The sequence below is a fragment of the Paroedura picta genome, chromosome 4 (genome assembly GCF_049243985.1).
Source record: "Paroedura picta isolate Pp20150507F chromosome 4, Ppicta_v3.0, whole genome shotgun sequence".
NCBI classification, from domain to species: Eukaryota; Metazoa; Chordata; class Lepidosauria; order Squamata; family Gekkonidae; genus Paroedura; species Paroedura picta.
The window spans coordinates 143,610,621-143,750,915 of NC_135372.1; the positions used below are offsets into that span (position 1 = coordinate 143,610,621).

The 140,295-nt window shown below is 52.6% G+C and overlaps 3 protein-coding genes across 9 annotated transcripts in view; 2 read left to right on the forward strand and 1 right to left on the reverse strand.

Annotated features, from left to right (window-relative positions):
* Positions 1–15,290: 15,290 nt before the first annotated feature.
* Positions 15,291–38,122, forward strand: LOC143836581 (bactericidal permeability-increasing protein-like). Its single transcript, XM_077336042.1, has 16 exons — positions 15,291–15,653; positions 21,802–21,944; positions 22,502–22,616; positions 22,853–22,981; positions 25,211–25,366; positions 27,364–27,427; positions 28,202–28,262; positions 29,723–29,814; positions 30,573–30,749; positions 31,431–31,490; positions 32,981–33,148; positions 33,611–33,699; positions 33,847–33,889; positions 34,614–34,674; positions 34,779–34,855; positions 36,866–38,122. The coding sequence occupies exons 2-16, from the start codon at positions 21,821–21,823 to the stop codon at positions 36,917–36,919; spliced, it is 1,470 nt and encodes a 489-aa protein (XP_077192157.1). The 5' UTR covers positions 15,291–15,653; positions 21,802–21,820; the 3' UTR covers positions 36,920–38,122.
* Positions 38,123–43,566: 5,444 nt separating this feature from the next.
* BCL2L1 (BCL2 like 1) lies at positions 43,567–103,568 on the reverse strand. 4 transcript variants are annotated; one of them, XM_077336045.1, is made up of 4 exons: positions 103,320–103,567; positions 95,459–95,512; positions 93,169–93,846; positions 43,567–46,320 (listed from the first exon to the last, which is right to left on the reverse strand). In XM_077336045.1, the coding sequence occupies exons 3-4, from the start codon at positions 93,712–93,714 to the stop codon at positions 46,183–46,185; spliced, it is 684 nt and encodes a 227-aa protein (XP_077192160.1). In that variant the 5' UTR covers positions 93,715–93,846; positions 95,459–95,512; positions 103,320–103,567; the 3' UTR covers positions 43,567–46,182. The 4 variants fall into 4 exon arrangements, with proteins under 4 accessions (XP_077192160.1, XP_077192158.1, XP_077192161.1 ...); XM_077336043.1 differs by having other exon boundaries at positions 95,459–95,515; XM_077336046.1 differs by lacking the exon at positions 95,459–95,512 and having other exon boundaries at positions 103,320–103,568.
* Positions 103,569–111,183: 7,615 nt separating this feature from the next.
* Positions 111,184–140,295, forward strand: part of TPX2 (TPX2 microtubule nucleation factor) — a 36,058-nt gene continuing 6,946 nt past the window's right edge. For 2 of the 4 annotated variants that reach the window (XM_077336047.1, XM_077336048.1), the window contains exons 1-13: positions 111,184–111,326; positions 123,094–123,240; positions 123,561–123,689; positions 124,710–124,836; positions 127,499–127,627; positions 129,065–129,118; positions 129,802–129,906; positions 132,295–132,425; positions 134,540–134,697; positions 136,548–136,719; positions 138,152–138,287; positions 138,641–138,857; positions 139,114–139,218. In XM_077336047.1, coding sequence (XP_077192162.1) covers positions 123,147–123,240; positions 123,561–123,689; positions 124,710–124,836; positions 127,499–127,627; positions 129,065–129,118; positions 129,802–129,906; positions 132,295–132,425; positions 134,540–134,697; positions 136,548–136,719; positions 138,152–138,287; positions 138,641–138,857; positions 139,114–139,218 — 1,557 coding nt within the window. In that variant the 5' untranslated portion in view covers positions 111,184–111,326; positions 123,094–123,146. The remainder of the gene's footprint in view (positions 111,327–123,093; positions 123,241–123,560; positions 123,690–124,709; positions 124,837–127,498; positions 127,628–129,064; positions 129,119–129,801; positions 129,907–132,294; positions 132,426–134,539; positions 134,698–136,547; positions 136,720–138,151; positions 138,288–138,640; positions 138,858–139,113; positions 139,219–140,295) is intronic. The other 2 variants (XM_077336049.1, XM_077336051.1) reach the window with 1 other exon arrangement.

The window sequence follows — 140,295 nt, forward strand, 5'->3', positions numbered from 1 at the left end:
GAATGGAAACGGAATAAAACAAAGTCAATAGATGGCACCTTTCCATCCACTACCAGCCGGTGACCTCCTCATCCCGTCCTTCCAGCCAAGAGCTCAGAGGACCCAACCCGATGCCTTCTCCCTCCCTCGATGTTTCCTCACAACAACCCTGTGAGGCAGGCGGGGCCGAGAGAAGGTGGTTGGCTCAATGCCGCTCAATCATTATCGTGGTCACGCAGGGAGTTGAAAGCAAGCCTGGCACTTCCTCGTCCAACGTTCTTAATTGCAGGTTCTGCGTTAATGAACACGTATCTCTAAAGTACATCCAGCACGGTTCCCCTGAAGACTTCAGCATGCTGAACTGTTCTGTCTCCGAGGCGGATTCTGTGAAGGTTCAAGGGGGTGGCAGGTGACAGTGGGTGAGCGAGAGGGTTGTGAGTGTCCTGCATAGTGCAGGGGTTGGACTAGATGACCCAGGAGGTCCCTTCCAACTCTGTGATTCTAGGATTCTAGGACCTTCATCACAAGTAGCCTGGTCTCATCCGATCTTGACAGCTATGAAGGACTAGCCCTGGCTCGGAGAGCACCCAGGAAGCCCAGGGGGTTGCTCCGCAGAGGCAGGCAGCTGCAAGCCCCCTCTGCATGTCTCTTGCCTTGAAAAGCTATCAAGCTAATCATAGGTGAGCTGCAACTTGAGAGGGGCTTTCCACCACCCAGAGAGCAGCAGTGGGATAAAATGGAACAGAGAATACCAAGGTGGAGAGGAAGCATGACGGAGTAGTTAACAGTGGCAGCTTCCAGTCTAGAGAACCGGGTTTGATTCCCCCTCCTCCTCCACATGCAGCCAGCTGGGTGCCCTTGGGACAGTCCCAGTTCTCTCAGAGCTCTCCCAGCCCCACCTCCCTCACAGGGCATCTGTTGTGGGGAGAGGGAGGAGAGGTGATTGTCAGCTGCTTTGAGACTCCTTTGTGGGGTCAAAGGGGGAGGTAAGCCCCAGTTATTCTTCTTTCTCTTCATCTTCTTCTTCATCTTCATATTCTTCCACATTCTCCTGCTGACCCCTTCTCCTTCCGCCCAAAGACACATGTGGATGTCTGCTGCCCCCTGGTGTTCGCAGCCTTGCACCGCATGACTGGTCAAAGGAGTCTGCTCAGAAGGCAAAGGGTGAAAAGGCCAGTTGCTTCATCTTCAGACCTGGACAAGTTTCACCAGAGTTCGATAGAATCAGAGAGCTAGAAGGGGTCTCTTGCTCAGTGCAGGATCAGCCTCCAGCATCCAGGAGAAGGATCTGTCCAGCCGCTGCTTGAAGACTTCCAGTGAGGGGGAGCTCCCCATCTCCTGAGGCAGCCCATTCCATGGTTGAACGCCTTGGGTGAGGCGGGTAGGGGCTTCAGCAGAGAAATAATACTATAATCTGCCATTGTCTATTCCAGGGTTGGCCAAACAGTGACTCTCCAGGTGTCTGTAGACTACAATTCCCGTGAGCCCCTGCCAACTATCATTCGGAGAGCTACTGTTTGGCCAACCCTGTTCAACTCCATTGCTTGTCCTGCTTTCCTCTGTGTAATCCGCCTTGAGTCCCAGTGAGGGATACGCACTATAAGTAAATACATACATAGCTGGAGTTACAGGGAACCTCGGAGATGCCCGAAAACTGGCCTTGGGGAAGCCGGCGTGGATCAGCAGCGCCCTCTGGTGGACTTTCTCCGCCTGCTGACAGCCCAGGTCAGCTCGATCCCATCAATCGGAAGCCAAGCAGGGCCAACCAGGCTAGTTTTAGGATGAGAGACCTGTAAGACAAACAAGGGGTCATGTCCTGGAGGCAGGCCACGGCAAACTACCCGAGTGCTTAATCAGTTTAGGGCCTTCCCAAGTTGTTGGGGCCAGGAGGTCAGTGGCTTTGATGGGGGATTAGGGGATGAGCAGTCTAGCAAGGGCCAGATTTGCTGCCGTGAGCAGGTAGGGCCGTGGAGACCCCGAATATTAAGGTAGGTGCTTATTAAACAGCCCGCCTTTCACCCTGGGATGTCAGGTGGGTGAGCTGGCACAAGCACAGGAAAGAGCTGGTTGAATTCACCGTGGGCCTGGCTTCCTTGGACCCATGGATTTAATGATATTAACCACAAAGAAGATTTATTTATTTACAAATGGACTTCAAGGAACAGGTGAGCAGCACCGGCCCCCGGAAGGGCAAAAGGCACATCGATTTAGAGAGCAATTTCAATTTTTTAAAATATTTTCCGGCATAGCTGCCAGGTTGGATCCAAACACACACACACAGAGTTTGAGTCTGGTGCCACTTTAATTCTGGGTGTAGGCTTTTGAGTGCACATACTCCTTCAGATACACACAAAAGCATATATATACTCATAATTCAACTTTCTTGGTCTTAAAGGTACCACTGGACATTAGTAGCAGTAGTAGTAGTAGTAGTAGTAGTAGTAGTAGTAGTAGTAGTAGTAGTAGTAGTGTTGGGTTTTATACCCTGCTTTCCACTGCCCAAAGGAAACCGCTTTCCCCTCCTCTCCCCACAACAGACACCCTGTGAGGCAGGTGGGGTTGAGAGAGCTCTGAGAGAACTGTTCTGTGAGACCAGCTCTAATAGGACTATGTCTACTCCCAGTCTGCCCAGCTGGCTGCACGTGGAGGAGCGGGGACTCAAGCCCGGCTCACCATATTAGACGCTGCCGCTCTTGACTACGACAACCCGCTGGCTTAGTGATTAAATTTCTATACCACTCTCCCGAAACTGGCTCAAGGTGGTGTCCATCATACAAATAACAGTTAGCAAGTAGTTAAAATAAAATAGCATAATAAAACTTTAAAGCAGTTTAAAAAGTATTTGCAGCATCTACAACCAATAGCAACATCAATTTTGGTCAAGCCCGCATTGGTCATTGTCCATAGATCTTTTGCAGCCTAAGACGTGCCTCGGGGGGGGGGCTTTCAAGGAGTGCCCATAGATGTCCAGCTTTGTCCTGCTGTCCAGAAAAACACGGTGACCCACCTGAATCTAGGCAATCTGTGTAAAGATGTGGTCATCTTAGGTCATCTTCATAGCAGGGGCTGCAATCCCTGATCTGTAGTTTATAGTGATCCATGCGACGGTCACTTCTAGACTGGACTTCTGTAACTCGCTCTACGCAGGCCTGCCCTTAGCCTTGACCCAGAAACAACAGCTGGTCCAAAACGCAACGGCCAGGGTCCTCACAGCAACACCATGGAGGTCCCACATCCGGCCCATTCTCCACCAACTATAGTGGTTGCCAGTTGAATTCCGGATCAGGCTAAAGGTTCTGGTAATAACCTTCAAGGCCATACGCGGTCAGGGCCCAGAGTACCTTAGGGACCGCCTCCCCGCCTATGCCCCCAAAAGAGCTCTGCGCTCTACTGCCACCAATCAGCTAAGGATCCCTGGCCCTAAAGAAGTCCGTCTGGTCTCGACCAGGGCCAGAGCATTCTCTGTTCTGGCCCCTACCTGGTGGAACGAGCTCCCAGAGGAGATCAGGGCCCCGACGGAGCTTAAACAGTTCTGCAGGGCCTGCAAAAAGGAGCTCCTCCACCAGGCATTTGGTTGAGACCAGGTGACCAGCAACATCTACAGGGCCCCTGCTCCCTCCCTCTCAGAAATCCAATCCACCCATGTGTTCTGCTTTGGACCTGGACCTGTTTGCATTGTTATACTCTTGTTATCTCTGTTATGTTGTTAGGTGCGAAGTCGTGTCCGACCCATCGCGACCCCATGGACAAGGATCCTCCAGGCCTTCCTGTCCTCTGCCATTCCCCGGAGTCCATTTAAGTTTGCACCGACTGCTTCAGTGACTCCATCCAGCCGCCTCATTCTCTGTCGTCCCCTTCTTCTTTCGCCCTCGATCACTCCCAGCATTAGGCTCTTCTCCAGGGAGTCCTTCCTTCTCATGAGGTGGCCAAAGTATTTGAGTTTCATCTTCAGGATCTGGCCTTCTAAGGAGCAGGAAGGGCTGATCTCCTCTAGGACTGACCGGTTTGTTCGCCTTGCAGTCCAAGGGACTCTGTTATAGTTTAATGTTAATATTATTATTAGTAGTAGTAGTAGTATGAAAAACTAAGTTCCATGTACTGTTTTCTGTGTTTTATGTAAACCGCCCTGAGCCTCAGGGAGGGCGGTATATAAACAAACAAACAAACAATACTCTGAAAATATAACATTCCTTTGTGGGTAGTTTTTAGTATTTCAAAAAAATGACTTTTCAAACTGACTCAACTCTGTGGACTTTTCAAAACATCTAATTATGCACATTCTTTTGCACAAAGGAATGCATGCACACCTGTGCCCTGTACAGGATTTAAAACTATGCCGTTCACACCTGCACTTATTTCTGAGTGGGAATTCGTGCAGGAAAAAAGAACTCTCGAAGTGGGGCATGAGGAGGGATGTCTTTGTGTTTCACACATTCTGTGGCCTGACCAGAACAAAGATTGAGACTCATGACACCTTTAAGACCAGCAAAGTTTTATTCAAGGTGTATGTTTTCATGAGCACACATGCTTCCTCAGGCATAATGAAATGGAAATTACCGGCCTATCCCTATAGGGATGCCTTTCATAGAATCATGGAAGGGAGCTCCCGGGTCATCCAGTCCAACCCCCTGCACTATGCAGGACACTCACAACCCTGTCGCTCATCCACTGTCACCTGCCACCCCCTTGAGCCTTCACAGACTCAGCCTCTCCGTCAGATGGCTCTCCAGCCTCTGCTTAAAAATCTCCCAAGATGGAGAACCCACCACCTCCCGAGGAAGCCTGTCCCACTGAGGAACCGCTCTCAATGTCAGGAACTTCTTCTGGATGTTTAGACGGAATTTCTTTTGAATTAATTTGTTATCCCCCAGATGAATCATAGAATAGCCTTCAAGAAGGACGTAGATAAAATTGAAAGGGTACAGAGGAGAGCGACGAAGATGATCTGGGGCCAAGGGACCAAGCCCTATGAAGATAGGTTGAGGGACTTGGGAATGTTCAGCCTGGAGAAAAGGAGGTTGAGAGGGAACATGATAGCCCTCTTTAAGTATTTGAAAGGTTGTCACTTGGAGGAGGGCAGGATGCTGTTTCTGCTGGCTGCAGAGGAGAGGACACGCAGTAATGGGTTTAAACTTCAAGTACAACGATATAGGCTAGATATCAGGAAAAAGTGTTTCACAGTCAGAGTAGTTGAGCAGCGGAATAGGCTGCCTAAGGAGGTGGTGAGCTCCCCCTCACTGGCAGTCTTCAAGCAAAGGTTGGATACACACTTTTCTTGGATGCTTTAGGATGCTTAGGGCTGATCCTGCGTAGAGCAGGGGGTTGGACTAGATGACCTAAATGGCCCCTTCCAACAATATGGTTCTATGATTCTATGATAAAAGAGGATAAAACAAGATTGGCAGTATACAAGGTGTTTGTCCAGCACAAGAGATGCTGGAAATGCACTTGTGTAATATTGAATCGGCCACTAGAGGGAGTCAAACACATATGGAACTGCCCCCCCTCCCCAAAGAAACAGGAATTTACAAGCTAGGAAAACAGAAGGCAGAAAAGCCATGGGACAGAAATATAATTCCCAGACCGTACTGAGTCTAGGAGCAACCCGTTTTGCGGGACGGCCTCGCCGAATGCATCAAAGGCTGGTGATAAATGCAATAACAGGGATGGAGCAACGTTTCCATCTCAGCTCGATAATCGCTTGAGCGGAGAAATCTAATCACCCCTAGCTGTAAACTGCCTGTCAATCCAGCACAGCAGGGTGCTTAACAACAGCCGCTGAAGAAACCCGGCCTGAAGCACAGGATCGGAGGGGCCCAAGTTCGAATCCCCATTCTGTCTTGGAAGCTTGCGGGGACACAATGGGTTAAACACCTTCTCTCAGCACAGTCTACCTGACAAGATGGTTATGTGGATAAAATAGGGAGGTGAGAGCCACGTACGTTGTCCCGAGCTCTTGGGAAAAGACGGGGGGGAGTAAAGAGGTGATACATGTTCTGTGACATAATCCTGTTTCCTTAGGCTTTAAGTGGTTCCCCACAGCGATTGAGTTTTCTGACTGTGATGTTTCTGTCATTCTCTGGATTCTTTAATGCAGTCATTAAAGACAGCTGCAGAGAAGCAGAAGTGGCTTTATTGGGATTTTTGGCGAATTGGACAACGTTTTGCCCAGTCATTGGAGCGTGATCCGGAGTGCAGTAAAGGGATCTCCCGAGCAGCAGATTGCAGAAAAGGGAAACTTCCATGTATTCAAGTAGATCCAGTTCACATTCGGGTGGCTGTCAAAAGGAAAGAGAGAAGCCGAATCGACAGGGTCCTTTCCCTGTCACAGATGGCTGACTGGTCTGGCATCATGTTTGTGGGAATATGAGGGCACTGTCTCTACCGGTGAGTCCTGCAGAGGCTTGTGGCTCCATGGAAGGCCATGTGAAGTGAGGGAGAGGACAATGACAGAGGAAGGGTCAGAGGGCAGCTCTCAGGTTCAGACAAAGGGAGACATCCCATTCAAGGAGATAACATTATACACACAGTGGAACATTTATACACACAGTAGCTAGAGTAGAAACCTGCAGAGGCTTGTGGCTCCATGGAAGGCCATGTGAAGAGAGGGAGAGGGCCTTCCTAATAACATCAGAAGAGCCCTGCTGGATCAGACCAGGGAGGGTCCATCTAGTCCAACCTCCCGTCTCACCCAGGGGCCAGCCAGTTCCTCTGGATGACCAACAACAGGAAAGAGAGCCTGAGGCCTTCCCCTGATAAGAACCTCAGAAGAGCCCTGCTAGATCAGCCTAGGTGTCCATGTGTCCAATCCCAGGCAGCATCTCCAGCTGAAAGGACCAAGCAGTGGGTGATGGGAAAGACCCTTCTCTGCCTGAGTCCCTGGAGAGCAGCTGCCCGTCAGAGTGGGCAATGCTGCCTTTGATGGCACGAGGGTCTGTGTCAGTAGAAGGCAGCTCCAGGGGCTCATGCCTCCTCCTGAGCAAACAGGCTGGTGCTTCACATCTCAGCAAGAGGTGCCTCTGGAGGAATCTGGTCACGCTGACCCTTCTCCGAGGCTATTGGAAAGCGTCAGGGCTGGCTCTGATAGGAGCTGTTATGCACTCCCACTGCGGAGTTCCCAGCGCTGAGCTCCCCCAACCGCCAGCCAAAGGGCCTCTCTGGGGAAGGAATTCAGGGCCCCCTGCTCCTTTGCACTCCTTGTTTGCTTGTTTGTTTGTTTATATTTCGATTTACATGCCGCAGGTTGGGCTCACAGCGGTTTACAATAGTAAAAGAGTGAAAACACAATAAAAGCCCATAAAACTTCCCTTATAACAATCAGCAATCAACAATTAAGACCTCGGGTGATAAATAATCCTCTAAATTATCCCACCCATCTCATCCAGCCTAAGGCCAAGCCGTCTACCGTTGGGCGTGAGGTGCCAGATCTGATATTTATCTAGAGACCAGAGCTGTCATTCTGGAAGTTCTCCAGGCCCTTCCTGGGGGATGGCAACCCTAATAACTACTATATCGCACGTGATATCTTCACTGCACCCAGTATATTTACACGGGCCAAATGGAGAGGACTCATTTGAGCCAGCTTGCTGTCGTGGTTTAAAGGTGGTGAGATTTAATCTGGAGAACTGGGCTTCATTCCCAGCTCCTCTTCCTCCCCATGCAGCCAGTCACAGTTCTCTTAGGGCTGTTCTATCAGATCAGTTCTCCTAGGGCTGTTCTATCAGAGCAGTTCTCCCAGGGCTCTCTCAGCCCCACCTACCTCTCAGGATGTCTGTGATGGGAAGAGAGAGGGAAAGATATTTATAGGCTGTTTTGGGGATTCCTCCAGGTAGTAAAAAGCAGAGTATAAAACCAAAAATATCCCAGCTCTTCTTCTACAATGGAGTCATTGAAGGACTAGAGTTCTTGCATTCTGGGCTCCTGTGCCTTGCGATTCCCATATTCCCGAAAGCACGTGCTTTGATGCACAGGTGTTTGGAGCTGGGTAACCTGCCTGTTACCTGTGTAATCCAGACCTGTGTAATTAAGAGAACATTTATGGGCTATTAGAGCCAAAGGCACCTGCCTCTGATCTTCCCAGTCATAAAACAGGGGGATGGCGGTGGGAATTGTCCGAAAAACGGCCACCTTCCACCTGTCTTCTAGGCTGTCCCATTGTTCCCACTATAAACCAGCAGGTGCGCCAGATGGACATCCTTTCCCCTCCAGGGTTCGCAAAGAGCCAGAAGAACTTGTTTCCAAGCCACTCCTGTAGCCCTGCAGAGGAGGGGAGGACACCGGAGTCGGCCCCGGCATGCCCAGCGGCCTTGCAGTGATTTGACGCAACTTCTGAACGGAGATTTCTAGTATGCGCCCATGAGAGCCCGCGTGGTGTGGTGGCTTAAGAGCAACACACTCTGAGCTGGAGCATCAGCTCTCTGGCTTCAAGCACTTGATCGCTGAAGGAAGAGGCTGCCTCGGAGGGTGATGGAGTCTCCTCCGTGGGAGGTTTTTAGGAGGATGAGTGTCTGTTGGGAGGGGGTGATTTTTAAGTCCCCAGGAAGGTGGAGGGGGAGTGGACTAGATCAGGGGCAGTCAACCTGTGGTCCTCCAGATGTGCATGGACTACAATTCCCATGAGCCCCTGCCAGCGTTTGCTGGCAGGGGCTCATGGGAATTGTAGCCCATGCACATCTGGAGGACCACAGGTTGACTAACCCTGGACTAGGTGGCCCTTTGGTGTGTCTTCCAGCTTTGCGTGCTTCTCATTTTGAACCGAGGAAAGGTTTCTGTAAATGTAAGGCACTTGGAGACTCCTTCAGGTAGTGAAACGTAGGGTATAAAATCCAGCTCTTCTTCTTCTTATGCTGAATGAGACACTAGGTATGACCCGACCTGACTGAACAGATAACAACAACAATGACCTGACCAAGCCCAGACGTGGCCGATCCCATCAGATTTCAGAAGCTAAGCAGGGCTGGCTCTGGCTAGAACTTGGGGTGGGTGACCTGCAAGGAATATCAAGGTTGCAACATGGCCATTGGCCTGATCCAACATGCTCTTACATGTGGGGCAGGGATGCCTTGCATCCTTGGTGTGTGGGAGGACACAGTGGGAGGGCTCCTGGAGTTCTGGCCCCACTGGTGGACCTCCTGATGGCTCCTGAATTTTGGGCCCTGTGTGACACAGAGTGATGGACTGGAGGGGCCACTGGCCTGATCCAACATGGCTTCTCTTCTGTTCTTGTGTCTGGAGCAGGGATGTTCTGTCTTCTTGGTGCTTGCGGGGGGGGAGGTCACAGTGGGAGGGCTTCTGTAGTTCTGGCCCTGCTGGTGGACCTCCTGATGGCCTCTGAGTTTTGGCCCCTGTGTGGCCCAGAGTGTTGGACTGGAGGGGCCATTGGCTTGATCTGACATGGCTTCTCTTAGGATTAGACTATCTCCCCATCCTGAGACCCCTGGGTTGTTTTCCTGCCATGCTGCCTTTCCTTGCATGCCTCCCCTCCACGGAAGACTCCATCCCTGTCGGGCGGAAAGCCAAGCCACTTCCACTGGTCAAGGGGCTGCCCTTCCTGACCCCTGGAGGTCGCTTTGCGGAATGAGACGGCCTCACTCTGCACCCTCCAGCGACCGTCGCCCCACAGGCATCCGCTCCAGCAGCCTAGAGCTGCCCTTGTGGCGCCTCCTGCCCTCCAAACACCTTCTGGCTGCACCCCGTTGGTAAGCCGGTGAGGTCACTGTTCAGTTAGGAAATGGGTGCTCCGCAAAGAAAGGCCCCAGCAGAATTCCCTGCATTGTGAAACGGGCGGCAAAGTCGGTGTGACTAATCCCGTTGGTGCCACAGACGCAACTGGTTGTGCACGTCCGTGAGAACTGGGCCAGCCCTTGCTGAGCGGCTCAGTTGCCCCACGGGGAGAGCAAAAGTGTTGGCTGAAAACAAAACGAAGTTCTTAAGGCCCTTGGTCAGGCTTCCTCCACCTGGGCTCTCTGATTCCCTGGGGTTTCTCGGTGGCCCTAGAAGGGTGGCTTCGATGGGTGGGAGTTAATTTGTTTTTTATATATTTCTAAAAATTTGCTAAGCATTTATCGGGTGATATGGCCATACATGGCCCTGTCAACCCACCCACCCTTCCCCAAATGGCCAAGGATGGGCCTGGAGGGGTGGGAAGGGGAGGGGCCCTGGGTGGGCGTGTCCACAGCTCTGCTTCCCCACCCTATTCTGCAGGGTCACGCCACTTCTGGGGTTTCTCAAGGCCTGGAGAAGGTTTCAGGGGGTTCTGAACGGTAGCAAAGCTGGGAAAAAAGCTGCTGTGGGGGATGATCGATGCAATAAAAAAGAAGGTGGCCAAATTCCAGGCGGGAGCAGAAAGGGAAGACCCGTCGGCCGCTAGACGCGCTGGAGAAGAAAAAAGCTGACGTGGATGCCCACAAGTTCAATAAATTCTTCTTTATTAGAAGAGGACGAGAGCCAGGATGAGGTCTGGGTTGTCTCATTTTCAGGGTCACCACTTTCCTCAATGGCTCCTAACTCTTATTTCTAATCAATACATTTATTATTATTATTATTTATTTAATTTATATATCGCCTCCCATGCAGCTCATGGAGGGCGGTTTATTTATATTTATATCTCACGATATGCCTTTCCACGTCAGTAGGCAACACTTTTATGTATCCATAGGGCCGGTGGTTCTAATAGTAAGTGGAGGATCCCAGGTTGTGGGTCCTTTGCAAAATTCCCGGAGAGGCCTGGCTGTCTCCTGGTATGCCAGTTATCTGCAGACTAGGAGGGCCAGTTCCCACGGAGATTGCCTGGCTGACGGATGGATGGATTGTGTGGCATTTGTGCAGGTGAGTCAGGAGACCCTACCATTGTGGGATTGTTTGGCGACCAGGCAAGGGATGTTCAAAGGTGGGTTGCCCTTGGCTGCCTCCCTGTCATGACCCTTACTGGTCCTTGGAGGTCTCCCCAGAGGGAGTGGCTGCTTTTTGGGGGTGGACTCCATGCAATTGTACCCTGCTGCAGTCCCCATCCTCAACCCCCCCCAAATCTTCAAGTATTTCCATGCCAAGCCCACTCTCCAATTCAGCTATTTTCTGTGTCCCTCTTTCTGTACCTGCCCTATCAGATGTCAAAATCTAGGACAGGTTCTTTAACTTACAGGTTACTAATCTCAATAGAGCCAGCTTGGTGTTGTGGTTGAAAGAACGGCCGCCTCTCATCTGGAGATCCAGGTCTGATTTCCCACTCCTCCACATGCAGCCAGCCGGGTGACCTTGGGCTAGGCACAGCTCTCTTAGAGCTCTTCTCACAGAGCAGTTCTCTTAGAGCTCCCTCAGCCCCACCCAACTTACAGGATGGCTGTCATGGGAAGAGGGAGGGAGGGAGAGGCATTTGGAAGCTGCTTGGGATGATCTGGACAGCCTGGGCAAGATCTCATCAGAGATCTTGCTAAACAGGGTTGACCATGGCTAGTTGTTGGATGGGAGATCTCCAAAAGACACTAGGGAGGCTGAGTTGGAAGAGTTCACCCTAAAAAGGCTCCCAGAATAATCTCCAGGATGGGAAATTTTGGAATCTTATTATTTGTTTATTCATATTTTAATTTATATACCGCTGCTCTTAGACTCGAGGTGGTTTACAATAAAAGAATAAAACAATTAAACCCATAAAATCCTCAATACATTAAAAAAGGGTCTATTCCCTGGAGTTTACTCCCCATGCTTTAGGATGCTTAGGGCTGATCCTGCATTAAGCAGGGGGTTGGACTAGATGGCCTTTTCGGCCCCTTCCAACTCTATCATTCTATGATTCTATTTCCCCTCCGCTGTCCAGCTGCAGTCAGGAGCTCTTTTCCTTGGAAGCAAAGGTGCTGGTCTTCAGGAAAAGCATACCCTGATCTGCGGGTGGGGAAAAGAGGGCCCTTAAAACCTCCTTGCAGCAAGGAGGAAGGGGTCTTTAGCAAGAGCGGTTTCCTAACTGGGGAAGGAAGCCATTGCTTGCCTACACAGGACAGGACAGAACATTATTACGGTCGCAGACCAGCCAAAGGAAACTGCCAGGCCTGGGAACTCTGCCGGAGAAGAAGAAAAGCTGTTTTTTAATACCCCATCTTCAGCTTCCCAAAGGAGTCCTAAAGTGGCTCCTTCTCACACGGCATGCGCGTGGTAGAGTCAAGAGACCCTACGATGGCCTTAAGCTATGAGTAGCCGTTGTCACAACAGTCTTACTCTGTTAAGAGATTGTTTCTCTCAATTGAGGTTTCCTGTTGAAAACATTGAAATTGATGTCCCTTGAAAAAGCCACCCAGTGAACCCGCATTGGGACCTGTTGAATCTTCTGGACATTAAAGAGCCAACAGAAGTCTGAAGAGTCCTTGGAAGTCTGTTTATTCCACTGCCACATTTGAGACACCATCCTGGCATCCCAGCACCCTATTCCTTGCTTTGTGGCTGGTCCTTCACTGGGTCCCTCCCCTGGTTAGCCATTGCTCGCCTCCCTGGTTTGAAAAGGGAGGGCTCTGTTAGAAGAAGAAGAAGAAGAAGAAGAAGAAGAAGAAGAAGAAGAAGAAGAAGAAGAAGAAGAGTTGGTTCTTATATGCTGCTTTTCTCTATCTGAAGGAGGCTCAAAGCGGCTTACAGTCGCCTTCCCTTTCCTCTCCCCACAACAGACATCCTGTGAGGTGGGTGAGGCTGAGAGAGCTCTGAGATTACTGAAGGAGAAGAAGAGTTGGTTCTTATATGCTGCTTTTCTCTACCCAAAAGAGTCTCAAAGCGGCTTCCAATCCCCTTCCCTTTCCTCTCCCCACAACAGACACCCTGTGAGAGAGGGGAGGCTGAGAGAGCCCTGAGATTACTGAAGAGGAAGAAGAGCTGGTTCTTATATGCCACTTTTCTCTACCTGAAGGAGTCTCAACGGCTTCCAATCGCCTTCCCTTTCCTCTCCCCACAACAGACAATCTGTGAGAGAGGGGAGGCTGAGAGAGCCCTGAGATTACTGAAGAAGAAGAAGAGTTGGTTCTTTTCTCTACCTGATGGAGTCTCAAAGCAGCTTCCATTCGCCTTCCCTTTCCTCTCCCCACAACAGACACCCTGTGAGGTGGGTGGGGCTGAGAGAGCCCTGAGATTCCTGCTCGGTCAGAACAGTTTTATCAGTGCCGTGGTGAGCCCAAGGTCACCCAGCTGGCTGCATGTGGGGGAGCAGGGAATTAAACCAGGCTTGCCAGATTAGAAGTCCGCACTCCTAACCACGACACCAAACTGGCTCTGTTATTTGGATTCCTCACTGCTTCTATCTTACTAGGATAAAGGGGGGGGGGCATTCCTGGTTGCCCTGAGATTTCCGCCTCAGTTGCTTGCGTTGGAGAGAGGCCTGTGAACAGGGACGTCAGCACTTGCGCAATGAAACAAGAACACAAGTCACCCCCCTCCCAAATTCCTTCTCCTCGTCTTGAGCTTTCCCCCACTTCCAAAGGCCCCCCCCATTTTCTCCCCCTTCAGTTCACACCATCCCTTCGAAGGAGCAATTTTCACCGAGGAAGCTTATCTCTGCAACCTCCACGGGGTACGGACACTGCAGCCTTGACTCTTGGTGGAGGATTTGCAGCCAAAACAGGGGGCTCCTGACTGACAGCGAGGAATGAAAATAAAAGATTCCCGGAGTCCCTGGGTTCTTCACGAGGCCAGAGCTGAAAAGACCACCGGAATCAGCCTGCCCTGAGCACATCTTGTGTCTGGTTCAGTCCTCAGTTCCAGCAGGGGCGGCCTTCATGAGCCATGCCAGCCTGCCCTGCAAATGCCGTGTCTGGAGCTCCCGTCGACTTTGAAAACTCAATTTTCGGGCTTGTGGGAGGCCGTGCTCCTGAGAATGGTGTTTTTAAAATTGCTGTATGCTCCCGACACGGGATTCTCAGCATGCTTCGGGTTCAGCCTTCAGCTCCTGAGAATCTGACACGACACCTTGAAGACTAGCACATTTATAGAGGCCAAAGTAATTTTTTTTGGGGGGGGGTGCTTTGTGAGAGGGCTTCTAGCTTCCGGGCGAGATCTGGAGATATCCAAGAATCACAACTGATCTCCAGAGGTCGGTTCTCCTGGAATAAAGGGCTGCAGAGGGGGGACTGTGCTCCACTGGGGTGAGGCCTGGGGATCCCCTGGAATTTCAGCTTATTTCCAGACTGCAGAGACCGGTTCACCTGGGAAAATTGATAAATTTGGAGGGTGGGCTCTTTTGACATTGTGCCTCTCTGAGATCCCTGTCCCCCCACCCCAGCTCCATCCCCAAATTTCAAGGCATTTCCCGGGGGAAATCGACATGACGACCCTACACAATCCTTACTGAGGCCACCCCTCAACCCTGCCCCCCTTAGACCTAGAGGGGTATGCATGTTAGTCTGCAGCAGCAGAAAGAGCCAGAGTCCCGGAGCAGCTTGAAGCCTAACAAAATTTCGGGCAGGAGAGCTTTTTGTGTGCTCACTTCTTTGAAGAAAGATTCTTCAGGTGCAGCTGGGCTCTGGCTCTTTGGTATCAGAAGCAGAGACTCACAACAGCTCCTCCCCTGCCACAATTAAAAAAAAACATGTTTATTCATTCAGAAAGATACGGAAACAGAAAAAAAGAATACTGCAAATTTGTAGCGTTTACAAATTGCAAGCCTTCTGCTACATTAAACTTGTGCGGAATGGCCCTGTGTCATATTATAGACTACAAACGACTATTTAGAACAGAGTTTGAGACCAGGGGCACCTTAAAGACTGACAAAGTCTTATTCAAGGTATAAGCTTTGGTGTGTACGCACAGTTTTTAAAATCAAGACTGATTTAAGTTGCTCCTATACTCTGGCTCTTTCCTCCTGCTACAAACAGACTAAAGACCATCTTGGTCTTTCTTCAGAGAACTGAGCGGGGACTCCAGAAAATTCCTCCCCTGCCACAAATGTTGTCCACCTTTAAGGTGTCACCGGACTCTTGCTTTTTTTAGCTGTTCCCCAGGCCTTATCTTCAGATCTCCAGGAAATTCCTGACTGGACCAGCCAGCCTGGCCACCACGACAGGAATCCTTTCTCAGCCGACTTTACAGAAAGGGAGACGGGAGAGCGGGCGATAGAAATGGCAGAGCAGAGACACTCCAGCGCAAGAGGAAGTCTGCTTATCATGCGCGCATCTGACAGTTGCAGGAAAAAGCACACAGCCTGTCCTTCAGGCATGGATGGCTGGGTTTTGTAACTGTGCCGTTTGCCCGCACCCCGTTAACTCCTTGATGGATTAGACGTAAACCCCACCCTCCATGTGTTCCCAAGAGGGCTCTGGCTACTGCCAGAGTGAGTGTCTCCCTGGCTGCTCCTGGCCTCCCTTTCCTTCCCACGTCCCTCCTGAGCCAGCAGGGGAGGGCAAGAGGTCCTGGACAGAGAAGCCAGCCCACGGGGAGCTTTACTGGCCCAACCAGACTGGGAGGCCTTGGAAACACAGCTGGAACGTCCAGGCAGCTCTTCGGAGGGGCGGGAGATGCACAGCAGGCTCCTCCCCGCATGGAAACCCATAATTAGAATCCTCCCCGGACAGGAACCTTGTGGATTCCGCCAGTGGGTGTCTGGCCAGGTGCTGCTGACAGATCGAGCTTGCTGGGAGGTGGATAATTTGGGGGAAGAGAGGGCTCCCGGCATCCGCTGTGCTTACCTCCATCTGGAAAGGTGGCCTCAGGTGAGTAGGCATGATGCCTGGCGAAAGAATAGCCATGCGAATGAAGCTTCCTGGGGAACAAGATTTGAGTCGGGGGGGGGGGGGCTGTAATGTTTAATTCTGGGGATAAGTTTTCATGTGTGAGCTCCAGCCAGAGGCTGGCAAAGTGAGCAATTGGCTTTAATGAGAAAATATGGGAGGGTGGGACATGAAGGTTATAACCCAAATTAACCTTCGTTGATCTTAAAGGTGCCTCTGGGCTCAAACTTTGTTCTATTGCTTGCCCAAAACACACACACACACACCCAAAAATTAAACTTTGTTGTTCTTAAAGGTGCCACTGGAACCAATGGGTCAAAATTAATTCAAAACAATTTTCAGACAGTCAGAGCGGTTTCTCGGTGGAACAGGCTTCCTCGGGAGGTGGTGGGTTCTTCATCTTTGGAGATTTTTAAGCAGAGGCTGGAGAGAGGCTGATTCTGAGAAGGCTCAAGGGGGTGGCAGGTGACAGTGGATGAGCGAGAGGGTTGGGAGTGTCCTGCAGACTGCAGAGGGTTGGACTAGATGACCCTGGAGATACCTTCCCACTCTGATTCTACGACTCAAACGTTGCTTTGTTGCATGCACATAAAAGCTTTTACCCAGAATTACTTTGTTGGTCTTAAAGCTACCCCTGGACGTTTTTCCTGTTGCTTCTGACCCCCACCCCCCTTTTAAGGTTTTATTGGAGTCTTTATTGGCTCTTCTCCAGGTAGTCCTTCCTTCTCGTGAGGTGGCCAAAGTATTGGAGTTTCATCTTCAGGATCTGGCCTTCTAAGGAGCAGTCAGGGCTGATCTCCTCTAGGACTGACCGGTTTGTTCGCCTTGCAGTCCAAGGGACTCACAAGAGTCTTCTCCAGCACCAGAGTTCAAAAGCCTCAATTCTTTGACGCTCAGCCTTCCTTATGGTCCAACTTTCACAGCCATACATTGCAACTGGGAAGACCGTAGCCTTGACTAGATGCACTTTTGTTGGCAGGGTGATGTCTCTGCTTTTTAGGATGCTGTCTAGATTTGCCATAGCTTTCCTCCCCAGGAGCAAGCGTCTTTTAATTTCTTTGCTGCAGTCCCCATCTGCAGTGATCTTGGAGCCCAGGAAAATAAAATCTGTCACTATCTCCATTTCTTCCCCCTCTATTTGCCAGGAATTGAGAGGGCCGGATGCCATGATCTTTGTTTTCTTGATGTTGAGTTTCAAGCCAACTTTTGCACTCTCCTCCTTCACCCGCATCAACAGGCTCTTTAGTTCCTCTTCACTTTCTGGGTGGCCAAATCTAGGTGGGGAACTTCCTGGATATTTGGGGGTGAGGGTGGAGCTTGGGAGGACAGAGTTTGAGGAAGAGCTCAGAGGGAACATGATGTCTTGGTGTCGTAGTTAAGAGCGGCAGCCTCTGATTGGAAGAACCAGGTTCAATTCCCCTGGGTGACCTTGGGCCAGTCCCAGTTCTGTCAGCACTCCCTCAGCCTCACTGACCTCACAGGATGCCTGGTGTTGGGAGAAGAACGGCAGGAGATTGTAAGCTGCTTAGAGATTCTTCCTGGTAGAGGAGAGGCTGATTCTGTGAAGGCTCAAGGGGGTGGCAGGTGACAGTGGAGGAGCGAGAGGGTTGGGAATGTCCTGCTTAGTGCAGGGGTTGGACTAGATGACCCCGGAGCCCCTTCCAACTCTGTTATTCTATGGTAGTAAAAAGCGGGATGCAAAGAACCCAGCTGCTCCTCAGCTGCTGGGAATACCCACCATCTTCTTCAGAGGAACTGATTTCCAGACAGAGCAATTCCAGGATATCTCCAGGCTCTGGCTGGAGGTTGGTAAGCCTAGCTCCTGGTTTGGATGAGAATATATCATGGGGGGGGGATCTGTGCTAAGTGTGGGGTGGGCATAGATTTGCGTGTGCACAGCTTGAGCCTATTTGTGCCTATCCAGGAGTAAACAACCTCCGCTCCCTGGATGAGGATTAGACCAGCGTTTTGGTGGTTTTGCAGCTAATTGAGGGTCCCCCCCCCCTGGTCACCGGTGGGGGATTGGGGGGGTTGGGTAGCCCTATCCAGGTTGGGAAACCTCTGGAGATGGAGGGATGCCGCCTGGGGGAGAGAGGGACCTCCGTGGGGTACCCAGCCATAGAGTCTTCTTTCTCCACCTCTGTCGTCAGGAGACGAGCTGGAATTCAGGGGGGTCTCCAGGTCCCACCTGGAGGCTGGCATCCCCAGCAGCTATAAATAAATCAGCTCACTTGTCTGGAGTTAAGCTACCTGAGCTGCCTTGGATCATTTGTTTTATTCCTTGAGACAATGACATTTCTTCCCACTGGGCCAAAACAATGCCAAGAAAGGGAGATAGCAGGCACATAAATAGAACAGTGAACAGGAAACGCCACGTACAGTCCTGCGGTGCTCAGCGAAGCATCCGGTTCATGCTGACATCTTGGCTGGGCGAGCCCCTCTTGACCCCCGGCAGGAGGAAGAGGGAGGGAGGGAGGTTGGGGGGCTCACCAGGAGGGAGACCCCAGCTGTGTGGCTGGCAACAGCACATCCGGAAGCCTCGCCAGGCCTTGAGGTTACGAGTATTTAGGCAAAAACTCTCACATTTTCGCCCAAATACCTGAGCATCTCTGTGACATCGGCTCACGCAGGAAGTGACTTCAGCACATGCATATAAGAACATAAGAGAAGCCAGGTTAGATCATCAGGCCGTTGCTTTGTGTCCTGCAGTGGCCAGAACCCAGGGGGGCATCAAGAGCTCCACCAGCAGGGCCAGAACTCCAGAAGCCCTCCCACTGTGGCCCCCCAAGCACCAAGAAGACTGGGCCGAGCAGAGCATCCCACCTATTCCTTGAGGCCGCTACAGCCACTCATGGGCCTCTGCTCCAGATGTGTCTCCAGAGAGGCTGGAGTGCAAGCTGGAGCTTGGAAACACAGCTTTTATAGCGCTGTGCAGGAGGCTGGAGGATCTTATCAGGCGCCCCCGGAAGCAGCCTCATCCTCTTCCGCAAACACTCAGCTTCATGCACTGACTCGGTCCCTACTGGGGTGAACCTGCTGGTTCTTGTGGGTTACTCTAACGGTTCTGGGAAGTGGTTGCATACTTTGGAGGGAGAGATAAAGGGCCTCCGGAGCAGCCTAGATCCGCTGGTGAATATCTTGACTGCATGTAGCACTGTCAACCTCTAGGTGGCACCTGGAGATCTCCTGCTTTTGTGGTGGATCTCCAGAGCCCTGGCGAAAATGGCTGCTTCGTGGGATCTGGGGATCTCCTGGAATTATAGCTCATCTCCAGACTAAAATGATCACTTCCTTGGGAGGAAACGGCCACCTTGAAGGGTGGACTCCATAGCATTATACGCCAATGAGGACCCTCCTTGCCCCAAATCCCACCCACCCCCAGCTCCGCCCCCAAAGTCTCCAGGTATTCCCCAACCCAGAGCTGGCAGTCCTAAAGAGTATAAATACGCAAAAGCACTGTTTGCTTAAAGGATAAATAGCTTAACTGAAAACTAAAACAACATTGTAAGGAGAGAGGAGGGAGGTAGTCCTAACAGTCTAACTGACTAATTATGCCCCTTTGTTGTTCTGGAGGCAGTCAGGGGAGATGTGGGGATTTTAGGTTTCGATGTGTTATGTTTTAGCAATATTGGAATCAATTTTATACTTTGTTGTTAACCACCGTGAGATGGAAGGTCCAGGAGCAGAGGCCTACAATGCCAATTAATGGGTAAAATAACTAAATAAAAAAGCATGAAGTCCCCCCATTGAGCGAATCAGGGCACAGGAGGAGATAACTGAAAAGCTGCCTGGAAGTTCTTGATCTAACCATGCTAAAGACACGTCTCCTCCGATGCCCCCTGCAGGACATTGTTCATACATGCTGCTGAGTCAGGCGTGCTACACATCTCGTATATTCTGAGGGCCTTTCCGCACCCGTTAAATGTAGTGTAATGTTTGCCAAAAGAAGTTGCAATATTCTGGCCCCTCTATATGACGTCTCCAACATCCAGCGTTTGGGCAGTAACTGGCTCAATACATCCTCCATTTTAAAGCACAAGTTTGGGTATTGCATAAAGTGGATTCCCCAGCCTATTTAGTGTGAGCTATCAGAGAGCAACCAGCAGGCAACCAGCAGAGGGAAAGTCCGGAGGCTCAAATGTGCTAAAGGTGCCTGCCTCATCCTGTCCTCCCACCCGCCTCCCTCTGTCTTGTTCCCGGGGACGGGAATGTCTTTTTAGAAATAGCTAGGATCCTGGAGCAACGAATAGGCAGGTGTTGCCAGAAATAAAATAATTTCTCCCCCCCCCCCAAAAAAAAGTTGTAACACAAAGCATGGCTCTCTAAAGTCTCCCCCCCCAAAAAAAAATCTGGAATGAGATTAATTTTTTAAAGTATCAAAGGACTTGTAATCCCATAAGGGGCAGTGTTCATAAAGGACTATGCACCTATGATTCTATGCAGAGGCGTTTCAATGGAGAAATATGAATTTCAAAAAAATAGCGGGCATCACGGGGCCTTTAAAACATGGAAAAAGGGGATTGGTTGCCTAGATTGATTGACAGGCGGAAGCGGGATGCATATAAGGCGCATTGCTCTCTTCCGCCATTCCAGCCACACTTGTGGAGGTGAGAAGTGTGAAAAGAAGGTAGACAAAGGCGAGACAGCAAAAAAGTGAGGAGGGTCTGGGAGCCATGATAAAATTCAGCACTTTACCATTCAGCTGGCGTAATGCTATTTTTAGTGATGTGCGGAAATTGCCTGAGTTTGATTCCCCAGTTCTTCTAGTCTGTCTGAACGACCAGGCGGCTGGAGCAGCTGCAATCAAAATGTCGTTCCCGCAATGATGTGGTTGAGTAGGTAAACTTGTTTAGCGAGGCCAGCAAATTCTGAAGCATTATTCGGTGGAACAATTCTGTTTTCCATGCTCTGAGGAACTGACTTTAGGCCCTGAAGGATCCTCATCTCACTAGGCAGAGCACTCCACGAGGCCAGGGCCAGGGCCACAAAAGCCCTAGACGTGGCTGCAGCCAATTTAATTTCTTTGGGGCTAGGCATCCTAAGCAGATGTTACATTCTTGATCTTAGAGTTCTTTTGGATGCTTCTGGACTCTGGCACTTTCCTCCTGCTGTAGACAGACTAACATGGCTGCCCATCTTGAGCTGTCCTCAAGGACTCCTGAAAGCTCCTCCCCTGCCCCAAATTTTGCTCATCTTACAGGGGCTCTCGCTCTTTTGTATGCTAATCTGGTCTGGCTACCGATCCTGTCACACCCTTGGAACGAGTGTGAAGTCGAGGGGTGGGAATTGTTCAGCTATCAGTGGGTTTGGTTGCCTGGCCCTCCCTTCCCTTCTTCCCATCCATTTACACGGCCAGAAGAAATGTGGACATCTAGGAGTTTCCCCCTGCTGTCTGGGTTGACGGCTTCCCAGCATTTGTTTGACAGAAAAAGGGAAGTTTGGGGAGGGATAGAGGAGCCCATTCAGATCCCCCCTTCAAACTCAAGATTCTGGCAGACACCCCAGTGGAAGAGGGAGGTGGACAAACTGGAGCATGGCCAGAGGAGGGCAACAAAGAGGGTGAGGGGTTTGGAGACCAAGACATAAGAGGAAAGGTTGGGGGAGCTTGGTCTGTTTAGCCTGGAGAGGAGACGACTGAGAGGGGATCTGATAGCCATCTTCAAGTATTTAAAAGGCTGCCATATGGAGGATGGAGCAGAGTTGTTCTCTCTTTACCCGGAGGGACGGACCAGAACCAATGGGATGAAATTAAAGCAAAAGAAATTCCATCTAACCCTCCGGATGAAGTTTTTGACAGTCAGAGCGGTTCCTCAGTGGAACAGGCTTCCTCAGGAGGTGGTGGGTTCTCCATCTTTGGAGATTTTTAAGCAGAGGCTGGAGAGGCTGATTCTGTGAAGGCTCAAGGGGGTGGCAGGTGACAGTGGGTGAGCGACAGGGTTGTGAGTGACCTGCACAGTGCAGGGGGTTGGAATAGATGACCCAGGAGGTCCCTTCCAACTCTATGGTTCTACAAAGAAGAAAAGTGGGGTTTTCAAGCAGTGGCTGGACAGCTCTGTCAAGGACGGAGCGATGAACGTGTTCCTGTGCAGCCCTTGGGGTGGTTCTGACCTCTTCCTGGTTCTTTTCCCAGGTGACCCGAGGACCTGAGCATGCCCCTCCCCTGGCAGAAGGCCTGCTGGCTCCTTGCCCTCCCACTCCTGGCTTCCTGGGGGCAGGTCGGAGGAGTCCCCGCTGGCTTGACCGCTCAAGTGAACCAGAAGGGGTTGGAATACGGTATGTTGCTCAGCGGGGTCTGTGTGCCGAGCCGAAACCAGCTGTGGGAATCCCCTCTGCAGAGGAACCCATGAGCACGCAGAAGAAGCCGCTTTGGTCCCTCCGAGCCGGCATTGTCTGCTCAGACTGGCAGCCGCTCTCCAGGGTTTCAGGCAGAGAAAGGTCTCTGGCATCAGCGATGGGAAATGGCAGAGATTGCACCCGGGACCTTCCGCAGGCCAAACAGAGGCTCCTCCATGCACAGACATGCGGCTGTTTACCGAATCAAACCCTTGTTCTATCACAGTATTGTCGACTCAGGCTGGCAGCTGCTCTCCCGGGTCTTTCCCATCCACTCCTCCTTGGTTCTTTCAACTGGAGATGCCGGGGATTGAACCTGCGGCCTTGTGCGTGGCAAGCAGATGCTTTGCCACGAAGATGTGGCCTCTCCCTGGCGAGCAAGGAACGGAAGGCTGGGGGTGGGTTGGGGGAGGGGAGAGCGACCCGCCTGTCCCTGGCCCTGCAGAGGAACCGGGTCTCACGGCCTGCTCCCCTCTGCCCTCGTTCCCCCTTTGCAGGAAGGCTGTTTGGTCTGAGCATGGTCACGTCGATGCTGAAGAAGAGTCCCATCCCAGATATTTACGGGTCCCATAAAGTGCCGCTTCTGGGGGACGTTCAGTACTCCCTAATGGGGTAAGCCACGGTTGAGTCTTCCCAAGTGGGACCCCCCCCATTCCTCTGTGCCCCCTCCCTCATCCTGGGTGTGGGTGTGGGTGTGGGTGGCAGCTCCTCCAACTCTCCCCATTCCAAGCAACCACATGAGGCTTCCTGGCACTGCAAGGTTGGCCCAGTAAGGTTCGGTATTGTCTGCTCAGGCCGGCAGCAGCTCTCCAGCGGCTCCTCCTCTTCCTCCTCGTTCTCCTTTTCAGGATCTCTATCAATGACCTTCAGCTGGAGGACTCAGCCATCAGCTTCTCCAAGGGGCTGGGTGTGAATCTTACCCTCCAAAACGGCTACATCTTGCTCAACGGCAGCTGGAAGCTGAGAACTATGTTTGGGTGAGAGCTCACCTGCCCCCGGGGTCTGGGTTCAAGACACTGGACTGAGAGAAGCAGGCTTCTGGGGGGTGACGGGGGGTGCCCCATTGATTAAATGCCCCTTCTGAGTTTTTCTGGACCTCCAGAGGAACTGGCTGGCCCTTGGGTGAGATGGGAGGCTGGACTGGAGGGACCCTCCCTGGCTGACCCAGCAGGGCTCTTCTGAGGGTCTTCTCAGGGGAAGGCCTCGGCCTCCCTGCCCTGTGGCTGGCCCTGCAGAGGAACTGGCTGGCCCCTGGGTGAGACGGGAGGCTGGACTGGAGGGACCCTCCCTGGCCTGACCCAGCAGGGCTCTTCTGAGGGTCTTCTCAGGGGAAGGCCTCGGCCTCTCTGCCCTGTGGCTGGCCCTGCAGAGGAACTGGCTGACCCCTGGGGGAGCCGGGAGGCTGGACTGGAGGGACCCTCCCTGGCCTGACCCAGCAGGGCTCTTCTGAGGGTCTTCTCAGGGGAAGGCCTCGGCCTCTCTGCCCTGTGGCTGGCCCTGCAGAGGAACTGGCTGGCCCCTGGGTGAGATGGGAGGCTGGACTGGGGGGACCCTCCCTGGCCTGACCCAGCAGGGCTCTTCTGAGGGTCTTCTCAGGGGAAGGCCTCGGCCTCTCTGCCCTGTGGCTGGCCCTGCAGAGGAACTGACTGGCCCCTGGGTGAGACGGGAGGCTGGACTGGAGGGACCCTCCCTGGCCTGACCCAGCAGGGCTCTTCTGAGGGTCTTCTCAGGGGAAGGCCTCGGCCTCTCTGCCCTGTGGCTGGCCCTGCAGAGGAACTGGCTGGCCCCTGGGTGAGCCGGGAGGCTGGACTGGAGGGACCCTCCCTGGCTGACCCAGCAGGGCTCTTCTGAGGGTTTTCTCAGGGGAAGGCCTCGGCCTCTGCCCTGTGGCTGGCCCTGCAGAGGAACTGGCTGGCCCCTGGGTGAGCCGGGAGGCTGGACTGGAGGGACCCTCCCTGGCCTGACCCAGCAGGGCTCTTCTGAGGGTCTTTTCAGGGGAAGGCCTCGGCCTCTCTGCCCTGTGGCTGGCCCTGCAGAGGAACTGGCTGGCCCCTGGGGGAGCCGGGAGGCTGGACTGGAGGGACCCTCCCTGGCCTGACCCAGCAGGGCTCTTCTGAGGGTCTTCTCAGGGGAAGGCCTCGGCCTCTCTGCCCTGTGGCTGGCCCTGCAGAGGAACTGGCTGGCCCCTGGGTGAGCCGGGAGGCCGGACTGGAGGGACCCTCCCTGGCTGACCCAGCAGGGCTCTTCTGAGGGTTTTCTCAGGGGAAGGCCTCGGCCTCTGCCCTGTGGCTGGCCCTGCAGAGGAACTGGCTGGCCCCTGGGTGAGACGGGAGGCTGGACTGGAGGGACCCTCCCTGGCCTGACCCAGCAGGGCTCTTCTGAGGGTCTTCTCAGGGGAAGGCCTCGGCCTCTCTGCCCTGTGGCTGGCCCTGCAGAGGAACTGGCTGGCCCCTGGGTGAGACGGGAGGCTGGACTGGAGGGACCCCCCCCTGGCCTGACCCAGCAGGGCTCTTCTGAGGGTCTTCTCAGGGGAAGGCTTCGGCCTCTCTGCCCTGTGGCTGGCCCTGCAGAGGAACTGGCTGGCCCCTGGGTGAGACGGGAGGCTGGACTGGAGGGACCCTCCCTGGCCTGACCCAACAGGGCTCTTCTGAGGGTCTTCTCAGGGGAAGGCCTCGGCCTCTCTGCCCTGTGGCTGGCCCTGCAGAGGAACTGGCTGGCCCCTGGGTGAGACGGGAGGCTGGACTGGAGGGACCCTCCCTGGCCTGACCCAGCAGGGCTCTTCTGAGGGTCTTCTCAGGGGAAGGCCTCGGCCTCTCTGCCCTGTGGCTGGCCCTGCAGAGGAACTGGCTGGCCCCTGGGTGAGAAGGGAGGGTGGACTGGAGGGACCCTCCCTGGCCTGACCCAGCAGGGCTCTTCCGAGGGTCTTCTCAGGGGAAGGCCTCGGCCTCTCTGCCCTGTGGCTGGCCCTGCAGAGGAACTGGCTGGCCCGTGGGTGAGATGGGAGGCTGGACTGGAGGGACCCTCCCTGGCCTGACCCAGCAGGGCTCTTCTGAGGTCCTTTTGACTGGAGCAGGTATCCCCATAGCCAACTGTTCAGCAGATCCACCTTCAGCGTGTTCCATCTGCCTGAGATTCTCCTGCTCTTTGCTCCACCCAATCCTTGTGCCCATGAATAGCTTGTTCCCCGCGGCTTCTTTCCCCCGCAGACCCGATGGAGGCACCATGGACATCAAGGTTCTGCGCATGTCTCTCTCCACGCTCCTCGGTCTTGGCAAGGAGATCCGGGGACAGCCTCGGGTTTGGGCTGCCCGCTGCCGCGCCACCATCGGGGACATCAACTTGAAGTTCCACGGGGGAAACAGGTAACAAAACCTGATCTTTTTCTGCCTGTTGAGCTTCTTTCATGTGGCCCCCGGAAGAGAGAACACAGGAACAGCCTGGTCAAAAACTCTCTGTTGATGGGCTGCTTCTAGCCTGCCTCTTCAGACTGCTGCCCCTGAGGGATGGGCACAGTTGCCATCTCTGGGCTGGGAAATCCCTGGCGATTTGGGACCACGGCCTGGGGAGGGAAGTTGGGAGTGGTGAAAGCTTAGTGGGGATGTGATACCAGCCAGGCTCCAAAGCAGCCATTTCCTCTGGACCTCAGCTATAATTTCAGGAGAACAATATAGAGTGCTAGAATCCTAGAGTGGGAAGGGGAAACAGAGGCCATCTAGTCCCACCCCCTGCTCAGTGCAGGATCAGCCTGCAGCATCCAGGAGAAGGATCTGTCCAGCCGCTGCTTGAAGACGGCCAGTGAGGGGGAGCTCCCCACCTCCTGAGGCAGCCCATTCCACTGCTGAACTAGACTCCTAGAATCCTAGAGTGGGAAGGGGCCATGGAGGCCATCTAGTCCACCCCCTGCTCAGTGCAGGATCAGCCTCAAGCACCAGGAGAAGGATCTGTCCAGCCGCTGCTTGAAGACCACCAGTGAGGGGGAGCTCCCCACCTCCTCAGGCAGCCCCTTCCACTGCTGAACTAGACTCCTAGAATCCTAGAGTGGGAAGGGGCCATGCAGGCCATCTAGTCCCACCCCCTGCTCAGTGCAGGATCAGCCTGCAGCATCCAGGAGAAGGATCTGTCCAGAGGATCCAATGGAAGAGAGGAGAATTAAGAACGGTGTCCTGGTTCCCCCTTGGCAGAAGGCAGAAATTGATTGAATGAATGAAGAAATTCTGTTGCTGGGGTGTTTTTGCAGAGGCATCTCTTTGGAGAACCTCTGCTTTGACCCTCTTCTCTGTGCTGGAAGAGCATCCCCTGTTAAACCGGTGGGTTCGGAGGTGGGCACGGATGGCAGCAGTGATCTGAGCTCGAGAGCCAGTTTGGTGTAGTGGTGAGGAGTGCGGACTTCTAATCTGGCATGCCGGGTTCGATTCTGCGCTCCCCCACATGCAGCCAGCTGGGTGACCTTGGGCTCGCCACGGCACTGATAAATCTGTTCTGACCGAGCAGGAATCTCAGGGCTCTCTCAGCCTCACCCACCCCACAGGGTGTCTGTTGTGGGGAGAGGAAAGGGAAGGAGATTGAAAGCCACTTTGAGATTCCTTCGAGTAGAAAAAAACGGCACATAAGAACCAACTCTTCTTCTTCTCTTCTTCTTTATGGTGACTCCAGCACAGGACAACAAAGAGCTGAACACCCCCCCCCCCCTGTGAAAACCCCAACTTCTACACACAAGCAAAAACAGATCTTCCCGCCGTTGTGTGCTATTGGTCAGTTTTAGTTGAAACTGACTGGATCTGGCAGAGGGGATCAAGCCTGCCTTGGTCAATTACACTTTAAGCCCCAATCCCGCCTCAAGTTCTGTCCTGGGCAGGTCTGCAGGCACAACATCACCCATCTTTTCTGTTGCCGCATCTGCTTAGTGCGGCCATGGGGGAATCTTGGGATGCAGTGAGATGCTTGGGACACCTTGTTTGTCCCTGTTGGCGGAGTTTAAACATGCAAAGGAGAGGCACAGCACTGGCTGCTTAAAGAATAAATAAGTTTAAAGAATAAACAGGCCTCTGTAAAAACCCTCCAGCAACAGAATTTGTTCATTCATTGAATCCATTTCTCCCCCATGTTTCTCCCCAAGGGGGACCCAGAAACAGCTTTGGAAAGAGGAGAGGAGAGAGAGGGTCCTAACAGTCTAACTGACTAACGGTTCTGGAGGCAATCAACGAGGAAGTGTGCTCAGGGGGGCAGGAAGTCTCCAGCTGAGCCAATCTGAGGGAGATGCTAACTACATCTCTCCTCCAATGCGCTGTGTACGGCATTTTTTCACACGCTGTTGAATCGGGCACCTGACAGAGCTTGCATATCCCTCCTCTCCCTGCAGCTGGTTCTACAACCGCTTCACTTCTGTCCTGGAGACGCTTCTTCAGTCAAGGCTCAACAAACAAGTGAGTCTGAACAGCAGCTGATGCCGAGTCCTCCTCTTGGGACGTGCAGGGAAGGCGGAGGGCAGGGCCGTATTACCGGCGCCTGTCTGTCCTGCCCATTTCTGCCGCTGGATGAAATGCATCTCTCGATGCAGCCATCCCCTGAGGCGCCTGGGGGTTCAGTCCCCTGCAGCGTGGCATGGAGCACGGCTGTCCCAGGCCTATGGCTGAGGCCAGGAATTTAATAGTAAGGGGAGGCCGCAATTCCATGTCTTTGAGGGACCTCTTCCTGCTCCATGATGTCTCTGCAGAGACTAGATTGTGTGTAGCTGGATTTTTAATGGTCGTCTATCGAGCCAGAATTCAGCTGTTTTAATCAGCCCATTTTACTCTGTTTTAGTTTATAATATGAGCTTATTTTACCCTATTATATTTCTACCCTGCTTGGCTGTATTTGCCACTTATTGTTTTATGCCAATAAAGGTTTATTATATTATATTTGCAAACTTAAATGGACTCCGGGGAATGGTAGAGGACAGGAAGGCCTGGAGGATCATTGTCCAGGGGGTCGCGATGGGTCGGACACGACTTCGCACCTAACAACAACAATATTATATTACTTGAGGGTAATAATTCGCCTTTCTTCCTGTGACCCCACAGGGCGATTCACTCTGTGGGTTTGAATAGGTTGGCGACCCCTGGGTGGGGGATGTCCCCTCTCACTTGCCTCCTCTCCCGGCCACCTGGCCACCAATTTGCCTCCTCTTAATATTTCTGCGTTCTGTTCTCTTCCAGCTGTGCTTCGAACTCAAGAAAGGCGTGGACGATTTTGCACAAGTCCTGCGCACCATGAACGGTATGTGGGTGTGTGTCAAGAAATGCATCTTCACCTCTCTCTGGGCAATTCCCGAGGCCGAGGGGGCTTGCACATCTCCCAGAATGACAGCTGGGGTTAGAAGGCAAGGAGATACCACGGACCGGATTTAGAAGAGCAAAAAGATCTGGGGGACTTTATTACACATTCAGATCAATGTAGATCCCATAGATCAGGGGTAGTCAACCTGTGGGCCTCCAGATGTTCATGGACTACAATTCCCATGAGCCAGCATTTGCTGGCAGGGGCTCATGGGAGTTGTAGTCCATGGACATCTGGAGGCCCACAGGTTGATTACCCCTGCCATAGATCATTAGATCAGGTTAAGATCACGTCATTTGTGGGAATTGTAACATCTGTTCTATGATACTTTAAACTAAAAAGATTGAATTTCCCCAGCGAAATCTGTATGAAGACCTAGATTTCTTCCCCAGCTGTAATTCACACAATGCGACATATTTGGTTATCTGCAGTTGTTGTTTGAAATTCATCGCTATAAGTCAGCATCCTATAAAAATCTGCATTATGGAACACAAGTCCCGGAGAAGAAATGATATTAGCCAAGCCCCTCTGGGAGGCCACTTCAAGCAAACTGGTCTCGCTGAATATGATTTGAAGTTTATAGTGCTGTTTTATTATAACCCCGGGAAATATGCAAAAAAAAAAGATACCCTCCCCAAACTCTGTTATAAACAAGAGACGGTTTAATATTTCATCCCAATACAGTTAGCCCTAATGGTTTAACCCAAAATTTAGATCTAGCCAGTTATTTGTTGATAATAGTTGTACTACACCAGGGGTAGTCAAACTGCGGCCCTCCAGATGTGCATGGACTACAATTGTAGTCCATGGACATCTGGAGGGCCGCAGTTTGTCTACCCCTGTACTACACAATGGTTTGATATCTCATCCATTATCATGCTGCATATCTGGGCTGATCCTACATATCTTAAACATAGCTGGTATGAACATCCAGGCAGGGTCTGCAGACTTCTCAGAAACCCTCCTTTGAGCAACCCTCCCAGACCCAGGTCCTCCCCCCTCCCTCCCAGCTCCCACTCGCTGCCTGGCTTACTGCGGACTGGCATTTCTTCCCCATGGAAGAAGTTGGAGGGGGATGTGACCAGGGGTGGAAAACCTGATTGGCTGTTCCTTGGACAGACGGCCAATCAGGTAAGCAATGAGTCCCAACTCCTCCCACCACCCCAGTCGGGCTTTATTTATGTTACTGAAGATGAAGTTCCCTCCCCTCCACTAACAGGGTTGTGGGTGTCCTGCACAGTGCAGGAGGCTGGACTAGATGACCCATGAGGTCCCTTCCCAGTCTAGGATTCTAGGCTCCATCTCCAAATCTTCACTAATTTCCCAAGCTGGAGGTGGCAACCGTACCAAGGCCGCTTGAGTTTTGCTGTGTTATAGAGAAATCTTTTCTTCCTCTTCAGTCTCCATGCCCATCAATTCCTTTGCGGAACTGGACTATTCCTTTGTGAACAAGCCCGTGTTTGGCGTGGACCGATGCCACGTGGATCTCAAGGTAAGACCGCCGGAACCGTGGCAGAGAGCCTGGAAGGCTTGCTTTTGACTTCTCTACGGATCTGTGAAATGTGTGATATCTGCCTGGCCTTGAGGCGTAGAACAGAGCGTTCCTGCCCGTCCGTGCAGGGCCATGGAGCGATGTGCAGAGGGCCATGGCTCAGCCCTGGGGGCGAAGCAGTCCGCCCTCTGTGACCCTGAAGCGAAGCCTCGCATACATTTTCAGGGGGATGACGTGAGAAACTCAATGCTAGCCCTTGCAAACTGCAGAGTTTTCCAGGAAGAAATTTTGTTGAGAATTATCTCTGGTGCTCTCACGGCCTGGGGGTGGAAATGGGTCTCCTTTCAACCAACCGGTACAGACCCTTCTGGGTTCTCAAGGAACCACTCTTCGGAGAGCATAGTCAGTTCTCTTAAAGCTGTTCTCACATAGCAGTTCTCTCAGAGCTCTCTCAGCCTCGCCTACCTCACAGGGTGTCTGTTGTGCGGAGAAGGAGGGATAGGTGTTTGTAAGCCACTTTGAGACTTCTTTCCTCCTGGCCAGGCTGGATTCTGGAGGTTTTTGGTGTGGCAGGGGATCACTTGGGCATGAAATTAGAGTTACTTTGGGCGGGCAGGTAGTTGTGAGCGTCCTGCATTGTGCAGGGGTTGGACTAGATGACCCTAGAGGTCCCTTCCAACTCTACGATTCTACAGGTAGTGAAAAGTGGGGTATAAAAAAACAGGTCTTCTCCTTCTTTCTCCCCCGCTGCCATTTAGGGCGAGTTCTTCACCCCTGGACAGCCCCGCATCAGCGTCTTCACCCCATCGCCCTTCGTTCTGCCCAAGCACCCAGAGTTCATGTCCCTCCTCGGAATCTCAGAATTCTTTGCCAATTCCGCCGCCTCGGTCTACTTCTTTGCGGGAGAACTTCAGAGGAACTACACAGACAAGATGGTAAGGCCCTTGGGCTGGGCTGAAGCTTGCAGCTGGGGGGGGGACTCCTCCTCCTGCATCCCTCCCACACTTTCATTGCATAAGGCAGGAGCCCAAGTCCCCCCCCCCCCCTCCAAGGCAGCTCCACTCCGCCCTGCCCGCCTGGGAAACAACCATGCCCAGAACCACTGCAATGAACAGCTCCTACCTTACATGATAACTGCAGTGACGTTATATAGGAGCCTTACAAAGGAAGAGGACAAACAGTGAGTGTATCACGCCAGTCCGTGAACTCCTGTAACGTAAATTTAAGAATAAAATTAAGAAAATCCTGGCCTTATGATGCTGCAGAACAGCTTGTGTAAAATACTTTGGCCACCTCATGAGAAGGAAGGACTCCCTGGAGAAGAGCCTGATGCTGGGAGCGATCGAGGGCAAAAGAAGAAGGGGACGACAGAGAATGAGGTGGCTGGATGGAGTCACTGAAGCAGTCGGTGCAAACTTAAGTGGACTTTGAGGAATGGGAGAGGACAGGAAGGCCTGGAGGATCATTGTCCATGGGGTCGCGATGGGTCGGACACGACTTTGCACCTAACAACAACAACAAGAACAACAATAATCACTGCTGGGGGGGGGGTGGAATGTTCTTGGCCTGCCTCCCATTGAGGAACTCTGATCCATCCCCTGCTGTTTCTCTTGCAGATTCCTAAAGGTTTCCCCGTCCGCTTGGACACAGCCAGTATGGGAATGCTGATCCCAGAGGTGAGTTTTTAGAGATATGAAGAGAAAAGACATGCTCGGGGGCAGGGGGGGCGGGTAGTGCTGCCTTTTCGTTTTATTAAAATTTTCCACCCGAGGCCTGAGATGTCAAAACTGGACATTTGAAGCGTTTTTCCTCTTGCAGAATCTCAAGTGGATCACTATTTAAGATTCAAGCCCAGTAGCACCTTAGAGATGAACAAGATTTGCTACCAGAGGAGGTAGTGATGGCCCCAGGAAGAAACGCCTTTAAAAGGGGATGAGATCAGTCTGTCCGTGGCTACTAGCCGTGGCGACCAATGGGAACCTCCACACTCGGAGGCACGAAGCCCCTGAATCCCAGAGCCAGGAGGCAACATCAGGGGGCTGGACTGGATGGACCCTCCCTGGTTTAGGATGCTTTAGGATGCTTAGGGCTGATCCTGCGTTGAGCAGGGGGTTGGACTAGATGGCCTCTGTGGCCCCTTCCAACTCTAGGATTCTATGAGTCCAGTTCAGCAGTGGAATAGGCTGCCTAAGGAGGTGGTGTGCTCCCCCTCACTGGCAGTCTTCAAGCAAAGGTTGGAGACACACTTTTCTTGGATGCTTTAGGATGCTTAGGGCTGATCCTGCGTTGAGCAGGGGGTTGGACTAGATGGCCTGTATGGCCCCTTCCAACTCTATGATTCTATGAGTCCAGTTCAGCAGTGGAATAGGCTGCCTAAGGAGTTGGTGAGCTCCCCCTCACTGGCAGTCTTCAAGCAAAGGTTGGAGACACACTTTTCTTGGATGCTTTAGGATGCTTAGGGCTGATCCTGCGTTGAGCAGGGGGTTGGACTAGATGGCCTCTGTGACCCCTTCCAACTCTATGATTCTATGAGTCCAGTTCAGCAGTGGAATAGGCTGCCTAAGGAGGTGGTGAGCTCCCCCTCACTGGCAGTCTTCAAGCAAAGGTTGGAGACACACTTTTCTTGGATGCTTTAGGATGCTTAGGGCTGATCCTGCGTTGAGCAGGGGGTTGGACTAGATGGCCTCTGTGACCCCTTCCAACTCTATGATTCTATGAGTCCAGTTCAGCAGTGGAATAGGCTGCCTAAGGAGGTGGTGAGCTCCCCCTCACTGGCAGTCTTCAAGCAAAGGTTGGATACACACTTTTCTTGGATGCTTTAGGATGCTTAGGGCTGATCCTGCGTTGAGCAGGGGGTTGGACTAGATGGCCTCTATGGCCCCTTCCCACTCTATGATTCTGTGATTCTATGGTTTGACCCAGCAGGCTGCATCTTGTGGTCTTATGAAAGCCTCTCTGCCCTGGGAGTGTGCAAGTGGCCTAGGGAGTAACTGTGGAAGGTGGGGATTCGAACCGGGGTCTCCCAGACCCTCTCCAAGGCCTCTAACTGCATCCCCATGTTAGATGTCAAGCTGAAATGGAGTAGAGAAGGTGGCGCCTCACTTCCGTAGAGTGACTGCCCCATCTCGGTGCCTCTTTTCCTTTACACCCCCTTCCCTCCCGCCAGCTGGAGAAGGAGTTCCCGGACATGGCCCTGCAGGTGCTGGTGGGGGCTCGGAAGCCACCTGCCCTGAGCTTCTCCCCCGACGGCGTGCACGTGGCGGTCTTTGGACTGATCGACGTTTTCGTCCTCCTGCCCGACGGAGGCTTGGCCCCTGCGTTCCAGCTGAAGATCGTAAGCCGGAAGAAGGCTGTGTGGGAAGGACCCTTGTCTTGTTCTCACGGAGGGTGGAGGTGGGGTTTGAAGAAGGAGTAAGGCAGGGGCCCCCCCAACATGGGGCCTGTGGGCACCCGCCGACACCTTCCCTGGTGCCTCCCCCCCGTGTTTTGACAAAGTAGGCATAGCCATGTGCTACTTTTGCCCAGCAGGCTTCTGATTGGGAGCTTGAATGTTGATTGGCTGGACTTTGGCTGACTCCGCCTCCTGTGGCAGCCATTTTGTGGCAGCCATTTTGTGGCTGCCCTCACTGTGGCATGTCAGGATTCCAAAGGTGCCCGCAGGGTCAAAAAAGTTGAGGTTCCCCACTGTAAGAGAAGGAAGGAGAAACAATATACTGGGAGATGGACAGCTATGCTCCCTGCAGGGGTCGATCCCACATCTCGGGGAAGTTCCATCTGGCTCTCCTTTCATCAACAGGATGGCAACTTCACGGGGAAGTTATTCCTGGGACCGGCCGATTCAGGGAACTCCACTGGCAAACTTTCGGGACTGGTGCACCTGAAAAAGTAAGACTTTGGGTTGCCAACCTCCCAGTGAGGGCTGCATTCCTGAATTTCTGGATTGTATACCATTGTTGTCACCCGTGCTGAGCACCATAGGGAGGGCAGGGTACAAAACATAAAGTTTATTTAATATTTCTTATTATTTAACAGCTTCCGAGTGTACCAGGGGTGGTCGAACATTGGCGACATCAAGGTGAGCCAGGCTGGAGGGGTATGTGCTCCCTTGTGAAATGTGAGTCCAATGACAGAGATCCACAAGATTTTTGAGGGGCCAGATATCAAGGGTAAACATGAAACCTCTGACTCACAGAGCCAGGAGTCAGCATCAGGCCTTTCTGCCCTGTGGCTGGCCCTGCAGAGGAACTGGCTGGCCCCTGGGTGAGACGAGAGGCTGGACTAGATGGACCCTCCCTGGTCTGATCCATCTCTCCTGTTGTTGGCCCTGGTCTGATCCAGCCTCTCTGCCCTGTTGTTGGCCCTCCAGAGGAACTGGTTGGCCACTGTGTGAGGCAGGAGGCTGGACCAGATGGACCCTCCCTGGTCTGGACCAGCAGGGCTCTTCTGAGGTTCTTAGGAAGGCCTATACCTCTCTGCCCTGTTGTTGGCCCTCCAGAGGAACTGGTTGAATGCTGGTCTAGGCAGACTCCTGGTCTTTGGGTATTTTCATGTTCTTAAAGGTACCAGATATCTGACAAAGGCAACTTCTGCTCCAAAGGCTTAGCCCCTGAAAATTAATTGGTCTCTGGAACCTCCAGAAGTGGCACCCTAGGATCCAGGAGAGGTGGGCTCTCTTGGGTCCTACTTGGGTCCTGCACAAGAGTCCTCCAATTCCAGGACCAGGCCGCCTGTTGCCCCGGGGTTGTCTCCTCCCTCCCTCACCTGTGCCTGCGCTGACTCCCAGTTTTCGTTCTATGCAGGTGGAATTTCTGGAAAACATGTTGAAAGTCAGTGTGCAGTTGGGACTGCTGGCAGTCAACAGTGAGTCCGGAGCGGTTCCCCTGCCTTTTGGGCTATTTTGGGGGGTGGAGACCCCCTCCTCTGCCTCAGGGCCCCCTCTCATTACTGCCCTTCCTCTACTTTAGAGCATCTGAAGAACGGCTTCCTTCTTCCCAACATCCATAATATCAGCCTGGTGAATCCAAAGATCACGATGTACCAGGTAATGTCTCACTCGACAACTTCCAGAGGGGCTGTGGCTCGTTGCCAGAGCCTTGACTTGACATGTAGAAGGTCCCCAGTTCAATCCCCGGCCTCTCCAGTTCAAAAAGACCGGGCAGTAGGGGATGTGGAAGGTGACTGTAAGCCACTTTGAGCCTCCTTTGCGTAGGGAAAAGCGGCATATAAGAACCAACTCTTCTTCTTCTTCAGTAATCTCAGGGCTGTCTCAGCCTCACCTCCCTCACAGGGTGTCTGTCGTAGGGAGAGGAAAGGGAAGGTGATTGTAAGCCACATTGAGACTCCTTCGGGTAGAGAAAAGCGGCATATAAGAACCAACTCTTCTTCTTCTTCAGTAATCTCAGGGCTCTCTCAGCCTCCCCTCCCTCACAGGGTGTCTGTTGTGGGGAGAGGAAGGGAAGGCGACTGGAAGCCACTCTGAGCCTCCTTTGTGTAGGAAAAAGCATATAAGAACCAACTCTTCCTCTTCTTCTTCTTCCTCTCTGCTGGAGACCCCAGAGAGCTGCTGGACGAGCTAGTGCTTGCTGGACCAAGGCTCTGATTCTGTCATGCCTGAGGCCCAGAAATGGGGTGGACTTGTGGGCATGTTCTGTCCCCAAACCTCAGGCCACGGTTCGCAGAAGCCAAACATTCATGTGAAGTGGGGGCTGGGCGGAGAGTTTTGCAGGTACCGTGGACTGCCAGAAAGGCAGGTCCGTGGGTTCCAGATCAGAGCAAGCCTGGCCTCTCCTTAGAAGACAAAAAGACTCAGTGGAGGCCGCCATACCTTGGCCTCATCATGAGAAGACAGGAGTCCCTGGAAAAGACAATAATGCTGAGGAAAGTTGGACAACAGGACAAGAGGAAGGCCCAACGTTGGAGGAAAGTGATTTTTCAGTTGAGGAAAGAGATGACATGATGGAGCTTTCTAAAACTGGCAAAAAGAAATTTTATGAGGTTTTATTCTTTTATTGTAAACCGCCACGAGCCGGAATAGTTTCGGGAATGGTGGTGGGTAAATAAACAAACAAACAAACAAACAAACAAACGACAATGACAATTGTTGTTGTTGTTGTTGTTGTTAGATAAATTACTCGCCTCTCCCCGGGGGGTCAAGGCGGGTTACAGCAGATAAAAATACATAAGCCTAAACTAACCCACCCCTGATACCCATCCGAGGGGGGGGAGATAAGGGTGCCACTTGTTCATCCCTACTGCTGCTATAGCTGCTATGGGGGGGGGGCAGATCGATCTTGCGGCCCAGCCCCTCCCAGCGACCTGGAGGAAGAGCAATAATAATTTATTATTATTATATTATAAATAATAATAAATAAATAAACTTTGTCCTGGAAAAATCTACTTTTCAGAGGCCGGCCGAGACAGAAAGAGAGTGGGTAGGTCGATGCATCTTTTGGGTGCAGGATCTCTCCCTCTGGAGCCCCTTCCATATAAAATCATAAAATCATGGAGCAGGAAGGGACCTCCAGGGTCATCTAGCCCAACCCCCTGCAGAATGCAGGAAACTCACAACTGCCTGCCCGCCCACAGTGACCCCAATTCCATGCCCAGATGACGCCCGTCCCCCAAGAAACCCACCACCAACCCAACAATATGACATTGTTCAAAATCAGAAACAATGCAAATAAACTAAATTGCAAAGAGTGCAATACATGGGGGGGGGGGTAATCAGCACACAATTTGTGTGTGTGTGTTAAATGCCCCCAAATCGCTTCCAGCCCTAGGAATGAAAGACCTCCAAAACATCCTTTCATTAAAAGCCTCGCTCAGGCCAACTTCACCTCCTTGGGGCCATTTCCTGTTGGGCCTCCGTCTCTTCCTGCTGCCCTCAGTTCCTCCTCACCCGAGTGTCTTTTCCAGTGACTCCCACCTCCTCGTAAGGTGACCAAAGGAGAATAGCCTCAGGTGAGGCTACTCTTGCTTCGTTCTGCCTTGACTTGATCGAGGACCCACTGGTTTGCCCCTCTTATTCTACCCCACCCTTTTCTCCCCACAGGGCCTTATGCTGGTGACAACTGATCTCTACCATGAGCTCCCTGCTGCTGTGTAGCCACTATGACCGGGGAGGAAGGAAGGAAAGGAAGAGACCTCCAAATTCCAGACCCTGAGGAGTCTCCTTCCAAAACAGGCCGTGCGTTTGAGGTCACCCTGGACAATGACTGCAAGATTCAGGGCTGGAAATCTTTGGGGCATATTTTAGGCTGTTCCCGGCCACATTAGACTTGGGCAGGGATGGCACTGCGGACTCCTGCAGGATGGCAAGGGGAATCAGTAGCAGATGCTCCCATTGGCAGGCAGCCACCCGTATTGTTGGGCACGGTAATTGTCCTGCATTTCAATGCTGAAATGAAGACATCGGCCATGTATTGGACAGTGGCTGTGCCGTCAACATCACAAGGGACATGAGCCCTCCCTTGACAATGTCATTTTGCGAGTTCCTAAAGCGCATGGCCTACTGCGTCATTTAAAGAATGCTTCTCCGACACTCAGGTCGGGGAGCCCTTGCTAAACATATCCCAACTTCCCCATTCCCAGCTGTCGTCATCCCTGCAAAACGTGGTTGTTCCCTGTGGATGCAGCATCTCTTTGGAGGACAGCTGTGCACCCCTTCCTTTTTGGGGAAGCGAGGTGGGTTGATGCAGCTGTGGGTCCCCGAGATATGGAACATTTGCCCCCCCAAAACGGTTGGCAGAGTCTGAATATGCAGAGAGAGCGGAACAGAGAGAAACCACAATGGCGAGAGAGATGCAGTCATTCGTAGAATCACAGAGTTGGAAGGGACCTCCAGGGTCATCTAGTCCAACCCCTTGCAGAAGGCAAGAAATTCACAATGACCTGCCCACCCACCGGGACCCCAATTCCATGCCCAGATGTTCCCCACCACACAAGACCCTTCTGCCCACCCACTCACAATCTTCCCAAGTCCGACCGGACTCCAGTTCTTTTCTACTTCTGCTGCTAGTAACACTTTCCTACCAGTAGTACCATCTGCTAGTACTAGGATGGGGTGGGATCGCCTTGACGTAGTTGTGTCTCTGCAGTCCAACCACACAGCTATCTTGTACGAATCCCTGGTGGCCTTTAGTTTGGATGATTACGTTGAGAAAGACGCTCCAAGCAATCCCAGCGGCTCTTTTTCTCTGTGGTTATTTGACTGTGTTTTAATGGTTCGTATTCCTTTTCAAGCAGCCCCGAGCACCCAGTTTGATTGTGATGGGGGAGGCAGTCTTTGAATAAAGAAAGGATGAAATCGGCCTGTCGTCTGTGTGGCTGCCGGGGACGTCGCTAGATGGGGGCGGGGTTGGTTCGTCCATGCAGCACATGGTGCAGTCCCTGCACTTCCAGGGGTCCCAAGCGGTGCCTCCCCCCCCCTACCAGATTAGGGCTGTAGCCTTTCTCTTCCCCCTTTTCCCCTCTTTAAGGACACCCCTTTCCATTGTGGGAGGCTCCTCCACCCCCCCCCCCCACCCCCCAGGTCCCGCTGCAGTTGAATCTGCTGGGTCCTTGCAAATGATTAAACCACTCCTGCATGGAGGGCTGCTGGGAAAATGGTCCAGGAACAATCTGAGCAGAGGGGTTTGGGCTGGTGCTGGTCATCGATACGGCAAATATGACCCTCCAGCACCTTTTGAGAGCCGACGTGGTGTCATGGATGAGGGGCAGTCTCTAAACTGCAGAACTGGGTTTGATGCCACAGTCCTTATGCAACCCTAAGGGTGGCCTTGGGTCTGTCACTGCTCTTTCAGAGGGGTTCTCTCAGATCAGTTCTCATAGAGCTCTCTCTGCCCCACCTCCCTCACAGGGTGTCTGTTGTGGGGAGAAAAAGGGAAAACCTGGACATCCCAGCTTCCGTTGCATCTGCTGCTTGCAAACCGTGGGAAGGGGTGCTAAGCAGTCCCCAATGCGCCTGATTCTGCACTGCTGAGGACCAGCAAGGAAACGGCCAGTGTTCCCAGCAGAGGGCGCGCATGCCTCCCTCACCCCCCCCCCGTCCCCCCAGTCCAGGCCTCTGCCCGCCGCTGATGTTCCTGGACCATCAGGGAGTAAACAACCGGGCTTCTGCTCCTGAAAGTCAGGGTGGGGAGGAACAAAGGGGCCCGCTGTTTGGAACGTCCTGGTCCGATGCCCGCGGATCTGTTTTCCTGGGTTTGCACAAACAGCTCATCTGCCAAGCGAGGGGCGTGGGGGGGGGGGCTGCAGGAGAGAGCAGGGGGGGCGTTCAGTTCCTTGGCTTTGCTGCAAGAACATCTGGGGGGGGGGATGTTTTTCTCTCTGCGGCGCTTGGAAAATCCACCGGACAATTTTATGCCTGAGCACAAATTCGGAGAAATGATGCGTGTTTCCCCCAGGCCGCCGAGTTCAGTGGATCGAGTCAGGATTTGGAATGTCCTGGCTCAGGAGTGCCGGAGGCCCGGGGTGCTGGGGTCATGGGAGAGGTCCCCCTCTCTTACCCCTGGCCCTGGGAGTCCCGCGCCAGCTCTTTGGCCTTGCTCCTTACTCTGGTGTCTTCTCAGTGTTCCCCCAAGGCCACACACCCTGGAAGGCCATGCAGCTCAAGGAGATGCTGGATATGCACGTCAGCCCAGTGCAGGGTGTTGCAGCCAAGTGGGATTACAACAAGAACGAGCGGAAGAAGTCCACGGAGGATCCTTTCTGACCCGTCTCCTTCGCCTGCATTGGGATGGAACTGGCAGTGGTGCAGGGGATGCTCAGACAAGCGGCGGGCAGGTTTCCCCACTGGCCTTCCAGGCAGGGGAGCTCCTCCCATGCCCCCTGCATGGCCTTTCCTTCCGGAGCACTTCCCAAACCGTCTTTATCCACACAGAGAATAAAACACTCAGTGGAAACCGGGTTCTCTGCTGCGTCTTCTTTTGCGGGTCCCGCGGAACAGGTTCTTGTTGCCAGATCAGGATGGTCCCTTGGACCGGCGCTCAAAACAGCATCTCGCCACCTTGTGCCCTTTGAAGAGGCTGTGGCTCTCCACCACGGCAGGCAAAAGTCTTTTTCGGCCCCTGATAGGAGATCCTGTTAAGGGGAGAGGCCAGAGGCCGAATCAGGAACTAGGAGCAGGAGTGGGGCTCCCTGGCTTACTACGTAGGCCGTTTGGTGAAACCAGGGACCTGCCTGGCAGCACACCATCCCCCAGCAGCGGTCCATCTGCTGGACACCTGTTAGAAATCCGTGGAACACTACCGCTGATTTTGCCAAGGGACCAAGCCCTATGAAGATAGGTTGAGGGACTTGGGAATGTTCAGCCTGGAGAAAAGGAGGTTGAGAGGGGACATGATAGCCCTCTTTAAGTATTTGAAAGGTTGTCACTTGGAGGAGGGCAGGATGCTGTTTCTGTTGGCTGCAGAGGAGAGGACACGCAGTAATGGGTTTAAACTTCAAGTACAACGATATAGGCTAGATATCAGGAAAAAAATTTCCACAGTCAGAGTAGTTCAGCAGTGGAATAGGCTGCCTAAGGAGGTGGTGAGCCCCCCCTCACTGGCAGTCTTCAAGCAATGGTTGGATGCACACTTTTCTTGGATGCTTAGGGCTGATCCTGCGTAGAGCAGGGGGTTGGACTAGATGGCCTCTATGGACCCTTCCAACTCTATGATTCTATGATTCTAGTTCCCCAATAACCACCATGCACCCCAGCAGTTCTCCCAGTCCAGCCCGTACAAATTCCAACCAGCAATCCTAGTGGGCTGTTGCCGAGGATGAGGGGGTCTGGAATTGGTCCAGCCTCTCCCTCTCCCCAAACACCAGAATTCAAGGGTGGTAGGTGATGGGCAGCAGGTTCACGACGGGCAAAAGGAAATTCTGCTTTCCGCAGGGGGTGACTTAAGATGTGGAAGTCAGTGCCAGAAGGTGGGGTGATGGCCACAGGCATAGGTAACTTTAAGTTACACAGATTCAAGGAGAATACGTTGATCAGCTACAAGCCATGGCAGCTGAGGAGAACCTCCATGTTCTGAGGCACTGTACTCCTGAGTCCCAGAACCAGGAGGCTACATCGGGGAAGTCCTTGGCCTCTCTGCCCTGTGGTTGGCCCTGCAGAGGAACTGGCTGGCCCCTGGGTGAGACGGGAGGCTGGACTGGAGGGACCCTGGTTTGATCCAGCAGGGCTCCTCTAATGTTCTTATCTGGGGAAGGCCTCAGCCTCTATATTCTGTTGTTGGCACTCTGGAAGAACTGGTTGGTCACTATGAGACAGGATGCTGGACAAGAGGGACTACCGGCCTGATCCATCCACGCTGTTCTGGTGTCCTCCCTCCCCAGATTTCAAGTACTCCGAAGATGGTCGTCCCCTGAACACAGAACCTCTGCCCGCTTTCGGGAAGGAAACGGCTCGGCTCCCTGTTAAACTCCATGTCTTCAGCACACCTCTCCCGATAGATGTCTTTTGGTCAGTACTGACTGCAAGCCTAGGCTTCCTTTAGCACAAGACACAAGAAGCCAAGAATCAAAGCTGCTGCAGATTTTAAAAACCTGTGTTGATACAAACATTGGCTTGGACCCAGACCATTTCCATGGATTCCTCCTTCCCGCTGCAGAGCACAGACTCACCTTGCGCCGTTCCTCAGGCAGCCCTCCCCCCCAGAAAGAGCGTTTAGTGGAGACCCAGGGGTTGCTGTGAAAAAGGGGAGACACAGGAAAAGTCCTCTCGGCCACGGGAAAATTAAGTCCGATGCCAACCTGTCAAGTGGGGGGTGAGCAGCTCAAGGTCGTGGTTAAGGGGGGCAGCTTTTAATCTGGTGAGCCGGCTTTGATTCCCCACTCCTCCTCTGCAAGGGGCCAGCTGGGCGACCTTGGGTTGTGTCCGAGCAGGAATATCAGCGCTCTCTTAGCCCCACCTCCCTCACAGGGGGTCTGTTGTGGGGAGAGGAAAGGGAAGGTGATTGGAAGCCGCTTTGAGACTCCTTCGGGTAGAGAAAAGCGGCATATAAGAACCAACTCTTCTTCTTCTTCAGTAATCTCAGGGCTCTCTCAACCTCCCTCCATCACAGGGGGTCTGTTGTGGGGAGAGGAAAGGGAAGGCAACTGGAAGCTACTCTGAGACTCCTTTGAGTAGAGAAAAGCAGCATATAAGAACCAACTAGACAGCATCCTAAAAAGCAGAGACATCACCCTGCCAATGAAAGTGCGTCTAGTCAAGGCTATGGTCTTCCCAGTTGCAATGTATGGCTGCGAAAGTTGGATCATAAGGAAAGCCGAGCGTCAAAATATTGAGGCTTTTGAACTCTGGTGCTGGAGAAGACTCTTGTGAGTCCCTTGGACTGCAAACCGGTCAGTCCTAGAGGAGATCAGCCCTGACTGCTCCTTAGAAGGCCAGATCCTGAAGATGAAACTCAAATACTTTGGCCACCTCACGAGAAGGAAGGACTCCCTGGAGAAGAGCCTAATGACTTCGCACCCAACAACAACAACAAAGAACCAACTCTTCTTCTTCTTCTTCAGTAATCTCAGAGCTCCCTCAGCCTCTCCTCCCTCACAGGGGGTCTGTTGTGGGGAGAGGAAGGCGAATGTAAGCTGCTTTGAGACTCATTCTGGTAGTGAGAAGTGGGTACAAAAACCTATTTCAACTTCTTCATCAAAACCCGAGGCTGGGGTGGGGGTATGAACAGGCTTCTCTAGAGTCAGGCGGTTAGCAAAACAAGCAAACATTTCTTGTGTGTGTGCAGGTCGCGAAATTCTGCTTTCAGTGAGGAATTTAGGTCACATGCACGGCCCCTGTCTATTCTGAAGGCTTTAAAACCATAATGGGCAGCGGGTTTCATAGATTTTTGTGTCACAGGCCTTGTGATTTTACGGACCAGAATGTTCAATGGAACCACAAATGTTTTGAAGCAAGAGGACGTATTTTTGTCCTATCGGGTCCCACTCAGCTTGGCAGTTTTCACACATGCCTTTTCCCCGCAGAGAAACTGGAGCAGATGTGACCCTAATGTGGAACACCGTAGCCAGGACTGGGTGGACTTGTCTGGAGAGATATGCATAAGTCCTGCTGGATCAGACCAGTGGTCTACTTAGTCCAGCCTCCTGGCTCACCAGCCAGTTCCTCTGGAGGGCCAGCAACAGGGCAGAGAGGCCGAGGACTTCATAAGAACGTCAGAAAAGTCCTGCAAGATCAGGCCAGAGGCCAACCGGTTCCTCTTGAAGGCCATCAACAGGTAACAGAGTTCAAGATTCTCATAAGAACCTCAGAAGAGTCCTGCTGGGTCAGACCAGGGTAGGTCCATCCAGTCCAGCCTTCCATCTCACACAGTGGCCAACCAGTCCCTCTGGAGAGCTAGCAACAGGGCAGAGAGCCCTCATGAGAACATCAGAAGAGCCCTGCTGGATCAGTGAGGGTCCATCTAAACCAGCATCCTGTCTCACCCAGTGACCAACCAGTTCTCCAAAGCTCCCCTTCTTGGGTTTGATACTCAAGCCTCCAGTTCTGCCGTCCTGCTCCTGTGCCCCTTAACAGATTCTTGACACCCCATTCCTAAAACGCCAGTCCCACACTCCATCCAGCTGATTTTTAAGTGCTCCCCCACCCTTTTGGCTAATTACAGCCACATTTTGCTGGAGAGACTCTTCTACCGTTTATTGTGACCAAGGCGTTTCTGGACCTTGGTTCCCCAGAAACCTCTACCCCACTAAACTGGCCAGGTCCCCCTTTGGGAAGGACAAGAACCCAAGAACCAGACCGGACGATGCAGCTCGAAACACCACGGTTTTATTAGAAGAACTGAACTTCCACCTTCGAATCAAACTGCTTTTCTCTAATAAGGGGTGGAGGTGGGGACGGAACACAAATGGGGGGTGGGTGGGGGGCCTGGGTTGCAGGTTCAACATCCACACATTAAATCAAAAGGGGGCGGAGGGGGCAAGAAGGGCTCCCCAGCATACGGGGGCCGCCTGCGCTCCCCCCTCCCCAGCAATCGAGTCCCTACAGGCTTCAATCTTTGCCGGGGCTGGTTGCCCCGTTTGTGAAAACTAGGTTAATTTGGGGGTGGGGGGGGAGGGGGCGCGGAAGGACAAAAAGCACAGCCCACGCACATAAATACAGACATACAGTTAACAAAAATAGTATTATTGTATTCACAACTGAATAAAACTACTCTTCGATATATACAACTGAGCCTGTACAGGGACAGGGTGCAGAATGGGGGGTGGGTGGCAGCAAAGAGGTGGGGAGGGTCCGGCGGCCCCTCACTGGGATACAGAAAAGCTTTGAGGTTATGTAGAGAGGCCGACGCAGGTGAGCACCTTGATGGGATTTAAAAGCGGAGGGGCGGATCCTTCCATGGGGGGCTGCAGGCAAATGGGGTCTTGCTCCTGCCCCATTCCCAAAATGTATGGCCTGCCCCCCCCCGGCAGCCTCTCCCCCCTTGGCTGCTGCAGAGCCCAAGGGAGATGGAAACAGCCCCCGTCTCTGCCAAGGAAATACCTCCCTGCCCAGCTGGTTCTGAGCCCAAGAGCAGTGCCCGACCCACACGGATGCCTCTGCCCCCGGTGTTTTTAAGCACCAAGGGGGCTGTGTTGGACGGGCAAGGCCCTGCCTCATGCCTGGGGCTCCCCTACATTTGGGAATTCCCTCCCCTGTCTGCCGAGCACTTGGTTCCTGCTGAGCTCCTACTTGTGGGAAGGGCAGCTCCTGCAACACCTCCCCCCCCCACCAAATAAGACGGGGAGGGCCACTTCTGCCCCCCCTCCCCCTCCCCACCACATGAGCTGCACTGCTGGGCCCGGTGCAGCCTGCTGCTCGCTTCCTGGCTTTTTTCTCTCCTCTTACTGGAAGTTACTTGGGCTGCAGCCACGGCGATTCCCCGGAGAGCCATGCGAGCAATTAGCAGCAGCCGATCGTAAACACCTTCCAGAGGCTGCGATGGAGAACCGGCTCTCCCCTGCTGCCTGGGAGCAAGGCCCGCTCCCTGCCCTCCATCTTGCGCTCGCTCTTTCTGCAACTGGAGGCACTGGAGCTGGGGGGGGGGGGTGTCAGGCCTGGCCGTGCTGGACTGGAAGGCAGATGTTGCTGGCGGAGCACGGGATTCCCCTTGGCTGCTGGGGAGGGCGCTGGAGGCAGCTGCTCCGAGGGGGACGGAAGCGGACCCTGGATCCTTGCCGAAGGGGGCTCCATCCCTCGCACCTGCGGCCCCTGCTGGGGCCTGGAGCACCGTCTCCGCTACCATGCGGACAATCCGCCCCAAGCGGGAACCACCGACAGGACAATATGCACGTGCCGTGGCCGTTTTTTAAAAGCTGAAATGAAGGGGGGTTCTGGGGAGGAGAAGGGAAAGCAGCCATTGACTTGAGAAGGCCCAGCCACGATGGAAGCAAGAGAGAAAGCAGGCATTCGGGTGAGGAGGAAGAGAATAGGGGTGGGGGGCCAGAGGGGGGCTGGGTGGGGCTGCGCACGGCAGCCACCTGCAGAGGGACTCAGAAAGGTGCATTCCAAAGGCTGCTTGCTGAGCCAAGAGATTCCTCGTGAGCAGTGCGCACCAGGCGCCACATCTTCTGGGCCCCAGGGAGGGCTGGATGAGCCCTGAGGATAAGCCGTGTCTGGACCTCTCCTGGGGCAACGGCAATCTCTGGGGTGGAGGAAGGAAGGGGTTCTAGGCTCCTGCACCAGACTGTCCCCCCTTCAGCCCAAAGTTCCTGCCCGGTCCTTCATCCGCCAACGCCCAACCCATGGAAAGCAGGGCCCTCCCCAAGCCCTGGGGCAGATGGCTGTCAGGTCCTCTCTGACCTTCTCTGGGCCTTGAAGATACCGATGCCGATCTGCACAAAACAAGTCTCTTGAATGAGCCTGGAAGACGCGGTGCAGAGGGTGCAAGGCTGGGGAGAAGCGTGCATTTTCTCCCTGGCTGGGGACCCCCCACCCTGATAGCCAGCTCCATGCCCAGAGCCTTCCCCACAAGTGCTGGGCCTGCCCTGGGGGAGGGAGGGGGAGCTTCGAAAATACAATCAAGCAAACACCAGGGCCGTGAGTCAAAGGGGTTACCTTCTTGTGGAGTGGCAGGGCTTGGGGGGGAGGGAGAGAAGGTGGCACAGCGCCCGGAAGAGGGGTGGGGAGCCCCCCACTTGTGGGGAACGGTGCCCTAAGGTCGGAGGTGTCTGTGGGATCGGAGGCACCAGAAAGAGGTCTGTGAGTTGTGGGGAGTGGGGGGGAGTTGAGCCCCAAGGGTCAGAGTGGGGAGGTTGCAATGCAGAGGCGTTCCCCCCCCCGGCCCCCCCTGGAATGATCACAAAGCTGAGGCGCACGGAGAATGTAGCTGCGTTCCTTGACAGGCGGTCACGGGGGAGCGCCGGCCGAGGGAAAGAGTCCGGGCCGGGCTATTTGCGGCTGAGCAGGGAGCCCAGGAGGACGACGCCGGCCACGGTGGCCCCCGTCAGCAGCCACTTGTTGAAGCGCTCCTTGCCCTTCCGGCTCTTGGCGGCCGCATCATTCCCGTAGAGATCCACAAAGCGCTCCTGCAAGGCGGGAGAGAAAAGAGGGTGAGGCATAATTTTATCCACCTCTATCACGTCCCTCCTCAGTCATCTTTTTCCTAAACGGAAAAGCCCCAGACTCATCAGCCCTTCCTCATAGGGAAGTTGCTCCAACCCTATTATTATTATTATTATTATTATTATTATTATTATTATTATTATTATTATTATTATTAGACTTACTCCCGGCGAAACCGGCTCGCGGGGGGTTCCAATTAACAAGTTCCAATTATTATTGTCCTGGTTGTTGCCCTCTTCTGCCCTTTTCCCGCCTCTGCCATGCCCTTTTGGAGAGACGGTGGCTGGCCCTGTGCACCATCTGAGAGCCATCACCATCCTGGCTGCTTTATATCGTGCTTTAATCCCTAACGCAGAGTTTGCCTTTTTTCACTGCTGCAGCGAAGGTAGCAGCGAATTCCCTGCACTGTGCGGGATGGCTGGACTGCTTGACCCTTGGAGTCTCTTGCAGCTCTATGTTTCCAATTCTGGAAAAGAATCATAGACTCCTAGAATCCTAGAGTGGGAAGGGGCCAAACAGGCCATCTAGTCCAACCCCCTGCACAACGCAGGAGCAGCCCAAAGCATCCTAAAAGGGGGACAGGAGGCGAGTAATGGGAAGGGGATTAGCAGGCCCCTGTCTGTCATTCCTTGGTGAACTGAGAAAAGGAGCTAGTTGTCTTCGGAGGTGGCAGATAGTGGCAACCCAGGACTCCGTGATGCCCACAGATGCATGTGAGCAGCTCCCGGACTATGGCTGAGACACCTTGGGGGGGGGGGGTCCTACTGCCACACACACCTTCGCCCTCTTGGAAACAAGGATGCTTTGCGGACTGGCCCAGAGGCACCCCAGTCCCTCTCCTGCAGGTCCCAGTTCGCACGGGAACCCCCCTGGATGACAACAGGCTAATTGCTTTGGAATGCGGAGAGAATCCGCATGGCTCATGCCTCAGTGTCCAGTGGCTACCAGGTCTTAACACTGAAATATGTGTGTGTGTGTGTGTTTTATTTCACACTTAGCATTTGCTGAAGCAGGCATCGCGATGGAAGACTCAAGCAGGGAAACCGTCCTGCCATTCTGAACCCTTTAGAGCAGGGGTAGTCAAACTGTGGCCCTCCAGATGTCTATGGACTACAATTCCCAGGAGCCCCTGCCAGCATTCGCTGGCAGGGGCTCTTGGGAATTGTAGTCCATGGACATCTGGAGGGCCGCAGTTTGACTACCCCTGCTTTAGAGTCACCCTAGGGCAAACCGCATCCCACAGAACCATGACTGGCCCATGTGAGACAGGGAATTGCCTTCCATTGTTCTTATTTATTAATTACATTTATATATCGCCACTCCCAGCATAGCCAACTCATGGCGGTTTACAACCATGCCGTAAAAACAACAACTCAGGAATGAAACATCTTCAATTGGTAACTGCCCTTAAAACTCTATGAAACATTAACAACGACTACATAAATGGCGGTACGATATAATCAATATATTTTAAAAACTTTTCCTTCCGCATTTCAGGTTGTTGGCAACAGATTAAACATTAATAAACAGAGATGTCAGAATAAGGTAGGTCGCCTAGCGGCTCAGGTAGGTCTCATACTCAATCCTGAGCATGGATGGAGGGGGGAGACCTGTTCTTATAACCCCTGGGAGTTCAACCGAGTCTCAATGAAACTCCTGGTGTAAAAGCGCCATTTTGCAGGCTCTCCGGAACCCCAAGGCGAGGCGTGCTTCCCAGGGTCCCAGGACCAGCAGCAGATTTATACCTGCAGAGCAAAGTGCCCTGCGGGGGGCATAAGGAGGCACTGAAATCGCTCCCTTGGTCTATGAAAGTCACAGAATCACAGAGTTGGAAGGGACCACCGGGGTCATCTAGTCCAACCCCCTGTACTATGCAGGACACTCACAGCTACCTGCACACCCACAGTGACCCCAATTTCATGTCTAGATGATGCTCCCTCCCCCCCAATACCTGAGCCAACTGGAGATGCTGGGGATTGGACTTGGGACCTTCTGCATGCCAAGCAGATGCTCTGCCAATGAACCACAGACCCTCCCCTAACGCAACATTATTAAGTCCCTACACCTTGGACAGCTCAGATGTCTATTCTGTAAAAATTAAGGTTCTAGTCCTCATGCTCGTGGAAGTAACGTTCAGAATCAAGCCTGGCGAAATCTCAGAGGCAATCAGGAAACGGACCAGGGTGCCCCATTGTCAGGGAGGGGGAATAAGTCCGTGTCCTTCTCCAAAGCCCATCGGAGGCAGGCAAAACAAGGGAGCAAATACGGAAATGCCCTTTTGTACAATTCATTCCGTATTGGGAGTTGGTTCCTTCTCCCTTCCGGTGTGCTGTAATTTCCTTTCACGACTCCTGGGTGTTCGCTGGGAGAAGAGGGAAGGGGTCTGCCCGGGAGACGCTTCTGGATCGGCACCAGAGAAGGGTGCTGAGTGAGATGCTGCAGAGAAGCTACATTAGGCAGTTTCTTAGCAACGGCTCAGAATAGACGGGTTTATTGCTGACTTAGGAGATATCTTTAGGCTGCCTCGTCCCTCTCTTTGGGGAAGGAAACGGCTGGGACATTCTGCCGGGGAGGTCTGAGTCTGGAAGGAGGGAAAAGACGGCAAATATAATCTGAGTGGGAAAGCCAAGAGCCGGAAACCTCAACGGGTGCAGAATGAGGCAGCCACCTCGGAGGGGCCACATCCGGCCAGCACCCCAACAAGCCAGCTGCACTGGCTACCAGTCAAATACCGAATCAGGCCTAAGGGTCAGCCGGGGAAGGGGCTGCCTCAGGAGGGGGGGAGCTCCCCCTCACTGGCCGTCTTCAAGCAGCAGCTGGACAGATCCTTCTCCTGGATGCTTGAGGCTGATCCTGCCCTGGGCAGGGGGTGGGACTAGATGGCCTGCATGGCCCCTTCGCACTCTAGGATTCTAGGAGTCTAGTTCAGCAGTGGAAGGGGCTGCCTAAGGAGGTGGGGAGCTCCCCCTCACTGGCCGTCTTCAAGCAAAGGTTGGATACACACTTCTCTTGGATGCTTTAGGATAGAATCATAGAATCATAGCGTTGGAAGGGTCCACAAAGGCCATCTAGTCCAACCCCCTGCTCAACACAGGATCAGCCCTAAGCATCCTAAAGCACCCAAGAAAAGTGTGTATCCAACCTTTGCTTGAAGACTTCCAGTGAGGGGGAGCTCACCACCTCCTTAGGCAGCCTATTCCACTGCTGAACTACTCTGACTGTGAAAAACTTTTTCCTGATACCTAGCCTATATCGTTGTGCTTGAAGTTTAAACCCATTACTGCGTGTCCTCTCCTCTGCAGCCAACGGGAACAGCATCCTGCCCTCCTCCAAGTGACAACCTTTCAAATACTTAAAGAGGGCTATCATGTCCCCTCTCAACCTCCTTTTCTCCGGGCTGAACATTCCCAAGTCCCTCAACCTATCTTCATAGGGCTTGGTCCCTTGGCCCCAGATCATCCTCGTCGCTCTCCTCTGTACCCTTTCAATTTTATCTACGTCCTTCTTGAAGTGATAGGATGCTCTGGGCTGATCCTGTGTTGAGCAGGGGGTGGGACTAGGTGGCCTGTATGGCCCTTTCCAACTCTATGATTCTGTGATTCCGGTAATCACCTTCAAGGCCTTATGCTGTCTGGGCCGAGTACTTGAAACACTGCCTCTCCGCACTACACTCCAGAAACAGCAACAAACTGGTGATCCCTGGCCCCAAGGAAGCTCAACTGACCTTGACTTTCTCAGGCCTGACCCCCACCTGGTGGAACGAGTCCCCAGACATGTAAAGAAATCCACCAACTAGAGCCCAGGGGTCCCTCCCATCACCCGTCATCCATCTGCACTCTCAGAAAATAATAGAAACCGCATGAAGAAAAATGGAGAACACTGTCCTGTTGTTGAATCTTGCTTAAAAAAAAAAACATTTCTATTTTACGCAAGTTCCTGTTATCAAAAAGGTCACACATGTTCAAACCCATTCATTTATTTACAATGTAAAATTTTCATGACATTTCCACTGTAAACCACCCTGAGTCGCAGGGGAGGGCGGCACACAAACAAACAAACAAACAAACAAACGAAGCTAATGTGTAAGGCGGAAGGTGTGCAGAAATTAAGTAAGTAGATTATTTACTGCAACTGCAGAAATGAGTCACAAAACTGTTTTTCAAGTCTGTTTGGGGCACGGGTAGTCAACCTGTGGTCCTCCAGATGTCCATGGACTACAATTCCCATGAGCCCCTGCCAGCGTTTGCTGGCAGGGGCTCATGGGAATTGTAGTCCATGGACATCTGGAGGACCACAGGTTGACTACCCCTGATTTAAGCTATCACATGCTGGAACTGAAGCGAGGGCCCAAAGGAGTGTGTGTATGGGGGGGGGGGGTGCGGGTTCTCAGGAAGGTCTCCCATCCAATCCCAGAGGCGCCTTTAACCTCCAAACCCTTGTCCAGAGGTCGGGCTGAAATAGGCAGGAAGAGAAGCCGAGCCAACCCCGGCTTGCGGTGCAAGAGGCAGGAAGGCTGCTGATGCGTGGAGCACAAGATCGATCACAAGGCAAGGCAGCGGGAGCAAAAGCCACGAGTGCACCAGGAGGATCGGGCACATGACTGCGGCTCCCTCTCACCCCCACCCCACATGCTGTGGCACTTGGTTCTGACTGGCAGAAATGTGTCTTAGGGAGTCATGCCGTTGTCAAAGGAACCTCAGGGGCAAGCAACACATGGTTTCAGGGCTTGGCCGAGTCACCCCACCACCCATTTCTTCGCCCTAAGGTCCATCCCAGAAACACAGAAAGACACAAAGGAGGACAAAATGAAGGCCTTCTCCTACAACACCCCTGCAGGTTGCTAGGTGCTGGACCGCCACATATCTCCAAGTGACTCACCATAACCCTGAGGAATAGCAATGCGATGTAGCAGTCGTAGCAGTTTAGAGAAGTGGCCCTTAATCTGGAGAACTTTACATAGGACCAAGCCCTATGAAGATAGGTTGAGGGACTTGGGAATGTTCAGCCTGGAGAAAAGGAGGTTGAGAGGGGACATGATAGCCCTCTTTAAGTATTTGAAAGGTTGTCATTTAGAGGAGGGCAGGATGCTGTTTCCATTGGCTGCAGAGGAGAGGACACGCAGTAATGGGTTTAAACTTCAAGTACAATGATATAGGCTAGATATCAGGAAAAAAATTTTCGCAGTCAGAGTAGTTCAGCAGTGGAATAGGCTGCCTAAGGAGGTGGTGAGCTCCCCCTCACTGGCAGTCTTCAAGCAAAGGTTAGATAACACTTTTCTTGGATGCTTCAGGATGCTAAGGGCTGATCCTGCATTGAGCAGGGGGTTGGACTAGATGGCCTGTGTGGCCCCTTCCAACTCTATGATTCTGTGATTCTATAACTGGGTTTGATTCCCCACCCCTCCTCCACAAGCAGCCAGCTGGGTGACCTTGGGCCACTCAGATCTCTCAGAGCTCTCTCAGCCCCACCTCCCTCACAGGGTGTCTGTCGTGGGGAGAGGAAGGCAAGGTAATTGTCAGCCGCTTTGAGACTCCTTCGGGCAGTAAAAAGTGGGGTACAAAAACCCTCAGCTCTTCTTGGTAGTTTTAAGAAAAGGGAGTGGGGAAACGCCAACAGACCCCAAGGTGGAAACAGAGAACAAGCCGAGCGGACTTCGGACTTCTCCTTGACTCACTCTTTCCTCAGTGCAAGTTGCAGGCTAACCCGTTCCTTGGCTTCCTCTTCTACGCCGCTTTGGCTGCCCTGACATCCTCGCCTATTTGGCAAAGCTACTCTTCAAAGGTGAGTCCAGGTATCTGTGGAGGCCGGAATAGCACAGAGGGGAAAGGAGCGATTCCTTCAGGCCCTGCAGAGGCACAATTCTGCGGATGCAACCCAAAATAAGGGGGGCATCTTCTTTTCCCTCCTAGGATCTCTGGTTGAGGATGCTTCCGTGACCTTTCCCAGCCCTCAGATCCTACTCAGCAGAGCTGCCGTCCCTGTCCCGGATTCCGGTCGGGTGATCTTTCCTTTTGCTTCTCGCATTCTAGTTCCTCAAACAACCAAACCGCAACGGAACCTGATCCTCGGCAGCCCCGAGGCCTATTGGTTGCCCTGCAAACCCACCAGGGAGGAAAAGAAGATGCGCCTCTGCCTCCCCGGGGGTTTGGCCAGTCTCGGAAAAGCTTCATAGCCCGGGACCGGATGGCCATCCAGGTCCCAGCTTCTTGCCAAGCGAATGGGCCCGCCTGTGAGGAGGGGCAGACCTAGGTGTCTCTGCAAACAGAGAGCTGAACTTCCAACAGGTGGGCCCCACTAAGTGTGTCTGGGGCCAGGAAAGCTCCTGCTGTTAGGACTGGGGAAGCCGGTTCATTTATCTGCTTCCCTATTTCACATATGCCCTGCCTCCCCCCCCCCCTTGGGGACCCAAAAGGGCTTCCCCCGTTCTCCTCTCCTCCACAACCCTGCAAGGTGGGTCAGGGCATGAGTATGCGGCTGGCCCAATGGGGATTCACACCTGAGTCTCCCGGAGCAGAGCTCCAAGGAAGTGCACACCTCTCCCCCCGTCATTTCCCCCAGCATAAACCACACCCTGCCCCAACTGGGACATGCTGCGCGGACATGCTGAAATGCAAGCTGCAGTCGAAAGGGAGAGGACGCCCCTCCACCCCAGTGGGAGTCGGAGGGGCAAAGGGCAGAGTCAGGCCAGAGGAGCCCCAGGCACCCTGCCTTTTGAAACAAACCTCCCCTTGAGAAACGATGTTCAGCAGCCCAGGGCAGAGGTTCCGCCTGCTCCTTGCTAACCCTTCTCCAGTCTCTGAGGAGGACGCCTGACGTCCTCCTTCATCCGCCACCCCTCCCCTCTCATTTGGGAAGGAAGGCCGGTCAAATGGGCGCAGGTCCGTCCACCAAGGGCCCCGCAGAGCTCCATCTCGGGAGAAAGAGGTCTGTCCGGCTCCTCCGCTTGGGAAAGGGATGATGAGGAGACGCGTAAAGAACATGGTGACCCGAAGCGGAAATCGAGGCGGTCAAGAGTCCTGGTTGTATTTCATGCTATTTTCGTCTTTGCGGTAACGTTCCGAGTCTTTTGAAAGTCACACGAGCGCGTGATGGAGAGGCAGGACATGGTCAAGGGGCTGACAACCCCCAGGGACACCCCCCACGCAGACCCACACCTGACGGGACACAGACCATTGAGGGCCAATCCACACACACACACTCCGCCAAGAAAAGATCCACCGCAGAATTACAGGGAGTTCCTCCCTAACAGATCAAGGGCAGCACCAGCCATTTCACAGGACGCCCCACCCCTTTTCTCCGGTCCCCTTGCGAGGCCAAACCCCAGCAGGGCTTCCGGATTCCTTTGGGGCTTCCCGAGAACCGGGGCAGCCTGGCAAGGCCGCTGGCGACATTAAGGGCCTTGCCAGGACATCCTTACCAAGGATGCTGGCCGGGCATTCCAGGACTCGAGGTTGCAGTGCCAACCGATACCCGGCGGGGCCAATGGCTAGGATCCAGAAAGCCACGCGGCGTGGGAAACCTCCGCCCCCACCCTCCCTCCCTCCCTCGTTGCCATGGAATCCGCGAAGGATCCCGGGCCTCTTCCCACTCCGTCACTCGTGGCAGGTGGTGCTGGAGCAGAAAAGGGCAGGCAAAATGAGCCTGGGCTGGGAAGGGAGAAAGGCAGGGAGCGATGGCTCCAGAGGTCCCCCCACCACCACCACCCATGGCCCTGAAGCGTTCCGGGTGGCCTTGGGCCACAGAGCCTCTCCCCCTAGCCAGCCTCTCTCTGGGCTGGATCCTGCAGTGCTGTTCTGCCCGGCCCGGGTCCGTTCCCTCCCGGTGCTGGAGAAAAGCGCCGCTGACCTAGTGGGAGATGACTAGGAGGAGAAAATGGGGGCGTCACGCTCCAGCGCTTCTGTTTCCGCTTGGCTGGCTGATTCCAGAAGGGGGTGCTGGGAGACCGCCGGCAGCCCCCTTGACATTGACATTTATGCCGGGGGTCCCGCAGGCCTCCCTCTTGCCTCCTCCCCAGGCTTTTCGTTAAGGGGGATGATCTATTTAATTCATTTTGCACTCGGCTCTCCCCGAGAAGTGTTTTATGAGGCTAGATTTGAAGGCGCTCTAGGTGTTGGGCTCTATTTATGCTCCTGCTGCAACAGTTTGTCAATAGTTATGGCTTTCGCGGTGTCATTCATTTATTCTCGTTTTTGGGCGGGTGGCCGTTTTGGTCTCTGAAAGAGCAGCTGGGATTCCAGCCCGGCAACGCTTTGGAGAGGCCACGAGAATATCAGGGCATGAGATTCCACATGCCGAAAGACCCGAGGAAGGGCGCTTTGATTCTCAAAAGTTCAAGTCCCGAAAATCTGGTGGATCCTGACGGATCCATTGATTTATTATGTTTACGTCTGTTGGCAGCCTCAAACAGGCTTCTGCGGACGGAAATAGTCCACATAAATAAACATAATGAAATAAAATGCAGGAAGGGAGAATGATGCATCTTACGAAATCGGAGAAGGGCAGGATAAAATTGAGGCAATAATTTATAACAGACAACACTTTGGAGAGCCCACAAGAAGATTGGGGCATGAGCTGTCGAGAGTCCAAGCTCCCTTTGCCAAATATACGGATTCACGTTCAGGTAGGGTGACACGGCTTTCACACCTCAAAAGCCTCTAGGACAGGCCAAGCTGCTTTGTCCTGAGTCAGACGACTCCTGCAACCACTGCTCTGACCAGCAGCGGTTGTCCAGCGTCTCAGACAGAAGAAGGCCTTTCACCTCTCCTGCCACCTGATCCCTTTTGCTGGAAATGCCGGGGGCTGGACTTTGGAAATTTGGCCTGACAAGCTAAAGTTCTTCCCCTGAGCCACAGCCTTCCCCCTGAAGTGTCTAACTCAGAGATAGTCAAACTGTGGCCCTCCAGATGTCCATGGACTACAATTCCCATGAGCCCCTGCCAGCGAATGCTGGCAGGGGCTCATGGGAATTGTAGTCCATGGACATCTGGAGGGCCACAGTTTGACTACCCCTGGTCTAACTGGATGAGAGAATCCTTTGGCCTAACATAGAATCATAGAGTTGGAAGGGGCCATAGAGGCCATCTAGTCCAACCCCCTGCTCAACGCAGGATTAGCCCTAAGCATCCTAAAGCATCCAAGAAAAGTGTGTATCCAACCTTTGCTTGAAGATGGTGCCTTTCCCACTGGTGCTTCTCTTATATAAGACATCCCTCCCCCCAGTCCTCTTGGAATGACCTCTGCTGTCCCCCCCCCCCTCGCCTAAGCTGGACTCCATCCCATCTCATCAGTCACAGAAGCCTGATCTGTGAGCACTGCCGGGGGGGGGGGGGGCTTTTCAGCAATCTGACCTGATCCGGAACGGCCGCAGGGAAGCCCAGTTGATGCCAGTTCGATCTGTGGCCCCATGCCACTTGGACCATCTGCTTGCGTTGGCCAGGTCGCTGACCGGAGCTGTGAAAGCCCGCAAAGAGGCACATCCCACCGTTCCGGAACGGACTGCGTGGACAGAATTTGCCTACTGCAGGGTCTGAACGCTGGCCTGTCAAGGTCAGGGTGGGAGACTCTGACGGGCAGCCGCTCTCCAGGGTCTCGGGCTGAGGTGAACTGCTCTCCGGGGTCCTGGCCTGGCCCCCACCTGGTGGAATTAGCTCCCAGACCCCATTCGAGCCCTGCCGGAACAAACACAGTTCCACAGGGCTTGCAAGACCCTCTTCTGCAAAGCTTTTGGTTGAGGTCAGTGAAGCCGCGACGTCTACCGGGCCCTCCCTATCAAAAAGACAGCCCAGACCCCTCTCTAGTTCCGGAAGAAGAGGAGGCAAACCGGGACTGCCGATGCTGCGATTCCCTCTTGGGATCAGGCGGTAAATCAAACTGCCACTCCAGTTTTAAATGTATTTATTTCCTATTTTCTAATCCTATTTTAACAATAATGTTTTGACTATTGATGCGGAGACATGGCATACACTGCCCTGAGCTGGGCTGCATAGGGCACTATATAAATTATATAAATATAATTATAAATTAGGTATTTATTTATTTATGTTTTGATATCTAGAGCACTGTTCCCAGCGGTTTACAACTGGCTCGCAGCGGCTTACAAAATATTCATAAAAACACAGTAACACAGAATCTTACAACAATAAAATCCCCAAGTCGTAGGCCAATAAAATACACCTAACAATGAAATACGATAAAACAAGATGGCGGCACGACTAGAAGCTCTCCCCGGCCTCCGACTGGAGCGGCTAGGGCTATGGATTACAACAGGGTGGTCCTATATGATCTGATACTCAAGAACCTGGGGGGGGGGGTGTGACATTCCCCAGGATTCATCGCGCCCAGCCTCAACCAAGCGCCTGGCGGAACAGCTCCGTTTCGCAGGCCCTGCAGAACCTCCAGAGCTCCCACAAGGACAGCAGCTCTTCAGGGAACTCCTTCCACCAGGCAGGGGCCAGGATCAAAAAGGCCCTAGCCGTGGTTGAGGCGAGGCACGCTTCCCGGGGCTCCAGGACCATCAGAAGATTCATACCCGCAGAGTGATATATATAATTTCTGTGGTGGTAGAATTGCATATACCACCACAGAAACAAGAATCTTCACTGCATGACTGAACGTAAACTGCGGCAGAAATTTTGCCATTGCCATCTTACGGCTCTTCCATCATGCTGTTTCTAATTTCTATAGGTGCTTGCAGACTCAAAAAGGTTCAGGAACCCGGGGCTAGCCTTTCAGACACCATCTCCTCGAAGACTCCCTTAAGACGCTGACATCACACTGCCTTTTGAGCTACTGGGAAGAAGAAACACGGCGGCCTGTCTTTGAGAGCGTTCTGCCAGGCTAGCGCAGGTTCAGCCATGGAATAGGCTGCCTAAGGAGGTGGTGAGCTCCCCCTCACTGGCACTCTTCAAGCAAAGGTTGGATACACACTTTTCTTGGATGCTTTAGGATGCTTAGGGCTGATCCTGCGTTGAGCAGGGGGTTGGACTAGATGGCCTCTATGGCCCCTTCCCACTCTAGGATTCTAGGTGTCTATGATCCTAGGTTCACCCAGCCCCGCAGCCGGCCCCAACAGGTGCTGCTTTACAGAGCCGATCAGAGCGACTCAGGTGAATGGGCTAGCTGCACCTCACAACATTTGGGAGACCCAGCCTCAAATTCTCCCAGCCAGCCAAGGAAGCTTGCTGGGTGACCTTGGGCCAGTCAGAACCACCGACCTTGCAAGGTTGTTGCGAAGATAAAATGGAGGTGGGGAAAATGTTGTTAGCCAATTTGAGTCCATGTTGATGAAAAAAGTGGGATACATATGATGTCACTAAACAGAAGGAAATCTATGGGGCTGGAGGTAGGGGGGGTACAGTCTCCTTTCAACTATGAACTTGCTTGGAGGCCACAGCCCCACATGAAGCCACACTACACTGAATTGGTCCATCCAGGTCAGTATTGTCCACTCTGACTGGCAGCAGCACTCCAGAGTCTCAGGCCAAGGTCTTTTCTATCCCCTCCTACCTTTTCCTGTCAACTGGAGATGCGTGGATTGAACGCAGGCCAGCTGGAGATGTAGGCCAAGCAGAGGCTGTGCCACTGAACCAGAGACCTTTCCCACTTGAAAATCAAGCTGCCTCATGCCTCATCAGACCCATCAAGGTCAGTATTTTCTACTCAGAGTGGCAATGGACAAGGTCTGAGGCAGAGTTCTTTCCCATTTCCTTCCCCCTGATTCTTGGAGATGCTGGGAACTGAACCTGGGACCTTCCGCACACAAAGCGGAGGCTCGTGACCCAGGCAAAAAGGTGCCCGATACCGATTGGCCCTTCAAGGTCCATGGTGTCTACTCAGATGGGCAGCTGCACTCCAGGGTCCCTGGGGAGGGGGGTCTTTCCGTCCACTCGCTACCAGATCTTTTTCACAGGAGAGGGAAGGGACTGACCCTGGGACCTTCTGCCTGCCAAGCAGAGGCTCTGTCGCTAAACGATGGCCCCTGGTTTGCACAGGGAAGCCAGCTGCAGGCGGGACTGGAGCGTGCCCGTGAAGGCAGCCTTCCCAGCAAGGCACTGCTGCAGTCTTGGGGTTCGAAGGCTCCCCCGTTCAGTGCAGGAGAGGCATGTGCCTGCTGCTCCACAGGCTGAAGAGCGCGTGATCGAGGAGGGAGGCTGTCAGGTTTTCACCACAGGGCCTGACTTCAGTTAGCAGCAGCAGGGGCTAAATGCAGAGACTGAAGAACATGCAGAGCTGCACGTCTGCCAGGGGCAGGCTGGCAGGGGGCGGGGGCTGATGGGAGGAGAAATCAGGATGGCAGCAGGGTGGGGAGGGGTGCTGGTTGCGGAGGGCAGGGTGGTGACCCCTGTGGAAAGCAGCGTGCTCCAGGTTAACTACAAGGGAGTAAGGGGGAGCCCCCGAAACACAGCCCCCCCCATCAGGATTTCGCCCTCAGCCTGGGAAATATGGGATGTGACGTCATCGTACTTTGAGCTTCCCCAGCAGCTGCTGCTGCTGTCTGACGGGGTGCAGAGGAGAGATGGAGAAACCGAGCGGTGGGTGACTTCAAGTCTTGCATTTGCATGATTTGATGTTACAGGAAAGGGAAGAAAGGGAGGTTGCAGGGGTGCGGTTGAGCACACACATGCTGCCATGACAGCCACACCTTCACATGTGAAGGGATTTTTGGGAGGGAGGGAGGCAAGGCCCAGGTCCTGAGTTTTTCGAGGGCCAGCGTGGTGCAGCGGCTGGTTTATCAGACTAAGATTTGGGAGCCGCAGGTTCGAATCCCCACTTGTGCTATCGAAACCTGCTGGGTGACCTCGGGCCAGTTGCACTCTCTCAGCCTAGCCTACCTCACAGGGCTGTTGTTGTGAGGATAAAGTGGAAGAGAGGTGAATGGGGTTCAGCCATTTCTGGGTCCCCATTGGGGAGGAAGGCAGAATATAAATGAAGCAAATAATTAATAAAATTGAGAAGATGGGGCAGGCTTCAGGTCGGGGTGAAAAAGGAGAGCAGATGCAGAGGTGCGACCGTCCCGCTGCTATTTCAAAAGGTCCTTTTAGTTGCATTTATTTCAAACGGACAATGAGAGTCAAGGATTTTATTTTCAAAAGGCCTTCCCCCCCCCACAAAGATCCTCATACCGTTATAGGACATTCCCTTTCTCTGTAAGGAACATGGGAAATTCACACAGATGGAAGCATGGAGTCACTGGAGGCAAAACAGCATGACCCATAACTAGTTACAGGTGTGGGGGCACCTTGAGCCACAAGGAGCAGCAGGGAATGGATGTTTTAATTAATATGAAAATGAATGAAAGCCGGGGTTCCAGGTTCATTGGCTCACTCAAGGCTACCTTTTGCAGGAAACAAACAATTCTGCTGCAATTGCAGAGAGCAAAAAATAACTCTGGATCATCTGGACTGTCAATCTTCATGGTCAGCACTCCTGGCAAAACAGAGAGTCCTGTCCTGTCTGGTACAGCCAGTTCCTTCAGGCTTCAACACCGGCTGATAACCAGAAAGAGTCAGCCTGCAAAAAGCTATCTTCCTTCACGGCATCACAGGGGACGATCCAGAAATAACTGTCAGAAAACCTTCCGCCAGGATCAGCTGCGGAGTGTTTACATCGCAGTCCTCATGACTAGCGCTAGAGGAATTGAGAAATTGCTCACAACTTCCTCTGACTTGGCAGCGTGCATTTTTAATGACATGTCAGAGAGATACCCAAAGACTGATGTCATGGGGCACGCACACAGACCAAGAAAAAATGTGATCAAACCACTTGGGGTGTGTGTGTGTGTGTGTGTGACAAAGACGAAAAAGCACACGTGGAATGTTTGATGCTTTCACAATGTCCTTCTAGTAGGTTTCCTAAGAAGTTTTCTCAAGTTTCGAAGTTGGGTGTCGAAAAATATGACGGCTCCCATGAGCAGCGTGACTCCTCCGGAAAGAAAGAATGGTATTGGCCAAATTAAAAAATTGCAACAGGTGAAGAATTTCTCAATTCCTCTAAGGAGTCTCAAACCGTCAGCCGTGATACAAGCAAAATAACTATTTTCAAGCTAGCGATGGCAAATAACAGTGTATTCCACTGTAAAACAATTTCTCAAGCTTCCCAAACATCAAAATGAACTGCTGGGTATCTTTTTCGTTTTCGGTATCTTCGTCAGCGAGATAAGATACTCGTTACCATTTATCAATCACTGCTAAAGAACATTTATACTTTGTGATGCTGATACTTGTAGACCTCTGTATATTAGATACTATAGAACAGGGATAGTCAAACTGCGGCCCTCCAGATGTCCATGGACTACAATTCCCAGGAGCCCCTGCCAGCATTTGCTGGCAGGGGCTCCTGGGAATTGTAGTCCATGGACATCTGGAGGGCCGCAGTTTGACTACCCCTGCTATAGAACAATTTGGAGAGTGAACCATTTACATATAACCACAGGATCAAGTTTAGATTCTTCTGATATATATGTTCGTCATGGATAAGAATTCATTTCAAGAGGACTGACTGATAAAAGATATCAGACGAAGATACCGAAAACGAAAAAATACCTAGGAGTTCGTTTTGATGTTTTGGAAGTTTGAGAAATTGTTTTACGGTGGAATGAGCTGTTATTTGACATCGCCAGCTTCAGATTCATTTTTTGCTCAAATTTTTAAAATTGCGGCTACTTCCATATTTGGCAAATACTGGTTTGCTTAACTTGGAGAGGAGGACATTAAATTGCAATTTTGAACGCGTACAAGAGACTAACAGATTTCTCTATCGACTCCAACAAAATCTCCAACATTACTCATCCATCATACCCAGTAGATAAGTGGCCACTGGCTGATTCCTAAAAAACTCAAAAGAACTGCTGACCTTCCTGAAACATCATGAATGCAAAGAGGACATGATGACCAAATCAGGTGAAAATCCACATCCTGATGACCCTAAACCAGGGGTAGTCAAACTGCGGCCCTCCAGATGTCCATGGACTACAATTCCCAGGAGCCCCTGCCAGCGAATGCTGGCAGGGGCTCCTGGGAATTCTAGTCCTTGGACATCTGGAGGGCCGCAGTTTGACTACCCCTGCCCTAAACAATCACCCGATGATGGGGATGAAGGAAGTTCAGGAAGAGGAAGAAAGTTGACGATGGCTGATAAGCATCTCCATCACAGTAGATATGCTGTGAGGTCACAGTGCAAAGAAAGGGCACAGAAGCAGAATAGTTTATTCCTGGTCTGTGGGAGCTCAGTGGCAGCCACCTCCACTTCCTAAAGCCACTCCATGAAGGAGATCGACAGCAAGCAATGAGACTTGGGACATTTGGGATTTAGAAGAAGAAGAGTTGGTTCTCATATGCTGCTTTCCTCTACCTGAAGGAGCCTCAAAGCGGCTTCCAATCGCCTTCCTTTCCTCTCCCCACAACAGACACCCTGTGAGGGAGGGGAGGCTGAGAGAGCCATGATATCACTGCTTGGTCAGAACAGCTTTCTCAGTGCTGGGGAGAGCCCAAGGCCACCCAGCTGGCTACATTTGGGGGAGCAGGGAATCAAACCTGGCTCGCCGGATTAGAAGTCCGCGCTCCTAACCACTACACCAAGCTGTTGTGTGGCCATTTCTGCATACATGACCGATGTTAAAAGTCACTTCCGGCATCTCAAAAATCAGCCGGGGAGATGGGTCACCCTCTGACCACCTGTTCTGAAAAAAGATCCATTTTGTCTAGCCTCCTGAATCTAACAGCTGGCCAGCTGCTTCTGGGAAGCCTGGAGTCAGGCTTCTCAGATGTAACCTGTGAATACAGAGGGTCTATTTTGCAGTCTTGGCTATTAGCCATTGACAGGCCTCTCTTCCATGAATGGAACTGCCTGATCCCTTTGAGAATGTGTCTAAATTGGCCAGCACAATCTGTGGGCTTCCGAGCACATACCTCGCTTGACAGGAATGGGCATGACAGCGAGAGGATTAACTGCAGAGGCCATGAAGAGGAAGAAGAAGAACAAGAACAACAACAACAAGAAGAACAAGAACAACAGGAACAACAGCAACAAGAAGAAGAACTAGAAGAAGAAGAACAAGAAGAAGAAGAGTTAGTTCTTATATGCCGCTTTTCTCTACCCGAAGGAGTCTCAAAGCAGCTTCCAATCCCCTTCCCTTTCCTCTCCCCACAACAGACACTCTGTGAGGGAGGGCAGGCTGAGAGAGTCCTGATATTACTGAAGAAGAAGAAGAAGAGTTGGTTCTTAGATGCCGCTGTTCTCTACCCAAAGGAGTCTCAAAGTGGCTTACAGTCGCCTTCCCTTTCCTCTCCCCACAACAGATACCCTGTGAGGGAGGGGAGGCTGAGAGAGCCCTGAGATTACTGAAGAAGAAGAAGAAGAGTTGGTCCTTATATGCCGCTTTTCTCTACCAGAAGGAGTCTCAAAGCGGCTTCCATTCACCTTTCCTTTCCTCTCCCCACAACAGACACCCTGTGAGGGAGGGGAGGCTGAGAGAGTCCTGATATTACTGAAGAAAAGGAAGAGTTGGTCCTTAGATGCCGCTGTTCTAATCTCTTTTGCGTGACCTGACACCTTGAGGGGAGAGGCTGTGGCCCAGTGGCAGAGACTCCTCTTCGCATGCAGAAGGTCCCAGATTCAGCCCCCAGCATCTCCCCTTAAAAGGGCTCAGGTAGCAGGTGAGGGTTAAAGCCTCTGCCTGGTGTCCTGGAGAGTCCCTGGCAGCCTGAGTAGGCCCTACTGACGTGGGCTCTTCCAGGCGGTGCTGCTGTGGCCTGCTAGCTTTAGTCCCTGACGGTCTGCCAGTCACTGTGGCTGGCATCTTTAGAGGTAGGACATGGCAAGGTGGGAATCTCTCTATGCCAAAGTGTGGAGGGTGTGAACAGTTGTTGAGCTTTTTAAAAACTTCCTCTGTGCGTGTAAAATCACATTCCTGTCTTATCTGGGAGTCAGACAGTGCTTTTCCTGAGTCTGGGTAGAGTTCATTAGCAAGTCCATTAGAAAATGTTTTTAGGAATGTTACAGCCACCTGCTGAGAAGTTTTAAATAATCCTAATAAGTGTCCCCACCCTCCACACTTTGGCATGGAGAGATTCCCATCTTGCCTCTGAAGATGCCAGCCACAATGACTGGCAAAACATCAGGAAATAAATTTAAAACCACATCTCCACTGCCCAGAAAACCCACAACAGCCAGCTGACTCTGGCTGTGAAAGCCTTTGACAATTAATCCAAGACTGATTTGATTCAGTATAAGGCAGACTCATATGTTCAGAACTGGTGGAAAGACAGCATACTAATACATGTTTTATATAAAACAATAAATAATAAATAACTGCACCGTAGCACAATTACCAACGTGGGCAGACAAAGTCTCTCCCCCTAATATTATGACCTAAATTTAGTCCAACCAGCCCAGCCCTTGCCCCTGATTACACACACGCATATGCACAGAGACATCAACCGTCCAGCATGCTGAAGACAGTAGAAAAGCTGCTTTCATATGGGGAGGGGAGCCACAATTCTTAGATACCTGCAACAGTCTGAATACATGTTGATCTAGCTTTTGTCTCAGGTGGCAATCACAAGACAGAAATGGCAGAAAAAGTCCAGACTTAGATGGGCCAGGCTAGGCCGATTTTGTCAGATTCCAGAAGCTAAGGAGGGCCAGCCCAGGTTCGTATTTTGATGGGGGACCACCAAGGAGACCCCCAAACAAATTGCCTCTGCTCAACTCTACAGGATTGCTAGAGGTTGGTCACAACATGATGGCACTTTGCCCCACCTCCGGAAGGGGGACAAAGCTACGCATTTCAGAAAAGCCATTTAGGACAAGACCTCCTCTCCCTTCACCTGCTCTACGCCGATAAAACCTTTTGAGGTCCAAGGTGCTTCGGTTGCTCCAGTCCAGAGTAAGGTAGTCAAGTCCCTCTTCTAGAATATACCCAGATCTTCACTGTGAGAAGTGGGATTTCCGAGAGACAGTTCCCTTTTCCATCCCTACCTCCAACAACAACTAAAATCCCCCATCCTTCTGTCCGGTCCTGCAAAGACCACATCTGGCCAGATCCTGGCACCTTGGGGGCACCCAGACAAAGCCCCTCCTCTCCCAGATGCTGCTGTTTCTCCTTCCTGTAGAAAAGATCCAGCCCTTTGTTCTCCGTGGGACCAATAGCCGTGGAGGGAGGGAGGGAGGGGGGGGAGAGAAGGCACAGGAGGCAGGGAAGCTCTTCCCTTTGTTTCAGCTCTCCTTTCAAACAATACCCCATTGTTCCCAGAACACGTCCCACCTGCTCCCCACCCTTTCACGGCTTGCTCTAGCGGAGGCGGTGGAGCGGGGTCAGGGACCCAAGGGATGGGGATGCTGGAGCACAGAAAAGAAAGGCTCCCCAAACACCAACAAGGAAGCTGACAAGCGCTTCTGGCCTGCTGGGTGTTGTCCGACCCTGTCTGGCTCTGTGACCAAGGTGACTCTCGGGCTGCTTTCAGTGAGCTCCCCTCAGCACCTGCCGCTATTCCTGAGGACCAGAAGCATTTCCATCAGGGTGGTGGTTGAAGACTGGGGAGACAACTAGGCCCTCGTGCTCGGGAAATCACTGGGGGAGTGGAGTTGGTCATCCGTCCCCGGGCTACCTTGCAAGGCTGTTGTGCGGGGTGGGAGAACTGCAGATGCCGCAGATACAGACAGGGCCAGCGTGGCATAGCTAATACAGTGTCCGACTGCGATCTGGGAAATCTAGGTTCAGATTCCTGTTCTGCCGTGGATGCTCACTGTGTGACTTCGGGCCGGGCGCACACTCTCAGCCTACCCTACCTCACAGGGTTGTTGTGAGGATGCAACAGAGGAGAGGAGAATGATATAAGCCACTTTGCGTTCCGTTTGCAGAGAAAGGAAGGCTATAAAAGAAGAAAGCAAAAATTCCAGGCTGGTAGCTGGGCTACTCCACAGCAGCGGAAATAAAACAGGAGACCAAAGGCTTAAAGACTAACCAAACATATGCTTTAATTCATGAAAGCTTAATGTTGTCATAAATTCTACTAGTCTTTATGATGCCATTGGACTCTTAGGCTGTATCCAACACGGAAAGACGCCCAGAAAATGCAGCATCGACGTCAGAAGAAGAAGAGTTGGTTCTTATATGCCCTTTTTCTCTACCCGAAGGAGTCTCAAAGCAGCTTACAATCACCTTCCCTTCCTCTCCCCACAACAGACACCCTGTGAGGGAGGGGAGGCTGAGAGAGCCTTGATATCCCTGCTTGGTAAGAACAGCTTTATCAGTGCTGTGACTAGCCCAAGGTCACCCAGCTGGCTGCATGTGGGAGAACGCGGAATCAAACCGGCTTGCCAGATTAGAAGTCGGCATGCCTAAACACTACACCAAGCTGGCTCTCAACACCAGAGTTAGTAACCCAGCTGAATGTTACCTTTTTCTAAACTTTTCAATTTAGGAAAAAGACAACTAAGGAGACAAAGGTTTATAAAATTATGCACCTTATATTATAGGAGAATGGTCACAATAGCCGGAGGGTCTAAGCCAGGGGTAGTCAAACTGCGGCCCTCCAGATGTCCATGGACTACAATTCCCAGGAGCCCCCTGCCAGCTGGCAGGGGGCTCCTGGGAATTGTAGTCCATGGACATCTGGAGGGCCGCAGTTTGACTACCCCTGGTCTAAGCAGTAACCTACCCCTGGTCCTCATTACGCTCCTCTTCTTCCCTCTCCAGGGAGGACCTGGGTGGTGAGAGTGGCAGCCTCTAATGTGGAGACCTGTGATGAACGCCCCACTCCTCCTCCACATGCAGCCAGCTGGGTGACCTTGGGCCAGTCCCAGTTCTCTCAGAGCTCTCTCAGCCTCACTCCACACCCAGGGTGTCTGTTGTGGGAAGAGGAAGGGGAGGCGATTGTTAGCCGCTCTGTGACTCCTTCGGGCCGAGAAAAGCGGGGTACGAAACCCCATCTTCTTCTGTCATTCTGTACAGCGCCTAGAGCGGTGCTGGCACTCAGGAAATGTTAACAGCTAGAAACAGCTTGTGGAGGGGGGGACACCCAGTGGAAATCCAACACAGAATGCTTCGAGGCACAAGGAAATGCCGAGGAGCAGCCAGCTGGAGTCTTGAGGAGCGATAGCATCCAAGTCGCAGAAACCGAGTTCCAAGAAAGCCCTCCTTCTAAGAAAAGGAACGTTTGCGGAGGGAAAGATAACCGTCCTCCAACAAGAGCCAAGAGCTATCGGGAGCCACAAGTCCTCCAGAGGGGCCACCGAAGTGGGCAGCATGCGGGCAGCTGGCACGGAGAGACCCTGGGTTGACCAGAGAGCGCCCACATCCCCTGCTTTGGGGAGGGGAGGGGAGGGGGGAGAGCCACAGTTCTGCAGCCCTCTCCTCTTGCGTCATCTGCTCCTTCCAGCCTCTGCCTTTTCTCTCCCTTCTGTCCACATACAGGGTTGGGTAATGCTGGAGAGGCCGATGAGAGGTGGGGGAACAGAGAGTTTGCGTCACTCTGCTAGGTGGCAACCAGATTAGGACATGCAAAAACGCAGCCCAGCCCTGAAGGAGAGAAGCAGGAGATGTGTGAGAACACCAGCCCCCCCGGCCCCCAGAGGCTGGGGCTGAGCTGCAGGGACATCAGCAGGATGCACCTCCTGGATGCAGCCTGCAGCGCAGCTGGCACGGAGCCTGGGTTGCGGCAGCGGAAGCCGGCTGACAAATGACGCTGCCTTCTCCCGAATCAGAACTTTGGACCATCTTGCCCAGTGTGGTCTATATCAGGGGTAGTCAGCCTGTGGTCTATATGATTGGCCATGGGCCATATTGGGGTCTTAGGAGTGGACAGTATTATGCCTGACATCCTTGCTGCACATGGAACCAGGCCCTTGGTCCACTGAGGCCGCTGCGGTCTACTCAGACTGCCATCAGCCCTCCAGGCTCTCAAGCAGAACTCTTTCCCATCACCCGCAGCCTGGGGGTCCTTTTGAGCAGAGATGACAGGGACTTTGCATGCAAAGCAGGCACTCTGCCACAGAGCCACGACACACGCAGGTGCCTCCTACTGAATGAGACCATCCGTCCATCAAGGTCAGAACTGTCTACCACTCAGACAGGCGGTGGCTCTCCAGGGTCCCAGGCGTGGGTTTCACATCGCCTCTGGCCCGGTCCTCTCAGCTGGCGTGCTGACCTGAACGGGATGAGGGCCTCATTCAGTAAAAGGCAGCGAAAGGCAGAAGGCCAAACGAGACAGGGTCACGGGCCAGTGTCCTCCACAGCCCATTCTATCTGAGAGGGAAGCAAAGCTTGTCTGCTCTTACCAGTGAGAGGTCAGAGGCCAGGTTGCCAAGTTTAATAGGCAGATGGAAGAGCTGACTGTAGGGGAATTATAGAATCACAGAATCCTAGAGTTGGGAGGGGCCACACAGGCCATCTAGTCCAACCCCCTGCTCAACGCAGGATCAGCCCAAAGCATCCTAAAGCATCCAAGAAAAGTGTGTGGAAGACCACAGCAAACCATCTCTGTTCCTCACTGGCCTTGAAAGCCCCTTGCTGGAGTGACTGTAAGTCAGCTGCAGTGTGATGGCACATTGCGCATGTGCACATCTCCCTGGAGAATGCCATCCACGACCTCCCCAGGCAGAAGCTGCGCAGGCAGGCAGAAGGCCATGGCGAGAAGAGGTGGATCTCCCTCTGCCTCCACTTGAGGTGATGTGAGGAAGACAAGGACCCATCTGGTGACCCCTTGGTGTAGAGAGAGCCAGCTTGGTGTAGTGGTTAAGAGTGCGGACTTCTAATCTGGAGAGCCGGGTTTGAATTTGCACTCCTCCACATGCAGCCAGCTGGGGGACCTTGGGCTCGTCACGGCACTGATAAAGCTGTTCTGACTGAGCAGGAATCTCAGGGCTCTCTCAGCCTCCCCTCCCTCACAGGGTGTCTGTTGTGGGGAGAGGAAAGGGAAGGCGACTGTAAGCCGCTTTGAGCCTCCTTCGGGTAGAGAAAAGCGGCATAGAAGAACCAACCCCCCTCCTTCATCTCCTGAGCCTGCTTGACCAACCGGGTCCAAGCCAGGCCTGTGAACATGTCATGGTCACCTGTGCACCTTGCCCAAAGTGACAGAACACCTTGCCGCAGCTCCAAGAGCAAACTTTGGCTCCCCCCAGCTGAGCACTGTGGGCCTGAGGCTTGTCCAGACATGCCCAGATATTTCCACCCTCCCCACTTATCTGATAGGAAATGCTTGGGATTCCTGAGTGACTCAAAGGATGACTCCTGGTAGCAACCGCTCGTTACACACACAAGATCTGGCATGCCACAAGCCCACCCACCGGCAGTCCCAGCCCGGGGGACAAAGTTTTCTGCCACGGTCAAATGGGTTCATTAGGAACCTCCTGGGCCATCTAGTCCACCCTCTGCACTATGCAGGACACTCACTCACAGGGTTCACACGACTGCTCTATCCCTACCTCCCGGCGGTGAAGCCCTGCCAAGAGCCCTCCAAAGCCCTTCAAGCTCTGGCCTACCTGGAAAGTCAGCTGAACGGCAGCTGGCCAACCGGCACAATGGTCATGCTCAGTCAGGGACTGTTTTTGTTCACACCTGGAGTACTGTGTGCAGTTCTGGAGGCCTCACTTCAAGAAGGACGTCGATAAAATTGAAAGGGTACAGAGGAGAGCGACGAAGACGATCTGGGGCCAAGGGACCAAGCCCTATGAAGATAGGTTGAGGGACTTGGGAATGTTCAGCCTGGAGAAAAGGAGGTTGAGAGGGGACATGATAGCCCTCTTTAAGTATTTGAAAGGTTGTCACTTGGAGGAGGGCAGGATGCTGTTCCCGTTGGCTGCAGAGGAGAGGACACGCAGTAATGGGTTTAAACTACAAGTACAACGATATAGGCTAGATATCAGGAAAAAGATTTTCAGAGTCAGAGTAGTTCAGCAGTGGAATAGGCGGCCTAAGGAGGTGGTGAGCTCCCCCTCACTGGCAGTCTTCAAGCAAAGGTTGGATACACACTTTTCTTGGATGCTTTAGGATGCTTAGGGCTGATCCTGCGTTGAGCAGGGGGTTGGACTAGATGGCCTGTGTGGCCCCTTCCAACTCTATGATTCTATGATTCTAGTGACAACAGATGGCCACTAGCAATGGGGCTGCCTTTAGCCATGAAAGGCATGTTGTCCAGCATCCAGGTGAGGGACGCAGAGCTATGGGGTCACATATGGTTTCTCCAGCTCCCTAGCGCCAAAATCAAAACTCCATCCTGAATCAAAGCCTAAGGAGAAATTAGATCCATGTTTAAGTGAGCCTTTCACCTTTCATCTTTGGACGAAATGGCCATGAGGCCAGGCCATCGCCTCATGAAAAAAAACACAAAGCAAGGATTGGCTTCAGGCTGGACTGTGAGATGAGAAAGAGAGAGAGAGCATTGGCTGCAGGCAGAGGAGATGCCTGTTCCAGGCTTCCAGAATTAGGGGATGCTTTAGGCGAGTGTGCTCACCATCTCAGCGTGCCAGTCAGTGGATATGAAGGTATCTTTGTTTCAGAGATGAGCTGTGCTGGTCGGCAGGAGAAAAGCTAGCAAGATTTCCCAGGTTGTTGTTGTTAGCTGCGAAGTCGTGTCCGTCCCATCGCGACCCCATGGACAATGATCCTCCAGGCCTTCCTGTCCTCTACCATTCCCCTGAGTCCATTTAAGTTTGCACCGACTGCTTCAGTGACTCCATCCAGCCACCTCTCTGTCGTCCCCTTCTTCTTTTGTCCTCGATCGCTCCCAGCATTAGGCTCTTCTCCAAGGAGTCCTTCCTTCTCATGAGGTGGCCAAAGTATTGGAGTTTCCCAGGTACGGGTGGTCAAGAGCCAGAGTTCCTTTCTTCCAATCCAATTTGACTCTCAAAAGCTTATACTCCCAAAACACTGTGGATGTTTAAGGTGCTACTGGAGTTGAACCTAGCAAGGGATCTCACACTCTTACTGCAGATGTCATAAAGAGAGAAAAATTGAAGCAAAGTGACAGACTAGGAACTGGGAGACCCAAATTTGAATTAATTAATTAATGGGATGAAATTAATTCAAAAGAAATTCCGTCTAAACCTCCGGAAGAAGTTCCTGACAGTGAGAGTGGTTCCTCAGTGGAACAGGCTTCCTCAGGAGGTGGGGGGTTCTCTATCGTTGGAAATGTTTAAACAGAGGCTGGAGAGCCATCTGATGGAGAGGCTGATTCTGGGAAGGTTCTAGGGCGTGGCAGGTGACAGTGGAGGAGCGATGGGGTTGTGAGTGTCCTGCATAGTGCAGGAGGTTGGACTAGATGACCCAGGAGGTCCCTTCCAACTCTAGGATTCTATGAACCTCCACACTGCCACGGAAGCTGGAGAGGCCAACTGTGGGACCAGCCTCATGCTCTCAGCCTACCTAATCCCACAAGAGGATAAAGTGGAGGAGAAGAGAATTACAGCAGCCACTGAGGGCCTCCAACTGGGGAGGGAGGCGGGATCTAAATTAAGTAAACAGATATGTAAATACTAAACTACTGTTGCTTGGGGGTCATCAGTTGCATGCAAATCCCTCTGCCAGCAAAGTCACAACCTGAAAAGAGGTGCAGAAGGGATGTGGGGGCTGTGGCTTTCTAGGAACGGGGGCGGGGGAGAGGTTCCGGCAGAGTCCATGGCACGAAGTGTGTGCCTGGTCTCACCGCCTGGCATGCGGAGACACTCCCGTGGGTGTGTGGAGAGGGTTTGTGCGGTGGCGCAGGTTCCCACCGTCAAAGGCGGAAGCATCGGCAGTTGCCAGGAAGCCTGCCGCACCGAGCGGTGAGTTTGAGCTGCGGGAGGGATGGGAACAGATTCCAGAAGCGAATGCCAAGGCCTTTCACACAGAGAACAGTCTCTGCTGAGCAGAAAGGCGGGCAGGTCCAAGCACCACGCCTGCACGGCCTGTCAACATTGTGGAGGCCTCCGCTACGGCCCCAGGCAGCACAAGCAGCAGATGCAACAGGAAGCCAGAGAGTTTCAAGAGGGCCTGCCTGCCCCCCCCCCCCCACACACAAAGCCAGGGAGGCAGGGAAGGCAACCTCAAAGCAGGAAGCTGCTTTGCTCAGCCAGCCTGCTGATGGAGACCTACAGTGCAGCTAAAGGCTGCAAGCAGCACCTGACTGCTGTCCCTCTGGGGTGGGGCAGAGGGCAGTTTCGGAGGCCCCGACAGCTACAGGGCCCAGGAGTGGGGGACACACGCTGAACGCTGCCTTCCTGGGGATGGATGAAAAGGTGGGCTTCACACATTTTGGTTAGAAAGCAGACTTCCATAAAGAGTTCAGTCAATGAGCAATGAAGTAAATAACTAAATAAAAGTAATGGCCATGAGCTCAGTTAGCTTTAAAAGGGGCTGAGGCCGATTCAGGGAGCAGAGGGCCATCAATAGTGGCTCACCAAGCTGAAGAAAGGGAATCTCCATCATTACGTGCAGTCATCTTCAGACTCTGAGAGCTAGGAGGCAGCATCAGGGGCAAGACTGTGGTTGCTGTGCTGTTTCTTGGCCCAAACCATGGAGAGAGACCACTGGGAAAGCAATAGGTCCCAAGGTGGGCGAAGATTAAATAATCCCTTAAGAAAGCTTTTGGACAAACAATGGGAGAAAACTGACTCTCCCACTCCCCCATGGTAACAAGAAATGGCAGCTAGATGGACCTTTAAAGAAGAAAAAGCCAAACGCTTGTTCCTCAGGTGCAAGAGAAACTCCAATATAACTTACAATCTCCCACTCGCTGCACCAGAGAGAACGGCTTCCACACACACATATAGGACTGGCTTTCTATTAGGTTTGCATGAATGCAAGAGTACATCATAAACCTCCTGTCTGTCCCAAGCCTCCATCAGGTTGAGATAATTTAGACCAGGGGTAGTCAAACTGCGGCCCTCTAGATGTCCATGGACTACAATTCCCATGAGCTCCTGCCAGCGAACGCTCCTGGGAATTGTAGTCCATGGACATCTGGAGGGCCGCAGTTTGACTAACCCTGATTTAGACTGTGAAACACCTGACTGATACTGATTAAATCTGGTTGTTTGGCCCATAGTAAGTATTGTCCTCAGGAGACATCCATAAGGATCAGAAACCAGATTTGACCAGGCTCCAAAAAGAAGCCACTGAAATCACATTCAAATTTTTCTCTCCTGGCTTTTTCTATTATCTTGATAAGGAATGGAAATGGAGAGAAGGCACAGGAAACTGCCCCCCTTCCGACTAATCTGGAATGCATCTCCAAGGGAACTTCTGCCTTTTCCTGCTTGAGAACAAAGCCGAGTGACATCGTAGAGGTTCTTACAGCTAAAAAAAGAGCTGGGTTTTTTTTATACCCTGCTTTTCCCTACCCGAGGTGGCATACAATCACCTTCCCTTCCTCTACCCACAATAGGCACCCTGTGAGGTAGATGAAGCCGAGAGAGCTCTGAGAGAACTGTAACTGACCCAAGGTCACCCATTTGGCTGCATTGGAGGAGCAGGGAATCAAACCTGGTTCTTCAGATTGTCTCTTGGCCCATTAGTTGACCACTGTGTGAAACAGAATGCAGGACTAGATGGACCATTGGTCTGACCCAGCAGGGCTCTTCTGAGGTTCATATGCTCCTCCCAAGCAGGGATAACCCTCAAATCTTACCCAGAGTGCATCCCGCCCTTCTTCCATAGAGTTCTTGCTTCAAGAGCTGCTAAAAGACACACTGACCTTGTGACAAAAACTTCCGAAGCCTCCCTGAAGCCAACTTTACCATTTTCAGACCATTCCTGATCTAGAGTCCCCAACTTGAAGCTGAGAAATTCCTGGAGGTCTGGGTGGGGTTTGCAGAGGAGGAGGGGGACCTCAGTGGCGTCTAATGCCCTAGACCAGGGGTAGTCAACCTGTGGTCCTCCTGATGTCCATGGACTACAATTCCCATGAACCCCTGCCAGCATTTGCTGGCAGGGGCTCATGGGAATTGTAGTCCACAAACATCTGAAGGACCACAGGTTGACTACCCCTACCCTGGACTACCCTGGGCTTTCTCAACCAGGGTTTTTGAAACCTGTGGTTTCTTGACAGCCCTAGAAGGGTTTCCTGAATGGGTGGGAGTTAATCCATTTGTTAAACTTTTATTGGGTGATGACACGATCATTTATGACCGTGTTGACTCCCCCCCCCATAATGACCAATGATGGGCCTGGAGGGGGTAGGAAGGGGAGGGGCCTCAGGTGAGCGTGTCCACAGCCATGCTTCCCAACCATATTCTGCCCCACTGTGCCACTTCTGGGGTTTCTCAGAGCGTGAGGAATTTTCAGGGGTTTCTTAATGGTAAAAAAGTTGAGAAAGGCCGGGCGACCCCCTCCGAAAACAGCCGTTTTCTCCAGGGGAACAAATTACCATCGTCTGGAGATCACCTTCGACTCCAGGAGATCTCCTGCCCACGCATGGAGGTTGGCAAGCCTCTATCCTTCCCTAATGGGGCAGAAATTATCTCTCCTGTGCTGCCATTTTTTTTGTTGTTCCATAAAGTGCTGCACCCCTTCCCGTGTCCCTAAGATGCTCAGTCCCTCGCCACACGCAGTGCCCCATCGCTAAGAGGGCTCTGGGCCCAATTAGGACCCACAATGGAAAGGCGGGGGGGGGGGGAGGGGACACTCCCACTGTCCCAACAGGCCCTGCAAGAACACAGTGGGGCCGCTGCAGCTCCCCGCCCTCTCATTATCTCCTGCACAAGGGAGCTGCTACCCCTTTGCTAACCGGAGTTTACAAGCCAGGCGTAGAACGGAGAAGCCTGCCAAGGCACAGTCCTAGCAACAAGGGCAGCCCCAGCGGAAGGCCAGCCCAGCCCAGCCCTGGGTCGAGCCCACTAGGGGAACGAAACGCCAGCTGAGAGCTTCCAGGAACATCGCAAGGCCTTCAGCCCCAGAGGGTCCCCGCTGGTACACACTGGAGGACCAGCTGCAGGAGCTCAGGGGTTTCCCTGCTCCTCCCCATCAAGGACAAGACCGAGAAAGAGACGGCACCAGCCAGTTAGGCCCAGGCCCCTCCCTCCCAGACACAAACACCAGGCAGGATTAAAGGGGAGACCCCAGCCCCCACCCTGCAGGTGCAAGCCGATGCTTCAGGGACTCCTCGGCTCAACTGTTATGCAAATGAGTGACCTACATGAGAGCAGCTGGTGCTGCTCAATGACAAAGGAGGGAATTCTGGGCTGGGCTCCCCGGCACAGCCAAGCAGGCCTAGAGCCCTGGCGCTGAGGGGCACCGACAAGGGTCGAAGCAGGGAAAAGGAGACCTCGGCATGCCACCCAGCAGCTTAGCTACGGTTGGCACTGCCCATGACAGCTTCTGAAAGGAGATTCCACTCTCCGGAGCTTACACCCTGAAATTCTTGTTGGTACGAAGATGGGCACCAAGGTCAGTGATGGAGCATCGGTTAAGATCTGGTCCTGGAAACTGCCCTTAACGGGTCTCAAATGGGAGATGTTGAGAAAGACCCCCCCCCGACACACACACACAACCGACTACACCATGCCAAGTGGACCAAGGCCTGAGATGGTGTAGAGCAGGGGTAGTCAAACTGCGGCCCTCCAGATGTCCATGGACTACAATTCCCAGGAGCCCCTGCCAGCATTCGCTGGCAGGGGCTCATGGGAATTGCAGTCCATGGACATCTGGAGGGCTGCAGTTTGACTACTCCTGGTGTAGAGCAAGTGGGTTCACATGAGTTCAAGTTGGGAGCGCTGCCTAAAAAGAAGCGCAGAAATGCCTTTCGTAGAATCACAGAGTTGGAAGGGACCTCCAGGGTCCTCTAGTCCAACCCCCGGCGGAACGCAGGAAGACCACAACTACCTGCCCACCCACAGTGACGCCAATTCCATGCCCAGATGATTCCCCCCCCCCTTCTTAGAACTGTTCTCAGAAATTCTTGGCCTGGGACCTGCCAATCACAAGACTGGCTGGGCAGACTCTGCTGTTTGTTCGTTTATTTATTTATTTTGAGATTTATTCCCCGACACTCCTGAGCCAGCTCGTGGCTGGTTACAATTCCCTGTGCTTGCCAGGTGGCATCAATGCCAGCCAGAAGCAGGGCCTTTCCTGCAGTGAACCCAGCTTCACAGAACTCCCTCTCAAGGAAGGCTGATGCCCTTCAGAGAGCGGGCACAAAGCATTCGTCCCGGCCGGCCTTGGCAGGATACGTTCAGGAAGGCAGGGGCTCATGGGAATTGTAGTCCATGGACATCTGGAGGGCCGCAGTTTGACTCCCCCTGCTTTAAGCAAAAGTCTTTATTTGGAGAATCAGGAGAGGGATCAGCACATTGTGTAAGCTCTTAGACGGGAATCCTGACAGAAGCGCAAGGAAGGGGGCTTGCATGGAATACATACCTTGGCTTGGGGAGGGGGGCTGTGGAAGTAACTTTTGGCAGGAACAGGGATTCACACGGAAAAAGGCAACGTTGCTCTGAGATCTGAGAGGTGGCAAACCAGCCCATCCGGACATCTGTTGTTTAGGCTGCGCTGTCGGCAGGCCAGCCTTGGGCGAGGAGATACGGGGGAGGACTGCTCCGGGATCAGCCTTGGAAATCCAAGGAGATGGGAGGGGGACCACAGAGAGGGGCCAGGGAGGGGCCACAACTCAGCGGGAGATCCGGGAGCATAAAGAAATAAAATGACCCCAAAGAGGGTCAGGAACTGGGGGTTCATGACAGGCAGAGCATCTGATTGGCATGCAGAAAGTCACAGGTTCAATCCTGGGCATCCCCAGTTTAAAAGGATCAGGCAATAAGGGCTCTTTTGATGTTCTTATGAAGGCCTCAGCCTCTATGTGCTGTTGTTGGCCCTCCAGAGGAACTGATTGGCCATTATGTGAGAGTATGATGCTAGACTAGATGGACCCCTAGTCTGATCCAGCATGGCTCTCCTAATATTTTTATGAAGACCTTGGCCTCTCTGCTCTGTTGTTGGCCCTGCAGAGGAACTGGCTGGCCCCTGTGTGAGACAGGAGACTGGAGTCACCCTCCCTGGTCTGATCCAGCAGGGCTCTGCTGATGTTCTTATGTGCAAGAGAGGACCTGTCAACTGAAGGGCACCACAGAGACCTTTAACACCAGGGTGTTTTTTGTTTTGTTTTTGTTTTTTTACAGAAGCCAAAATCTGCTGGCTTGCTCACAGGGAACCACCAATGACTTGTTCACAGGCCATCTACAGCCACCACACTGGATCAGGACCACCAACTTACACCAACTACTTGAGGCCTGCAGAAAGAAATCGAGGAGGATCTTCTTCACCTATGCACCTACTTCTGCCCAGGGAGCTACGAATTATCTTCTCAACTCAGTTCCTTGCTGAAGCGAACGATCGCGTGGGCAGAAAGTAAAGCAACGCACGTGAAGTGCCTCTCTCTCGGATGCTGCTTCATGCCTCTCCTCCACTTCTTGAACTTGGTAAAGAGAAGCCACAGAGCAGCGGGGAAGAGCTGTTGTTCAGAGGCCCAGCAGGCAGCTGGTTCAATCCCCCAGTCGTTAAAAGGATCTCAGAAAGGAAAAACTTCTGAAGGTTTACCTTACGGCAAAAAGGAAATTTGTCACAGAAATGAAAGAGGGAAGAGATGCAAACACTGCTGGGCACATGAGACCCATGGCCACTTGACCTGTCCTGCATCAAAAGCGCTACTCTGAGTCAAGGGAGCACTAAAAATAAACGCTAAGGGCTGTACATGCAGAGAAGCAGTTCCCCAAGAGAGAGAGAGAGAGAGTCATGATCGCATCAAATGGTCATCGGCCATAACCAGAAATAATTAAATCACTTAATTGGGTCACATTATGAGAAGGCCAGAGTCACTGGAAAAAGACAATCATGCCAGGAAATTTGAAGGCAGCAGGAAAAGCAGAAGACCCAAGAGGAGAGGGATCTTCTCAGTCCAGGAAGCCACAGTTTGCAAGACCTGAACGAGGCTGTGAACAGCTGGACCATAAAGTCACATGGTTGCCGTAAGTCAGAAGTGACGTGACGGCACTTCACACACTCACACAATTCCCTGTGCCATGGTCTCCCAGACTTCTGATACTCCTGCAGAAGAGCATGTCTGCATGACTCTGCATGAGTCTTTGAGCAGAACGTGTTGCCAAATCAGGAGGCAGCCATGGCAACAGGAAGAGCCAGGATGGTGCAGTGTGGGAGGAGGACTGGGGAGTCCCGGCCGCAGAATCCCACATGGCCATAATGTTCCCAGAGCCACCTTGGCCTCATCACTCCTTCTGAGCCTCACAGGATCGTGGTAAGGATGAATTGCAGAGTGGAAGAAAGGCACGGCCAAAGATGTGATGCCAGCCAGGCTTCCTTTCTCCTTCCGTTTCCTCTCCCCACAACACACACCCTGTGAGGGAGGGGAGGCTGAGAGAGCCCTGAGATTACTGAAGGAGAAGAAGAAGAGTTGGTTCTTATATGCCACTTTTCTCTCCTCGAAGGAGTCTCAAAGCGGCTTCCAATCGCCTTCCCTTTCCTCTCCCCACAACAGACACCCTGTGAGGAGGGGAGGCTGAGAGAGCCCTGAGATTACTGAAGAAGGAGAGTTGGTTCTTATATGCCGCTTTTCTCTACCCGAAGGAGTCTTAAAGCAGCTTACAATCCCCTTCCCTGGTCTGATCCAGCAGGGCTCTTCTGAGGTTCTGTTTCATCTCTAAAGACAGGAAGGATGTAAGGATGTTCCCTAAGTGATACTAGAGGGGGGAAAGCCAAGAAATAATCAAGGCTTTCTACGAACTTCACCTATCCCTCCAACCCTTGGCAGTGCCCTTCTAGCTGCAGAGACTCAGCCTCTACCACCCCGAACACAGTCAGGCACCTTGCAGGGGAACTAGGACAGCAGCAGATCTCAGTTCCTGTTCATTCCACACAAAACCATTGCGTCAAGAGTGATTCAGTTCAGGCACAGTCATCGTCAGCCTGTGACCGCCTGACCACAGGTGGAGCGGAAGAGGAGCCCCCTCCACCACTTCCCAGGGAACCAAGACCAACTGGGGACTGCCCGGCAACGGCCCCTGTGGAAACTAGCTAGAGGCCAAGCCGGAGCCTTTGCTGGAGTCTGTGCATCTCGAGGGATTGGAGGACGTCACACAACAACCGACGGAGCTAAAGCAGTTCCGCAGGGCCTGCAAAAAGGAGCTCTTCCGCCAGGCATTTGGTTGAGATCGGGCACAACCAACAGCGACTGAAGGGCCCCTGATCCCTCCCTCCCAGAACTCCATCAGTGCGCTCTGGACCTGTTTGCACTGTTGCACTGTTACAATGATCAGTTATGAGTATTAATGTTACGGTTATTTATATGTTATGGATTGTTTCATGTATTGTTTATACGTTTTATGTAAAGCGCCCTGAGCCTCCAGGGAGGGCGGTATATAAATATAATGGATGGATGGATGGATGGATGATGGCAGCATCAATCTGACACACAGAGGATGCCCAAGAACATGGGACAAGGCGAGTCTAGGTTAAAAATATACTGGGGGAGGGTTGTCAGAGAACAAACAAAACAAACACTTTAATCTGCACAGCCAATCAGAGTCAATGACTGGGCGGCATCTCGCCTGGTCCCGCTTGGTTTCTAAAAAAACCCTAGAGGGCCCCAGGAACGGATCTGGCAAGTGCCATGGCATCGCTGGGCACAAGGTTGGGGACCCCTGCTTAGGGTGGCCCAAGGCAAGATCTGCTGAGCTTTGCTTTTAAGCCTTTTAAGCCAGGTTTTCCCAACCAGGCTTCCGTGAAACCTTATGATTGCTTGGTGGACCTGGAAGGGTTTCCTGCATGAGTGGCAATTAATCCATCTCTATATATTTTAAAAATGTGTTAAACATTTCTTGTGCTGACATGCACCGCCCTCCCTAAATGGCCAGTGATGGGCCTTGCAAGGGGAGGAGCTCCAGGGAGGTGGGGACATAGCAATGGTTCTCAATCATTTCCTGCAGGGTGGCACCACTTCTGGAGCCCCTCAATGCCTGAAGCATGTTTCAGGGGCTTCTCAATGGTAAAAAGTTGAGAAAGGTTGCACTGGATTCGTGGAGGGCAAAAGCCAACATTTATAAAAGGCCATGAAACGATTCCTGTTGGTAGCCTACAGTGGGGCAGCCCAGGGGCCTTCAAGGGTTAAATCCGGAGTCAGCTGATCCTTAGGCCACAGGGGACCCAGGGCCACTAAACCCTGGCAAGCAGCAACCTCCTGCAATTCCCTGCCTGCCTCGGAAGGGAAAAACACTGTGCCGAAAGCACCCCGAGGATACCTTTGCTGCAGCCTGGTTACCTCCCCTTTGCATTTCCTCTGCTGTTCTCCCTCCTCACACGCGTGCATGCACACAAACACCCAGCCAAGCCTGCAGCCAAAAGCAGCCTGGACTCTCCCGTCACGGGAATCCAAAGTGATGGCGCTGGCTGAGTCCACGTGAGCCGGCTCCCAGGAGCCAGCACGTGGAGCGGCACGGATGAGCGGGCTGCGCTCCTCCGTGGAAGAGAGGCACTGGGTGTTCCTGCCCGGAGGCCGCCTCCCCGTCCCTCCCCGGATCTTCCTCTCCATCTCGTCTAGTTAAAATAAAGCAAGAGGATAAAAATAAGCCCAACGCCTTCGAAATCTGGGGGGGGGGAACAAAGCCGGTCGCTTTCTGCACAGTAAGTGGGTCAAACCAGCCCCCTCCCCAGCATCGCAGCCGAGCAACCTCTGGAGTCTCGGGCCGAGAAGTCGCTTTGGTGCTCCTTCCTGAGCAACACACCTGCTCCCTGATCCCCCCCCCCCCCCCCGAACCATCTGTCAGCTAATGGCCCTGCCCTTCAGCCAGCACCCTGGGCTTACCGTCCCCCTCAAACCCCTCCCCCTGCCGTCACTGATGATCTGTTTTGCCTGTGCGCCAAAGGGTGCCTTTCCCCTTCTACCCACTGTCCCAAACCTGGGCAGCACAGCGAGCGGCACCCAAGAGGACACGGCAGAGTTATGGACCCCTAGACACACTGAGCAGATTTCATCTAGGCCAGATTGGCCAGGGAGTCTCTTTCTTTCTTTCTTTCTTTCTTTCTTTCTTTCTTTCTTTCTTTCTTTCTTTCTTTCTTTCTTTCTTTCTTTCTTTCTTTCTTTCTTTCTTTCTTTCTTTCTTTCTTTCTTTCTTTCTTTCTTTCTTTCTTTCTTTCCTTCCTTTCTTCCTTTCTTCCTTCCTTCCATTTCTACCCCACCACCTCTCGTGGGGGGAGGGGCATGGTCTGGGCATGGAATTGGCACCACTGTCAGTGGGCAGGTAGTTGTGAATTTCCTGCATTCTGCAGGGGGTTGGATTAGAGGACCCCGGAGGTCCCTTCCAACCCTATGATTCTATGACATTTCACCTTGATTTGGACTGACCTGAATGGGCAGCTGAGTTCTTATCTGCTCTTTCTTCTCTTCTCCAAAGAATAACAAGAGGGCTCAGGCAACATGCACTCCCCCCCTCCCCCCGCCACCGATCACCCCACAGCAACCCCCTCTTGCTATCCTCCGTGATGGGAGCAGAGCTAGGCTTCTTGTCCGAGCTCCTCAGACCAGTAATTGTGCAGCAAGAGGCGCAAAACCCTTGGCCACGCTGAGTCTTCTCTTGGCCGCTGGAATGAATGGTCACCCTGCTGCCTTGGCCAAGGTCAACTCCGGCTGACCCTGCCGGGATCTCATTGCAACATGATGCACGGTGCAGCCTGGAGCCCAATATAGGGGAAGGGTGTCCTTACCTACATCCCAGACCCCCACCCACCCACCCAGTCAATTCATGAGTTCAGGTCTAATCGCTAACTGCCACTGAACCGGAAGGCCCCCTCGATTTTCGCCCCTCTGACACATGAATAAACCAGCCAAGCCCCCGCCGTGGAAGGGATTCACCAGCCTGCAATCTCCTACGAGAAGAGAATTTTCTCCTCCCGGCTTTCCAGAACGGTCTCTGCCATTCAGGGCAATGACAAAAGGACAGGGAACAGAGCCAGCTCTCAAAACTGACGCTTCCCTCTGCTGCCCACCCTGGCCGGGCGCCCCCAGGGGCTCGCTGGGCATGTTCCCGTCCGTGTTATATAACAGGGAGCGGGTGACGTCACTTTCGGAGGCCCAGCCTAGCGTGCCTGGCACACGGCGTGCACCGCTCTCGGCTCCGTGAATGGAAGCCTGGCGCCCGCACACACAGCCGCAGCAGCCGCGGGGTCTCAGGGGCAGAGGCGAGAGCCCCTTCCCGGTCAGGGGCCGCGAGTCTGGTTACACGCAGCACGTCACAAACAGGGCTTGTGAGATCGGCAAGCATTGCAATGGCTTATTTTTGGGTCAGGGATCCTCTTGCAGACCCCCGCCCCCAGGAGTCCGGAAAGGAGGAGAAACTTGCCTGTGGTCAAAAGACCGCCAAACCCTGCAACCCCCCCCCCCCATGTTTCCGAGAGTCAAGGGAACCGCTGCAGGATTCCCGGTCACTGAACTTCTCTGGCAAATAAAGACATTTGTCCTGGAGGGCAACAACCCCACACAGGAAAAAGGAGGGCCCCTGCACAGAGGGGGAAAGCTCAAAGGAGGGTGTGCTGCAGGCGCTCCCCCCCCCCACAATCGTTCACATTCTCTGGGGCAGGAATGCTGTTTGGGAAAGGAAGTGGCCCGGGGAAGTCATTCCATCGGCATTTCCTGAAGAGCTCCGCAGAAAACCCTCCCAGTTCCGAATAGGCCTGGGCAGCTGCCAAGCAGGGGAACAGAGCAGTGGCCGAACAATCTCGCTCCTCAGACTGCTGCGGCTGCCGGCAGCTTAAGCCGGCCTCGTCTTCCCTCCCTGCAGCAAATGGGTCTTCGCGGGAAACCCAATCCCAAGCCTCTAACTGCACAAGGGGGGGCAATGCACAGGCCAGGGAGGGTCGTCCCTTTGGCCTCTGTCCACACAACCGCCGGGGTCAGAGTTGGCTCTTGGGATTCAGCCTACTGGGCAATTGCCCCATGGAAACTGGGATGTTCAGTTGCACAACGCTGGCAGAACGATGATCTAAACAGGGAGGGCTGGGTCCGTGACAGAAGGTCCAGTTTGCCTCCGATGGGCGTGAACCTGAGTGGATGTTTATGAGGCCGAGAGATGAACAGTTTGGCTGAAAGGAAGAGGTAATGCCATGAAAGGGTGCAGGTGGGGAACCGAAGGCGGCAACCCTGTGTTTGAAAGCAACCCAGAATGGCCAACACAGAGTCAAAGTCTGGTTCCAAGTCATACCAGGCATTCAGATCCACATGCATGGGGTGGGACAAAGGGAACTTTGATGCTTAAAAGCTCAAACCACCCCCACTCCCCTAATCTTGCTAGTCTTTCATACTATCATTGAGTTGGAAGAGACCTCCTGGGTCATCTAGTCCAACCCCCTGCACAGTTCAGGACACCCACAACCCTCTCGCTCATCCCCAGTCACCTGCCACCCCCTTGAACCTTCACAGAATCAGCCTCTCCGTCAGATGGCTCTCCAGCCTCTGCTTAAAAATCTCTGAAGATGGAGAACCCACCACCTCCTGAGGAGGCCTATTCCACTGAGGAACCACTCTGACTGTCAGGAACTTCTTCCAGATGTTGAGACGGAATTTCTTTTGAATTAATTTCATCTCATTGGTTCTGGTCTGTCTCTCCGGGGCAAGAGAGAACAACTCTGCTCCATCCTCTCCATGGCAGCCTTTTTAATACTTGAAGATGGTGATCAGATCCCCTCTCAGTCGTCTCCTCTCCAGGCTAAACAGACCAAACTCCCCCAACCTTTCTTCATATGTCTTGGTCTCCAAACCTCTCACCATCTTTGTTGCCCTCCTCTGGACACGCTCCAGTTTGTCTACATCCCTCTTCAACTGGGGTGCCCAAAACTGGACACAGGACTCCAAGTGAGGCCGAACCAGAGCAGAGTAAAGCGGCACCATGCCCTCCCGTGATCTGGATATGATACTCAGTTTGATAAAGCCCCAAATCCCATTTGCCTTTTTAACCACCGAGTCACACTGCTGACTCATGTTCAATGTATGGTCGACTAAGACTCCTAGATCCTTTTCTCAACTTTTTTACTCTTGAGAAAGCCCCGAAACATTCTTCAGGCTTCAGGAAACCCCAGGAATATGGTTGGGAAGCATAGCTGTGTACACGCCCCACCTGGGCCCCCACCCCTTCCCACCCCAGGCCTATTGTCCATTTTTGGAGGGGGTGGGTTGACATGACCATATATGGTCATTTCACCTGATAAATGTTTAGCAAATCTGAAAAAAATATAAAAAATTAATTCACTTCTGCTCCTTCTGGAAATACTTTTAATGTATTTATAATTGAATGCGTATACCACTGCTCTCAGACTAACTGGCTCACGGGACAAACAAAACATCCATCGCTAAAAACATCCCAACATACAATACCCCAAAATATACATAAAAACAGCAAGATGGCGCGGGCCTGCTCTTGGCCTTGATCCGGAAATTGCAGCTGGTGCAGAATGCGGCTGCGAGGGTCCTCACAGGGACATTTTGGGAGGGCCCACATCCAGCCTGTGCTGAGGCGGCTGCATTGGTTGCCAGTTTCTACCTGGATCCCGTTCAAGCTTCTGGTTTTGACCTTCATTATCTATACTCCCTCTTCCCACTCCTCTATATAGATGTCTGTTTGTTTGTTTTTTGGGGGGGTAGAAGGTGGAAGACTGCCATGGGTTTTAGGAATCTGATTTTATCTTTAAACAGAGGCTAGATAGCCATCTGACGGAGAGGCTGATTCTGTGAAGGTTACAGTGGATGAGCGATTGGGATGTGAGTGTCCTGCATAGTGCAGGGGGTTGGACTAGATGACCCAGGAGGTCCAACTCTAGGGAAGGGAGTTGTATGTATGTATGTTATGCCCGGAATGTTTTATTAGGTTTGTATGTTATGCCCGGATTGCTTTATTAGGTTTCAATGGGGTTATTGGGTTTTTATACGGACAAGCTGTAACCTGCCACGAGCCAGTTCGGGACTGGCAGGTAATAAGCCTAATAAATAAATAACACCAAAGCTTGTCCCAACCTGATCTGCAGCTGAACCAGTATGGGATGGGTAGCTGGAGATAAAAAAACACTCAAAATCTCAGGGTGGATCGATCAGTGGGTCCGGTCGGTCTACTATCTAAGCCCGGAACCAGGGGAGGGGGGGACCTGATCTCACTCTCCGGTACTCATCACACCCGGCCTGAGCCAAATGCCAGGCAGAAGGGCTGTGAAGAAACTCCAGGGTTTCATGCAACCCTGGTTGAGAAATCCTGGCCTATAAGGAGCCCCTGGCCTATAAGGAGCCTCTCTCTCCTGCATGCTCAAATGGCCCTCCACCCCACAAAGCCCTTCCGTCAGCCATGGCAGAGCCTTCAATGGGACCGAGGTCAGGAAAGGAAGTGCTCCAGTAGCCAGCCACAAGCAAGTGACTGCCGCCCACTCGGTAGGCACCAAAGCTACGAGGAAAGAGACTTTGCATCTCAAGAACATCCTTCTCCCTGGCATTTGCAGGCCCTCCCACCCCCTGCAGCCCCATCCAGCTGTCCCAAGGAACTGGTTACAGCAACCACTCTCCCTGCCCTTGGTCCCTTGGCCCAAGGAGGGGTCGTGCTCAGTGTCAGAGCATCTGCTTGGCATGGGCAGGGTCAATCCCTGGCATTTACAGTTCAAAGTAGCCGGCAGTGGGTGCTGTGAAATGACCTTGGAGAGCCGCTGCCAGACTGACCTTGCTGGAGCAAGGGTCTGATTCAGCAGAAGGCAGCTTGTTCTGCTGATACCGTTCAGCAAAGGACCAGCAGGTTCACTCAGAGCAAAGGTGAAAGACCAAGTCGTGGGACTAAGCCCAGATAAACTGACCCAATCCTCCAGGAAAGTATCACGGCTGCCTCTAACTGAGAACCGTGAAACCAGCCGACTGCAAAACCAGCCTCCATACCAAGACATCCTCCAGCATTAATGCCTCCAGCCTACCTCAGCCTCCCCCCAGCGGCTCCACTCAGCCGCTTCAAGAGTCAGGGAATTGCCTCGCGGACAGCAGTGCCCAAACAGCCATGTTGACCCATGCCTCAGTGCTTGCTGCTTCTTCACCATGTATGCCACCACAGCTGCAATGCGCTGGTCCAGAAGTGGATGCGTTTCATTGGCTAACGAAAGAGTTGGCTCTTTGACTTGCAAAGCTGCCATGTAAATTGCGGAGTCCTAAGATCACAGGTGAGCCGTGGGTGTGCCCCGCCCTGCCAAACAAGCAGGAGTCATGCCTCAAACACCTTGTGTGACAAGAGTCCTGCCCCAGTCAGAGCACTTCTACGCCCACAGCACTTCTGTGTCCTGGCAGAAGCTGACATGTGGGCATTCTCCCTAGGATTATGTCACCGGGTTTCAGTGCCAAATTCCTGGCAGAAGCACCTGGGTGGGGCAAGGCGAAGCAAAGTCCTGCGTGGGTGCTGGAATGCATCTGGCCACGATGCCCTGGGAAACGGAAGCATCACAGGAACACCAGGCCCATCCCAACAATAAGGGAAATAAACTTGAGGCAATCACACACTTTGCACTAAAAAGGCTCTTCTGTCCAGGAGGCCTGGACCGACAAAAGGCAGGTAAGCTTTTCTTCAGAGGCAAACCAAGTAAAAGCAGCGCTTCCCCTCTAATTAAACCCTCTGCATGCTCTCCGACTGGCTCTCACTAGAGCTCCCAGATCTGAGAGGGATCCTTCTGCTCAGGTCTCCGGTCCCGTCTGCTGCTCATAAACCGCAGAAATGCCATCGCGAGCAGAAGCCACAAAGTGACACCCGCTTTTCCATTGGAGACCCCCAATCCAGTTTGGGCTACTGAGGACAGTTCAATCCGGCTTGCTTATTCATTTTATTCATATCCTGCTTTATTCCCGATGGAGAGCCCGAGACAACGTTTTGCATCATCTGTCAGCCTTGTGATAACCTTCTGAGGGTAGGCTGCGACGAGAGACCGCGATGGGCCCAAGGTCGCCTGGTAGGCAGCCATAGTGGAGCAAACCATTTGAAGAAGAAGAGGCGGTTCTTATATGCCACTTTTCTCTACCCGAAGGAGTCTCAAAGGGGCTTACATTCACCTTCCCTTTCCTCTCCCCACAACAGACCCCCTGTGAGGGAGGTGAGGCTGAGAGAGCCCTGAAATTACTGGAGAAGAAGAAGAGTTGGTTCTTATATGCCGCTTTTCCCTACCCGAAGGAGCCTCAAAGGGGCTTACAGTCGCCTTCCCTTCCTCTCCCCACAACAGACACCCTGTGAGGGAGAGGAGGCTGAGAGAGCCCTGAGATTACTGAAGAAGAAGAAGAGTTGGTTCTTCTATGCCACTTTTCTCTACCCGAAGGAGCCTCAAAGGGGCTTACAGTCGCCTTCCCTTCCTCTCCCCACAACAGACACCCTGTGAGGGAGGTGAGGCTGAGAGAGCCCTGAGATTACTGGAGAAGAAGAAGAGTTGGTTCTTCTATGCCACTTTTCTCTACCCGAAGGAGCCTCAAAGGGGCTTACAGTCGCCTTCCCTTCCTCTCCCCACAACAGACACCCTGTGAGGGAGGTGAGGCTGAGAGAGCCCTGAGATTACTGGAGAAGAAGAAGAGTTGGTTCTTATATGCCGCTTTTCCCTACCCGAAGGAGCCTCAAAGGGGCTTACAGTCGCCTTCCCTTCCTCTCCCCACAACAGACACCCTGTGAGGGAGATGAGGCTGAGAGAGCCCTGAGATTACTGAAGAAGAAGAAGAGTTGGTTCTTATATGCCGCTCTTCTCTACCCGAAGGAGGCTCAAAGCGGCTTCCAATCACCTTCCCTTTCCTCTCCCCACAACAGACACCCTGTGAGGGAGATGAGGCTGAGAGAGCCCTGAGATTACTGAAGAAGAAGAAGAGTTGGTTCTTATATGCCGCTTTTCTCTACCCGAAGGATGCTCAAAGTGGCCTTCCCTTTCCTCTCCCCACAACAGACACCCTGTGAGGGAGGGGAGGCTGAGAGAGCCCAGATATTCCTGCTCGGTCAGAACAGTTTTATCAGTGCCCTGGCGAGCCCAAGGTCACCCAGCTGGCTGCATGTGGGAATCAAACCCAGCTCACCAGATTAGAAGTCGGCACTCCTAACCACTACCCCAAGCTGGGTCTTGAACCCAGTCTTCTTAGTTCGGTGCTCTAACCACTGCACACACCAACCTCCAAGCTGCCTCTCCACCGGAGGCCAGAAATACTCTGCCCAGGAAAGGCCAGCACCCACGCAGCTCAAGAACAGGAGACCTCACTTCAGCTTGACGTCTAACAAGACCGGAATAACTTTGATCTCGGTTAGGAAGACCCTACGGATTGATCAAGACAAGGAATTATTCGCAGTCCTTTGAAGCTTGCCCTTCTCCAGAGATGCTTTCCAGGACATAAAATGCTGAGGGACTCTGGGGAACGCGTCGGAACGCACAGAGTCTGCTCCCTGCCCGGGCAGGCCTGCTGGAACTTGTATGCCTCTCTGTGGGTCTTTCTCACCAGCAACACCCTCCCCACCATGGCATTGTTTGAAAGGGGCAGGCAAAGGCTGCTTGTACAGGGCCCCACAGAGGCACTAATCCTGTGCTAACAAAGCCAGGGCAAGAGCAGGGGGGAAAGGTGCGTGTCTGCAGCAGCCTTGCAACAGGGAGCCACACGTAGAAAAAGGAAAATGCTCTGTAGGCCAGAGATATTCCCCCCAGAGGGGAAGCGCCAGGTAACTCCAGGGCAACTGGAACCTCACATTCCCAAGGGCTGTGACCACACAGGAAAAAGAGGAGCACACAAAGAAAACATGAGAGATGTGGGGAAAGAGGGGACACATGCTTCCCCATGAGGTCTGAACCCACCGCTTCCTGACAGCTGCTGCTCTTGATGCTTTTGATGGTTCCGTATTGCTTTTATCGGCTTGTTTAATACAGCTTTTATTGTGGTATGTTGCTTTATTATTGCTCTGTTCTTAATACGACACTTTCTGTCTTAACTTTGTGGTCAATCGCCCTGTTATTTTATTAGTCAAAAGGCAGGGAAGAAATCCTTAAAATAAATAAGGAGCGCAACGTTCTTTCAAGGAGGTCAAGAGCACCCCTCCCCGCCCCCATTCACCATAACAATTTTGCAAGATAGATTAGCAAAAGACACCCCTCCCTCAGGGAACATCCTGGCCAAGCGGGGACCCGAATCCAAGACTCCCTGGTCGAAATCTAACATTCGGCCTGCTGCGCCACAGTGAATGGTTGTGTCAGTCTGGAAAGTAACTATAGCGCTGTTTGGATTTTGCAGATGTGAAACCAAATAGGAGAGCAGTGCGGACACTTCTACAGCCTTCGGTGTTGAAAAAAAGAAACAACTTCAAACGGGGTCCCTTATCACAGGTGGAATTTCACAGTGGGTTCTTCAAAACTAATTCACACATCCACACAAGGGTGCCTGATACTGAATAGGGCACAAGGCCCATCAAGGTCAGTGTTGTCTCCTAGAAGAAGGTTGGTTCTTAGATGCTGCTTTTCTCTACCCGAAGGAGTCTCAGAGCGGCTTCCAGTCGCCTTCCCTTTCCTCTCCCCACAACAGACACCCTGTGAGGTGGGTGAGGCTGAGAGAGTCCTGATATCAGTGCTCGGTCAGAACAGTTTTATCAGTGCCGTGGCAAGCCCAAGGTCACCCAGCTGGCTGCATGTGGGGGAAGCACAGAATCAAACCTGGCATGCCAGATTAGAAGTCCGCACTCCTAACCACTGCACCAAACTGGCTCTCTAAGACTAGGGCTCTTCACGGACTCCTGGTAGAGGTCTTCTGCACCACCTCCTGCCTGGTCCTTTTAACTGGAGATGCCAGGGATCGAACTGGGGAGCTTCTGAGTGCCAGGCAGATGCTCTACCACTGAGCCACAATCCTTCTCCAGGGTCTCAGCCAGAGGTCTTCTGCAATGCCAAGGGCTGAACCTGGGACCTTCTGCATGCTCCACCACGGAGCCACAGCCCTTCAGTTGGATCTGACAGTTCGAGCGGCTCCTCAGTGGAACAGGCCTCCTTGGGAGGTGGTGGTTCTCCTTTGCAAGTTTTTAAGCAGAGGTTAGAGGGTCATTAGACAGAAATGCTGAGCTTATGAGAGCCAGCTTGGTGTAGTGGTTAGGAGTGCGGACTTCTAACCTGGTGAGACGGGTTTGATTCCCTGCTCAGCTACTTGCAGCCAGCTGGGTGACCTTGGGCTAGTCACAGCACTGATAAAACTGTTCTGACCGAGCAGGAATATCAGGGCTCTCTCAGCCTCACCTCCCTCACAGGGTGTCTGTTGTGGGGAGAGGAAAGGGAAGGTGATTGGAAGCCACTTTGAGACTCCTTCGGGTAGAGAATAGCAGCATATAAGAACCTTCGGTAGATTGTCAGTGGGTGGGCAGGAAGGGATGTGCCAGTGTTGGTCTCTTGTGGCCCTTCCTTGCAGATCCAGGGAATTGTTGATCGCCACTGTGGGATGGGAGGTGAATGCCCTCCAGGCCAGGTTGGATTCTGGAGATTTTTGGTGGTGGTGGGGATCATTTGGGCATGAAACTGACGTCACTGTGGGTGGGAAGGTCGCTTTGAGTTCCTGCATTGTACAGGTAGATGGACAAGATGACCCTGAAAGTCCCTTCCAACTGTATGATTCCATGACCACAGAGATTCTATGGAAAATAGCAATGATCTTATTGGTGGAAACTGCTTTTCATGAGCTACATTATCCCTGCAGAAAATAAGTTCCTTAAACTTTTAAACCAGACTTGACTCCTCTATTTCTACAGCCCCTTGACTTGCAGACAACCCCATGTAGGATCAGCAGGAGAAAGAGAGGGAAACCTCACAATGCAGAGAGATCAAATGGAGATTTTCACAGAAGGGCCTGGTGGGTGTGCCCCCCCCCCCCCGCCCAGGAAATCCGCCCCTCCTACAAATGGCTGAACAAACATTTGTGCAAACAATGCCTTTGAGCTCAGACAAAAAGGAAAGAGCCCTGATGGGTGGTAGGAGGGAAGGGGGGGGGGAATCTTGCCCTCCCAACAAGCAAGGGCCAGCGACTTTCCATCCGCGGATTTAATCTAAATCCCCCCAGGGAGTTCATTTACAAAATCAGATTACATTATCGCCTGGTCTCCAGGATACAGCCCAATCGTTACTCTCATTTCCACCACGACCTTGTGGAAATCTCCACTAGCCCCAGAATCCAGCTCTGGCGCTGGAAAGCACAGGGGAGGAAGCCCCACCCCCATCCAAAGGAAGGGGCAGGCCAGGATGGCCCAGGGGGATCAAGCCCCAACATCATCCTGTCCCTGAGATGGGCTAAGAGGAAGAGAACCAGTCCAGTCGAGTCTGCTTGGGCAGACGGCCAGGACGGCCGCATTCCAGGCATTCCTCAGCCCCCCCCCTTCTTTCTCTGAGCTGAGAGCCAACTTCAGGCATCTTTGGTCTCCCACCGCCACTCCGCTGCTGCAGGAGGAGGTGGGCTCCTGTATTTACCTGGGAAGGGGATGCAGGGGGGTAACAGCAGCATTTAATCCTAAGCAGCAGATCAAGGCCACAGGAGGAGGCCTAGGCAGCTTGGAGTGCTCCCTCCACGCCTGGCCTATAAGGGGGCCACTGTTTGTACTGAGTTAAGGGCTGGTAATGCTTTTGCATGGCCAAATCCTGGCCAATAGAGGTGCAGGGACCCTCACTAGGGCTGCCCTGTTAGGAATGCCTGAGAGTGACTTCACGGGTAAGCTGAGAGGCAGGCCAATAGGGGGGAGCAGCTGACGGATATAATTGGAGGGCTCTGCCAAAGCCTTTAATGTTGATCTCTAAGGGGAAGAGAGTATTAAGGAGCCCTCAACGGTGGAAGCAGAAAACAGGAGAAGGGAGAGAGTACATGAGGGGGGGGGGAGGAAATATGGAAAGTCCCGAGGGACAATACAAAGCTGCCCATCCCTGCAGCGCAATACAAAATACCTATCACCGGTATACAAAAAGCCAGTTTTTTTCCCTCTCCCAACACATTAGAACTTGAAGTCATCCCATGGAGCTGATGGGCAGTAGGTCAGGACAGGCAAGGAAATAATGCTTTATACAGCAAGTGATTCAGACATGGAATTCCTTGCCAGAGGATGTAGTGATGGCCACAGGAATGAGCAGGTTTATAAGGGTATTAGATTCATGGAGGAGAACTCAGGAGGACTGAGTGGAACTTCCACATTCAGAGGCACTAAACCTCTAAAGGCCAGAGCCAGGAGGCAACATCACACGCCTCTCTGCCCTGCTTGCTGGCCCTCCAGAGCACCTGGTTGGATGTTGGACAAGCTGAACCACACCTTCTCTGATCCAGGAGGGCTCTCCTGATGTCCTTGGCTTCTAGAGTGGAGAAGCACTCCCCAGGCCAGGAAAGCACTGGAGCCCCGGGCAGGCCATCTCTTTCAACCCCAAGCCACATCTGGTGCCACAGCTCTAATGACAGCAGAACGGTCCTGTCAGCACCCCCCACCACCACCACCCCACCCCCTGGCCACACACAGAAAAGCCCTAAGGAAGTTGCTGACAAGCATGTACAGCCGAGCCACTCCTGATCCACAACCCAGAGAGAAATGGCTTCTTCACAGCAGACTCGTGCCAGGAACAGCTTGTACACCAAGCGGCACCTCTTGGGGAAGGCAGAGCCGATGGCTCTTGCGTCACTGTGCAGAAGCAAGCAGACGAAGAAAAATCCAGATCCAAACGGAGCGACCGCCCAGAGAAGCCCCCCTTTTCTGGGGACCTCAGCCTTAGAAATTCACCACCAACATGCCTCTTTCACTCTGGCTGGGGAATAGCCAGACATTTGCTTTACCTCAGGGGTAGTCAAACTGCGGCCCTCCAGATGTCCATGGACTGCAATTCCCATGAGCCCCTGCCAGCAAACTCATGGGAATTGTAGTCCATGGACATCTGGAGGGCTGCAGTTTGACTACCCCTGCTTTACCTCTTCATTTAACCCCGGTTAGAATGCCAGTTCTCGACCAGAGAAAGGGAGGTCCACCATCTCTACGAAATTCAGTTTGGGGACCGGGCAGATCGGAAGTTGGACTAAAAACTCACTTGAGGCAAGTTGCAGCCTCTTGGGACCAGATGGGGGGAGAAGGGAGGCGCAGTTCTTGTAAGGATTAATTTGGCACGAAATGCAAAGCAGTTTTCAGGTTGGAAAAGGCTGTCGGAATTAATGAAGGCAGGTTGGTGGTGGTGGGGCCGACTGGCAGTTCTGGGGCAGCGTCTAACCTCGTTTGGAGGGCCTCACGCTGTGGACAATCCTAACAAACAGGAAGGCTCGGAGACAGGCCTGCAGGTGATGGGAACCAAGCCCGCGTGAAGGCGAGGCGGCGACTCGTACCTATCAGGGGCACAGCTGAGGAGGACGGTCTCAAGGGCAGTGTGTTTTTTAGACACACTGAGAACATTTCGCTCAGCAGTGCGCCTCCGCCAATGAGCAGGAGGCGGGCGAGGGAGCACATCATAGCACGGGCCATGAAACCAATGCTCCGCCCCCTCTCCATCGCTTCCAGCAGCTCGATGCCACCTATTAGAGAGACCAGACGCTCCGACTCGGGAAGGAGTCATTCATACTTTCCCCTTGCAGGAAGGAGGCTCTTCCAAGAAGCAGCCAAGGTGGCCATTACTGAGATTAGTTCCTCTTCTGCTGCCACGAGAGGCAGCCTCCCCCCCCCCCTCCCCGCCCCAGCAGTGCACCAGATGCTTTCTCAATCCCATTCCCTGCTCCCTAGACTGGCCCTGGCCGCTGACGCAAATGCAAACTGACCCATTGCATGGTTAAGGCGAGGAGGTGCCCGATTCCACTCACGTCCGCCCTCCCCCCCCGCAGCTTTTGCCCAGGGCTTACCCAGCCACCGTTGTCTTGGATCCACGGGTCGAGGTGGTCGGTCAGGTACGTGGCCATCCAGTTAGCGATCCGCCCCACCAAGATCTGCATCTCCTTGTCAACGCTCTCCACGCACAGGGCCCCTCCGAAGGAGAAAAAGGCCACTATCCGCCCCCAGTTCACCCCGTCCCGGAAGAGTTCGTTCACCACCTGCTCGAAGCTCTGGTATGCCGTGCCGGGGGTGATGTGGAGCTGGGAGGTGAGGTCGCTGAAAGCCCGGCGGTACCGCAGTTCGAACTCATCGCCGGCTTCCCGTAGCGTTTGCCTCACGTCCGACCCGGGACTGTCTTCGTGGCCTTCGAGGATGCTCGGGTGCCCCGTGGCGCCGTTGACGACCGGGCTGGCGCTGGGGTGCCACGAGGGGCTCCCATTGGGGATGCTTCCCATCTCTCCTGCTAGTTCCGTCCGCTCCTCGCCGTCCCCCTCCACCTCGCTCAAGCTGTAGCCCCGCTGAGACAGCTTGTAGGAAATAAAGTCCGTCACCAGCTCCCTGTTCCTGCTCAACATTTTCACACCTCAGGGTGTCTCAGTGAGTCCATGGTCTGGAACACCAGCCGACCGGCACGTTTATCGCGTCTGGGGGCTGCTGCTCTTCTCCATGCTGTGCGGCAGCAACGGTCCAAGGGCCACGCAGGAAAGCTTCGAGAGAGGAAAGAAGGAGGCCAAGGAAATCGTTAGTGGGCAAACCTTCGGCTTTGGAGCCTGCCGAATGCAGAAGCCACCCTCAACTAATTCGGGAGAGAGTTTCAGTGGGCAGCTGGGCTGATTCGCAGCAGAACAGCGAGATTGAAGCCCAGCAGCTCTTTAGAAATCAGCAAGATTTTTTTTGGGGAGGGGGGGACGGAGGGGAGGCATAAGTTTTCAAGAGTCCAAGCTCTCTTCATCGATACCATTGGACTCTCGAATGCTTGCACACAAAAAATCTTGGTCTTTAAGCTGCTCTTGGATCCAAACCTAGAAAATCTGGGAGACTCAGTACCGAGCCCCTTTGCAGCTCTTCGTCATGGCAGCCTGAGCTCTATAATCCGCCTCCCGCCCCCTTTCCCTCCGGTTCTGACCCCAAGCCTCTCCCAGGCACCGGCTTCACCCCCAGCAGCTCCTTTACCGGGCTCCGGTGCCGCTTGCCGGGTCTCCTTTGTCCCAAAGCTCAGCGCAGCAGGACCCCGTGGCTTTCCCCCAAGACGGACACGGCGTCTCATCTCAGATCAGCCTTTAGAAGCGAAACCGGCTCCGACTGGAGCGATCCGACAGCATGCCGGGTGGCAAAAGATGCGGGCGAGCCAGGCTCCGGAAGCTCCGGAGGGCTCCCTCTGCCCCCTTGATTGAGTGCTGCGGCTCCTCGGCTGAGCTGCAGCAGGGAAGCATGGAGGCCCCGCCCTCGCTTCACGCCCCCTGCGTCTCCGCCCCCTTCCCCTCGCCCTCCTTCCTCTCTGGGATCAAAGCGCTTCCTGATTGTTTTTTTTTTTTAAGGGAAAAGTGCTGGGTGAGGCTTTCAGTCTATTTGCTTTAGTTCCAACAATGGCTCCGGAACGAACAATCCCCGCTGCCGCAGCTTGTCCTTTCCCAAGAGTCAGAGAAGTCCAGGGCGACAGCAGAGAGTAAACAGAAAAGGGCCGCGGGGAAGAGACCTCCTTTTCAACCAGGGCAGCTGGCTTCCAGGTAGACTCGAGGGCCAGGAAGACCACCTTGGCTTACATTAGAAGTAGGGGGAGTTTCGTTATAAAAGCCGCTCCGCGGAGACTGGGAAAGCGGCTCCCCACCACCTTCCTAGCAGCCAACTTGGGGGGGGGGGCAGAGAAAAAGAGTTTCTGTGCACGGCCTCCAAAGCGTGCCGCGCCACCAGTTAGGGCTGCAGCGGGAGGCAAGGAAAAGAACCCCCAGGCTGAACAGACCGGAGTTTCCTGCATCGCTCCTTGTAGCACAACCCTGAAACAAACTCCCACCCCGGGGGAGAAGTGCCCCAAAAGAGGAGCAAGCCACCAAGAAACAACTCCCCAAAAGAACAAGCAAGGGAAACTCCTGAGCTGAGGCACTAGGCGTTTGCTTCAATTAGTTCTAAGGATCAGCTGCTCTCCCCCCCCCGCTCCCCCCTCAGTTCCTCCTTTCCCCAGGAACCTGGCAGAGGCCAGGCCGCGGCGGCAGCAGCAGCAGCAGCAGCAGCATCCCTGCCTGCCCAGGAGGACAGCTGGGTAACAATAGCCAGGCGACACCCTCGTGGGATGTGTGTCAAGAGCAGCTGGAGAGTACTCACCCCCTGGAGAGGGAGGACGGGCTCAGATCTGGGGAAATCTCAGTGGAGGGAGCACTGCTGGAGAGAACATGGAGGAGACAGACAGCAGGGATTAGTGGCAGGCAGGCACTGGCCCACCCTCCTTGCAATCTGCACAGGCCCCGCCCCACGAGGACTGTCCCTCCCCCCCCCACCCCACAACCGAGCATGGAAGCCTCATCGGTCCGTGGCTGCCAACCCAAGCCGCTCTCTGGGGCCACCCACCCTCGAGACGGGCCGTGCAGCTTGCCAGGAATACTGAGCGGGCACATCCTCCTCCTTCTCCTCCCACTGACGGCGTCTCCCTTCCGCACTGTTTTAGGGACTTTGGACTGTTTTAAGGTTTGCATTGCACAGCGGTGCATTCAGTCCAACTGGCCACCTCTGGGTGGAAGAGATTTCTGCAGAGGATCAGAAGCTAAACACTCTGTCCAGCCAGGAGCTGAGAAAGAGAAACCGACCTGAGGCAGAGACTTGCAGCCTCCTTTCTGCAGATTGCTCTCCCTCCTCGTCTCTACTCCCCGGTCTAAGCGTGACCATCCTGGCTCCCCTGAGCCTTCTCAGCCATCCTGCCTCTCCAGTTCTTCCGCTCTGGCCTCCTGCAGCATGCCACCGTCTTTTGCTTCTAGGCCCAGAGAAGGAGCCACCAGTCTACATTTTCAAGTTTGGTGCAATGGTTAGGAGTGCGGACTTCTAATCTGGCATGCCAGGTTCGATTCTGCGCTCCCCCACATGCAGCCAGCTGGGTGACCTTGGGCTTGCCACGGCACTGATAAAACTGTTCTGACCGAGCAGGAATATCAGGGCTCTCTCAGCCTCACCCACCCCACAGGGTGTCTGTTGTGGGGAGAGGAAAGGGAAGGCGACTGTAAGCCACTTTGAGACTCCTTCAGGTAGAGAAAAGCAGCATCTAAGAACCAACTCTTCTTCTTCTTCTTCTTCAGTAATCTCAGGGCTCTCTCAGCCTCACCTCCCTCCCAGAGTGTCTGTTGTGGGGAGAGGAAGAGAAGGTGAATGTAAGCCGCTTTGAGCCTCCTCCGGGTAGGGGAAAGCGGCATATAAGAACCAACTCTTCTTCTTAAAAGTGACCAAGTGGCACTTCCTCATCTTCAGTGGATGAGCGAGAGGGTTGTGAGTGTCCTGCATGGTGCAGGGGGTTAGACTAGATGACCCAGGTCCCTTCCAACTCTATGATTCTATGACTCACAATTGCTTCCCCTTCCCCTTCCTCTCCCTACAACAGGGGGTCTTGGGTTTAGGTCTTTGTCATTGCATGAACGCACATGGAGCTGCCTTATACTGAATCAGACCATTGGTCCACCATGGTGCGTATTGTTCACTCCGGCTGGCGGTGGCTCCCAAGGTGTTAGGAAGAAGTCTTTCCAATCACCGACTGCCTGGTCCCTTTCCACTGGAGATGGTGAGGATTGAATCAGGGACCTTCCGTATGTAGAGCAGCAGTTTTTCCACTGAGCCATGGCCCCTCCTCAGAGAACAACATGAGAGGGTCTGCAGCAGGAAGTGGGAAATTGGTGGTGCCAGTTCACTCTGGATCTTCCCAGAAAGAAATATTGCTACCCTTCTACAGCTGCTCTGATTTGTACCTCCCAATTGCCCCTCCACTTTATTGACATTTTTCAAATATTAATTCAACATGATTCCCCCCCAACCCCATTTTGCTAGCCATCCAAAATTGCTATCCTTAAAAAATGCAGTTTTTTTGGGGACTCAAGGATAGACTCAGTAAGAGTGTATTTAAAGGTCTTGCGGTCCCTTTAAATGCCTTCAGCAATAACTCTCTACTTGGAGGAGGCATTTAAAATGACTGAGTTCTTTAAATGCCTTCAAAGTACAGTGAATCTACTGGCACAGCTTGCAAAGGGAATTTAAATTTTAAATTTCCCTTTAAAGTTTAAATGCCTTTCCCTCCCTCCATTTACAACAATGGAGAATGGGGGCACCTTCTTTGAGCTGAGAGCTCATAAAACTGAACCCTTTGCAATCTTTTTGCATTTTGGGGAGCTCTTTGAGGAGATTTTTGGGGCCCACCTAGAAATCCACATACCCTCAGATCAATTCTCTATTATTTCCTATGGAGACCATTGACTATAATAGTCCCCATAGGCTGTAGTGCATCTAGAAAAAAAGCAGCATTCCTGAATATTGCCAAATTGGGGATATTGAGAAATACTGATATTTTTCAGGGCAATATACCTGAACCCCCAAAATACCTCCCCCACCCCAAGCAGTGGATTCTCAGAGAACAGGACCTCCAGCCAAACATCATGAGTGGAATTCAATTATCAGCATCTTCCTATTATTTATTTATTTATTATTTATAATATTTTATACCCCCTCCCTTATGACTGAACTCTCTCCTCAACTAAATATGTCATTGGCTTTGAACATACTCATTTTCTGTATTAATTCCTCATTCACAACTTATGTGTTTCCTACGTGCCCATTTGTGGAAAGGAAAGGGGAAGAAAGAAAGGGGAAAAGAAATTTCAAAGCCTGGACTGGAAATCCATGTTGGGCTTTCAGTGCTCCTTTTTCTCAATTGGAGTTTCCCTGTCTGACAATGGTCTTTTCCTGCTGCAGGGACTTCCCCAAAACGTTCTCAGAATCATTATTTGTCCATGATTGCATTACGTCTGCAAAATCTCCATGATTCAAGACACAAGGGCCATTCTAAAACTGGACATGATCCTTGTCCGGACTCAGGGATTAAGGAGCTTTCCTGTCCATCTGTATGAAGTGATCAAATAATGCTGAACAGCAGCTCTGCTCTTCCAAATATCGGCCTGCTGACAAACGAAGATCATGGCACCCGGCCCTCTCAATTCCTGGCAAATAGATGGGGAAGAAATGGAGATAGTGACAGATTTTATTTTCCTGGCTTCCAAGATCACTGCAGATGGGGACTGCAGCAAAGAAATTAAAAGACGCTTGCTCCTAGAGAGGAAAGCTATGGCAAATCTAGACAGCATCCTAAAAAGCAGAGACATCACCCTGCCAATGAAAGTGCGTCTAGTCAAGGCTATGGTATTCCCAGTTGCAATGTAAGTTGCAATGAAAGTTGGACCATAAGGAAGGCCGAGCGTCAAAGAATTGAGGCTTTTGAACTCTGGTGCTGGAGAAGACTCTTGCGAGTCCCTTGGACTGCAAGGCGAACAAACCAGTCAGTCCTAGAGGAGATCAGCCCTGCCTGCTCCTTAGAAGGCCAGATCCTGAAGATGAAACTCAACTACTTTGGCCACCTCATGAGAAGGAAGGACTCCTTGGAGAAGAGCGTAATGCTGGGAGAATTAAGGGCAAAAGAAGAAGGGGACAACAGAGAACGAGGTGGCTTGATGGAGTCACTGAAGCAGTCGGTGCAAACTTAAGTGGACTTTGAGGAATGGTAGAGGACAGGAAGGCCTGGAGGATCATTGTCCATAGGGTCGTGATGCGTTGGACACGACTTCGCACCTAACAACAACAACAAACAATCTGGGGCTTGGATTTCATATGGACAGATCCCCGCTCAATCTGGCTCAACAGATACAGCAGGAGAAGTACTTTGGCTACTCTCCTGGTGCATTTTGAAGATCTTATTGCAACCATCCCTACGGTATGTAGGGAAAGCTTTGAGAAGTATTCCTGGGACACGTCAATTCCTGGCTTACAGGGACAAGGAAGTTATACCTCCTGAATTCAGTTTTGCCTGCTGAATTATATGTTTCATTGTAAATATATTTATCAGCTGTCTTTCTGTCTTACAGAATTCAATTCACAAAATACACTTAAAAACTCAAGTTTAAAAATCACAATTTAGCGATGCCAGTAAATTAATCAAACATGATTTTTAAACAAAGCTTTCCCAATCTGCCTCCTAAAGATCGAAAAGGAGGAAAGGGGGGTCAGGTACATTTCCCTGGGGAAAAAGAGGAATAAATGTTTCTGGCTGTGTGAGGTTTCTTGTTATTTTTATTGCTAATCTTATACTCTCCATGTGCAATTCTTGTGTTTGCTGCAAGCTGATTTTGGGGCCACCCTGATATTATTTTACTGGAAACCAAGGTGTGAACCCTCTGGGGTTAAGAGTTGTAGGACAGAAACAGTAAAATGAATGAATATTCTCTTACAGCATACTAGTAAAGGGAAGGCTGGACACAGCAGTAAACAGAGCAGCAGGAGAAACATGGATTAGCACAGCAGACCTGGAGCCTTGATCACTGTCCCCACCCTTTGGGTGGTAACCAGAGCTCCTACACCTGCAAAGAGAATAAGTTGCATGGCCGATGACTCACCACTGTTCCAGCATGCCCATCCCACTGGGCTGACCCTGACATAGCAGCACCCTCAGGATTTGGCATGGCCCCTGTGAACCCAAAGGCAGGCAGTGCTGTGGCTAAGCCCTTTCTTGTCGAGAACAGCAGTAGCCACCTGTCTTGCTCTGCAAATGTGACTCAGGAGGTATCACCCACTTCCCACCCATCAGCAGCATAGCCACATGTGGGATTATCCCCATTCCATCCTCACAGTGGTGCCATGATGCACAACAGATGGAGAGAAGAACTCGAGAGAACTGTGCAGGGATGCAGAGCACGGCCCAGTCTGGCCCTTGCCCTCATCCAGTGCTGCAAAATGAGAATTAACAAGTTCAAGTGGTCCATCTAGCCTACCATCCATCTCACACAGGAGCCCAACCAGGGCCAACAACATGGCATAGAGACCAAGGTCTTCTCTGAGACTAGAAGAGCCCTGCTGGGTCACACCAGGAAGGGTCCACCTTGTCCAGCCTCCTGTCTCACACAGGGCCCAACCACAGGGCACAGAGGCTGAAGCCTTCCCCTGACGTTGCCTCCTAGCTCTGAGATTCAGAGAATTAGGGCCTCTGAATGTGGAGGTTCCCCCTAATCACCACGGCAAGTAGCCACTGACAGATTCTCCTTCATGAATTTGCCCAGTCCCCTTTTAAACCATATATGCCTCCTGCCATCACTACATCCTCTGGCAATTAATTCTACCTATTAGTCACTTTTTCTGTATAGCGGTGCTCTCTAACCTCCAATTAGGTATCAAGAATAAATGCAATGATTGAAGGGGACAATCTGGAACACGGTATTAGAGTAAGCAGCGTACTTTCTGTTGCCACCCTTCCACTGCATAATGAGAGGGGATTTTCACAATCTTCTGGTAAGGCATCGGGGGCTAAAGTGGTTTTGATTTGGGCCTCAATACAACTTCCCTGAAAAAAGGGAAAGGTCTCTTGCACTTGGGCTCACTGTGCATGCTCTCTGAGGGGCCCTTCTCCCTTTCATCCTCCTTTCTCTGCAGCTTCATTCATTCTATCTGCCACATCCACTTCCTTCCTTCTTCCACCGCTTTGAAGAGGCTGTGGCTCAGAAGAGCCTCTGCTTGCCACGCAGAACGTCCCAGGTTCAATCCCCAGCACTTCCAGTTAAAAAGACCAGGCAGGAGGTGATGGGAAAGCCGTGTGAGAGCTGCTGCCAGTCCGAGTAGACAAGACCGCCTGTGATGGACCGAGGGTGTGGTTCCGTATAAGGCAGGGTTCATGTGTTCTTGTTTGACCCACCCAATGGGCAACTGTATCAACTCTCTTTTTATATCCACATTAAAGGCCCAGTTCCTCTCCGGGACCTTTTGATGGGTCTGGCAGAAGGGATGCAGAAGATTCCAGGTTCAGTTCCTGGGACATTAGGGCAAAAAGACCACCAGGATAAGTCCTGTCTGTGTGCCTCTGCTGGAAGAAAACCCAGGAAACTGCCAGCCCTCCTTCTCAGCCTGCAAGCAGACACAGCAACTTGTTTTGGGGGTGGGTGGGGAGGAAAGGCTGCCTGTTTTCCATACAGACCCACAATACAAGCACCAAGCACATGGGGCCTGTTCTGGCACAAGTGGAAAGTGCCTTTAAGTTGCAGCATCCTCTAGTGCAGTGGTCCCCAACCTCCGCAGGGCCGCACCGGGTCGCGCATGCACGTTTACACCATGCTCGGCCGCAAACGCGCATTTGTGGCACTCCCGCGCGTGAGTGCCGCACATGCGCATTTGCAGACGCACATGGCACAAATGCGCATGTGTGACCCGGGCGCGCATGCGCAGGAGTGCCACGAATGCGTGGCATGCGCAGCCAGGTGAACCTGGAAAAGGTTGCGGACCACTGCTCTAGTGGGCTTTTCAAGGCAAGAGGCGAACAGAGGTGGTTGGCCAGGGCTTGCATCTGCAGAGAGAACCTGGACTTCCTGGGTGATCTCCCATCTAAGGACTGACCCTGCTTAGCCTTTGAGATTGGATGAAATCGGTCTTGCCTGGATCACCCAACAGTGGGGATGTGAGAGGCCACTTGTGAGTGTAGGAAACCCTGCACAGCAGCCACCTGGAGCCACGCAGGGCCCCATTGGCCATTACAGTACTTCTATTCTGCTCAGGATGCAAAGAGCTCTGGCGGAGGGGTGGTTTGAGGGAACCTCACCATCCAAGTGAGGGTCAATGTAAGGTGAGTTTGCCATTGCCTCTGTGCAGCCACCCTGGATTTCCTGGGAGGTCTCTCATCCAAGGACTCTGGGCTCAGGACAAGATAGTTGCCAGCACAGCTTGTCCCTTGCAGGCGTGCTTCCACACGGGGGTGGAGACGGATGGGGCCAGCAACTAGCCTCTTTTAATTATTTCTTTTCAACTCAGAAAGTGTCTGCCATTAATTACGAACATGGACAGTTTTATTTTTCCAAGGTTTCTGTGAAGTACAGCTGAACTCTAATCTAAAGGACTGATTAGCTGTTTTAGCAAAGAATTATCATATGACTTAATCTGGATATTATGACCCAGTTTACTAATTTGCCACAATTTCTTTTGCCTTATATCTTTCCACTTATGACGGCCGCTCATTTAATGTGAGGAAGAGTGCTTGCACTCAAAAGCTCACACCTTGAACAAATCTTGGTTGGTCTTAAAGGTGCTACTGGACTCATTTTATGTTGTGCTACTTCACACCAACACGGCGACCCCCTTGGATCAGGGATGAACCTGCTGAGCTTCTGAGATCTGATTAGACCAGGCTAGCCTGGCCCATCCAAGTGAGAGCAGACCTGGACCCCGGGCTCCCACCCCAGGACGAGCCTAGCCAACTCTGCTCAGCCAGGAGATGCGACCAGACCAACTTCAGCAGGCCCTGTGTGCCCTCGAGGCCCTTCCCACTCCCTGCTGAGCATGCATCTCTCAGAGGGTGGGGAGCTTCCTCCGTTGGAAGCTTTTGGGGGGATATTAGAGGAGCCCGTTACGGGAGGGGTGATCTGTAAGTCCCGGAAAGGAGGAGAGGGTAGCCCAGCCGGCCCTGGGTGGTCTCTGCAGCCTCGCCAGGTGGGCTCGCCCCCAGGGTGAGAGCCAGCCAACCCTGGGGGGCCAGGCGCTGCCCCGCGCAAAGCCGGCGGTTCTTGGCCGGGGAGGCGAGCGAGCAGCTACCGGCTGCGTCCCTTCCCTTCCGTGTATGTTGACCCTTGATCCCTTCCCCTCCTTCCCCCCCTTCCCCTTCCCCCATGCAACTGTGGGCGCGCGTGCATACATGCATGCGTCCATGCACATATGCATGCGGGCAGCCGCGGGGGTCCAGCAGCGCCTTGCACAGCCGCCAAGTTGAATGCAGGGGACGAGACTGCGCGCGCACGCCCCTTGGTCCGAAAGGAGCCGCCGCCGCTGGACCCCAAGAAGGACAAAGTGCGGCTCCGCCCCGCGCAGCGACTGGCCAATCACGGGGAAGGGAACGGGACAAGAGAACGCGGCCGGCGCGCGGCGCTCCGCAAGTGGCTGCCCCCCCTGTCCATCTTCCTCCGCCCCGCCCTACCTCACAATCGGGCCAAGAGGCTCCGCCCCCTGTCCCGTTTCTTCACCGGGTGCCGCGGCTGACTGAATTTCTCCAGTGGGGACGCCGGCGGCGGGAGGCGTCGACAGCGGGGACCCCGACCGGCCTTCTCCTGTCACGACCCGGCTTTTTCCGCCGGCCTGCTCAGCGGCAGTTTCTCCGCCAGCGCTGCCTTCCTCCTGGACCGGCCGGGAGAAGAGGAGAGACTGCGCACGCGCGGCGAACGGCTCAAGCGCGAGCCCGCCTTCCACGCATGCGCGAGCCCGAGCCAGCCGAGAACGGCTTCTCCTGGGCGCGCATGCGCAAAAAGGGAGAAGCGGGGTGGTTGGGAAACGCGCGCCCACGGAATCGTTTGCGCTTGCGCAGATGAGGGCCGCCGGCGTGTTAAAAGGAAGACGTTGGCGCCCTCTTCAGGCCTAGCGAAGGAGGGACCGCAAAATGAAATAGCAGCGCTGCAGTTTTATCCGGTTTTTTGCTCCCCGAAATTATGCAACAGCTTTATGCGCCCTCTTGCACAGCTGGCTCGAGGGTGCAGGCTGTGGCCAAACTGGGGCTCTCCAGATTTCAGTGGACTACAATAACCATGAGCCCCTGCCAGAGCCTTGAATATCTGGGCCACCTCTAGGCTAGGGTGTCCCCAGTACATCCAGCTCAATCAGGATTAGCCTGCTCCTTACTCATATATTGTAGAGCCTCTTGTGGCGCAGAGTGGTACGGCAGTGACATACTGTCTGAAGCTCTGCCCATGAGGCTGGAAGTTCAATCCCAGCAGCCGGTTCAAGGTTGACTCAGCCTTCCATCCTTCCGAGGTCGGTAAAATGAGTACCCAGCTTGCTGGGGAGTAAGCGGTAATGACTGGGGAAGGCACTGGCAAACCATCCCGTATTTCTGCCAAAAAAACGCTAGATGGCGTCACCCCAAGGGTCAGATATGACCCGGTGCTTGCACAGGGGATACCTTTACCTTTACTCATATATTAGCCTCTTGCTATATTGCCCAGTTCCCACATTGCAGTTCACCTCATCTTGCATGTGTTCTTAGACGCTGTCTAAAAGCAGTCTTCATGATTGTTGCAGTTTTGGTTAGCATCAAGCAGATGTTGTTGTCTTTGTTTTGTCCTGCTTAGTTGATACAGTTGTGTGTGTGTTTACCAGTGCGGTGTTGTGTTTAAGAGTGGCAGTTTGATTCCACACTCTTTCACGTGCAGCCAGCTGACCTTGGGCTAGTCACAGTTCTCTTAGAGCTCTCTCAGTCCTGCCTACCTCACAGGGTGGCTTTTGTGGGGAAAGAAAGGCAATGCAATTATGATCCTTCGAGTAGAGAAAAACAAGGTAAAAAAACAAACAACCCACAAGCCAAAAGTATATTCTAATGTGGATAACTGGGTTTGATTCTCTAAACCTCTACATTCAGCCAGCTGGATGACCTGGGACATCACAGTTGTCTTAGGTTATTCTTACAGAACAGTTTTCTCAGAACTCTCTCAGCCCCACCTACCTCATGGGGTGTCATTTGTAAAGAGGGGAAGGGTGTTTGTAAGCTGCCTTGGGACTACCTTCAGGTAGTGAAAATCTGGGTATAAAAACCCAGCTCTTTTTCTTGCTGAATTTTAGCCAATCTTATCTGTCTGCAACGACCTAAAATTACTCTATGCTGAAATTAATTCAAAATTGTTTCACTCTGGTCTATCAGTTGCATCTTAGAATGTCATTCTCCACTTTCTCATGACAACCCTTTGAGGAAGCCCAGCCACCTAGCAAGATTTGAACCTCGGCCACTCAATTCCCTACCACACGGGCCAGCAAGCTAATTGCTACCCCACCCTGGCTCTGGTTCTAGAACACCTGTGCAATGGGGGTGTCTTGTCCTGGAGCAGCCAGTCTGGAAACCCTATTTTCCCCCTTTGGCACTAGAAAAAGGGTTTAGGTATACTCAGGATCCTTTCCATGATGTTTACTCCCAGGAAAGTATGTGTCGGTTTGATAACAGCAGCGAGATCTTTATATGCTCAGAACTGGAAAATTTCGAGAACACCTACAGCAGAGGACTAGCCGTTGAAGAGGCCGGGATGTTCAGAGATGGCTAAACTTACTTCTTGGATTAGAGATAAAACAACAACTTTATTTATTGCCAACTGGAAACCCCTTGTTGGCTTTTTCCATGAAAGGGGGGGTGGGGGGTGGAATGATTTGTGGAATAAAGAGAATCTCCAGATTAGAATAGTTTCCCATTATAATAGTTTTATCGAGATTAAAATAATTATAATTTTTGTTACAATTTTATGGTGATTTTAGAATGTGGATGAATAAAATTTGATAAATAAAAATGCACTTATTCATCCTAAAATCTTATAAATTTGGGTTAATTGTTGTGTTTTTGTTACCGAGAAACACAAAAGAGTCCCTGTGATGATGAATGGCCAGGGTATGGTGTTCACTGTGATCTCTCTTAGAAATTTTTCTCTTTATCGCGTTTTCCCCCCAGAACGTTTGTTTTTTATCTTTAAAACGGCAAGTAAAACAAAAAAGACCCAGAAAGGATTGGCAGGCTTGGGCCGTGGGCGTCGTCCCCTGGATCCCTGAAGCCGTGAGCCATCTGGCCCTCCCTCTCGCCTGCCGTTCCATGCCACTTTCCCCACAGCTTGTGCAGCGCCGATCCCACCAGCACTGTGCCAACCGTGTGGCGCTGGCAGGAGACCTATGCCGGTTGTTCTCACCCAAAGAAATTGACTCTCCCAAGATGCCAGGGAGCTGGCTTGTGAAATGGGGGGGGGGGGGGTTATGACAACCAGGCCTGAAAAGACCCACTCTGTGAATGCTAGCAGCAGCAGCGTCATGAGTAAAGGTTGAGTCCTGTGGCACATTCAAAACCTGCACCTTCCTCTGGAGGAAGGTTTACTCCAGACTACAGGACACTGGCTGGGCCCCGAAAGTGCTTCCCTTGGCCAGGGCCTGTTTCGGACACATTAGAGGCCTCAAACAGCCCCAGCTGGCCTTCTGGCCCACAGAACAGGCTGCAGGTCCACAGAGCCCTGAATATATTGTTGGATATATTTTATGTAAACCCCTTCTATTTCCGTTCCTTGAGATCTGCCGATTGTGGACCGACCCAGGGGTTCCCTGTGTGGGAAACGAGGTTAGTTGTTAATTATTACCGCCATTGTAATATTGTAGAGTGTTAGAGTTATTTTATGAGGAGGTTTACTATTGATATTGTTTTATTGTTATGGATTGGATCTGTATTTTACATGCTTGTAAACCACCCGTTTGCGAGCCAGTTTGCTGAGAGCAGCAGTCATAGAAATCCAAATAATAAATAATAAAGGAGCCAATGGGCTATAACAGTCATTGTATTTACTGTTTATTTTACAAATGCTGGTTTTCTTTGATGCCATTAATAAAGGCGGAACGTCAAAACTACTGGAGGCATCGGTATGCATGGTAGGTTCTCTGGCATTATATTCTGCTGTGGTCCTTTCCCTCCCCAGACTCCATCCCCAAAATATCCAGGAAAGCTGTCTACAGGTGCCATGGTGCCCAGGGGCACCACATTGGGGACCGCTGGGCAAGAGCCTAGTCCATGAAAACCAATGCTGGAATAAACTCTCATTCATTTTTCAGGTGCAGCTGGACTCCCAACCCAGGGCTGGCAACCCCTGCTTACTGTCCCCCCTCCCCAAATAAACCATGGCATTCCCTAGTGAACCTCTGTCCTCCAAAACCACCTGCTATGTCAACTCTGGGTTGGGACATTCTGAAGATTTGGGGGTACAGCCTGGGGAGGGGCTTCAGCTGGAGTATGGTGCCAGAAGAAGGAGAAGAATTTTTAGCTAAACATTCAGAAGCTCCTGACAGTTGGAGCGGCTCCTCAGCGGAACAGGCTTCCTCAGGAGGTGGTGGGTTCTCCTTTGGAAGTTTTTAAGCAGAGGCTAGAGAGTCATCCGACAGAAATGCTGATTCTGTGAACTTAGGCAGAAGATGGTGACTGGGTGGGCAGGAAAGGATGTGCCAGTGCTTGTCTCTTGTGGTCCTTCCTTGCACACCCAGGGAATTGCTGATGGCCACTGTGGGATGTGAGGTTAATTCCCTCCAGGCCAGGCTTGATTTGGAGATTTTTGGTGGGGGGATCACTTGGTCACTGTGGGTGGGCAGGTAGTTGTAAGTGTCCTGCATAGTGCAGGGGGTTGGACTCGATGAATGACCCTGGAGTTCTCTTCCAACTCTAGGATTCTTGATTTGACTGAGGCTATGCTAAGTGCCTTGGGTTTTTAACCTGATTGATGAATACGGGCATTATATTCTAAAAATTGTGTTCCACCCCATATAGACTTAGTTCCTTTCCCTTGTGTTGACCTTATTAGGTTCTTGCATTTTTAAGACCAACAAAGTTTTATTCAAGCCAACATGGCTACCCACCTGAGGTCGGAGCGTCAGCCTAGGAGAAGTGGGGTTCCACTCAATGCTTGGCCTGGATATTAGAAATCTTGCTCTGTGCCTTAGGTTTGGAATGACCACCTCAGCCGGACCCAGGTGCCTCCGGGCTCAAGCTCACATCCTAACCCCCCCCCCTCCACCCCATTGTATTTCTAATTGAGTGGACCTAGGCAAACCCTTTGTCTTGTAAAGTTTTCCCACTTGGCCTCACTGCCAGAGAAAATTTCCTAGCCCCCTCCCCAAAACCCCATAAAAACTGTGGCTTCACACAGTGTCTCGGACAGGTAATTATACAAGCCTTCCACGCTCCCTCCCTTTCTCTATACTAGGGGTAGTCAAACTGTGGCCCTCCAGATGTCCATGGACTACAATTCCCAGGACACCCTGCCAGCGAATGCTGGCAGGGGCTCCTGGGAATTGTAGTCCATGGACATCTGGAGGGCCGCAGTTTGACTACCCCTGCTCTATACGACTGCTTGTAGGTGTGTTAGCTATTTTCGTGTCTTTTTGTTATTTTCTTCAATAAAGCTTTATTGTTTTATCATTTACATTTGTGTGCACCTTGAGTTCCACGGGTGTAATCGACCCTCGTGTACGTAGGCATTTCGATCCGTAAACGCTGCATTAACACCCCCCCCTTGCTGCATTTGAGCTAATCTTCCCCACAAGCTCAAGTACACGTGTCTGAGGATACGCATACATGCAATTTGGGTGGGGCGTCTCTAAACCAGTGGTGGTGGCAACTGTTATCAAGTTGCAGCTGACTTGTGGTAGCCCCTGCCTCTGCATAGCAGCCTTTCTATTCCTTAAAGCAGGGGTAGTCAACCAGGCTACCACGCAGGGTTGGCGTTGGACAGTATTTGGAAGGGAGGCCTTTAAGCAGGGGTAGTCAACCTGTGGTCCTCCAGATGTCCATGGACTACAATTCCCATGAGCCCCTGCCCCTGCCAGCGTTCTGACCCCGAGTCAGAACTCTGGACCATCTTGCCCAGCGTTCACTGGCAGGGGCTTATGGGAATTGTAGCCCATGAACATCTGGAGGACCACAGGTTGACTACCCCTGCTTAAAGGCCTCCCTTCCAAATACTGCCCAACGCCAACCCTGTGTGGTAGCCTGGCTCGGATAAGGTCAGAACTTTACTTTCAACCGCATCCACTTTGCAAATTCAGGCCAAGCTGAAAGCTAGAGCCAAACAGGATCCTTTAAAACATTTAAATTCCCGCAGATATTTCAACCCCCTCCCAAGTCTTGCAATGTCCCTCCCTCATATGAAAACAGATTTGTCACCGTCTTCGGAGTGTCTGTTGTTCATTTATTGTGGCATAAGCTCTGGGCCACCTGGCATCATGAGAAATCTGTTAAGCCTTTAACAAACTGTCAGGGTTCCTTTATATCTGCATGAATTCGGAAATAGGGGGATCAAAGCAGTGGTTCCGGGCCAGGTATAATGCAAGGGCAGAGAGTGCTTGGCTATTTCTCTGCAGAGTTGATCTTGCATGCATGTGTCCTTTTCCTAATGACCTATTCACAAGCATCCACAGGTGGCCTTTGTTAACTCCCCCCTCCCAGCAGTCTTGCATTGCTTTCAAAATGAGCCGATTTACTGGGTCTTATGCCATGAAGTAACCTTACTGTGTCCATCCTCAACAAGAGCCAAGGGTGCTGAACTATTCTATTCCACTATATATTTCTGGTAAGGCCTAGGAGGAGGAGCTGGTCTCATGGCTTATGTGCCACTAAGCACTTAACACCCACTCAGGGAGGCTGTCCCGCCCCTGAGTGTCTCCTCCTCTAACTGGCTCGCCTGTCTGTCCAGCAGCCAGCCAATCACCTTCCGTCCCCCACCCCTGACCACCCTCTCCTTCCATTTCCCTCCGAGGCTCGGAGGCTGCAGATCCCTGCTGCGTGAGAGCTGCCCCTGCTGGTGAGTTTCCTAAGAGCTGCCTGCAGCGTTTCCAGGTCCTGGCGGGAGGGGGAAGCCGTCCACAGAGTTCTTCCACCCCACCCACCCCACCCGCCCCCTGAATGCAACGGGCTTGGCCTCTAGTATCTTCACAGTATGCAAACATAACATTTTATTCACAGGGAGTGAAAATTACCGAGAAGTTGCTGCTGATTTACGGTGACCCTGTAGGATTCCCAAGGCAAGAGGCTTGTCGTTGCCTTCCTCTGCATAAGTGACCCTGGGCTGCTTTTGTAATGATGCATATCACAGTTCTGGTGGTCTCGCCAGGACTGACCTTGCTTACCGTCTGAGATCTGATGAGATCGGTCTAAGCGGGGCCATGTAGATCAAGGCGGGTGAAGAGAGGCAGTTTGCCATTGACTGTGTAACTACGAGGGTTTCCAGCATTTTGTTGGGATATATCTGGGGATTTGGAGAAGGAGCCTGAATCTGGCAGAATTTGGGGAGGGGACAGACCTGGCAGGGCTAATGACCGCTTTCAGCTTCCCGAGTAGCCGTTTTCTCCAGGGGAACTGTTCTCCTTTGTTTGGAACAACAAAAACGGAGTCCAGTCAGGCACCTTTAAGGCCAACCAAGATTTGTTCAAGGCGGGAGCTTTCAAGTGCAGGCTCTCTTCCTCAGATGAATGAACAACCATCATAACTGTGTAGAGATAAGGGGAAAGCAAATTATGGTATGTTAGTGAACTGTGTCATATCCCAATTAAGCCATATGATGCCAGATGATAATTCTTTGCTAAAACAGCTCATCAGTCCTTTTGAGTTCAGATCTCCTTGGTTTGGAGATCACTTGTAATTCCAGGAGCTCTCCAGGCCCCACCTGGAGGCTGGCAACTAGCCAGTCCACTGTCCAAAGCACACGGCGAAGCTACTAGCGCCTTATCTGTCTTCGGACTGTTTGGCCACAGTGATCCATTCAACAGTTACCTCCAGATTAGATTTTTGTAACAGGGGTAGTCAAACTGCGGCCCTCCAGATGTCAATGGACTACAATTTCCATGAGCCCCTGCCAGTGTTCACTGACAGGGGCTCATGGGAATTGTAGTCCATGGACATCTTGAGGGACGCTGTTTGATAACCCCTAATCTAGGATATGAATGGATCATTAGGCCCACAGAGGTGGCCAAAGGTGGCTCTCCAGATGTCCATGGACTACAGTTCCCATGAGGCCCTGGGTCTCGTGGACAGCCATCTGGCGACGCTCCGCTTGGCCACCCTGCAAAAGCCATCCAATGACCGGCCACGATCCCACCCACTCCTCCCCGGAGTCCGCTTCCGGCGTCGGTAAGTACTGAACGGAATCCCTAGCCGCGCTTCCGGCCGCCCCTAGCGAGAACTACGCTTCCCATGAGCCTCTGCGGCCACGGAGGGGGCGGGACCGGAGTCGATTCCCCGGCGACGGCTTCGGGTAGAGAGAGGGCGGGGCGAGCGCGGGCCTGGGATTCCTCCCGGCCAATCGGAGCACGCCGTGGGGGCGGGGGGCGCGCGGCGATTGGCCAGTTTGGAAGCGGAGCAGGCGTTTGAAATTGGGCAACGGCGGCTGAGGGGCGAGCGGCGGCGGTGGCGAGGCGCGAGAGGGTCGGCGGCCAGGTACGGAGGGAGGGGGCGGTAAGGCCTGTGTCCCCGGGGGGGGGGATAAGATGCTTTTTGGGAGGAGGGGGTGATACGGGGGGGGTGATACGGGGGGGGGAGAAGAAGACTGAGTCTCCCTTTGTGTAATTTTAGGGCCAGTAAAGCAGCCCAGCTCCTCCCCCCCTTTCCTTCTGCCAAGCCCAGTTCTGACTGGGGGGGAAATAATATTAATAAAAAATAGACACACAAACACATACATGCATATATGTATGTATGTATATATGTATGTGTATATATATATATATATATATCTGTGTATATCTGTGTATATATATATCTATGTGTATATATATATATATCTATATATATATATATATCTGTGTGTGTGTGTGTGTATATATATGTATATGTATATATATATATATATATATATTCCATAATTCCCCTGGGCCTGCATTTCCTTGAGGCCGACTGGCCCATAACCTCTACAGGTCCCCCTCCCCCCCAAGGCTGAGAGGTCGAACCTACCAAGGGAGTGTCAAAGTTATTGTTGCCGAAATACTGTTCTAGTTCTAGTTGGTATTTTATCGTTGTTATAGTGATACTGATGATGATGCTGTTCCATGTAAATGTTCTGAAATGTTTTCTGTAAACCGGCCAGAACCTTAGGGAAGAGCGGTATAAAAATCTAAATAAATGAACAAATAAATAATATACATACATACATATAGTCCTAAATTATTTCCATGCCTCGTGTCTCACCCAAGGCAGTGGCTATGAGAACATTTTGGACATCCAAAAGCACTTAAAAGACCAATTATATCTGAACTGGTTAAAGCTATTATTAGAGAATACATAAAAATGCAAACGTGTCCCGCTCCGTGCCCCCCCCCTGCTGTTTTAAGCTTTAGTTGTGGAAAAGGCTGGCAGGGCAGTCAACAACAAAATGAAATGTGCAATATTATAATCACATTGTTAAGAGTGACAAAGTGATTTTATGCACTTGGGAAGATGGGGAGTGGGTGGGCAGGAAGGGATGGGCCAGTGTTGGTCTCCTGTGGCCCCTCCTTGCAGACCCAGGGAATTGCTGATCACCATTTTGGAATGGGAGGTGAATTTCCTCCAGGCCAGGCTGGATTCTGGGGATTTTTGGTGCAGGGGGGGGGATGACTTGGGCATGAAATTGGGGTCACTGTGGGTGGGCAGGTCGTTGTGAGTTCCTGCATTGTGCAAGGAGTTGGATTAGATGACCCTTCCAGCTCTAGGATTCCATGATACACTGGCGATTTATTGATTTGTTAGGTTTTTAAACTGCCATCCCAGCAAGCTGGCTCAGGGTGGTATACGAGATTAAAACAATAACATTTCAAATTCATTTAAATAAATAACTGCAGGTTTAAAACCCACAACACCTTTTGGGTCCCTTCATCCTTCTTCAGAAGCACGGAAGCAAACTTCCTCAAGCTACACATGTAGGCTGGGTGGGGTGGGGGCGGGGTTTAATTTATTTAATTTATTTATTGGTGTGATTTATATGCGGCCCCTCACTGCAGCATGGACATCTGCAGGGCTGCAGTTTGACTACCCCTGGATTAAGCTTTCATGTGCATGCCTATTTCTTCCAATAGCACTTCCTTAGGTGTCTCACCCAACTTCTGGGGAGGTTTTTAAAAATAAAAATCTTCCTTCATCGGATACAAGACGCTGTGCTAGGTAGACCCGCAGTCTGTCCCCGAGGGCTTGTGTTCTACCTCTTTAGCTTGTTTTAGAGCAGGGGTGGCCTAGCTGTGGCTGTCCAGATGTCCAAGGACTACAATTCCCATGAGCTCATGGGAAATTGTAGGACATCTGGGCAGCCACAGCTTGGCCACCCCTGCTTCAGATTGCGTTGAGCATCAACCTCTCAGGGTCGTTGGGAAGATGAGGTGGAGAAGAGGAGAATGATGTGAACTGCTTGGGGTCCCATTAGGGGAGAAAAGAGACTTCTGCAGAAAATGTCCCATTTTCGAAGGATCCACCAGCTTGGTGTAATGCTTAGGGGCGCGGACTCTGATGAGCCGGGTTTGATTCACCACTCCCCCACAAGCAGCCAGCTTGCGTGACCTTGGGCTAGTCACAGCCCTGACAAAGCGGTTCTCACAGCAGTTCTCTCAGAGCTCTCTCAACTTCACCTCCCTCACAGGGTGTCTATCGTGGAGAGAGGAAAGGGAAGGCACTTGTAAGCCGCCTTGAGGCTCTTGGTAGAAAAAAAGCAGTATACAAGCACCAGCTCTTTTTCTCTTCTTTATGACAGTAGCAGTGAGTGGGGGTTTCCTCTGTAAAGACGTTCCAGAGGGGAACTGAATTCGTCTTCTGCACCTAAATGTGCAACTTGCTTGACATCTGAATGGTGGGGTCGGGGCTCAGGGAATCCTTGGTCACATAAGATGCTCCCATCTTTGTGATGCCTTCAGGCTTGGTGGCGAGGTCCTCCTGGGCAGAATGGAAATAGCCAACGACTTGGCTGGCTCTGCCCCAAATATACTGACATGTGACCTGAAGTTTTTAACATCCCAGATACATCATTAGCTGCATACTTGGAAATGAGCTCCATTCAGCCGATGAGGCACAGAGATGCTCACCGCCTCGGGTCCTTTAGGCAGATGGTGGGCCCTCTTCAGGAAACACAAACATAATGGCATCTGCTGTTTATGCATCGGGAAGAAATGTTTTTTCGATAACCATCATGTTCTCTGTCCAGGGACCGTGCTTTAATTTCCTCCCCGCCCACAGTAAAAATCCCATTTAGCAGCCCCTTTCTGTGCATGCCGAGCCAGAGTCCCCGGGGGACGTGGTTCTGGGCGGTCTGGGTTCTAAATCTGTTTGCGAGATTTTCGTTTTTTGTCTGGCAGCGTAACGGCTTTGTCATAAAACGTCGTGGGAAGCAGAGATGCGAAGGCTGATTAAAAACTGGGGAAGTTCAGAAAATGTTCTTTCAAGAATTCTCCCCCCCCCCAATCTTTCCAGTGGAAACACTTGGAAATCTTGTGAAGTATTTAAAAAACCTCCCTGTGCTTAATTCTGGGGAGAAATGGGCTATGATGTTTCCCAATGTGGCCATTTTCTCAAGTCAAACTGATGCCCAGAATTAAGCCTGGTTGGTCTGAAAGATGCCCCTGGACTCAAACTCTGCTCAAGTCTTGGGTGTGCAGCCAATTTTTCTTATAGGAAATGAAGGCAGTTCTACTTTTGTATCACAGAAATGTGCCAAATAGGATAACCACATATGAAAAAGAGTTGGGTTTTATACCCTGCTTTTCATTGCCTGAAGGAGTCTCAAAGTGGCTTACAATCACCTTCCCATTGCCTCTCCACAACAGATACCTTGCGAGGTAGATCAGGTTGAGAGAGCTCTGAGAGAACAGATTCTAACAGGAGTGTGACTTGGCCAAGGTCACCCAGCTGGCAGCATGGGGAGGACGAGGGGGGAATCAAAGGAGGCTCGCCAGATTAGTGGCTGTCTCTCTTAACCAATGTACCAAGCTGGGTAATTCATTTATAAATACAGCATTTAGCTTTGTTAAATCAGCAAAAGGAGGTTAATTTTTGTTGGGAACAGTAATTATTACAAAAATTACAAACTTTTCCCCTTGTCCTGTTTTCAGAGGAACTGAGCTCTGTAGTCCAAAGAAATCTCCAGGCACCACCTGGAAGTTGGCCATCCTACATATGATCTGAGGACCCATCACAACCATGGAAGTGTGGTCCTTGCTAGATGGGGGGGGGGGGCTAATGGGGAGAGGATTTTGCAACTATTAGAGAGAGAGAGAGAGAAGCCAGCAAATTACCATCAGTTTTGTGAGTCCCCTGGAGGGGGCAGGATAGCCCTCTCTCCAGGATGGGTTAGGGCAGGGGGCCTGCCTCTCTTCCTTCTGGTTGACTTGCAGGCTTGTAAATAAAAGTGCCGATTACACAAGCACCGTCCTAGAATGTCTCCCTGCTCAGAAGTGGGCGGAGCATCACAGCGTCATGACCATTGCGCACGGCAAATCCCCCTCCCCCCCTTGCCCCACATGGGAGTAGTTTCCTCCGGGGCGAGCGGGGGCAAGTTGCCCCAGCAGTTGGAGGCCCAGCCTTCCGGGCCCCTTCAAGTCTTCCTCCTGGCCCGTCTTTGCACCGCATTCGGACCCTACCGAAATCCTGTTGCAGTCCCTTTAACACCTATTTTTAGCCTGTCCCATCTTGATGTCTCTGAGAGCTTGCAGGGTCTGGATTACAGGGCATGCAATGTCAGGGGCATTTATTTTTGGCTTGCTGGGGAAGGGAGACACGGTCCTCTGCTGGGACGGGTGGGCCAGAAGCCTGGGGAATCCTGGCCCCACGTCTGCCTCCCTCATTAGGCCCTGTCCTCATTCCGCACCCCTCTTGATGGAGACACAGAATTAGCTGCGATGCCATCGGGACTTCCTGTCTGACCCACAAGGGCTGGCATCTCAGCCTCAGGGCAGGGGTTCCCCCAGGTGGTCTGCCCCAACGGGGAGAGCGAAGTCTTCGTATTGGGAGGAGGCAGGATCGACTAGGCCTGTAACTCAGTGAGTTGTTGACGCATTCCTCAGGTCTCTTTAGCAGAGGAAGGCTGCTAGCCAGAGACGCGAAGACAATGTTGCCAGAGTTTAAATACGCAAGGGAGTTGAGCACCGGCTCTTTAACGAACAAACAGCTCCATTGAGAATGGAAGCAACTTTGTGAAGGAAGAGCCCTAGAAGTCTTAAATGCGTGCACGTGCTTCGTCTGAAGGCAAATTGGGAGGAAGTGCGCTCAGAGGAGCCAATCACAACACAGCAGGAGATTCTTTGGGAAGTAACTAGGAAGGGTCTAATTTAACTATGCTAAATGCACAGCTCTTCTGATGCCCCCTGCAGGACACTCTTTGTATTCTCCTCAACTATGCACCCTGCAGATCTTGGAGTTTCCAACGGATCACGGGGTACCGCGGGCGGGAGGGTGACTCTTCTTTAGAACAACGGAGCAGTTTGAAAGGTTGAGAAGCCAGCCTTTGTGAAAACAAATTTAAAATGTGTTACTTGGCGGCTCTTTGACTGCCCCCTCCCCTGCAGCTCTTCGGAGCGCCATTTGCCCCACAATTCAGGAAAGTGGGCAGGGTCCTGGCCTGGTGGGGCGTGCGGTGGGCAGGAGACAGCGGCTGCCAGTGAGGGGGCCAGCTGCAAACCTCCCTGAGATGCAGTCCTTGGGCCAAGGGTGGGCCACAGCGTGGCCGGTCTGGTTCATGGTGGATTCTCATGCGCTTGAAACGGCTCCTGATGAAGGTGAAGGCAGAAAGTACCGAAGAAGGAAGATTGCAGCTGGACATCAGGAAGAGAAGCACCATGACTGCTGGGGAATCGCACGACTGGAAGGTTGAGGAGAAAAACTGAAATTGTTCAGGATCGTCTGATCCAGGGGCAGTCAAACTGCGGCCCTCCAGATGTCCATGGACTACAATTCCCAGGAGCCCCTGCCAGCATTCGCTGGCAGGGGCTCCTGGGAACTGTAGTCCATGGACATCTGGAGGGCCGCAGTTTGACTACCCCTGGTCTAATCCTTTACTTAGGAGGAGACTGAGGAGGAGGCTTGGGCAGGAGGTAGAAGAGATTCTGAAATGTCAGGACCAATTGGGTTCTCGAACCGATGAAGCCTGAGCAGGGTCGGTTTGTTGGCCTCCGCCGGAAGCCTGGCGGAAGAGCTCCGTCTTGCAGGCCCCGCGGAACTGTGCTACTTCCATTTGAGCCTTGATGTTCTCAGCGAGCTCATTCCCCCAGGCAGGGCTCCTTTTGGGACGGGACTGCCCGGCGGTTTGCAGTTGTGGAATGAAGCACCCTACGGGCAATGCATTCAGATAGGTGGTCCTTTAGTTCAAAAGCTTTGCACAGGTTTTTCATGAATGTGTCTTTTCCCCCCATGTCTTTTTCCGTTCCCTTACGGCTAAAGTAAAAACTCCCAGAAAGGTTTTCCAGTCCGGCATGTGTCTGGATAACTCTTGCTAGGCAAGGGCCCCTTGGCCCAGGGCCCACCCCGCCTTGAGAAAGACTTCGCATTCCCCCTCCTGCCAAGTAGGAGAAAGTGCGCGCAGCCCAGCTTCAGGTGAAAACATGGAAACAGGTGCACAGTTTCTAGCTGCGCTGAGCTGTCTGGTAAGGGGTGTTCTCCAAAAGCTGCCCTCGGGACTCGGCATGACCCTGTGTTGCAAGTGTTGGGGGGGGTTATTTATTATTATTATATTTCTCTGCCATTGCGTCCTGGTCCCACACGCGTTTGCATGGATGCAAGCTGGGTGGCATTAGTGAGGTCTGTATCCAAACCAGTGTTGGCTCTCGGGTCTGCTTAAGCTTCAGAGCCAACGAAATGATTTTTTAGCCATTTTCGTCATTGCATACCTGGTTGCAGCCAGGAAAAGGAAAAGGTCCAGAATAGGGATGTGCGCCTCGGTTTGGTTTGGCCACCTCGACGATCACCGAAGCCCAATGCAGCATTCAGGCGGCAGCTGCTGCCCCTCCTCTCCGTGCTCTGACACTGGCCTCCTACCCACTGTCTCAGACTCTGGTGATTGCCAAGGTGGCCGAACCAAACCGAGGCGCACATCCCTACCCAGAAGCATGCATCCCTGAATTTCTTCCAAAATGCCCCTTAACTCAAGCCTGTGGCAACAAGGCTGAAGCGCTGGGATGGCAGGCAAATTCCTCCCGAGAAACCTCCCGATGAAACACCTGTTCCATCATCTCTGTCCTCATAACCTGCTGGAGGTAAACTCTCCAAGCTGGCTGTGCTTCTGCAGGGGCTTGCAACTGCCTCATGGGGGAGAGGCCATGGCTCAGGCGCACAGCAGAATCTCCCAGCTCCAGTCCCCGAATCTCCAGTTGGTGGGCAGTAGGGGATGTGAGAGACCCCGGAGAGCGGCTGCTGGTCTGAGTAGACAGTCCTGGACTTGATGGACCCAGCAGGTGATTGGGGAAGGTGCTTGGCAGGCAGGAGGCCCCAGCTTCGATCCCCGGCATCTCCAGAAGAAAGGGGGAGTAGGTAGGACGTGATGTGAAAGACCCCTGCCTGAGACCCTGGAGGGCCACTTCTGGTCTGAGTAGACAGTGCTGACCCCAATGGATCAAGGACTTGGTTCCAGATGAAACCGTTTCATGTTTAGGGCCCACAGGTGAGAAGGAGGAGCCTCTGCCTGGCATGCAGGAAGTCCCAGGTTCAATCCTCGGCATCTACACCAAAAAGGACCAGGCAGGGGGTGCTGTGAAAGACCCCTGCCTGAGACGGACTGATTCAAAATCAGGCCTGATTGAGGTTTCTTGCCTGGAGTCGTTCCTGTGAGTGGAGGGATGGTCATAGACATTGGTGCGGCTTTTGCAGGGGGGTTTTCTGACTCGGCCTTAAATAATTTACAATTTGCTGGCGTTATTATTTAATGTTGGCAGAAGCAGGCAGAGATCCCCCCCTAGCAGCCCTGGTGTTTATGCGTGCCTCATCTCCCGCATTTAGCCCGTCTGACATGATGGATTTGTGTCACAACCGCCTGGATAACTGCAGATAAACAGGCTATATTTATATATGTGGGGTGGAAATTTTTCCACCCCAAATCTCCTCTAACTGGCTTGGGGGGCGCGGGGGGGGGGAGGCTCATGATCTTCCGGCATCTCATGTCGCTCTGCATCTGATCCTCGTAACCGGAGATGCTGAGGATTGAACCTGGGAGCTGCTGCGTGCCAAGCAGGTGCTCTGCCCCAAGGGTCATGGTGCTTTCCTCTGCGACTAATGCTTAGAAGGGCTACCGAGCCCTCGGAATGCTTCAGGTGTTTCCGTTGTGCTCTGCACAACAACACTGTCAGGTAGGTTATCTCAGCATCACAGATTAAGGGGACCCGAGAGAGAGAGAGGAGTTTGTTGCAGGGCTACCTGGTGAGGCTGCACCTGGCGTGAGGTCTGGGCTGGGGGCTTCCTGAATTGCAGCTGAGTCTTGTACCTACTCTGCTTCATCATAAGAGTGCTGTGCAGTGGCTGCACCACGTCCAGCCATCCCGTTCTACAATAGGATTTCTACTCGGGCTTGTGACCCGACCTCCTGAGGATAGAACCGAGGGCTTCACAAGCAGCTGGGTCAGGCTAGTGGGCCATCCACTTCCACACCCCATCATGCAAAGTGGACAACCAGTTCTTCTGTGGGGACGAAATCAGGCCGAGGCCTTCATGAGAACCTCAGAAGCGTCCTCACCCAGTGGCCAGCCAGTTCCTCTGGAGAGCTGACAACAGGGCAGAGAGGCTGAAGTCTTGCCCCGGAGGGATGGACCAGAAACAATGGGATGAAATTAAGAAATTCTGCCTAAACATCCGGAAGATGTTCCTGACAGGGAGAGCGGTTCCTCAGTGGAACAGGCTTCCTCGGGAGGTGGTGGGTTCTCCATCTTTGGAGATTTTTAAACAGAGGCTAGATAGCCATCTGATGGAGAAGCTGATTCTGTGAAGGCTCAAGGGGGTGGCAGGTGACAGTGGATGAGCGAGAGGGTTGTGAGTGTCCTACATAGTGCAGGGGGTTGGACTAGATGACCCAGGAGGGCCCTTCCAACTCTTATTCTATGATTCTTCACAAAAACAAGAGCTGTGCTAGATCAGAATCCAACCATTCCTGTTCGCAGGATGGAACGGGCAGGCTCTTTCCAGGGGGTCGCCACTGGCCGGTGTAGTCTCTGTGGGTCTCGCTGCCTTCCCAGCTCCTGATAACAAAACAGCCGCGGTCGCTCAGCTTCCGCGCAGAGGGTTAAGCATTTGCTCCCAGCGTTCCTGAAATGCGATGCCCGCCCCTCCTGCTTTGGCAGCTTGACGTGTTGGGCAAAGTGGGCACCAAGAATGTCTCTGACGCACTTCATTTGGAAAGAAAACGCAAGTTAGTAGTGTTGACAGAAACACGATCCTGATTAAAAGGGGTGAGAGGCTATCCGGTTCCGTCCTGCTTTCTGCCTCCGGTTTTGGGGGCTGTCACTTACTTCCTGCCCCCTTAGCCCCCTCCCCTTTAGAAGGCCGCTTTCTCATTCCTGTCCTCCCGCTCTTGAAGGCCTCCTTTCCCAGGTAGCAGCACCTTTCTTGCCCCCCCCGCCCCCCCAGCCTGCCTGTCTTGAATTCCCTTTGGCATGTGGGGACGTGGCCACGGTCCACCTCTTGGCAAGGGAAGGCCCGGGGTTATAAATTACAGTGGCACCTGCTAATGGTGCGGTGATTTATATCCGGGCAGGCGTCCCAGTTGTGAGCCAGCAAAGCCAGCTTCCCCCAAGCTCCCAAACCAGCGGTCCTCTCAGCCTCTGTGTGCAGGGCTGCCTCATCCGGCTTTGCCCTCCTCCGGAGGAGAGGCTGCCGGTGGCCACCAAGGTCGGCTAGAGAGCATGGCGTGGCTTTTGCAGAAGATCCTAGAATCATAGAGTTGGGAGGGGCCATTCAGGCCATCTAGTCCAACCCCCTGCTCAACGCAGGATCATCCCTAAGCATCCTAAAGCACCCAAGAAAAGTGTGTATCCAACCTTTGCTTGAAGACTGCCAGTGAGGGGGAGCTCACCACCTCCTTAGGCAGCCTATTCCACTGCTGAACTACTCTGACTGTGGAAAACTTTTTCCTGATATCTAGCCTCTATCGTTGTACTTGAAGTTTAAACCCATTACTGCGTGTCCTCTCCTCTGCAGCCAGCAGAAACAGCATCCTGCCCTCCTCCAAGTGACAACCTTTCAAATACTTAAAGAGGGCTATCATGTCCCCTCTCCACCTCCTTTTCTCCACGCTGAACAGTCCCAAGTACCTCAACCTATCTTCATAGGGCTTGGTCCCTTGGCCCCAGATCATACACAGTTTACTCTGCCTGCGTTGTGGAAAAGAGGTGTGGCAGGCCGATGGATCTGAAAAGCAACCCTGGCGCCTTCTCAATTCAGGGATCTTGCCAGAAAAGGAGACTCCACTCAGTGCTGGCTTACTATGGCAGTTGTGGCCATTTCCTGCCTTCTGCAGGGGGTGGGACTAGATGACCTTCGAGATCCCCTTCCAACTCTGTGATTCTGTGAGAAGTTGCTAGTTCTTGTGGAGGGGTCTGGGTAGAAGTCAAGTTCTGAACGCCAGAGCCAGTTCCACAGGGCCTATAAAACGGAGCTCTACCACCACGTGTTTGGTTAAAGCCAGGAGGCGAAACATCAGTTGAGTCCTTCCTCTGAATCCCTCCATTGGGGCGTGGGAGGTGCGTGCAAGACCATCAAGTCCCAGGGGGGAAATGGAGGGAGGGCGGAGAAGGTGGCAGGACTTTAATTGTATTTTATCCAATCCAATAAATATATATGTATAATAAATAAAAGACCTCGGCCTCCCTGCCCTGTGGCTGGCCCTGCAGAGGAACTGGTTGGCCACCATGTGAGACGGGAGGCTGGACTGGAGGGACCCTCCCTGGCCTGACCCAGCAGGGCTCTCCTGATGTTCTCATAAAGGCCTCGGCCTCTCTGCCCTGTGGCTGGTCCTCCAGAGGAACTGGCTATCCTCTGGGTTGGCCTAGAGGGACCCCTGGTCTGATCCAGCAGGGCATTTCTTATGCTTCACTTTGGAGACGGTGCAGCCTAAAACACGGTTTCCCTTGGGTATTTTCCTTATCTGCATGGCTTCTAATAGAAAAAAGCAGAGAAGGAGAGCCCTGCTGGATCAGGCCATTGGTCCATCTAGCCCAGCATCTCATCTTACCCTGTGGCCCACCAATTCCTCTGGAGGTCCAACAACAGGGCGGAGAGACTGAGGCTTTCCCTTGACGTTGCCTCCTGCCCTGGCTTGCTACGTCTAATCCGTAGTTTGAAGCTGCCTTCTGAATCAGCCCACCAGTCCATTCAGGTCAGTATCGCCTCCAGGGTCTCGGGTCTTTCATATCACCTGCTACCTGGTCCCTTTAACAGGAGTCCCTGCAGGTTGAAGCTGGGATCTTCTGCATGTCGATCAGATGTATTCTGTCGCTGAGCCGTTCCCTGATCTGTGTTGAGAGGATGTAGCTAAAGTGAAATTCTGGCTAGGGACCTCTCTGCTCGCTGTCACCAACCCGGCTCTTCTCTCTGGGGATTTTGAACCACTCTGCCTTCATAACTTTTCCTTTTCAAGGGAGTCCTGAATGGCCCTCGCCTCCTGTCGGGAGTGTGGGCGTGTCGGTCTCCCTGCCGGATCTTAAACTGCTTAATGCAGGGGTAGTCAAACTGCGGCCCTCCAGATGTCCATGGACTACAATTCCCAGGAGCCCCCTGCCAGCATTCGCTGGCAGGGGCTCCTGGGAATTGTAGTCCATGGACATCTGGAGGGCCGCAGTTTGACTACCCCTGGCTTAATGTATTTATTTATTTTTTAGATTTATATACCGCCCTCCCCGAAAGCTCAGGGCGGTTTACATTGAACTAATCAACAATACATGAAACAGTCTTCGTTAAAAACGTATAGTAATTAATAACAGTATAACAATATAACAGTATAACAATATAATAAATAGTATAACGATTCAACATTGCAATACCACAACAGGTCCAGAGCGCTCTGGTGGATTTCTGGGAGGAAGGGGGGGGGCGGGGGCCCTTCATTCGATGTTGGTTGTGCCTGGTCTCAACCAAATGCCTGGCGGAAGAGCTCCTTTTTGCAGGCCCTGCGGAACTGTTTAAGCTCCGTCAGGGCCCCGATCTCCTCCGGGAGCTCATAATAAACAAAACAAAATCCGGCTTGCCTGTAGTCGCTCACCTGCTCGCCATCTTGTTCCAGGTGCTCACGCCAAGGCTCCTAGAGACGGGCCTGCTCCCACAGTCGAGGCCAAAATGTCTCAGGATACGTATTCGTACGATGTCCCGGATACTTGCCGGAACTTCAGGGAGCTAAGGGAGGACGAGGATGGTGTCGATGCCTGGTTTGGTAAGTCCTGGGGGCTCTTTTCCTTCTAGGGAGGGGGGTTAAAGCAGGGGTCTCCGTGGGCTACCTGGCATTTGCCTGTGCCATTCCTGGGGCGCTGCCTTCCTGGCCATGCCGTTCCAGGGTGTGGGGAAGAAGGGAAAGGTGTTTGCACGCTGGTTTGGGACACCTTCGGGTGGTGAAAAGCAGGGGAGAAAAGGTTACAGCAGCGTCCATTTAAAGCTCCACGTTAATCAAAACCGCGAAATGAACGGCAGAGCACCATGATAACACCAGGGGCGGCAGAGCTTTGCCTGGGCTTGGCATTCAACTCCTTTTTGCAGATCACCAAGCGGATCTGTTGAGCACCCCCCGCTCCGAGGCGGCCGTGACGACGGCGGGCATCTTCCCCAAAGCAGCCCCGTCCAGGGCGAATGTTCCACGAGCAGTCGTCTCACCGATGATCAAATGCAGTAAGTTCCCGCCGTTCAGCGAAGCGGCCCCCTCCCTCCTAGCTGCTGCTGCTGCGGCTTCCCGGAGATGGGCATAAGCTTGTGCGATTCGGCCGCTCGTCCCCTCTGGGTGCAGCCAGCGCCGCGCCATGGGCGGTGCCGGCAGCGGCGTGACAGTGGGTGCAACCACGCAGGCGCGGAATTCTGCGCCTGCGAAGTTGCACCCGCTGTCACGCTGCTGCTGGCACCGCCCGTGGCGCGGCGCTGGCTGCGCCCAGAGGGGACGAGCGGCCGAATCGCACAATCGCAAATCGGCCGAATCGCACAAGCCTAGATGGCCATTGCCTCTTCTCTCCTCTGTGTGAGCGGCCTTTTTGGATCGCGAATCAGCGTGGCCTGGGCAGGGTGAGGAGGCGCCCGCGATACACCCTGCATACTACACAGAGCATATTCCTGACCAACCCTCTCCTTCTGGTGCTTGCTTGTAACGAGATGTCAGAAATAAGAGTCAAAGTGGCTTTTTATTCTAATCAAAACATAGTTCCTTAGTCTATCCAAGAAGTACTCTATAAATCAGGGGTGGCCAAGCTGTGGCTCTCCAGAGATCCATGGACTACAATTCCCATGAGCCCCTGCTAGCTTGATGGCCTGTAGACATCTGGAGAGCCACAGTTTGGCCCACCCTGCTTAAACCATTTCCCCAGTGTTTCGTTGTAGGTCAAAGGTAACATAGCCAGCAGTGTTTCTCAATAAACAGAACAAAGAGAGTTCAGGTTTTGGTCTCCAGTATGGAACTAAATCCCATTTCCAAGAACTGTATGATCCACCAGAAGGTTGCAGTCATTATCTGCGTGAAGTCAGGATTCTCGGTTTCAGAGCATGCTCTTCGACACGGACGGCTTTAAAAGGGGATTAGACAGGTTCATGAAGGAGAAGTTTCTTCTTTGCAGTACCTTTTGGCAGGTTCTCTCTCTTCCGGGGGGTTTACCATACGAGCCTGCTTTTGTCTTGACATCTGTTGTGTGTGTTTTTTTTCTTTAGATGAGGCTCCCAACGAAAATCGTGCGCCTGAAGGGGCATACGAGGTGCGGCCAAACCTGGTTGCTTCCATAGAGGAGTGGCAGGGCAAGTCCAACAACGCCGGGGCTCCTAAGAGGTCTGCAGGAAGGTAGGGATGCTTGTTATTATTACATTTTATTGATTACCACCCTATCTTAGAATCACAGAATCATAGAGTTGGAAGGGGCCATACAGGCCATCTAGTCCAACCCCCTGCTCAACGCAGGATCAGCCCTAAGCATCCTAAAGCATCCAAGAAAAGTGTGTATCCAACCTTTGCTTGAAGACTGCCAGTGAGGAGGAGTTCACCACCTCCTTAGGCAGCCTATTCCACTGCTGAACTACTCATCCTCGTCGCTCTCCTCTGTACCCTTTCAATTTTATCTACGTCCTTCTTGAAGTGAGGCCTCCAGAACTGCACACAGTACTCTGGGTGTGGTCTGACCAGTGCCGTATACAATGGGACTATGACATCTTGTGAGGCTCAGATATATAGAATAAAATAAAACGTAACATTTGTATAACAATAGAAACATAAATACATCTGTCATCCCCCAGGGTGGTCTTTCCCATCCTCCAGAAACAGCCCACAGAGGGTGTCCTCCTTATCCGACCCCTCCAGACCTCCCTGCTTAAGCCTCAGGCGCATATAAAGAAGAAATTATACCATGTCAAGTACAATAAACGTAAGACAAACAACGGTTGACTAAGATTTTTTTTTTGTCAATGAAGTACTTAGTTTTCAAGATGATATTGCTTGTTGAATAAATGTTTTGGCGTTAAAGAACCTTCCTCAGTTCAAATCAAGCAAATCAATAAAGAATCATAAGAAGATCCAGTGATGAAGCCTCATGTGTTAGAATGTCTCTCTCTCTCTCTCTCGTTCTCTGTCTCTCTCGTTCTCTCTCTCTCTCTGTCTCTCTCGTTCTCTGTCTCTGTCTCTCTCTCTCTCTGTCAACTGCCCCTATCAGTACTGCTGCCTCAGGGTGATATACAATATAGTAAAAGACACACAACAGTTAAAATCATGAAAGCAAATATATAATTATTCGACCGATCTATTGAGCAGTTCCGTGGTGATATGCCCCCTAGACTCTTGTCTCAGTGCAGAAGTCGAAATGCAGCATGGGGGAGAGGAAAGGCAGCTCGAAGGGGTACCGTTCCTCTCTGCATGGCCGCGTTCCTCGTTCCTAAAGGTTGCAGCTGAAGTGGGCGTAGAGCCAAGCACTTTGGCTGCAGGTAGTCAAAACTCCAGCGCTCATTCGGGAGCCCCACTGACCCCACCCACTTTGGAAGAAGACTCTGCAGCCGCCAGGCACCACTTGAGCTCAGCTCCGTGCATCTCCTGGGTCGCGTTCCACTTTGAAGGCTTAAGGATACACCAGCTAGGACTTTTTCCCCATTGCCTTGTTTAAAGTGGTGATGGGAGGGGCCACGTTGGTGGAGGAGGAAGAAAACTGGCCTTTCTTTCCTGAAAGGTCCCTAGGTGTCTTTCTTTCCCGGGATGCTTCAGAAATGAGGGTTTTATCACCCACGTCTGTTGGCGTTCCAAAGCTTAAAGCAGGGCTCCCCAATACAGTTCAGCAGTGGAATAGGCTGCCTAAGGAGGTGGTGAGCTCCCCCTCACTGGCAGTCTTCAAGCAAAGGCTGGATACACACTTTTCTTGGATGCTTTAGGATGCTTCGGGCTGATCCTGTGTTGAGCAGGGGGTTGGACTAGATGGCCTCTATGGACCCTTCCAACTCTTGTGATTCTGTGAACACGATGCCCGTGGGCATCTCAGTGCCTGCCAACAGCATTCCCATTGCTTGCTCGGTGTTTTTAGGAAGTGGGCATGGGCCGGATTTAAATCGGCTGGGCCGATTTATTTTTTTTAATAGTTGCTTGATGAGCAGGCGCCCCCACAGGGCAAGGATCCGACTGAGCAGCCGTTTTGTGGTGCCCCCACAGCCCTGTGCTGGAATTCCAAAGGTGGCCACAGACGGAAAAATGCTGGGTACCCTTGGCCTGGCCCTAAAGTCTAAATATTGGGTAGTGTAAATACAGAGCAATCTTTCTCAACTTTTTTTTACCCTTGAGAAACTCCTGGAACGTTCTTCAAGCTTTGAGAAATCGCAGAAGTGGCAAAATCACGCAGAATATGGCTGGGAAGCAGAGTTGTGGGCATGCCGATCCGAGACCCCTCCTCTTCCCACCCCGTCCTGGCCCATCGTGGGCCATTTGGGGGAGGGGGCTCAGCATTGACCATATATGGTCTTATCACCTGAAGAACGTTATTTTAAAATAGAAATGTATTAGCTGCCACTCACTTGGGGAAACCCTTCCAGGGCTGCCAAGGAATCTGAAGGTGGAACGCAGCCCCGAAGACGCACGGAGCTGAACTCAAAGGGTTCCTGGCGGCTGCCGAGTCTTCTTTAAAAGTGGGCGGGGCCAGCGGGGCTCCCAAATGAGCGCTGGAGTTTTGACAGCCGGCAGAATTGGAGTAATGCATATGCTCCCTCTAATTCCCCATAATAACCAGTTGTGGTTTCCGTGTTTACTTTGAGGGGGAGACCAACATACATACCATGCATTGCAACAATCTGGTTTCAAAGTTGTTATAACCATTTTGTAGAATAGTTGCCCCCTCCTCAAAACCTTCACCTGTTTGCGGAGCCACACCTTTGTGAGAACTGACGCTCAGCATCTGCATCAAGGCTCCCTTTCCCCTCTCCCTTCCTTCCTTCCCTCACGGTTTGAGAGCCAGCCGGTCTCTTCTTCTCTCCCGCAGGGTAGCGAGAAGGCTCTCGGCTCAGCGAAAGAATACCCCACACAGGCTGGCGGCCAAGAACCGAGCGGAAAGATGCGCCGGCGCCCTGGAGAACAAACAAGACGCTCCCCCTTCAAAGAGACTGAAAATGTACGTTGGCAAGAAGGGGCAAGGGAGCTGCCGCTCACTCGAACGGGTGCCCGGTTTTCCCGGCCTCTTGCTCGCACCCTGTTCCGAGTCTGCTGCTTGCAGCGGAGGAGCCGGCCGGGCGATTGATCGGTGTCACAGCCTTTGAAATTGTTGGCTGGCGTATGAAAACACTGGCCTGATGTGTTCCAGCATTTTGCCAGAGCAGTGTGTACAGTGAGAGGCCTGGAGGGGCAGTCCTGCAGAATGCCAGCTCTCTTTTAAGGAATATTCTAGGCCAGGGGTAGTCAACCTGTGATCCTCCAGATGTCCATGGACTACAATTCCCATGAGCCCCTGGCAGGGGCTCATGGGAATTGTAGTCCATGGACATCTGGAGGACCACAGGTTGACTACCCCTGTTCTAGGCCACACTCAAAAAGCGTGTGAGGAAAAGGGCCCTGTATGGGTGGGTTGCTGGCTTTGCAGTGAAAGCATCAGTAGTTTGGGCTTCCTTCCCCTTTCCCATGACTTCCTGGTGGGCCATCCTGTGGGTCACAGCGCAGTTTGTCCAGGGAGATAACTGCGGTCCCTTGGTGTATGTGTGTACAAGTGTTACTGTAATGTTCCTGACCCCCCCATCCCCCATTTCACTGTGAGGATGGAGCACACAAGTTCTCGGAAACTCTCAGGGTACCCAAAGCCCCCTCCTCCCCCAGGCTGGGGTCTTCAGTCCCATTGATCCTGCTCTGCTAGCTGTTGGCCTTCTGTTTCCCTCCCCCAATTTTTTCACCATGAAAGAGAAATGCCATGCAAATTCTTGGGGACCGTGGAACAAGACAGTAAATCACATGGTTATGGAATGGTGCAGAATTTGGGTGGGAGGAAATATCCAGTCCCAGCTTCCGAAAACCATTTCTTTATTAGAGTTTTCCTGTAACCGCCCCTCGGCACAACCGTCTCTGGGAGATTTGCACAAAATATACTGTCCAATTAGTTAATAAAACAATTTAACGACACTAAAGCAGTTAAAATGAAGCCGTTAAAATGTATCTAGTCACAGTGGCTGCCGGGTTGCTGATCAGACAGCGCCCGACAGAGTCTAGGGTGGGAGAGAATTTTGGAGGGCCCTTTGGGGGAGCAAAGCACTCTCCAGGGGTTATAGTCCTGCCACTACAGTCGAAGGGGGCAACCAAAGACCGCTCTCTGCCTGCCACGATCTTGCAGGGAGTGCCGTTCTTGCGTAGATTCTCAGTGGACGTTACGCCCAGAGCCGGTTCCCTAGCAGCCTGCCCTCCAAATCTGCAGCTGTGGATGGAGCCATATCTCTTTGAGAAACAAGACAAGCGATACAGGTGTTCGGGTGTACATGCGCATCTGTCTTAGCAACTGATTAGGCTGGGCAAGTAGCCACTTAAGAGGCAGTGCGCTCTGAAAAGGCCTGTGCTGTTCTCTCTCCAGTGTTGACAGGCAGGCCAAGAAAGTTAAGTTCCGTTCGCCTGCCCGTGTCCGGAGGTAAGGCTACCTCTAGGTCCACCCGGGTGCTTCGGGTCCCCTGCACTACGGTGATGGCTGGGAATCTTTATCTAGCGCAGTGGTCTCCAACGGGGTGTCCTTGGGCACCATGGCTCCTTCCATTCCTTTTCCCGGTGCCCACCAAGCATGAAAACGTGAGCAGGGCCAGGTCGGGTTTTGCCTGGAAGTCCTTCTGATTACGGACTGGAGATTTCATTGGTAGCGCAGATACTTTTAAACCTGCCTTTGGAGCAACTGCTGCTGTCACAGAAGGATCTTCGCTGTTACTTTATGTATGCATGAAGACCATATTTTTGCAGATAGTGTCCTTATTTTAAAACATATCCTGTTAAGCAAAGCTTCTTCCTGAAACACTGAAGAGTTACTATTAGAATTAACCATGATGCCACTCCCTGACATATTGTAATTGGTCCCGCCTCCTCAGGCAGCCATTTTGTAATTGGTCCAGTCTCCTCAGGCGGCCATTTTGTAATTGGTCCAGTCTCCTCAGGTAGCCATTTTGTTATTGGTCCTGCCTCCTCAGGCGGCCATTTTGCGGTTGAGCCCATTCTATGTCAGAATTCCAAAGGTGTCTGCAGTTTGAAAAGGCTGATGACCCTTGGTCTAGTGAGTGTCTGGAGTCTAGGGTGCTTCATCCTACCCCCTTTCCCCCTCTCCTGCAGGTCTGACAGCCGGGAGAAACTGAATGAAATGGCTGTGAAGAGGAATGTCTCACCAGCAAAGGCCAAAGCGAAGGGGCCAGGACTCACCTTACCAGCCACTCCAAAGTAGGTATCGTGAAATTGCCTGGGTTACCTGCGTTTGTTTGGCATGGCAATGGGAACAAGCTGCTGCTTCCTTGAGACCAGAAGTGACGGGGCCAGGTGCGCCTCCCTGTACATGAATTCTGGGGATGCCGCCAAAAAGGGCCTCCCTCTTTTCCTTGCGGATAATAGCCACACATGGACCTCTGCTCCATATAAGACTGCAAGAGAAGCCATGCTGGATCAGGCCAGTGGCCCCTCCAGCCCAACACTCTGTCCCACAGGGGCCACCAGGAGGTCCACCAGCAAGGCCAGAAGCCCTCCCACTGTGCCCCCCCCTCCAAGGCACTGATAAAACTGTTCTGACCGAGCAGTAATATCAGGGCTCTCTCAGTCCCGCCTCCCTCACAGGGTGTCTGTTGTGGGGAGAGGAAAGGGAAGGCAATAGTAAGCCACTTTGAGTCTCCTTAGGGTAGGGTAGAGTAAAGCAGCATCTAAGAACCAACTCTTCTTCTTCTTTAGTAATCTCAGGGCTCTCCCAGCCTCACCTCCCTCACAGGGTGTCTGTTGTGGGGAGAGGAAAGGGAAGGCAATAGTAAGCCACTTTGAGTCTCCTTAGGGTAGGGTAGAGTAAAGCAGCATCTAAGAACCAACTCTTCTTCTTCAGTAATCTCAGGGCTCTCTCAGCCTCTCCTCCCTCACAGGGTGTCTGTTGTGGGGAGAGGAAAGGGAAGGCGATTGGAAGCCGCTTTGAGCCTCCTTCGGGTAGAGAAAAGTGGCCTATAAGAACCAAGTCGTCTTCTTCAAGCACCACAGAGACAGAACATTCCTGCCCCAGACAGAGTTCCATCTAGACCTTGTTGCTACACACGGACCCCTGCTACACATAGGAACATAGGAGAAGCCCTGCTGGATCGGTCCAGTTATCCATCCAGCCCACTGCTCTGTCACACAATGGCATAATCAAGAGGTCCACCAGCACCATCAAGAGGTTCACCAGCACCATCAAGAGGTCCACCAGCAGGGCCCAAACTCCAGAAACCCCCCCTCCTCCCCCAAGCACCAAAAAGTCAGCATCACTACCCAGGCTATGAGAACATCAGAGAAGCCATGCGGGATCAGGCCAGTGGCTCCTCCAGTCCCAGCACTCTGCCTCACACAGCGGCCCAAACCCAGGGGCCTTCAGGAGGTCCACCAGTGGGGCCAGAACTCCAGGCACGTTCCAGAAGGTGGAGAAGCAGCTTTCCATTTGTTATGGAGGGCGAGGCCCCTGTGCTTTCATTTTATCAGTTCCTTGGAAAACCTGCCAGCAAAGATGTGGGCTGTGAGCTGCGGTCGGCCTCCCGGCTTCCCTTCCTTCCTTTGACTCGCTGCCTGGCCTTTGCACGATGTTCTTGTCTTCAGCCCTACATTTCGTGGCCCCAGTGAGCAGCAGTCTGCCTAAGCCTGCAGTGACTGGCAGGGCCATAACACTGGCCGGCCATTGAACAGCGCAGGTGACAACTCAACTGGTGGCCATTGGTTTCCCCTACTGTCATGAACCGCCTGGAGCCCTTTCGTGGAGAGGGGCGGTATACAAGAGGGAGGGAGGGATCTCCCACTTGGGGGGAGTAAGTAACTAGTCGTACCTGGTGACCCTTCCAAGGCTGGGCCGAGGTCTTCGGCAGCCTGGTCAAACTGCGACCTTGGTATCCATCGGGGTCAACATCCCAATTTCTACAGCGGCTAAGCAGAGGTTTTTGAGACACCAACAAAGATGATGCAAAAGGGGAAGGCATAGCCCAAGCAAGTGTGTTTGGAGCTTACGTTCCCTTCCTGTGTCCACTCTCTCCTTGTCCATCCCTCTTAAAAGTTCCAAGAAGCTGACTCTAGTTCAGGGGTAGCCAAACTGCAGCTCTCCAGGTGTGCATGGACTACAATTCCCATGAGTGCCTGCCATCCTGGCTCATGGGAACTGTAGTCCATGGACATCTGGAGTGCCCTGCTCTAGTAACTGTCAGGACCCATTGTACTCGATTAGCATGTGTGTGCAGTGAAGAAATGCCAACTAATGTATATGGCATGGAAGGGTTTGTTTCCAGGGTCAGATCTCAGTGTCCAAGATCTAGAAAGATAGCTGTGGACAAGGCAGTGATGGCCCTTGGGGAGCGCTGTTCTGGGATCCGATTTTGGATCTTACCCCCACGGGTTGGGAAACATGTCTAGCTTTGGCTATCTCCTCTGCCCTTCGTCTAGCACAGGGGTAGTCAAACTGCGGCCCTCCAGATGTCCATGGACTACAATTTCCAGGAGCCCTTGCCAGCATTCGCTGGCAGGGGGCTCCTGGGAGTTGTAGTCCATGGACATCTGGAGGGCCGCAGTTTGACTACCCCTGGTCCCTAGCGGCTGTGCAAGACGCTTTCTGTTTTCCAGGAGGAATCCGTCAGCCAAGCTGAAGTCTACGGAGGAGCTGGAGCTGGAGCGAATGCAGCAGTTGCAGCAGGGGGTGGCTGAAATGCGGCGGAAGAACGAGGAGTCCCTCAAGGTCGCCATTGCTGGACCGGGTAAGCCAGACTCGACCCAGGTGTGAACTGGGTGCGGTGTGCTATGCAGAGGGGGCCAGAGGCCTAGAAAAATCAGCATTAGTGAGGAAACAAGAAAACTAGCTCTTGATCCAGTTCAGGCTTGAGCTTTCAGATCCGTTGCAGTTCAGCAATGAAGCTCAAGACAAGGCATCCTCCTGGACTGAATCGAGACCTAGGTTTTCTGTCTCATTACCAGTTCTGATATTTTCACATATTAATACTAATTTCTCCTCATCCAGTTAGCCCTGCCATTGTCATTCGGCATCTGAAATCACTGCACTCTGCAGGATATGACAACAGATGGACACAAATTCTAGCTGTATCTGAAGAAGTGAGCAGGGTGTTCCTGGACTCCAGCTCTTTTCCCTTTTCTATGGCCTGATTGTTGTCAGTTGGCATCTGAAATCACTCCTCTTTCCAAGTCTCACTTTCTAGCTGTTTGGGGTAGTGGTTAGGAGTGTGGACTTCTAATCTGGTGATCCGGGTGTGACTCCACGCTCCCCCACATGCAGCCAGCTGGGTGACCTTGGGCTTGCCACAGCACTGATAAAGCTGTTCTGACCAAGCAGGAATCTCAGGGCTCTCTCAGCCTCACCCACCTCACTGGGTGTCCATTGTGGGGAGAGGAAAGGGAAGGTGACTGTAAGCTGCGTTGAAGCTCCTTTGGGTAGAGAAAAGTGGTATAAGAACCAATTATTCAGTTATCTCGGGGCTCTCTCAGCCTCACCCACCTCACAGGGTGTCTGTTTTGGAGAGAGGAAAGGGAAGGCGAATGGAAGCCACTTTGAGACTCCTTTGGGTAGAGAAAAGTGGTGTATAAAAACCAACTCTTCCTCCTCTTCTTCTTTAGCTACCTTCTTCCCATAGGTTTGTATGAGTGGTTTTGATTGGGACTTGCAGGACAGGGGACTGGCTGTCTTTGATGCTCAATGGTGCATGAGAGGTTCCAGCGCTTGTTGCATCCTTTTTTCAGTTTCTTGCTCCTTCCTTTCATGGCCCGGAGTCCTGCTTGTACCGGGCAGCCCTCTCCCTCTGTCCGCCTCATGTGCCTTTCCGGGGCCTCAGAGGAAGGTAACGCCTGCCCCCCTCTGACCATCTCTGCCCTGGCCTGGGTGGCCCAAGCTTAGCCGATCTCGGAAGTTGATCAGGGTTGGCCCTGATTAGTCCTTGGGTGGGAGATGGCTGCCATGGACATCCCGGGCGACTATGCAAGGACAGGCCAGGCAGGCCGCCTCCAAACGTCTCCTGCCTTTCCAAACCCCACTGGGTCTGCTGCTTGAGGATACTGCCCAACACCGTATTAATGATGCTGTCTTTTGTTTGGTGCGAATGCTTTTTAAGGACCTGCTTTTGACTTATGTTTCCAATCTTTTAGCTGCCTCAGTAGCCCTGGCGAGGGAAGAAAGGCCCGGATATAAATGTTGCAAATAATAATAAATGAATAATGTATAATATGTGTGTATGTTGCACCTTTGAGTTGCTTCCAGCTCATGGCAACCCCATGACTTATTGACCTCCAGAATGTCCTGTCGTTTGCGCCTTGCCAGGGGCTTCTGGGATTAAGTCCCCCCATCTTCTGACAATGGGGCCAAAGGGCGCTAGAGTGGACTTGGCTTGACTGGAACCAGAAATAGTATATTTAGGGCAGTTTTATCTGGATCAGGTGGGTGGGGGTGCTTTCACAGGAGGAGTCCAAGCTGCCTTCCATGCCTCTAACAGAAAAGAGTTGTGAATTCCCTGCTTTCTGCAGGGGGTTGGACTAGATGACCCTGGTGGTGCCCTCTAACTCTGTGATTCAAAGAAGAGATGTTTTTTTTGTACCCCGTTTTTCTCTACCCAAAGGAGTCTCGAAGCGGCTTAAAATCACCTCCCCCTCTTCTCACAACAGGTACCTCATGAAGTAGGTAGGGCTGGGAGAGCTCTGAGAGAACTGGGACTGGCCAGCGGGCTGCATATGGAGGAGCGGGGAATTGAACCCAGTTCTCCAGTTTAGAGGCTGCCGCTCTTCACCATGATGCCCCGCTGGCTCTCACACCGGCGAAGGGCCACGCCTGCTTCCCTCCAAACTGAGGCCTTTCCTCTCTTCCCTCCAGGGCAACCGGCCAAGAAGACGGTGACCCAGCAAACGAAGCCGATTGACTTCCACTTCTGCACAGATGACCGGATTAAGCAGCACGGCGAGACCCAGCCCGGGACGGAGTACAAGTCGGTGGATTTTGCGGCAGCCCTGCGGAAACACCCGGCATCTCCGGTGAGAGGGGAAGGCCCCGGGACTCCCGATCTGAGGGCCTCCTGGCTGCAGGGGTGGCAGAAAGGCCTTCAGGTAGCAAGTCTTGCTTTAAAAAGGCCAGGTAGAGGAAGCTTCCGGGCAGCTGGTGCTGCCGGCAGACCCAGCAGCTCTACCATTCTGACCACTTTGACAGGTCGTCCTAATGGTTCGTCCTCCAGAGCTGATCCCCTAGGGAGGATGCTCATTTAAAAACGAAACGTCCTCGGACCCCTGTGAGGATCTGGGGGAAAGGGATGTCTCAGAGCAGCCTTCCTTGACTTTCTTTACCACTGAGAAACCCCGGAAACATTCTTCCAGCTCCGGGAAACCCCACAAGTGGGGCGATGGTGCAAAACATGGCTGGAAAGCAGAGCTGTGGACACGCCCACCTAAGAGGCCCCTCCCCTCCCCGCCCCCTCCAGGGCCCCTCATTGGCCATTTGGGGAGGGCAGGGACAGGTCGACATGACCTATGTTCTATCACCTAATACATACATATATATATAATTTGGGAAACCCTTCCGGAGCCGTCAAGAAGCCCCAGCGTTTCGCAGAACCCTGGTTGAGAAAGCATATTATAATGAAAAGTCAGAATTTGTCTGTAGTTTCTTCAGCATGCTCACCTCCATGGGGCAGGGGTGTCGGGGACCCGCTTGCTAACTGAAAAAACAGGGTGCCCCTTTGAAGAAAACGTCACGCCAGGCCTGGTGAACGATACAACAGGAACAAGCTTTATTTCAGCAACGTGGAGTCCGCTGGTATGGAGTAAGAGCTTCCACCGAACTCCAGGTGGAAGCTCCCTTTTATACAAAACCCACCTCCTTAGGCTGTATTGCCCCACCCAGTACTTGCGGAGGGAACATGCTGATACAATCATGACTCATGCACATATGCGAGGTTTTCCGGGGTTCCTGATGGCCCATTTTCCTGGAACAAAGGGCCATCTCCGGGCCCTTGTCAAAAGGTGGAGGGGGACATTGAGGTTCTTTTGCGGCCATTGCCACCTCAACGATCGGGTGGGGCGCCCAGCTGCCGGCTTGCCTATGATCACCATGCCCTACCTCCGTGATCGCGGGCGCCTCTGATGGCGGGGTTCGGTCCGGTTCCCAAGCCACCAAGGACCGAACCACGACATTGGGACACCTGGCCGCCATGCTGGTAACAAGAACAGCAGAGAGAGACCATCCATAGCCTGTGCAGGGATTCAAGTGTACATACGGGGGGGGGGGGGGGGGGGCTAATTGCCAGAATGTATAGATGGAAAACTCTGTTCAAGACAGGGATGCTCTCATTTCTTGGTGCTTGGGGAGCCACAGTAAGAGGGCCCCTGGAGTTTTGGCCCCACTGGTGGGTTTTCTGATGGACCCTGGGTTTGTTGGACTGGAGGGGCCATCGGCCTGCTCCAAGCGACTTATGTCCTCATGTCTAAGGCAGGGATGTTCTGGCTTCTCGGTACTGGAGGGGGTCACAGTGGGAGTGGTCTTGTTGGCGGACCTCCTGATGCCCCCTGGGCTTTGGCTGTCGGACCGGAGGGGCCATTGCTTCGACCCAGCATGGTTTCTCTGGTGTTCTCACGTAATATCGAGAGGTGCCGGGCTGCTGCTCAGGCCCAGGAATTTCCTGGCTGGTGCATCTGTCCCTTCCGGGCCCTGTCCCTTTTCACAAGCTGCCGGCTATTTGCCAAATCCTAGAACTCGTTGAGGGCAGCCCAGCAGACAGAGTTGTCCCAGTAGAAATAAAGGCGTTTCCCCAGTGGTGCAGTAAAGCAAAGCGTTTCCTGGAGCAAAGTCAGCTTGGTCCTGCTGTTAAACGGGCGGCTTCGTCTGCTTTCAGGCCCGCGTGGCCAAGGGAGCCACGATCCCAAAGCCCTTCAACCTGTCCCAAGGCAACAAGCGGAAGCACGACGCCACCGTCCCAGAGTTTGTGTCCTTGGCTCAGCAAGTGGAGAAATTCCAGAGAAGCACCCCCTCGCGCTACCATCTGCGGAGCCGGAAGGAGGAGGAAGGTAAGGCGGGGGGGCGGGGGGTTCTGCCAGGCGTCTCTCTGGGCCCCGGAGGGGAGAATTCGGCAGCCTTTTGGCTTCATAGCAACGCGGGGTGCAGTTGTCTGCCCCGTCTTCTTTGTCCAGTCTTGTAAGCTGAGTGAGGCTGGTTCCTGTTGGTACTGGGATGAGCGACCGCCAAGAAGAGCAGGGTGGCGGCACAGAGGCAGGCATTGGCCAGCTGGCACTGCTGCTTCCTCTCTTGGCTTGACTGGCACGGCCCTCCTGTCAGCTCCTGGAAGATGGTAGAAAGATAGATGGCCTTTTAGCTGGTGTGCGTTCTTCTTTGCCGGTATGCAGACCCCCTAGGCACCGTTTCTCAGCCTGTGGATCCTGTAGCTTGCGTGGATTTAAGCATCCAGGTCTGCTTTGCTGGCGTGGTATTGTAGTTGAGAGTGGCAGCTTCTAATATGGAGAGCAGGGTTTGATTCCCTGTTCCTCCTGCACATGCAGCCGGCTTGGGACCTTGGCCTCTGCACAGCACTGAGAAAGCTGTTCTGACCGAGCCGTGATATCAGCGCTCTCTCAGCCTCCCCTCCCTCACAGGGTGTCTGTTGTGGGGAGAGGAAAGGGAAGGCGACTGGAAGCCGCTTTGAGCCTCCTTCGGGTAGAGAAAAGCGGCATACATGAACCAACTCTTCTTCTTCCTCAGTAATCTCAGGGCTCTCTCAGCCTCCCCTCCCTCACAGGGTGTCTGTTGTGGGGAGAGGAAAGGGAAGGCGACTGGAAGCCGCTTTGAGCCTCCTTCGGGTAGAGAAAAGCGGCATATAAGAACCAACTCTTCTTCTTCCTCAGTAATCTCAGGGCTCTCTCAGCCTCCCCTCCCTCACAGGGTGTCTGTTTTGGGGAGAGGAAAGGGAAGGCGACTGGAAGCCGCTTTGAGCCTCCTTCGGGTAGAGAAAAGCGGCATACAAGAACCAACTCTTCTTCTTCCTCAGTAATCTCAGGGCTCTCTCAGCCTCCCCTCCCTCACAGGGTGTCTGTTGTGGGGAGAGGAAAGGGAAGGCGACTGGAAGCCGCTTTGAGCCTCCTTCGGGTAGAGAAAAGCGGCATATAAGAACCAACTCTTCTTCTTCCTCAGTAATCTCAGGGCTCTCTCAGCCTCCCCTCCCTCACAGGGTGTCTGTTTTGGGGAGAGGAAAGGGAAGGCGACTGGAAGCCGCTTTGAGCCTCCTTCGGGTAGAGAAAAGCGGCATACAAGAACCAACTCTTCTTCTTCCTCAGTAATCTCAGGGCTCTCTCAGCCTCCCCTCCCTCACAGGGTGTCTGTTGTGGGGAGAGGAAAGGGAAGGCGACTGGAAGCCGCTTTGAGCCTCCTTCGGGTAGAGAAAAGCGGCATATAAGAACCAACTCTTCTTCTTCTCCTCTCCCTCTGCCTTGCCTCTCCTGTGTGCAGTGCCTCCAAGAAGGCCCCTGAAGGCTGTGCTGACCAACCCCAAAACTCCCTGCCTGGAAACCAAGAATCGCTCGAGACCCGTCACTTGCAAGAGTTCGGCGGAGCTGGCTGAGGAGGAGCTGGCAGCTCTCCAACAGTGAGTGCGACTTCTTATCCACAATTGAGTGAGGCCAAGCTGAGGCCAAGCACCAAGCACAGAGGGCTTTAGTCAAGGCGTGTTCTGTTTAGATCTGCCCGGTTCTGCTTCGGTTCCTTCTGGTTGGAAGCCCTGCAGGGAAGCAACAAGCTAGCAGGGTCAGCAATATTCCTGGAGTCCTCTGAACTTTGAGGGCCCCGAACTTGCATGCGCCAGCAGGGGCTCATGGGAATTGTAGTCCACCGACATTTGGAGAGCCACAGTTTGTCCACCCCTGATTTCTAGTCCAACCCCCTGCTCAGTGATAGGGAGGGAAGGTTCAGAATCTGACTCCCTGCTTACCTGCCGAACAGGTACAAGTTCAGAGCTCAAGAGCTCAACCCCAGGATCCTGGAGGGGGGCCCCATCTTGCCCAGGAAGCCCCCGGTGAAAGAGCCCACCAAGCCCATCGGGTTTGACCTGGAGATCGAAAAGCGGATCCAGGAGCGCGAGAGCAAGAAGCAGCCAGAGAAGGAGCACTTCGAGTTCCATTCCAGGCCGTGTCCAACCAAGATCCTGGAGGAAGTGGTGGTATGTCCCAAAACTTTTCTGTTTCTCTGCAGAGGAAGTGGGTCCTGGCGATTTTGCGATGGGTGTGGGCGTTCTTGCCAGCTCAGAATCAGAAATTCTCTGGACGGGGTGCGATAGAGGGAAAAGATGAACAGGGGTGCACAAACATGATTAGAGACTCCTCCGGAAGTGATCTGTGCCCTCCTACAAGTCGTGTGACTGTGTGTTCCCTAGAATCCCCTCACAATCCGGAGCTCTGCCCGCTTTCTTCCTGCAGGGTGTCCCGGAGAAAAAGCCGATCCCCGTCACCGTTCCCAAGTCCCCTGCATTTGCACTCCGGAACAGAGTCAGTACCCTGGCTAAAGAAGAGGAGAAGGAGAAGGTTAGTTGGGGTGTCCTGGGGGCAGGTGGGGCAGAATTATGGGGTGGGGGGGATCACATCTAGTTAAATGAGATCTCAGGTTCATTCTTGTCTTTACTTTCCCGGCGCCCTTTCTCTTTCGCAAATCTCCGGATTTCTGGCTTCCAAGCTCCCTTTTGATTGATGATCGGGCCTCTGGTACCTTAGGAGCTAGTTTAATTTTTGCTACCTGAGGAATATGAAAACAAGTTCCCATTAAGACCTGGGGAAATCCATGTTAGGGGGGGGGAGGCACAGAGAGGTATATCTGCTGCTGGTCACAGGAAGTGGTGGCTTTCGCCTGCCGGCCCTCGGAATAGAAGGTTGCTCTGATTTGAGTACAGGTGAGCAGCCATCTTGGACCGTGGGGCTGCCAGGTGAGCTGCTTAATGGCCCCTGGAGTTCGGCCCCTGGGTGACACAGAGTGTTGGACTGGTTCGGCCACTGGCCTGATCCCACCCACATGGCTTCTCTTATGTTCCTTTATCATTTTGTGCATTGCCTATTAATTTTTGCCCACAATTCTTGAGAGCAGAGTTTTCCTGGTACTTCTCCTGGTTTTTCTACTGGGCAAATTGGAAAAGTCCTCAGACTTTTTCATGCATCCATTTTGGGTGAGGAATACCCCCGCTGTAAGAAGCAGTCTGCTCGTTTCACAAGAAACATGGTTTTGGGGAGTTCTTCAGCAATCCCCCAAATTTCCAAGTTTTTTTATTGAAACGGAGGGGGTGTGGAGGGTGTTTCCCAGGTGTTTCTCTTTTTTTTACCCCAGGCTTTCCCATCCCTAGCCAGGATTAGCCAAGCCTCCCCCTGCCTTTGCATTTGCCGGTGTGTCCTAGTGGTGGAATATCAGACTAGAATCTGGAGGACCCAGGTTCAAATCTGCACTCTGTCCCTGGAAGCTGTTTGGGTCACCTTGGGCCCCAAGCACACTCTCTCAGCTTAAGCCATCCCGAAGGGGTTTTGTAAAGGTAAAATGGAGGAGGGGCGGGTAACTTCAGCTCCTCTGAACCGCTGGGGAGAAGAGTGGAGGTCGTGGTGAGTTTCCTGCCTTCTGCA

Bases quoted from the DNA above. Each gene is read 5' to 3' on its own strand.
- LOC143836581 (XM_077336042.1), top strand. From the start codon at position 21,821: ATGCCCCTCCCCTGGCAGAAGGCCTGCTGGCTCCTTGCCCTCCCACTC. The intron at 33,149-33,610 runs GTAAGCCGGAAG...TTTCATCAACAG, and splicing joins CTGCGTTCCAGCTGAAGATC to GATGGCAACTTCACGGGGAA. The intron at 33,890-34,613 runs GTGAGCCAGGCT...CGTTCTATGCAG, and splicing joins CGAACATTGGCGACATCAAG to GTGGAATTTCTGGAAAACAT.
- BCL2L1 (XM_077336046.1), bottom strand. From the start codon at position 93,714: ATGTTGAGCAGGAACAGGGAGCTGGTGACGGACTTTATTTCCTACAAG. The intron at 46,321-93,168 runs GTAAGCCCTGGG...CCCGCCTTGCAG, and splicing joins TCCAAGACAACGGTGGCTGG to GAGCGCTTTGTGGATCTCTA.